The sequence below is a fragment of the Eublepharis macularius genome, chromosome 12 (assembly GCF_028583425.1).
Source record: "Eublepharis macularius isolate TG4126 chromosome 12, MPM_Emac_v1.0, whole genome shotgun sequence".
NCBI classification, from domain to species: Eukaryota; Metazoa; Chordata; class Lepidosauria; order Squamata; family Eublepharidae; genus Eublepharis; species Eublepharis macularius.
The window spans coordinates 49,011,028-49,141,636 of record NC_072801.1 but is presented as its reverse complement, the minus strand read 5'-3'; the positions used below and the strand labels follow the sequence as shown (position 1 = coordinate 49,141,636).

General features: G+C 43.6%; 5 protein-coding genes across 6 annotated transcripts; 1 reads left to right on the top strand and 4 right to left on the bottom strand.

The window, feature by feature from the left end:
- Positions 1–7,676: 7,676 nt before the first annotated feature.
- Positions 7,677–8,624, bottom strand: LOC129339123 (olfactory receptor 6B1-like). Its single transcript, XM_054993728.1, has one exon. It carries the CDS (start codon positions 8,622–8,624, stop codon positions 7,677–7,679), a length of 948 nt encoding a protein of 315 aa, XP_054849703.1.
- A 3,238-nt stretch (positions 8,625–11,862) lies between these two features.
- Positions 11,863–31,870, bottom strand: LOC129340098 (T-cell surface glycoprotein CD8 alpha chain-like). Of its 2 annotated transcripts, none has more exons than XM_054994673.1 (6): positions 31,792–31,870; positions 23,171–23,515; positions 22,664–22,774; positions 16,079–16,195; positions 15,884–15,920; positions 11,863–12,645 (listed from the first exon to the last, which is right to left on the bottom strand). In XM_054994673.1, exons 1-6 carry the CDS (start codon positions 31,832–31,834, stop codon positions 12,603–12,605), a joined length of 696 nt encoding a protein of 231 aa, XP_054850648.1. In that variant the 5' UTR covers positions 31,835–31,870; the 3' UTR covers positions 11,863–12,602. The 2 variants fall into 2 exon arrangements, with proteins under 2 accessions (XP_054850648.1, XP_054850649.1); XM_054994674.1 differs by having other exon boundaries at positions 16,079–16,189.
- An 11,313-nt stretch (positions 31,871–43,183) lies between these two features.
- LOC129339122 (olfactory receptor 10A7-like) lies at positions 43,184–45,850 on the top strand. Its single transcript, XM_054993727.1, has 3 exons — positions 43,184–43,238; positions 43,764–43,883; positions 45,096–45,850. The coding sequence occupies exons 1-3, from the start codon at positions 43,184–43,186 to the stop codon at positions 45,848–45,850; spliced, it is 930 nt and encodes a 309-aa protein (XP_054849702.1).
- A 5,112-nt stretch (positions 45,851–50,962) lies between these two features.
- Positions 50,963–86,486, bottom strand: LOC129339121 (epididymal sperm-binding protein 1-like). The gene is made up of 8 exons (XM_054993726.1): positions 86,434–86,486; positions 81,227–81,312; positions 78,267–78,431; positions 77,155–77,319; positions 63,131–63,217; positions 62,049–62,195; positions 59,480–59,644; positions 50,963–51,753 (listed from the first exon to the last, which is right to left on the bottom strand). The coding sequence occupies exons 1-8, from the start codon at positions 86,484–86,486 to the stop codon at positions 51,611–51,613; spliced, it is 1,011 nt and encodes a 336-aa protein (XP_054849701.1). The 3' UTR covers positions 50,963–51,610.
- Positions 86,487–86,519: 33 nt separating this feature from the next.
- On the bottom strand, positions 86,520–126,255 carry LOC129339120 (fibronectin-like). Its single transcript, XM_054993725.1, has 12 exons — positions 126,105–126,255; positions 117,020–117,169; positions 114,920–115,075; positions 114,289–114,435; positions 113,136–113,300; positions 111,883–112,044; positions 108,982–109,128; positions 108,290–108,400; positions 107,482–107,643; positions 90,608–90,754; positions 87,861–88,025; positions 86,520–86,560 (listed from the first exon to the last, which is right to left on the bottom strand). Exons 1-12 carry the CDS (start codon positions 126,253–126,255, stop codon positions 86,520–86,522), a joined length of 1,704 nt encoding a protein of 567 aa, XP_054849700.1.
- Positions 126,256–130,609: the final 4,354 nt, after the last annotated feature.

Here is a 130,609-nt window from a genome sequence, read left to right as displayed (position 1 = left end):
TCATTTTGGAAAGACAAGGAAGCCTTAAATGGCAGCCTTGCCCAAGCAAAGAGGAACAAATGATCTGACAAACCAGGTAAGCCTTTAAGGAGAATGCTGATATACCATCATGTCAAATAACAAGCTTTTCTTCAAATATAGCAACAGAAGAAAACTGGTTAGATAGGCAGTTGGCCTAGTGTATTGGCTCTGTAAGGAACTCTAGTATGAAATAGTTGATCTCTCAGGCAACTGCTCATCCAAGGGGATGCCAGCTAGTATTTGTTCTGGGTAAATTGTGAAAGACATTACCAAACATATACTTATTACTGCCTGCCTCCCCAAAACACACTTTGGGTCTCTGGGGAAGAAAAGCCATGTCGGATCAGTCCCAGGTGCAGCCATTTGTAACTGGAATCCCCTAGGAAACCCACAAGTGAGGTGTGTACTGCTCCTCTCCTCAGCAACTGAAGCCTCTGAAGGTGTACAAGGGATGGGCTTCGCCTGACCTCATAGAGAACCTCACTGCTGTCACTTATTATAAAGGGGGCACAGCAGCTTTTCAACTAATCCCAGAGAAAAGGTGACAGGAGTCGGGGAGTCAGTCCAAAGGGACAATAGGCTAAACTCGCAGGAGGATCCTTAAATGGAATTCTCTTAATTCCACTTGTCCCAAAAGCCAGGAACCCCTTTCTATTCCTCCTTTAAGGAATCAGAGTCAGTTTCTAATCCATTCCTCTTTTCTGAAGAGGAAGATTGGAGTGAGATTCAGTTATTTTGCCCCATTTTCCGGTAATAAACCAGCATGGTGTAACAATGAGAGTGCTGGACTAAGAGCTGTCAAGGGTGGGTGACTGGTCCAAGATCACCCATCTGGAGGATCTGGCCAGATACACAAGACCCAGACCCAAATTCACACTTTGCCATGAAAAGTTTCTGGGAGACCTTGGGGCAGCCACACCCTCTCAGCTTTGCCTACCTCACAGGGTTGTCATTCTAGGGATAAAGTGGAGGTGAGGGGATTTTGAATCCTCACTGGAAAGAAAGGCAGCACAGACAGAGAGGTTGTATCACTCGAATCGGAAAGATTTGAGTCCAGGGGCACCTGAGAGGCCAACAAGACTTTCTAAATGTCAGCTTTCAAGAGCCCCTTTTCCAGACATCAGTAGGAATGAAGATTCCTGCACCTTCATCTCCCAGCCAAATGTGGGTGGGGTGTTACAAGGGAGGGCAGCAAGATATAACGGTCCGGTGAAGGTTGATTAGGTGGAAGGAGTGTAGCAGAAGGAGATGTGACGATGATACAGAAGAACAATGGCTTTATTGGAACTGAAAGGGACTTTTGGTTCAAACTTACCTCTGAATAGCAGAATGGAGGTATGGCAAGTTTTAAACTAATCCCAAGGAAAAGGCTTAGAGGCTTCCTGATTCCGAGGTTGGAGACATGGGGCAAGCTAATTGAGAGTGGGTTGTGAAGGACAACAAATGACTTCCATGCCTGGGAGAATGAGACATATGCTGTGAAGAAAGGCTGATTACCTTCAAGAAGATTGATATGCCTTTCATTCATGGCCTCTTCCTCCTCCTTGTTTGCTTCAAAGATTACTTTGAGTGACAAAAGTACAGTAAATCTAAGCAGATATTGATTATCAGGGTCAATGTAAAGATTTCAGTGACGTTCTTTTAAAACTTAAAAGACTCTACTGCTGATGGTTTGTCAATGTGAATCACTTGAGCCACTTTTCTCTAGGGGAGTTCGACATAGGGTGCAGGAATTACCTCAAATTCCCCAAATGAAAATTACAACCAGCCCACTTACAGAAAATGACCACCTCGCTCCACACAAACAGCCACAAAGATACAGTGGCACAGAGCTGGGGTTGGGAGAAGTGCAGACACAAGGCCCCCAAGCCAAGAACTTGTGTGTTGTGTCTGAGTAGGCTTACCATCTCCTTCAGCTGGTTCATCTGCCACAGCAAATGGACCAAGCCAGGCCATCCATTCCTGCTCGTCAGTCTCGCCTTGTTCTACTGCCACACCCTTGGTTACCAGATGAGAACCAGACAGCTCACTACTAGGTCCACCTTCGAGAGTGGAGAGACGGTTTAGTATTATCTTTAAAAGGTTGCCTTGGAACTGCTCCTGACTGCCCTAAGCAGCAGCTGCAACCCCTTGCTTACTTTGCAGGGAGTTGGGGCTGAGAGGAGTGCAGCCACAAGGCCGCCCCAAGCCAAGAAATTGTCAGTTCTGGCTGAGTAGGCTTACTGTCTCTTTCAGTTAGTTCGACTGCCTCAGCAACCAGTCCAGAATCAGCAGTGAATTCCTGATCCTCAGGCTCGCCTTGTTCTGCCACTGCACCCTTGGTTACTAGACGAAAGCCAGCCACCTCACTATTAGGTCCACCTTCAAGAGTGGAGAGACAGTTTAGTAATTCTCTTTAAAAGGTTGCCTTGGAAGTGCTCCTGACTACCTTCGCTCTCTCTCCCCTGTCCTGAACACCAGGTGCATCCCCTTGCTTCCTCCAAAGACACAACATGCTTCAATATGTTCTGATTGCCTAGGACATCCTCATCATCATCAGAGGAAGATACAGTGGGTGCAGCCCGCTTAGGGGCTGGCCTTTTTGCAGGTTGTTTGCCCTTAGAGGGCCTGCCAGCTTTGCGCTTAGGCATGATAGGCACAAACCAAAATTCTCCAAACAGAAATTACACCCCACCCACTGCCAGAAAGTGGCTGTCTTGTTCCAGAAAAATGGCCACCAAGATACTGCATCAGGGAGTTGCGGCTGAGAGGAGTGCAGCCACAAGGCCCCCAAGGCCAGGAACTCATGTGTTCTGCTTGAGTAGGCTTACTGTCCCATTCAGTTGGTTCGACTGCCTAATCCACCGGTCCAGACTCAGCCCTCCATTCCTGCTCCTTGGGCTCGCATTGTTCTGCTGCCACACCCTGAGTTACCAGATGAGTAACAGCCACCTCATTACAAGGTCCACCTTTGGGAGCAGAGAGATGGTTTAGTAGTCTCCTTTAAAAGGTTGCCTTGGAAGTGCTCCTGACTGCCCTCACTTTCTTTCCCTTCCCTTAGCAGCAGGTGCAGCCCCTTGCTTGTTGCAAGGCCACAATTGGCTTCTATATGTCCTGTCTGCCCAGGATATCCTGCTCAACATCAGAGGAAGGTACAGCGGGTGCAGCTTATTTAGGGGCTGGCCTTTTTGCAGGTTGTTTCCCTTAGATGGTCCACTGGCCTTTCTCTTAGGCATAATAGGCATGAACCAAGATTCTCCAAACAGAACTTACACCCCACCCACTGCCAGAAAGTGACCACCTCGTTCCACAAAATGGCTGCCAGGATATAGCAGTAGAGAGCAGGGCCTAAGAGGAGTGCAACCCAAAGGCCCCCAAGGTGAAGGACTTGTATGTTGTGTTTGAGTAGGCTTACCGTCTCCTTCAGTTGGTACAACTGCCACAGCCACCGGTCCAGACTCAGCCACCCATTCCTGTTCCACAGGCTCACCTTGTTCTGCTGCTGCACCCTCGGTTACCAGATGAGAACCAGCCTCCTCGCTACTAGGTCCATCTTGAAGAGTGGAGAGACAGTTTAATACTTCTTTTAAAAAGGTTGCTTTGGATGTCCTCCTGACTGCCCTCCCTCCTTCTACCCCACCCTGAGCAGTGGGTGCATCCCCCCTTGCTTGCTCCATGGCTGCAATTCCCTTCAATATGTCCTGCCTGCCCAGGATATCTTCCTCTTCATCAGGGGAAGATACAGTTATCGCCACTTACGGGCTTGCCTTTGTGTGCGTGTGTGTGATTAGTATGCCTGCCGGGCTTGCTCTTAGGCATGGTAGGCACAAACCACAATTTTCCAAATGGAAATTATATCTGGACTGCTGCTGGAATATTACTGCCTCACTCCACAAAAATGGCTACCAAAATACAGCAGCAGGGAGCTGGGGCTGAGAGTAGTAGCTAACCCAGGCCACCTACTGAGCCTAGGGGAGTATTGACATTTAAACCAGCAAAGTGCTGGCTCCCAGTCTAACCACTCATCCACTAAACTACAGCAAACCTATCAAGGTGGCCAACCAAGGCAAATGACTATTGACGGAGCACAGTAAACTCTCCCGTAATAGGCCCTTTGTTAATATACAGCATCCTCAGAGAGAAGCCAGCAGGAAACCCCGCAGGAAAGAGCCAAGCCAGGGGGGAAAGCCGTGGTGTGCTGCACGAGGGACCTGAGAGGGGTACTCTCAAGCTATGCTGCCTACTGAACCAGAAATGGAATCACCTGGCAGGGGGCCCGTGCTGCCACCCAGGGAGAGGCCCTCAGCCCAGACAGGAACATGTGACCATGGGGTGAAAGCCACAGCTCCTCCACCACAATCCGGGTGTGAAAACGCCGCTGCTGGCACTACCAGAAGGCAGGCAGGAGCCCTTCCTGCAGCTGTTCCACAAGCAGGAACGTCCCAGGTTGCCTCACAACCACTGAAAGGCAGCCACGATAAAAATCCAAGGCCGCAATCAAATGCCTGGCATGAGACACTGTCAACGCCTCCAACTCAGGGTGGTGCAAAGCTCTGAAGACGCTGCCGATTCGGGCAGCTAGGAACTGTTTCCACCACCACCACTGCCGCTGCCATCAAACATCTGTGCCTGAAGGGGAAGTCCATTCAACATCCCTGTCTCCTTTTCCCAAGCGCTCCAATGCATGGAGCAGCACTTGCTCACCACTGAGCAAAGGAGAAGGCTGTGAGCCTGAGAGGCAGAGCAGGCGCATATGCCCAGGCGCATATGCCCATTTGCTCCGCCCCCAAGGTTTTCATTAGATGGTAGGCCACCCTGCCCCCACGGGCCCTGATATTTAGAGAATATGGAAGCATTGTGTGTGCTCTATTACTGATGTTTTTAACATAATGTAATTGCTATCGTCGTTTTTATTTTGAAAGCACATTATTGCATTGTGCTCCACTCTGAGTCCACTTGTAGGGAAAGCGGACTGGAATCTAATGAACTAAACTAATATAAACAACCCTAGTGCTGAAGGACATGTGCCACTACTCAAAAGTAAGGATCTTCCGATCACAAACACAAGGGTCTTCCCCTCACTACAGAGTCCTCACAAGTAGACTTGGGCACGAACCAAAAAAATTTAACGACTCTGCAGTTTGTGGTTCAGTGCCAACAACAATCCCGAGGTCGTGAACCGCAATGAACCTTTTACGTTGCCAAATCAGTTCACGATTCACGGTTCGTAGGGCGCACAATGGCCCCCGTTGCACTTAGAGAACCTATATTCCTGGTGAATGTTTTGAAGGCTCTCCTACAGCCATCACCCCAGTTTGGACAAGATTTCAAAAGGGATCTTGGAGTTATACCCTCTCCAATCCAAGGCCCCCAGGAAACTCCTGCTCGATACAATTAGAGTCACCGGTTGATGTTTGCCCAGTGTACACTAAGTGGGTTGTGACAGCAGCTGCCAGGCCTGGCGGCCACGGGGAGGCAGCGATGAGCCACCTCCCCTTTAGGGGGCGGGGGATCTGGCCACTCACCGGTGGCACCCCTCTCAAGCCTGTAGCACTACTTTTAACAGCTCTTAAAGTCAACTCACACCAATATATTCTTTCAGGCTCAAGTTCCTTTCCTGACAGGGTATTCTTCACACGAAGGAAAGCGCCTGTTCTACCAACGTTCCCGAACTGTTACTTCTACCCCAATGCTACCTCTTCTTTTTCTCATCTCTGGGTATTCGTGTGTTTTAGGGTTGTTACAAAAGTTTCTTTTTTAAATGTAGCAATTGGATCCTCTGATTTTCTTTTCATCTTTCAAAGAATAAATGTTTTGGATTTCTTATCAATTTTTTTTTTCGCCGCATGATAACAGGGTTTATGTTTAATGTCATTTTTCACTGTTATATTTTGGAACCAGCCCAGCAAGGAAAAAGAAAAGCAGTGCAAGGAAATAAGTCTTTATAATCATATCCATGTCTTCTTTATTCTCTCTCTCTTCTATACTGCTTCCCAACCTTGTTTAGTGTTCAAGGTCATTTACAATGTAAGATATAAAATAATTAATACTTAAAATGAAGACTCCAAAATATAATAAACAATACAATATTAAAGAAGCATAATTTTTTAAAAAAAATATAATACAAGTGCAAATATTAAAACCCATAAATCACAAGGAACAGCACCATTACTATGTCAGTCACAACATTTATAAGAAGTCTGCTGTCTTAGCAAATAAATTATTGCCTTTGCATTCTACTGTGTGTTGTTGTACATTTCTACCTGGGAGGGATTCCTGAAAGCCTTGGAGAGAGAAATAGAAGGCTTGCTTCCTTCCTTTCCTTACATATTTATGTCATTTATAGTCCACCTTTCTCACTGAGACTCAAGGCAGATGACACAGTGTGAGACCAGTATACTCAATTTCGAGGACATTTCCATAACAATGCCATAGGGTAAACAAATACAACTTTACAAATACATAGCATTAGCAAGAATCCAATACAGAGTTAGAGGAATGCTGCTGAGACAGAACGTAAGCAATTCTAGGGCTGACATTAGACAACATGAAGCACAGGTAGCTCATAGGGGCACATATTTAAGACAATAAGTAATACGTAAGGAAATATAGCGGTGAAATCTATTGTCCTTATCTCATTAGCGAAGCATCTGCGAGCCCCTCCCTACCATATAAAAGCCTTCCTGAAAACCACCAGAGTTCCTCAGAACGTCCGGTGATGACAGGATGTCGTGCAACGGGCCCTTCTGCTCCACCAGATGACTTACCATGTTGTAGGTGGCATTCCAGCAGGTGGGCAGATCCTGATAGAGGTGGTGCTCGGGGTCCCCCCCTCCCCCTGCCTCTGGAGCAGCTCGCGGGAAGAGTTGATGCTGTGGGAGAAGTAAGAAACGATGCGGTGGCAGCTGTCCAGTAGGTTGCACGTCCACAAAGTTCCCTCGTCCCAGCTGTTCCTCGGCTTGCTCCCTAGCCCGAGAACATCCCTCATCACCAGGTACAGCTTGTGTGCCATGCACACCAGGCCCGGAAGGGATGCCTCTTTCAGGGCTGCCAACATGTTGCTTCCCATGTCTGTCACCATGAAGCCACGGACAAACCCTTCCCCCTGGCTGTCCACTCCCTCCGAGCGGCCTTTATGGTGGTGACGATGTTCTTCCCAGTATAAACCTCATCGATCCCCCTAGCCTGGAGAAGAAGTACCCTGTATCCCGGTGTCAAGCATGGCACCTTTTTTGGGTGCCAGTTCTTGGCCTGGGGCAGCGAAGGTTCACTGGTTGCCATCAGTGGGCAGTGATGCCAAGGAAGCTGTGATAGCAGCCACTCCAGAGGTATGCCGTGAAGTGTACAGTGCAGCCTTTGGCAGCCAACAGCTCCCTGAGCACCATGTCTCGCATGCACTTGTAGAGCTCCATCAATGTTAACGTATTGGTCACATAATCCTCAATATAGTCTCTGAGTTGCCAGAGAGGACCCACCTCCCTTTTCTGTCAGCAGAAAAGCTGTTTGCATCCCCACCACAACCCAGAGGAATAAAGAGGAAGGAAAGAGTAGGAAGGGACGGATGTGAATTCCGCAAATAATCAGGGTCACATTTTCCACATTCCCACAAATCCTCATTTCTAAGAGAGTAAAGATGGACTTAAGTTCCATCTGCAGTAATACAATTACTAATAAATTTATGCTGCAGCCATGCATTTATTGAAAACCCTCTTCCATGCTTCTTTTACCTCTCTGTTTCTCAGGCTATATATGAGGGGATTGGCCAGGGGTGTCAAGATGGTGTAGAAGACAGAGAACACTTTATTAAGAGCACTCAGTGTATTACTCTTGGGAAGCATGTATACTACCATTACAGTACCATAGAAAATGGTCACTACGATGAGGTGAGAGGAGCAGGTGGAAAAGGCCTTCTGCCTGCCAGTGGTGGATGGAATTCTGAGGATGGTGACTACAATGCATATATAAGACAGGAGTGTTAGAAGGAAGGGAGGTAAGGTAAACACCGCAGCCAGGATGCTGGTGACCACTTCAGTCAGATGGGTATCACTGCAGGACAGTTTTACCATAGGAGCGAAATCACAAAAGAAATGGTCAATTTCATTGGGGCCACAGAAAACTAGCTGTGAAATAAAATATATCACGATGTTGTTAGCAAGAAAACCACTGAACCAGGAACCAGCAGCTAGCTGGAGGCAAATCCGGCAGTTCATAAGGCTTCCATAATGCAGGGGTCTACATACCGCTAAATACCGGTCATATGACATTGCAGTTAAGAGGTAACATTCTGTACCCAACAGGAAACCAAAAAAATAATACTGAACAATGCATTCATTAACAGAAATAGTTTCCCCGTCAGCAAAGAAAGTCGCTAACATTCTGGGAAGGATGGTTGAACTATAGAAGAATTCCAAACAGGAGAGGTTCCCCAGAAAGAAGTACATGGGGGTGTGAAGACGCTGATCAGTGATAACAAGGGTGATGAGGAAGAGATTTCCAACAATGGTTACAATGTAGATTGCCAAGAATAAGAGGAAGAGAACTGTTTGTGTTTCTGGCTGATCTCCAAATCCCAAGAGCAGAAATTCCTGGATGACAGTTTGGTTTCCTGATCTTTTCTTGGCCATGGTTTCTAACACATCTAATAGAAATCAAATAAATTGTCATAATGCAAGATCAAACAATTTTCATCCCTAAAAATCTCAGGGTAAATACTGAGCTAATATTTTCAGAGTGGAGGAGGGGGTTCCAAGAGACCTCATCTAATGATCTATTCAAAGGTACCCTTTCATCTCCAGACTCAAGCTCAGGGGGGTCTGTAGTGTCCCAGACCCATGGTCCATCTAGTCCAGCATCTTATCACACACAGTGGACAACCAGATGTCCCCAAAGACCTACAAGCAGGCTAAGGAGGGCAGAACCTCTCCCTGTTGTTGTTCCCAACACTTGGATTCCAAGGACTACTACCTTGGAATACTACTCGTGTTCTAAGGTTTCATTAAGTCATTGTGGTTAATAGCCTGATCGGCCTGTCCTTCACGAATTAAGTTTATTGGGTTCCCACAAAAACTAGTATTATGAGAGATGGAGAAAAAGTTCTCTCTATCCACTTTATCTATGCATACTTTCATAAAGGTCTCTCTGCTCCCTTCTCCTTCCTTTTGCCTACATTTGCTAATTTTATTTTTCAGTAAAGAAAAGGCATACCAGAAGAGCAGTTCCCTCTAAGAAGACAAAAATACAGGTGCAAGAGACAAAAATATATTTCACTGTCATTTTATTCAATTTTTTCTTGTAAATGTGGTTTAACTTTATGCATTTAGGGGACAGGGTTTTTTTTTTAAGAAGAGTAGAATGGTGTTGGGACCTGAATATGGGAATAAAATATTTATCTCCTGCACCTGTTCCATCTGTATTTTTCTTCATAATAAAGAAAAGCGTAAACATGAATGTAGCACTTTGGTTTTAAAGGAAGGCAGTTTGCCTAAAGCGTTGAAGCAAGGGATAGGCTGATTCATGAACTAGCGTCAGATCTGTTGAACTGTGTGCCTGTCTTTCAAATTGTGAAGATGAAAGGAACCTTTGCTCACTCCACAGGTCAAAGCCTAACCTGTGCAGCATCTTTCTTCACCCCATTTTGTATCACTTCAGAGAAGCAAGTGCCAGTTGATTCATAGGAGTAGAGATAGTTTTTGATTTTTTTAATCTACTAATTAAGTTATTTATTTAGATAATTATACCCTGCTTTTCTCCCCAACGGAAACTACAAATGTCTTCTATCCTCATTCTCCCTTCCTCTACTGTATCTTCACCACAATCACCCTGTGAGTTAGGTTAGAATGAGAGACTGTAACCAGCTCAAGTTCACCTACTGAGCTTTCATGGCAGATTGGAAGAGTTGAACTGGCATCTCTCATATTCTAGTCCAACCACTAAACCACACTGGGTCTCAGACATTCAATGAAATGCAGATTCTCCATGCTACCTGGTCGTTGCCAAAATCCAGTTAATAAATTAATAAATCTCTTTGCAATCCGAGAAGGATCAGTTGCTCACCCAGCACTGAAGTGCCTCCCTCTTTCTTTTCATTAAAATGGTACTGTCTTGATGCGCATCCAAAAACAATCAGCTAAATACTGGTAAACTTCTTTTCATAACCACTTCTTTGACTTCCTGCTTGATTGCAAAGATATTTGTACATGAAGATTCTCTCCCCTGATACTACTTGTTTGCTGATGTCTGGGGAGTTACTGTTTCCATTTAACTTTCAATAACATTTCATAATTGCTAGCTGGATTAGCCATGTTCTTACGTGGCATTAGTAAAGTCCACAGGTAAAAGCTTTTATGGGAAAATGTAAACAGTCAGCTTGGCTGCGTGAATTGTTAATGAGAATATATAGTAGCAAGTTTCACAGCAAAGGAGAACAAGTGGTAATGATGGTACAGTGGCATCTGTGATGCTCTGGCAACAGCTAAGAGATACCCATGACACAGAGCTCCACCTGATGCCACATCCAAGAAAGATGGCATACATCTAGAACCCATGCATATATAAACAACAGCTGTGCATTCAGGACATGCTAACTTGACCAGAAGGAAGGACTCTCAGAAGCAGAGATCAACATGTTACAAAGTATTTATGTTTGTTAGGGGAGATTACATGAGACTTTTGCCTCAGACATGCAATAAGAGGGGCTATGGCTCAGTGGCAGAGACTCTGTTTTGCATGTAGAAGGTTCCAGGTTCAATCCCCAGCAACTCCAGCAGATGATGTAAAATTCTACCTGAGAGCTGCTGCCAGTCAGAGTAGACAGTACCAAGGTTCTAGTTCTTTATGAGGCAGTTTCATGTGTTCATGGAGTTTTTGAGCTTCCCAAATGCATGCTGTCTTTTTACTGCTTGTGACTGAGGCATGGGGAGAAGCAACTCCAGTGTTCCCCCCACAGTGTTTTATTTCCTTAAATGAAGAGTATAAAGAAAGCAAAATACAGCCATACGTATTCTATGAGCACCAATTGTAACTTTTAAAATGAAAACTGGATTTTTAAAAACTGAATAAGAGCACACTAAGATACTGAGATTGACAACGATTCTACATATAATTATTATTGTCACATTTTACATTCCATCCATGATTTAATGTTTATTCAGTTTATTATAAACCAGTTGTGTAGAATATGGTTACATGTCAGAATAATCTAATGAGGAATTATAGTACTTTAAATTGTTTGAATTGAACTGCAATGAGAGATGGTATTATATGTGTCTGTGCATAGGTCCTGGTTTTCTTACATCCAAACAAAGCACCCATGCAGCTTCTCCTTTTTTAGAGTATGTCAAAATACAATTGCAGGAATCTCCCTTTTATTTGGTGAACATTCATTCTGGGTTCTAAATTTTCCACTTGAATCAATTCAAAGTCAGCTCATGATGATTTGTTCCAAGCATGTAAAGCAGATGCTCTGAGCTAGTAGATTTCTTCTTGGTGGTGGAATCTTCCAAGGATACAAAACTAAAATAGTCATTTCAGATCATATTAGCAAGTTTTCAGATGCCAGTAGGTGAGGGAGAGAGCAGGCACGTGGGTGAAAGAGTGCTTCTACGCTATTTGTGTCTGTGAAATATGTGCTGCTCCGCTGTGTATCTGAGCCATGTACTTGTGAGAGCTACTGTACAGTTTTGTGTGATTTCATGTGACTAGGAGAGAGATAGGAAATTCATGTCTCTCACCTCATCTCTGTCTCTATTCCCTATTTGTATGCAAATGTTTTCTTTATGCCCAATTTTCAGGTTATATAATCCATATCAGTTGTACCTAGTGGCTTGGCTTACTTCATCGAGTGCTCTGCTCCATAGGTATGTCTATTCAGAATTCTGTCAGGCATTCATCTGATATGCAGTCTGTATCAAGAGCACTGGAGTACACACTAGGTATACCGTAGACTGGGTTGCCTCAGCTTTAGCCGCCACCATCCTTCATATTATAATCCTATCTGATAATAACAAACAACAAAGGGGGATGCTCTGTGTATTTAGTATACTATTAAGAGCCTCTGATGAACTGGAAAGATAATAATAAAAAGAGGTATAATAGCTTTTTTCAGACATTATATTTGGGAGTAGTCAACCATGCAAACCTTGAGCAGGTGCAACCTACCATCTTCCTGATACATGTGGTTACCATTTAATCTGAATAAGGCACTGCACAGACTAGTAATCACAGAATCGTAATAGCATACACTCAAGGTTTGTATAGTTGGATACCCCAAAATATAATGCCAGAAAAAGGTGTTAATAATGAAAATGTTGTATCTCACAGAACTGAACTGAGATAATACATGTGAAATGTTTCTCACTCCTGAATAGTGCAGAATAAATAGTATCTAATATAAAAGATGTAGTTAAGCAGGTGTTGGGTAGCTTGGCATGGGGCAATTTACAGCAGAAAAATGGCTTGAAGAGAGAAATGCACCAGCAACTGCATGGTATAAAATTAAAAACCCTCTAAACAATAATCACGATGTGATATATAATGTATAGTTCTGCTATTAAAAAGAGAATGCATTGGGAAATCCACACGTAATGATCGAGACCTGTTCCATACTAGCGAGGCACGGTGAGCTTTCCATTGGTTCCATTCAAAGGCCTAAAATGAAAGGAAGAAAAGCCCAAGATGAACGTACACTGAGGACATGAATTAGCAAAGCCAGCAATTGTATGATTTATTTCCTTACAGGAGCCAGCCATCTTGTTTTTAGAGGCTGGACATTTCATCCTGCCATTTCCAACAACTGATCACCAGTACCTGAAGATCTGTTGATATGAATATGAAATGAGAAGTGAGGGACCACCAAGGACTCATGGAGGTACCTCAGTTTCCCCTGTATCCCTTACCCCATGCCATTTCCTTTTATCCTTCTAACAGCAACCACCACAGCCTCTTCTCTTTGGGGGCTTCCTTCTTTCTTCCCACCCACTTATCATGGCAAGAGGCATGGTAAGCTGAATTAGACCCAACCTTTCCAGGCTCCACCCCCAAATCTCCAGGAATTTCCCATCCTGGAGTTGGCAACCCTACCTCCCCCCCAACACCCTTCTCCAGATTTTTCTAAGTTTCAGCAGGCTTCTTACCACTCTCCCCCGTGCAGCTTTTCCCCCTTTGACTGAGTTGCATCTATTTTCAACATTCCATGCCTCTCTAGAGCAGAACCACAAGTGACAAAAGGCACAGATTGGACACTTGTCTGCTTCCCTCAAGTTTTGATGGGAAATGTAGGCAGCTTGGCGGAATGTTGGTCAAGTGACAGTTGAAAAGTCCATTGGACAGCAGTCAGAGAGCGAAGCTGCGAGACCAGGATGCCTACATTTCCCATCAAAACTTGAGGGAAACAGACAAGTGTCCAATCTGTGCCTTTTGTCACTTGTGGTTCTGCTCTTAGAGCATGCTCAGGCCTCATCTGTCCCTCCCCCTTTTTTTGCTTAACCAATGAAGTCACATGTTTCTGCACATTCTGTGTAGGCAGAGGCCCTCTTATCATGCCTGTGGGTAGTCCCATTGTGCAGCTGTCACAGGGGGTAGTCAATTTACTACTAGATATATTAACAGATGTCTCCCTTCCTCACACATACTAGATCAAGATTCAATGAGTTGTGGGTGCCATGCTTCATTGTGGCAAATCCCGCCCGTCCTCCCCCAGAAATCAGAATAAGTCCAAATAGATGGGAATGGCTTTCTTCAAGGAAAAAACCTGAGGGTATTTGAAAGTGCTAAATACAAGCTGGTTGCCTCATTTTTCAAATGGTTTGGGTCTATTCTTAATGAGGCTTTGCTAGAGTTGCCAAGATGAACCTGGCAACTGGTAGGATGGCTGAGGATGTGGACAAGAGGGCATGTGTGTGATGTCACCAACATCACTATGTCACTTCTGGTTACAACCAAGAAGTGACTATGGGTAGCTCTAGGAATCTAAGGTAAAAAACTATATAGGTTCCGGCATTTCCTAGAGCTATCCTTGTCACATTGGGGTTTTACCAGGAAGTGATATAGTGATGCAAGTGACGTTGCTTCTTTTTTAATTTTATTTTTCTCTCATTACCATCATAGCAATGCTGGGCCATGGGAGGTTGTATGGATCTAGCATTTGTTTTGAGATGGCCTTCTTTCACCCACAGTCCATTGGACTTCTGTTTATATATATTTTAGGTCACACTGGGATACAGATTTAAAGTCACTGAAGCCCACAGATTCCAGTGGTTTTAATATGCTTATGATGTGACAACAGCTGTGAGCTGTATTTAAAATGGCAGAGTGTGAAACAGTAGTTAGAATGTCAAACCAGGATCTGGGAGACCCAGGTTTGAATTCCCACTCTGCCTCAAAAACACTGAACAACTTTGAGCCAGGTTCTTTCTCTTCACAGGATTCTTATGAGTATAAAATGTAGTAGGGGAGAATGATGTCATATACTGCTCTAGATCCTGATTGGGGAGAAAAGCACAGTAGAAATAACTAAATAAATCTAATTATCTGTTGAATTGAGTTGGTGTAGTGGGCATTTGCATACAGGCCTTAAATTAGTTCTTTAAAAAAAATTCATTGGTCGAAATGTTCTTAATAGGGTTGTCACTGTCAGTCCCCCAGTGGGGATGGGGGATCCCCTGCTCCCATTCTCCACCCCCTACCACTACTTACCTAGCCAGCGGGGGGAAAGGCGCAGGAATGGGCTTCCTGGAGCGTGCTCCCAGCATGGCACGATGATATCAGTCCCAGGGGCCCTGGGAGTGCTCCCAGGTTTCGCACTGGGTTGATTCAGCCCATATGGGTGCCCAAATCAGCCCAGTGTGAAGCCTGGAAGCACTCCCAGGGTCTGCATGATGATGTCACTCCCGGAAGTGATGTCATTGCACCATGCCAGGAGCACATGTACATGAGGATGTCTGAAAAGGTAAGTCCTGGGTCCTCTCCTCCTGCCAAGAGGGTAAGGGGGGCCTGGCAACCTTAGTTCTTAAGGGTCCATATGAACTACAGTCATTAACAAAGATTACATGAAAGAGACTCAGAAGAAGTAATTTTTTCTGATGCAAAAGTAATTAGTCCGATTACAAGGATTTACATTCTTGTAAATCTATTGAAGCCAGTTGGCTAAGAAGATGTAACTCTGCTTAGGATGGGCACAGTTAACTAGTAAAACAGATCCCAATTCCTCTGACATAATAGATCAGTATTAGCAAGTACTGCAGATAGATGTGCTGAAGGTAATTTTAGGACCACAGTGGCAGGCAGCTTTGTGGCTTGTGGGTAATGCTGCTTAAGTAAGACAGTAAATGAAATGGCAAGCAATTTGAGCAAAAATATTATGGGTACCATGAGAAGTCCCTGTCTTTCTCATTTTAATTCGATGCCATCAGGCTCGTGTGATAATTCTTAGAGAAACTCCACCAGATTTCTTTCTTTTTTGTTTGTTTTTTGTAATAGCTTGCTCTCAAACAAACCATCGAATAGCAACATCAACAGAAAAACTGTGTGGGAAATTTACAGAGCAATCCTTAACAGAATTAAACCCTTCTAAGTCCATCAAAGCGGCCCCAATAATCCAGACTAGCCCCCTTCCATCAGAGGTCAGAGGCTAAACAGAGTTGGCTCCCTTTGATGGGAGACCACCAAGGAAGACCAACCACCTCTGCTTATTTCTTGCCTTGAAATCCCCATGAGAGGAACCTTCATGGGGTCGTCATGAGTTGGTTGTTGTGACGTCAGGGCATACACATTCAAGCCCATTGACTTAAATGGACTTAGAAGGGTGTCAGTCCATTAAGGATGGCACTGCAAGTTGCCTACAAGTCAAAGAGATTGTGTTGGATGAAATGCAGCCTTTAAAACTCACCTTTTACACTGGCATGTTCTTCTTCTCCTTCTTGGGTCTTTCATGAAAATGTGGAGAAAGAAAATAACAAATTACTTGTACACATGGTGGTATAACGAGAGATATCTCTGTAAGTTTGTGAATACACTATCGACTTTTTCATTAGCTCCGCCCCTTCCCCAGCCATCAACTAGAGCTGAAAGGAAGTTGACTTACCGCAGCACACTGTCAAAGTGATCACCAAGGTTATCAATAGGATGAAGCAGCCACCAGACAAAGGAATCCAGATGTATGGGTCACAACGGAACATCAGACTCTCATGTGGATCTATCACTGCAAGAACAGAGACATAAGAACTTAGAGTCTGAAGCTATTTGTGTAGGAGTTTTCTTCTGTTGCCCACCATTCTCCAATTAAGGACAGAAGGTAACAAATGGTATCAAGAAACCACTGCCACAGCACCATCTCAAATAATCTGATTTATAGTCATTTCAAATAATCAATATTCAGAACTATATTTCACTGTTAGTCACAAGCAAACAAATCTGCTTTGTACCATTTTCTAAAAGTGTAAAGAATGGACATAATCCCAAGAATTTCATGGAGCTCATTCATTGGCATGGAAACCACTATTTTTTTAAAAAAACTCAGGTTGAACAGAGGCACTTTCAACCTGCCTGCAGGAGAAAATAGAAAGAATTGGTCTCAGGATTAAAGAGGTTACATGGGGTTGAATCCAGCCACTTTTTTCACTCAATCTTGCCCAGTGTTCTTCCTTAATACAGCCTCTTTCCCATATGGCTGTCGTCCATGCAGGTCTGAGAAGATCATGCACAGGGCTTTTTTTCTGGGAAAAGAGGTGGTGGAACTCAGTGGGTTGCCCTCGGAGAAAATGGTCACATGGCTGGTGGCCGTGCCCCCTGATCTCCAGACAGAGGGGAGTTTAGACTGCCCTGGCGCGGAGGGCAATCTAAACTCCCCTCTGTCTGGAGATCAGGGGGCGGGGCCACCAGCCATGTGACCATTATTAAGAGGTTCGGGAACTCCGTTCCACCGTGTTCCAGCTGAAAAAAAGCCCTGATCATGCATATGGCAGTGTCCTCCCTGTTTCATCACAAGAAAAGCTGATTGGCTCCAACCCAAGGTGTTACCATTGCATTCCCCATGCTTAGTGCTATCTTGTGTCCCACTGTCATAGAACTTAATTCTTGTATGGAACATTTGGAACAAAGGCACACAAATGTCACTTCTGGGATGCCAAGTTAAAGCATGTGTGGGAAGGGAGGTCTCACTTTGCATTCCGTAGGTTGGATGCCATGAAGATTTCCCTGTGCACAACTATCCTTGCACAAACAGAAGCACTAAATTACTTCTCAGTATCTGCCTGTGCAAAGTGAAAGTGATGTGTTTCCCACTATATTTTCCATTTGCTCAAAGCATTGCATACAGTATTTCTTCTAATATAATTTCAAAACCAAATGAAATAAAATCATTCATTCTACATTGCATTGCTCCGTACGCACATTGACGTCCTATGGATTGGATCCTGCCAGCTTTTTCACTCGCTCATTTCTTCTCCCAACTACAGCCCTTGTTCCACAGGGCTTTTGCTCATGAAGGTCTCATGATCTCAAACATAGCCTTTTTGGGTACTCAGAGGGGATGTCTCCTCCATCTTTCACCAGCAGAAAAGCTGGTTGGATCCAAGCCTATGCTTTGCTGCAGCCCTATCTCAAGGGGGTGCACTAAGTATGTTTTCCTTGCCACTCACACTTCACTCGATCTGATGCATTGTATACATTTCTGCATCAGTGATTTATATATATATGTGTGTGTATGTGATGTATGGCTGTATACAAATTATTTTTTACTTATTTCCTACAAGAAAATGATACCAACATAAGGAAACGGTCATAAGGACACATGGAATGGCTTGAGGGATCAGACAAAAGTTTACCTAGCCTATTGTTTCCAAGGACCGTCAGCCATATGTCTCTGTGATGTGAACAAGGGGCAACAATCCTTCCCTTTCTTCATAAACATAGTGTATTCATAGGTAGACTTGCTCTGTTGACTAGCACATCGATGTAGCTATGATTAATTTGTTTATAGAATTTATATTCTGCCTTTTTGCCTAATTAGGGCTACCAAGACCGCTAACAATTAAAAGCAATTAAAATTATCACAAAACCACTTTTAAACCAAAAGCAAAATACATATTTAAGAAACACATACCTATCCTGGCCTTCATGTGTCTAATCCATTTTTAAAGCCCCTTGCTGTCCCATTGTGAGTCTCCTTTATTTTTCTCTATTTTAAAATACTTATAGTCCCTCCTATTCCTGAAGGTTTTGAGGCAGCTAACAAAAAATAATCAATTACATTATTTATTTATTTATTTATTTATTTATTTATTTGTATTATTATAGTCCTCTTTTCTCAGTGAGACTCAAGGCAGATTACGTAGCATGTCAATATGAACTACGGCTGGAACATCCCCTAAACAATGCAACAGATTACAGCAAAATTCAATACTCGGTACTTTGAAGTTCCTCTCTCTTTTTCAAAGCATCTCTCAACCATTCCGATACAGTATAGCTCTCCAACGTGCCTAAAAAAGCCCTCCTGAATAATTCAGTTTTGCAAAATTGGCAGAAAGCTTGAAGAATGAGAACCTTCTAACCTAGTTTCTTTAAAATAATCCCTAAAAGCCTACTATATAATTTTTTTTAAAAGTCAACCTCATCATTACTCAATATTCCAAACAATACCATAAAATAATTAACAAACCAGTACCTTTAAACAACATGGGCAAAACTTTCCATGGTCAGAGATCCAGCCAAGTTAGCCATGTTAGTCTGTCAGATCTGACAAAGAGAACTGTGGTTCATCAGATCTGACGAAGAGAACTGTGGTTCTCAAAAGCTTATGCTACAGTAAAGTTGGTTAGTCTTAAAGATGCTACTGGGCTCTTTACTATGGGCAAAACTAGCTAATTTCTGCCCCAACAGAAAGCCCTTTGGGGACAAAAAGACTCAAACCCTCCAAAAAGAAAGCAAAGACAGGATCTGCTGCATGGCAAGCCATTCCAGATAAGTAAGGAATGGTCTGCTGATCTTGAAGAGGCCTTCATAGATCCACCAAAGAAAGGAAGACAGTGAAAATCCTTCTCCCTCCCAAGAAAGAGTGTTATACATTGTACACTTCCTAGGGGATTCCTCTCTTCCTTTCCTTCATTTTAGCTGGTTCTGCACTAGAGTCTCTTTCCCTTTGGTTGAAGTAACTGGGTTGGATCCAACTAGATTTTCTGCTGGAGGAAAAGGGAGGAGGGCATTTCCTTTGGTCACAGAAAAGGCCATGTGGAGAATCTTGGGACCTCCATGAACAAAAGCCATGTGAGATGGGGTCTGTAATCAAGTGAAGGATTCAGCAGGATTTAAGGGGAAAGCTGGCCGGATCCAACCCGCTGTGTTAACCTCCTAGATTTGGCAAAAATACTGGAATAGTCTGGTATTGGGGTGAAATAGATCTCACTTTAAGTAATAGTTGTTAAAAATGGTTGGGTAAAACGGAAAGTATTTTAATGCTCAATATAAAAGTAGTACTTTTGTTTATACCGAAACCATTTATGATGTTCCAGAATGTTAATTCCTATGGGACAGGGGTTGCTAACCTCCTCATTAATAACAGCTACTTTTGAGTAATGGCAAAATAGCTATGCTGCTGTCTCCCCACAAAAAGAACCAGAAATGAAGCAGCCCAGAGAAAACCTTACAATACAAACCCTTTTTGAAAAGCCCAGAATACATCTTTTCACATTTTCTCCCTGGGTCTTCTAGAAGTTTCATGAGCTCCTCCGGAGTAGCTACTGAGCTACTTTCTGGAGACCTTTGCTATGGGGCTTAAAGACCGTTGATGTCCTGTGTGTGTGTTATGTGTCATCAAGTCCCCTCTGACCTATGGCAACCCTATGAAGGAAAGATCTCCGAAACAGATGTGCTCAGATCCTGCAAACTGGAGGACGTGGCTTCTTTTATTAAGTCAAGCCATCTCTTTTTAGGTCTTCCCACGTTCCACTTTTCATAGCATTATTGACTTTTCCAGAGCATTTTGTCTTCTCGTGATGTGACCAAAGTATGATAGCCTCAGTTTTGTCATTTTAGCTTCTAAGGAGAATTCAGGCTTGATGTCCTATTCAAGCATATACATTTTCCAGCTCAAAAGCTCCTGGAGCTTTGAATAAAAATACCAAAGACTGACTGACTGACCTATTTATTGGTTGTTGTGGGTTTTCCGGGCTGTATTGCCGTGGTCTTGGCATTGTAGTTCCTGACGTTTCGCCAGCAGCTGTGGCTGGCATCTTCAGAGGTGTAGCACCAAAAGACAGAGATCTCTCAGCGTCACAGTGTGGAAAAGATGTAGGTCATTTGTATCTACTCAGCAGGGGTGGGGTTGAGCTGAGTCATCCTGTAAGAGTTTCCCAGGGTGTGGAATGCTAATGGCGGGAGGCTTCACTGTATCCTGAGGAGGTTCTTTTGCATATGGATTGGTGCTTGATGTGCTAATCTTCTCTGCAGGGCTATTGTCGGGTGTGGAGTGTTTTGTTAGCCTGGTGTTTTTCAGAACTGGCAACCATGCTCTGTTCATTCTTAAGGTTTCTTCTTTCCTGTTGAAGTTTTGCTTATGCTTGTGAATTTCAATGGCTTCCCTGTGCAGTCTGACAAAGTAGTTGGAAGTGTTGTCCAGTATTTTGGTGTCCTGGAATAAGATACTGTGCCCTGTTTGAGTTAGGCTATGTTCAGCCACTGCTGATTTTTCAGGTTGTCCAAGTCTGCAGTGTCTTTCATGTTCTTTTATTCTTGTCTGGATGCTACGCTTTGTGGTCCCGATGTAAACTTGTCCACAGCTGCAGGGTATACAGTATACTCCTGCAGAGGTGAGGGGGTCTCTACTGTCTTTTGCTGATCGTAGCATCTGTTGTATTTTTCGGGTGGGTCTGAATACTGCTTGAAGGTTATGCTTTTTCATAAGCTTTCCCATCTGATCAGTAATTCCTTTGACGTCAGGAACTACAATGCCAAGACCACGGCAATACAGCCCAGAAAACCCACAACAACCATCGTTCTCCGGCCGTGAAAGCCTTCGACAATACATCGACCTATTTATTTATTTAGGGGATTTATATGCTGCCTCTCCAAAGTCCTGCTTGAGATAGCTTGAGTAAAAACAACACATTTTAAAACAACACATTGGGTACAAACAACAATCATTTTAAAAAAATCATTAAGTATCTGTATAAAAACAGAACGAAAAACTCGCCACTTGACACCTCACTTACTGTACCAATATGGTGGAAAAATTAACCCTCCTTCTTTCTGACCTGGATCTACACATCTCTTCTAGAGCAGCAAAGTTTGCCCTGGCAGCTAAGAAAATCAGGGCTTGAGCTGTGCTTAGACTTCTTCACTTATGTATAACAAAGGTGCTCATGTGCTGTAATTTTTATATGTTTTTAATGTCCCCGTTTTATTGTTTGGTGTTTATGCTTATATAGTTTGGTGTTTGTGCTTATATATTTTACTTAGTTGTATTCGCTTGATTGTGATGGCCTTTGGCCACGTGTAATAAATATTCTGAACTCTGAACTCTACTACACCAACATGAACTATCTATTGTTTGGTCTGGTGACATTTTTTATCATGTTTATGCCCCCATCACACACACCCTGCGACTTTGTCACCTGTTAGCAGGGTGGCAAAGTTGGGGAAGGGCTCAGCAGCACGAATTTAAACCCATTGCCTTAGATTTGTGTAGGTTCCTTTATTTTCTCATCCAGTTTAACCAGGCCTCTTACTGACCACAATGCCCTTCTGTGGAAATTCCCATTAAATGTAACAAGAGCCCTGCTGGATCAGACCAGTTTTCCATCTAGTCCAGCATTCTGTTTTACACAATGGTCAATGAATTACCCTGGAGGGCCAACAAAGAAAGTTATAGAGGCAGCAGCCTTCTCCTGAGGTTCCCTCCTAGCAATGATGTTCAGAGGCTTACTGCCTCGGAATGTGGAGGTTCCCTTTACTAACAATGACTAGTAGCCACCTATGAACCTCTTCTCCATGAACCTGTCTAACTGTCTTTTAAAGCTATCTACTCTTGTAACCATCACTACATCCATTGGCAGTGAATTCTACAATTTAATTACTTGTTTAGATGTGTATTTTTTGGATGTCCTGTACCTATTGTGCATAAACATTGGGTGTCCCCGAGTTCTAGTACTATGGAAGAGGGAGAAAAATCTCCCTTTATCCATGTCCTCTGCCCTATGCATAATTTTATAAACCTCCATCATGTCTTGCTCAGTCTTCTTTTTCTAAACTGAAAAGTCCCAGACTCTCCAGCTTTTCCTCATAGAAAGGGAGCTTCTATCCTCTGATTATCTCGGTTGCCTTCTTCAGTACTTTCTCCAGGTCTGCAATATATTTTTAAGAAACAGAAACTACAGAGGCAAAAACAGGGAGGCCTGAAACACCACAGAACAATTGATTCCTGCACAGTAGGAGAAGACATGGGGCCAAGCTACACATGACGAATGACACTTGAACAGCAAGTGTATTTCTCCCTGTTCACTTGCCCTCCACTCAATCCACTTGCCGTTCAAGTGTCATTCGTCATGTGTAGCTTGGCCCATGGACTACAACATAGCACTCTTTACAAAAACAATTGTATATATTTTTAATATGTCTTTGGGTTCAGTTATGATGAGCACAAATATACAAGAGCATAAGGGATGCATTCACATACTTGGAACTGTGGCATCTGAACATTTCTTGGGTTCACTGGTGATGTGTGGATTGTTGATGTTTGGCTCTTCTGGACCACGCCGTTGTGTTGTGGGAGCTTGGGTGGTTCTTACTGTAAACAAAATCAATTAGCAGAATTCATGGGCATTGCAAGATACGAAGATAAAGAACAATGTGGCTGAGCACCTGTGCTACCTTGGCCCTTTCCACACTACTTACTTGCTTCCAGAACATCCTGAAATGTAGTGCAAAAAAAGCGGAAGATAGCGTCTTCTTGTGAGAATTTTGCGCAATGTCGCGCAAGTTTTGCACTACATTTCGCAATGTTTCAGAAGCAAGTAAGTAGTGTGAAAAGGACCCTTTTCATTTAATTGTATATTCACTTTATTTATAGACTGCCTTTCTCACTGAGACACAAGGTGGATTACACAGTGAAAACAACACACTCAGAAAAAAGATTTTTTCATGTCTCCTACAGTGGCTGTTAAAGATTCAGGAAAGAGCTTACCTGGCAGGAAGACTGAGAGGCCTGAACTGAAGTGTATGACTTGGTTGCGGAAGACAATGCAGTAATAAATGCCCTCATCCTGATTCTTGAATTTTTTCACTATCAGTTTGTATGTGTTACCATTTCTTGTTGCTTCATAGTTTGGGGTATTCTCAGGTGTCACTCGTGACCTTGAATTAATGTATAAGATGGAGTGGAGACTACGGTCATTGCGCTGAAGCATCCAGGACACCCCAGCATCTGGAAAGCTGGTTTCACAATCCAGTTCCACTCGGGCATTGATGTCCTGAGGAGCTTTATTGATCATTTTAATTTTCATAGCATTAAATTGGGAGGTGCAGTAGCCTGGGGAGAGAAGAGATATCCAAAGAATTTGTTTTATGGATTGCTGTCTAAGGTTTGGTTCCAGGTAACTCAAAGCAAAGTTTGGTTCTATCCCTCAATTCTGCCTCATTCCCCTTCTAACTACAGCCCCTGTCCCACGTGGTTTTTGCTCGTGCAGGTCTCATGATCCCCAGCATAGCCTTTTGGAGTCGTCAAAGTTCCTCCTTCCTTTTTACTAGCAGAAAAGCTAGTAAGATCCAACCCAAAGGATACAGAGAGTGATGGTTGTTGTGGGTTTTCCGGGCTGTATTGCCGTGGTCTTGGCATTGTAGTTCCTGATGTTTCGCCAGCAGCTGTGGCTGGCATCTTCAGAGGTGTAGCACCAAAAGACAGAGATCTCTCAGTGTCACCAAAAAGATCTCTGTCTTTTGGTGCTACGCCTCTGAAGATGCCAGCCACAGCTGCTGGCGAAACGTCAGGAACTACAATGCCAAGACCACGGCAATACAGCCCGGAAAACCCACAACAACCATCGTTCTCCGGCCGTGAAAGCCTTCGACAATACATCGATACAGAGAGTGTTTTTCTCAAAGAGAGAGCAAATATCTACTTATTTCATTTAATTTATACCCCACTATTCCCCACAATGGGGACCAAAGTGGCTTACTACATCATCTCCTCCATTTTATTCTCACAATAACCCTGTAAAATAGGTTAGGTTGAAAGTGTATGACTGGCCCAAGGTCACCAGGCAACTTTTCATGACCAAGTGGGGTTCTGAACCTGCATCTCCTATGTACTCACAAATCCTGTACTCTCTCTAACCACTGCACCATTTTGGCTCTCATTGAAAGAATCAAATATTGTGAGCACATTAATATATCTGGTCTGCTGATTGATCCTGAAATGTAAAGCTGTTTCATAGATAAAAGAAATGATCCATACTTGTACAGGTGAACAATATGTCCCTTAGCTTAGTTATTTACATTCATGTTCTAGAGTGAAGCCATTTATCTCACTGACCTGAATGTAGCAACTCAGCCATAAATATATTTATCGGCTGCCAACTCAGTGCATTGTAGTGGGGCTTACTTTCAGGTAGGTTTAGGTTAGAGCACTTCGGATCCTAGGTAGGTAACAGATTTTGTAAATCTAGTCCAGCTGCTGTGATATGGACAATGGTATGTACCTTGACAGGTAAGGGACTGCTTCAGTGCATATGTTTTTAAATACTTTTAAATGCTTTTGTCTGTCTATTTAAAATTGTTGAGATAATGGGGCAGCATCCAATTGGCTTTTCTGCAGAAAAGGAGAGTTTTTTTTTTTAATCATTCAGACTGGCTTTGATGGGGATCAGTGGGCTTTAATAATGAGGGATCACAAACACTAGCTGGATCCCACCCAATGTATAAATTAAAGAATAATCATAAAACTGTCATTAATGAATACTGATAATAAAATTTAAAAAAAACACAAAATTGGGATGAATGACTAAACAGTTTTTCCCCAACTAGAATATTTTTTTTCACCCAAGCACCTTCAAAAATCTTTGCATGTACCAAACATGGTTTGCTGCTGTCTTGGGATTGGGAATATGTCCTCCAAGGCCTTGGCCTGTTCCTGTGAGTGCAACTAGTCACTGGGGCTAAAAAAAATGTCTTTTTACATTCTTTTTCTCTTTTTATCAACTGTTTCATTTTTCTACCTGTTGCTATTAACTTTGTAGGTTCAGTCGGACTGTATACATAATATGGTGTATGATTTTTATATGTAATCAACATGGTATTTATATGTGTAATATATGCCATTTATATGTATAATATACATATAACATATAATGCTAGTTTATTGATATATGAATAACATTAACAATTGTGTATATTTTATTAAGGAAAAAATGGTGTTAGGAGACAATGGTGCAAAAATCAAGAACCCTGGGGTGGACTTGCCCACTGGAAAAGCAAAACTGAAACAGATCTTTGGGTCAAAAAAGGACTGAAATGTCAAATTTAAAAACACACCTGTCCTTTGCAAGAATGTTGGGGACAGTGTGGCGGAAAGCAATAATGTCAGTAGCTGTGATGATGCTTTTACTTTTTTTTTAATGATTTTATTGGAAAAATAAAATTTGTAAAAAACTCACTACAGAAGGTGACAAAATTCCAAAATCAAGTTGCGTAAAACTATACATCACGTTATACAGATCTTAATAGTTAAGTTAACAAAATATAATTAAAATAACAAAGATTGTGAAAGGAATATGGATAATCTTTGTTCTTTAAAAGTTTTTCCAATACCGGATACCAATTATTCAGGAAATTTGACTGACATAGGATACTCATATGACCTCCTAACACCTGCTATTTGTCGAAGATTATATAATCCTACAAGCACATGTACCACTCCTTTATCTTTAATAACTGGGGGGCCTGCCAATGAGAGGCTATTACTCTTTTAGCTAGCAATAGTAGCATTACTATTAAATTTTTCTGTATATTAGGGATGTCTAAATCTGGAAAAACATTCAACAATATTGATTGTATCATGAATGGAATTGTATGTCCAGTAATATAAGTTATTTGTTGCTCAATTTTTTCCCAAAATTTAACAAACACTGGACAAGGCCACCAACAATGCATATAAGTTCCCTCCCCTCCACAACCTCCCCAACAATGAGAACTATATCTTGGGTTAATATGCGCTATTTTAGTTGGAGTAGAGTACCATCTAGCAAAAAAATTATACGCTTGATATACTGAATTTAAAGAGCTGGTATGGAGGGGATGAGATGACCAAATACTTTCTCAAACTGAATCTGTTAAAGAATTCTCACAATCACACATCCAAGCTTTGTGAAAAGATAATGAATTAGACCTGTCAAAACTAATTAATAATTTATAAATTTTTGAGATCAAACCTTTTGGAGAATATGACGAATTACTGAGCAACTCTTCAAAAGAGGTGACAGGTTTTTGCAAATCTTTCTTAATCTCTGGTGTATGACATAAATGCTGTAATTGGAGATAATCTATCCAGGTGATTTTGTCTTGAAGTTTAGATTCTAATTGCAATTTACTACATATTATTCCATTATTAACAATATCAGTAAATCTTATATTGTTCATTTTTTTCCAAAGCTTATATGAGGTACTACTTAGCACAGGGGGGAAACCACACCTGGTTGGTAAAAGTGGAGCAAGTAGAAACCTTTGGTAAATGCCTTTTCCTAAAGTTATCTCAAATCTTCAAAATGGTCTCTAAATATGGATTCGCATTGGTTAACTTTGATCTCTGACTAGGTGATATCCACAGAATTTCTCTCAATTGAAAAGGAGAAGTAAAGGTTTCTTCAATATATTTGGAATCAGTGCACATTCCAACTTCATTATATTTAAGTACATTTGTAAGAATAATGGCCTCATGATAAGTTTTAATATCTGGAAATGACAACCCTCCTGATTCTATGGGCTGCCTTAACGCATTAAAAGCAATCCTTGGAGCCTTATAATTCTACATAAATTTAAGTAATAAAGTTTGCCATCTTGATAACAATAACTTAGGTATATTAACAGGTAAGACCCTCAAGATGTATAATAATCTTGTAAATAAAAAGAATTTTATAAGAGAAACCCTTTCAGGCCAAGATAAATGCATTGTTTTCCAATTCTGTATTATAGATTGAATAGATTTTACTACATTTAAATGACTGTATTTTATAAGATCTGTCAGTTTTGAGGGAATTATCACTCCAAGGTATTTCCAATTGTTATTGTCCCAAACAAAATTATAATTACCATTAAAATAAATTCTATCTAGCACTGACAAAGTGATTGAATAAAGAATTGTTTTGTTTGCATTGACTTTCAAACCAGAAACCCTCCCAAATTATGCCAATACAGAACTACAGGGAGCATAGCTTTAGAGTCTGTCAAATACATAGTGAGGTCATCAGCAAACATGCTGATTTTCATAGATCTTTCCCCGATGACGATGCCACGAATTGACTCAGTTTGACATATCAAGGAAGCCAAGGAAGGTTCCATTGCGGGTGCAAAGCCTTTACAACACTGCTGCTAGATCACAGCCGTGCTATGAGAAATGCTGCCTTGACAGGATAAATGGACTAAGAGTCTCTCTACATGAGTCATCTGTCACACGAAGAACACATATCGGGAGACGCAATGTTAGCCAGGAAAGGTAATTTAAAAAGACAGAGCTAGCAGCTGAGCAAAGGCTTTGATATACACTGGTGGTGTGTAAAGGGGTTGTGAAATGCCAGAAGGGAAACTTTAGCCCATTATAACCTCTCCAGGTCCAAGTCCAGCTCTGGAAGGCAGCTCCGGCGCATTTCCATTTCTTGCTGCCCTCTGGTTGCAATCCCACAGAGTTTTAAACTGGAGAGATGAAATTGACAGAGCCTTCAGGGAGGTGAAGATGAAATTAACAAACCCTCTGAGGAGGGATCTCTGCTGGCTCTGTCTTTTTAAACTACGTTTCTCAGCTTACACTGCGTCTCCCTACACTTGACGAACACACGCTGAAGCATCTCATGTAGAGAGACGCTAATTTGTTAGTAAAACAAGAGATGAAACATTGCCACAACTTAAACTTGTCTGATACCACACCAGGGCGGGGGAACATAATCAACAGACCTGCATTCCTCTACAAAAGGAAAGGAGACAGTGTGCTAATCTGGTTTTAAATGAAAAATAAATTCAAGGGTTTAGGGGTCATTTATTTATTTACTTTTTTTATATCTTGCCTTTCTCCCCAGTGAACTTCAAAAGCAGCTGACATCATTTTCCTCTTATTCATTGTATCCTCACAACAATCCTGTGAGGTAGGTTAGGCTGACAGCCTGTGACTGGCCCAAGGACCCAGCAAGCTTTCAAAACAGAGTGCAAATTCGAATCTAGCTCTACCAGATCCTAGTCCAACACTCTAGACACTACATTATACTACACAGCAAATTCTTTAACATCAGATTCTTTAACAAAGCAGGGCTTATTTAACAAAACTTAATGTTAAGAAGCATTAATGTCATTAAAGAGAAAACATGATCTGGGCTATCCAGGATGTAGAAAATTAAGAGCCTTGAAGGTCAAATCCCAGCAAACTTGAATAGTTCCCACAAACAGATTGATGGTTTTTAGAAGATGTGTGATATGTCCTTGGGAACTTAATGGCCACGTGCTCTACCAGCTGCCCTTTTACTGCCATCTTCAAGGGCAGCTCATGTACAGGGCATTATAGTATCCTGATCTAGAAATAACCACATCTTGCAATCTGAGGAGAAGCAGTACTTAACTGACTGGCTGTGATGGGAACAAGATCCATGTTTTTTAGCAGAGTATCTGCTTGCCGTACGAACCTCACCTTGTAAAATATCCCTCAAGATCCATAGCTTGAGTAACCAGGAGTAACTCCTTACCTCCAAATCTGATTCCCAATGGGGAATGTAATCCTGTCAAGAGCAGATATCTCCCCGACTAACTGATTAGTTGGTCTTCCTATCATCCTCATCTTATCTGGATTAAGTTAGACTGTTTGGATTCAGTTCATTTACCCTCATCCTGTCCAACAATTACTTCAAGCACTCATTCAGGATGGTTATCACAAAGTATAGAGTTGGATGTTATCAGTATATTGAAGATTCTACACTATAAATTCCTGGAAAACTTCAGCCAGTGGCTTCGTGTAGAAGTTAAATAGCGTGGGAGACAATGTTAATCCTTATGGAACCTCATAGGAGAATCCCCAGTCTCCAAGCATGACAGTTGAAACCTGTCTTTCAGGTAGGATCAGAACTAAACATGTTTCAGAGGCTTTTCCATTGTGCCTTTGATAACTTATTATGAGTGTGGCTGTGGTCTGATTTCTTTCAACCTGTATTTTTTGTGATTTGAGATTGTATTTGTTTTTGTTTTTCATTAGATGTAAGCTGCTTTGGGTTTTGTTGCTTGGGAGAAAAGTAAGAAATAAATATTTAAAACAAAAAATTAATGGATTCGCCATAATGCAGTGCTTTCAGTCCCCAGTCCAGAAGGATGCCAAGACTGATGGTATTGAATGGTAGCCAGAAGTCAAGCCTGTGTCCTCTGTTGTGCTTCAAAATGGTCACCCACCAAATAAGAATTTTTAATTTATCTAATGTTCTGTTATGTATTTATTCATTGATTAAACATGTATATTTACAGTAATTCAACATCTGTAACGTTTTTAAGGATCTTTAATGATGCTATGTTCTCTTAAACAAATTACTCAGATGTCTCATTCATTGTATGAAATCCTCATTTTAAACTCACTGCCCAGTCCTACACAAAACTCATTATGTTAAAATGTATGTAAATGGTCATGGGTTCACTATACAACTTTGTGCTTAATTATAACCACTGTCTGAGGAGTTTGGAAAAAACCTCATAAGCAAAACTGAGCATACTTTGTCTATCTGCTAGTTTATAATCTAGTCTGCTAATTTATAATAAATGCTTTAAGCCCTCAGAAGAAAAACTTTAGATTTCATATCATGATTATTTGGAAACCTTCTTGTTACTAATTTTTTTCCCTATGCCCCTCTGTGTCAGTGTAATTCCTTACTGGGAATGTTGGAGGGAAAGGGAAGCAGAATGCTTCTCAAGTCCTCAGATTACACTCATACTGCAGACTTAACCAAGCTGTGCGCACAGGATTTTTTCATACTCAAAAACAGTCTGGGAGAGTGATCACTGCTGGTACCATGGGTACATATCCCAGTTCCCCCTCAGGCAAACAGGTTTTGAGGTTTTTCTGTAGTATCAAAAACCCAAACCTCTTTGATGGCTGACAAAAGTGAGAGAAAAGATACATATACCTTCTTAGATCCAGAGGAGTTAGCCATGTTAGTCTGTAGTAGCAAAAGCAAAAAGAGTCCAGTAGCACCTTTAAGACTAACCAATTTTATTGTAGCATAAGCTTTCGAGAATCAAGTTCTCTTCGTCAGATGCATGGTACAGAACCTGCTTATGTAGCTTATGCTACAATAAAATTGGTTAGTTTTAAAGGTGCTACTGGACTCTTTTTGCTTTTATATATCTTCTTGTTTGTTACTTTGCCAAGCACTATGAATAGTGAGATAATGAATAAATAAAACAACTGACAGTGTTTGGGGGTACTCCTTCATTGGAAGAAATTCCTCTCTCAAATCATTTTCAACTCCACACAGCCACCCTGCCACACACACCAAAGTTCTGTCTCTATCTTGAATACGCAGTTTATGTGATAGAACTTGCAGTACTTGTCATTAAGCCAGGAAACTCAGTCGAGTTTGTTTTGGAGGCCCATTTTTAAAATCTTGCTCAATTTTTAGTATAGTCTGCCTTTTTGTTCATTATTAATTATTAATTTCCCTTTTCACCAGTTCTTTAGTTTGGACTTCTGGTCAAATAGCTTTACTTGAGTTACATATTAAATTACCATTACTAATAACACAATTCAGAATGCCATGCAACTAGCTCTGTGGCATTTTGTGCTTTACCCCCACCCCCCGCACACATACATATTCACACTGCTACCCCAAAAGCAATCCTGAAATGAGCATAACTGCTTAAAATTGCTTTTCTAGAGGAGAAACTGTTTTTGAAACTTAAGGAACATTAAAATAAATAAGTTTGTGACATGGAATTCAGATAAAAGAAAATCACAAATCCTAGACCACATAAATATAGCGTGGGATCCAGCCAGCTTTTCACTTCATTTTAGCCAATTCTCATCCTTATTATAAACCCTACCCCTCGTACTTTTTATTTATTTTAATTTATATACTTCATTTTTATCTCAGTTTTCTCCCTAAAGGAAACCCTATGCAGCGTACATACATCTCCTTTCCTCCATTTATCCTCACAACCCTATGAGGTAGGTTAGGTAAGAGCATGTGCCCAAGGTCACTCAGCAAGCTTACATGGCACTGTGCGGATTTGAATATGGTTCTCCCAGATCCTGAACTCTAACCACTATACAACACTGACTTTCTTTTGTCCATGTAGGTCTCAGCATCTGCAGCATAATCTTTGTGGCTGCCGAAGGGGACCCTTTCCTCCCCTTCTCACCAGCAGAAAAGCGGCTGGATCCAGCCCCGATAGATAGATAGATAGATAGATTAGATAGATAGATAGATAGATAGATAGATAGATAGATAGATAGATAGATAGATAGATAGATAGATAGATAGATAGATAGATAGATAGATAGATAGATAGATAGATAGATATTAGCAAACATAATTTTATAATAAAGATCCACTATGATGGAACCCTACTTACATAGAATCAGACTAACCCTCAGAAGAGAAGAAAAGCTGGCCATTTTCTCGTTTTGCAAGCTGGTTTCAAAGACAGGTAAGCCAAGGCTATCTGAAGACTGATGGAGCTACTTAGAGGAAAGGATGTGGTGTCAGCAGCCCCCCTAACGGAAGAGAAGTTTCTCAGCTTGCTCTTTATGGTGAATTTGAAATGAGCAAGAGGAACCATGAAGAATTCCCAGTTTTAATGAATTTATCGTCAGCAATAGATTTTTCCATTTTCAGTCTGCGGGCTTTGCTTATAGTTTAAAAAGTTTTTTTTAAAAAACTTTAAAAAAAACCTTTTAAAAAAGTTTTTAAAAGTTTTTAAAAGTCCATGTTTTCCTTCAATCTTGCAAAATTCTCCAAATATGAGGAGGACGTGGAGGCAGGCTGTGCTCCTTCTGTGGTGAAGCAAAGCCTTTATCTGATGCTGGCAGGAAAAAATCAGCAGGCCGGCATGATAAGGACTTGTAGAAGAGGAACTCTAATACCTCTGGATCTACAAATTCTATTCTGCAAAATACCATACACTGAAAGTGCATGATTACATACTTATAATCAAGAAAAATAAAAGGCAAAATTAATTAACTATCACTTTGGCTGCAAAAGGAAAAGTAATCAATAAAGCCCCCTTCCCCCAACTAATTAAGAATCATTTCTGCAATACCAGGGTTGTTAGCCATTGTTAATAAATAGGAAATAAGCTGGGTTGCAGAAACAACACAAAGGGAGGGAACAAAATTTAAAAGGTCAGTGGACTAGTAAAAGCTTAATAGAGTTTTGCCACGCTACCTTGGATGGACTGGCAATTGCCCTGTACTAGCATTTCCTACTCCCTGCAAGTCAGTATTCCCATATTTTTTGTGGGATTCCTGTTCTTACAAAAGTATAAAAGAGAACTGGTACAACGAATTGAGCGACCATAGAATGATGCGTATGTATTTGTCATCTTCAGTAAAAGTGTGTGAGGGTACAACCAATCTGGAATGATGCAAGTTCAAAGATATTGGTTTCAACGCCTTATTGCAGATTTTTTGTTAGACGGTGCAAACTTTGTTTGGGAATAATTCTGTTAATTTCTGTTGATACAACGGTGAAGTCTTAGAAGTATGACTCTCTGAAGTGTCTGTAAAAAAAAATCCTCTGAGTCCTGACTTTTTTTTCCGGTTGCAGCAGTTAGGATAGGAATCGGAGCATACTCATTGAAAAAAGGAGAGAGGAAGCAGCAAACAGCAAAGACCAAAGCATGTTTACAGGTGCTTCCAGTGAAAGCAGTTGAGTGGCATTCATTAACCATCAAAGGACATATTATTCAGGCTAAAATTCTTTGCACAGACTTCCTTGGGGGGAGTCACTGAGTGAGAGTCACTTCTGCATGTGCAGAAGCATAATTGTTCATATTCCCTGCTGAGTTGCATGCAACAGTTTCTTCTGGGATGCCATCTAAGTTTTTAGTTGAGAGGGAAAGTTGAGCAATGTTGCACGTATTTGGATTGCTTCTTTGACCAGTATTTCCACACACACACACACACACACACCGAAAGTTATGGCTTATTTTGAGGTATCCTTGGAAGATCAAATATGGGAATGAAAATAATGGGTTGAAAGCACAATGACTTACGTGGATTGGAATTATACACTAGGAGAGCATTTCAGTCTGTTTCCTTTTCCAAACCCCTTGATAGTCTAAGAAGCTTTTTAGTTTAAGAAAAGATTAAAGCTACTTACAAATAAACCTCTGTTCCAGAATGAATGAAAATTGTACTTTAAACCACAGCTTAATTTCCATACTATGTAAGCCGTAAACATGTTGAGTCTCACATATTAAAGACTACTTAGTTATGAATTATGTTCTCTGCAGGTATAACTTTCTTGATCTAAATGTCTTTGTGCTTTTTAAAATCCTAATAACTCAGTAAAGATGGGTAGCGGTGTTAGTCTGTCTATAGCAGTAGAAAAGAGGAAGAGTTCAGTAGCACCTATAAGACTAGCAAAATTTGTGGTAGAGCTCATACCCTACCACAAATTTTGTTAGTCTTACAGGTGCTACTGGACTCTTCCTCTTTTCTGTTGCAGTGAGGTACATTAAGCTGAGAGAGTGAGTGCTGCAGGGTCATGCAGTAAGCTTCATGGCAGAGTAGAGATTTCAGCCATGCTCCTGGTTTAACATTTCAACCACTTACACCACACTGAATGGCAAATTAGCAGCCCCAGGCAGCTGCTTTGAAGATGGGGGACAGGACATAGGCAGAGCACCTGCTTTGCAGGCAAAAGGTCCCAGGTTCAATCCCCAGGATCTCCACTTATAATGTGTGGGTGGTCAGTGATGAAAAAGACCTTGAGCTGCAGCCCTGGACATCTGCTGCCAGTTAGAGAAGACAAATCTGACCTTGACAAGCCAGCAGCCTAACTCAGTTGAAGGACACTTCCTGTGACGTTTAGGGGAGAGTCTGTGGTTCAGTGTTAGAACATATGCTGTACATGCACAAGGTCCAGGTTCAATTCCCAACAGCTCCAGCTAGAAAGGTAGGATTGCCAGCCTCCATGTGTTGACTAGAGCTCTACCAGAATTAAAACTGATCTCGAGAAAACAGTGATCAATTCCCCTGGAGAAAATGGTAGCTTTGGAGGGTGAATTTTATAGCATTGTACAATGCTGCGGTCCCTCCCCTCCCCAACCTCTGCCTTCCCCAAACCTCATGCCCCAAATCTCCAAGAATTTCCCAGTTCAGAGCTGGCAACCCTAAGACGGGTCAGATAGTAGGTGATGTGAAAGACTTCTAACAGGGACCCTGGACAATGATTGTCAAAATCAGAGAGGACAATACCGGCTTTCATAGGCCAAGGGTCTGAGAGAAAATAAGGTAACTTCATGCATTCATGTATATAAGGGGAAAAAACTTTTTAAAAAATGTCCTGAGTATGATCTGCATAAAAATTCTCTAAGCAACAATAGGAAGGGACAGTACACCTCATTAAGAGAAAATGAATAAGTTAAATATATAGCAGACAGATAATTCACTTTTTATAAACCATGTCAAATTCTAATGTTGAACGTCTTGGAGCTGTGACTATTTTGGCCCCTTCCACTATGGCTACTCTTCTTCTATCTAAATAAAAAGTGTATTGTGCTGTGCAGCCACTGATGTCTGATAAAACAACTGCATAGCATGCTAAAAATACAAAGGGGCCATCTGTTTTCTAGTACTCTGAAGGCTTTTTAGAAGACGTTGACTTGGTGAAGAGAGGGCTCCATCCAAGCCACCAGTACAGCATTCTCAGGTGGTTGAATGTAGCTTTGAGGGTCGTCAAAGTGGAAAACCCACCAAACAAATATCTCAAGATCCTGACTTCAAAAGTTGTGGTTTTCTTCACCATTGTGGTTTCCACCCTCTGTGAGAAGCATGTGTGCAGCTGCGTACAGGGAATATGTTTTGCTGAAATTTAGGCTTACCAGGTGGTTCAACAATATGTTTGGAAGTTTACAGTCAAAACATCCTCAGCCTATTTCTTGCATCCTGAAGGCCAGGCATGAAAATATGGAGGCATCACAGTTTTAAACAGAAGCTCAACTGAATAAAGTGGTTTCCTTACAATAACAATAGACTTACTTGTAGAATTCCCTTTTTTAATTCTTCTAACCCGCAATAAGTACTGGGTTAAATTAACATGTGATTAAGCCAGGACAGTCTAAAATACTAGCCTGGATCAAGGAAGGAAATTGATATAAATACCATACTATTTGTTATATAAACTTTCAGGGATTGAACAGCTAGGCTTACCATGTTCTTGCTTATGGTGGGGCAATTTGCCAGGGTTTCTTTCTGTGGTTAACTGCTGCTTAGAGTGGAGACAAGAAAAAAAAAGGAAAAACCATGGCCAACCTAAGGGGCAGTTCATTACTTCTGAGTACAACCCAGAAGTGACATTAAGTTAGGCACCTCTAGGAATCGCCAGAAACTCTAAGGTCAAGCAGTAGAGTTTTACCATAGAGTTCAGATGATTCCTAGAGCTGTACCTGGAAGTGACATAGTGATATAAACAATGCCACAGATGCACACCACATTTCCACCACCACCACCCAACCCTCCCTATGAGCAGCAGATGGCAAAGTGCAAAAAAAAAATCAGGAGTGTGTTTAGGCCTCAAAATCCTCTTTACACACAGAAGTGGTTGCAGAGTAATTTTAGGCCCCAGATAAATCATCAACCCTAGACCTCTTTCAAGTTTGGTTTCAGACTGGGCAATGGAACAGAGATGGCAGTGGTACCCCTAGTGGATGAGCGCTGTCTAGAAGTAGAGAAAGGCCTGACTTTGTCCTGAAGTATACTCCCTACTGGAAAGGTAGGGAGAACACCCAAAATAATATAAATCTTACCCAAGTTTTCTGTTCTCATTAACTATTAAAGGAGAAAGAAAGAAAGAAAGAAAGAAAGAAAGAAAGAAAGAAAGAAAGAAAGAAAGAAAGAAAGAAAGAAAGAAAGAAAGAAAGAAAGAAAGAAAGAAAGAAAGTTTATGAAACAGGACAGATGAGAATGAGAATGAATGACATAATAGTTAGAGTGTTGGACTAGGACTGGGAAGACCTGGGTTCAAATCCCCGCTCATTGAGTAATCTTGGATCAATCAATCTCTTCAGTATAACCTACCTTGTTAAAAATGGAGCGGGGGGGGGTGTTAACCTTAGGAGATTATATCTGCATAGTTGAGATAATTACTACCCCCCTCCCCAATCATACAAGCTGTGGTAACTTTCCATTTAGGCTATTATCAATTAAGGCAGTCTCTGAATTCTTCTGTCTGTGTAGCGGAGACCAATAAATAAAATCACTAGGTACCATAGGGCCTTAAATGCTGCACTTCTGCAAAGTTTAAAGAGCCCTCACACCGCACCACAGTTTATGAAACCACAGTTTATGTTTCTGTCAATACCAGAAAAGCCAAGCATCAGCTTCTCAAGACTTTGGGCCCTTCAGTTTTTCCATAGTCTCTGGTGAAAAGTGCTGTGGCCAAAGGTGACTCAATTTTAAACTGAAATCTGTATTTTTATAGTTCCATTGTCACAACCTTTTGCAACACAGAGATCAGAAGAGGTGTAGCACTCCTGGGAGATTCCTTCTCAGGCCAAACTTAGCTCATTAATTCTACCTTTGTTATTCAACCGTTGGACAAGATCCAGGTGTCTTTACTCATACATGTACTTTTTCTTATAGAAAATCCTGCTTAAAACATCTCTATTAATGTAAAGACAAGTGCCTTCTTTATAAATGTTTACCTTTTTAAATCCTGGAGTGTGCAGTTTATTTTGGGCATAGGGTTGCCTATGCTGGGTTGGGAAATTCCTGGAGATTTGAGAGTGAAGCCTGGGGAGGGCAGAGTGTGGGGAGAAGAGGAACCTCAGTGGGGTTTAATGCCATACAGCCCACCTTCCAAAGCTGCCATTTTTCCAGGGGAACTGATCCCTGTAGTCCGGACATCATTTGTCATTCTGGGCAATCTCCAGGCATCTACGAGTGATGGAAAACCCTACTGGAGCCTCTGTCACTCTCATGCCTACTCAGCGACCAGTAGAGTGAGGTAGGGTTGCTGTTCCCTTGATGGGGGTGGGGGGATCCCCACTCCCAGCCACCTCCCACCCCACTCCCCTCCTCACTCACTTGGCCAGCAAAGAAAAGGTGCAGGAACGAGCATCCTGAAGCACGTTCCCAGCAGAGTGCAATGACCATCACTCCCAGGAGTGACTCCTGGTCCTGGGCTTCACGCCTGCTGATTTGGCTCATTGGGGGACCCAAATCAGCCCAGTACGAAGCCCGGGAGCACTCCTGGTGCCTGCATGATGATGTCAGCAAGCATGGAGACATCAAAAGAGTAAATGCCAGGTTCATCCCCCGCTTATGCCAGGAGGGTAAGGGGACCTGGCAACCCTAAAGTGAGGTGTATTGTTGTGGTCAGTCTCTCTCATTGTAAAATATTTACTGTTAGACATTCTGCTAGGACAAAAACTGCAGACTTTCCAGAATGTCCAGATAGAAAAATTAAAATTGACCTGGATTGTGGCAATTTGTAAGCCCTTTTCAAGTGATATGTTTGAGTGCACATACAGGGTGAATAGACTACACCAGATCCTCTCAGTCCACGCAATTATCATATTGTCTGAAAGACACAGCATGGGGATTTTCAAACAAAATGGTGATTGCATGAAATGAGATGGTCGCGTGCAGCATGTTCACCCCATACATGTGGTCAAACACAGGGCTTTTTTCAGCTGGAATGCAGTGGAACAGAGTTCTGGAACCTCTTGAAAATATTCACATGGCTGGTGGCCCCGCCCCCTGATCTCCAGACAGAGGGGAGTTTAGATTGCCCTCCACGCAGCATGGAGGGCAATCTAAACTCCCCTCTGTCTGGAGATCAGGGGGCGGGGCCACCAGCCATGTGACCATTTTCTCCAAGGGCAACCCACTGAGTTCCACCACCTCTTTTCCCAGAAAAAAAGCCCTGGTCAAACATATCATCTGAAAAAAAGCAATGCACAATGTAACTAGTAGTAAAAGTTGCATTATATTACACTTTTGATAACCACTTACCACATTACTCTGTAAAAAATGTTATTACAAGAACATATATACAAATATTGGCACCTCTTGGCCTTTTTGTTTACGATCAATGAGAAACCTATACTCGAATGCAGTATCAGCTTGGGCTGCTACTTTTCTGAAAATGACTTTAACACTTCTTATGAAAGCATTGTGAAGTTTATTTCCACTTAACAAAGGAAGATTCTCAGTTACAAATATCATAGGCTATCAAATGTGAGGAATGAAATTCTGCAGAAACAAAACACTGGCTGATTCCACTCAGTCATCAAGACCCTACAGATATGTGTTTGTGTTGGATGTCTTGGTTTAGCAGCCTGTCAACCAGAGTTTTATTCTTACATCTTGGTTTGGATAAGTGATATTTTTTTGGTTTGTTTCTTTTGGAGACTATCAATGCCATCCTAAGCAGATGCCTCCCTTCTAAATCTGTTGAAGTCAATGGACTTGGGTGGAATTGGGCTGATCGACCTGTACATTATGAAACAGTAGGGTTTTATGTCATTTGATATTGAGTTGGATCAGGTTGTTTACCCTGACAAAATAACTGAATGGAGAGAGAGAACTACAAATGGATTTGCATATTATAATTAACTGGGCAGTACAGAATCACATGAAAGTTGCTCCCCCTCCCCTTTTGTGTTTTTGATGTAAGGAGCAAAAAAAAGAACTTGCAGGGGTGAGTGGTATTAAGTGGTCCCACATCCGGAGCTTGCATACCTCACTTTTTTTTTAACACGTTCCACTGGAAGGGTGAAAAGCGGAAGTGTGGCCTAGGCTCCCCCTCCCCTCCCATTGCGTCGCCAAAATGTGTGAAATTGCCCTGGCATGAAATAACCACAGAAGTCTGCTTTATTTTACTGAACAAGAATTTTATATTTATTGCAAATGATAGCTTCCTTCACAAACCTCAGTTATCAAGCAAACATATCTCATACCAAATCAGACCAAGTCAGGACCATCTAACTCACATTTACTTTGATTACTGATAAAGATCTTCCAGGATTACAAGCAGGGAAAGATTTCTCCTAATGTTTCCTCTCCGAGATCCTTTAACTGGCATTGTACCTAGGAATTAGGGTTGCTATTTGGGTAGAAAGGAGGCCTGCAAATTCTTTAACTAAATAATTAAAATAAATAAATTTCTCCTTGCAAATGCATTTCTTTGTTTAGCATACTTTCAGAGCACCTTTCAGTCTAAAAATGGTCCTCAAGGCAGTTTACAAGACACTAAATCATATGCTATACATAGTACAACCACATAAAAATAGAACAGACCACTGTTTAAGCCGCAGCCAATAATAATAATACCAGCTTCAAAGTCAGCAGGCACCACCTTACAACAATATAATAATAATAATAATAATAATAATAATAATAATAATAATAATAATAATAATAAAGTATTGTGTTTAACAGCTCATAACAACAACTTTATTGAAGACTGGAAGCAGACAAACTGAAACCAGGCTCAACAGGAGCCAATTTATACTTAAGAAAACCACATTCCTTTTTAGCAACAACCAATACAAAGCAAGTCGTTAGAATCCTTCATTTGCATCAACTATATACAAAGTAACTATTTACAGCACAGCGATTGGATTGTAAGGCAACAGTTATGATTGGCCATTACCAGTGCAAAAACACCCAATACCTATATAGGCCTCAGGAGCTTTTGTTCAGACTCAAGGTCCAGCAATACACAACAACAACAACAACAACAACAACAACAACAACAACAACAATAACTGCACTTATTCTAGACAGATTAGTGCCTCATCCAGAGCAGTTAACAAGTTAGTGTTATTATTATCTCCACAGCTGGGGAGCTGGGGCTGAAAAGAGAGGCTTACCCAAGGCTACCTACTGAGCTCATGGCAGTAGTGAGATTCGAACCAGTAGAGTGCTGATTTGCAGCCAAACTACTTTTTAACCTAGTCCAGGCGGCCTCTAGGGAAGCTGTTACTCTCAGCTCCAGAAGGAAGGAATTCCAATGTTGAGGGTTGACAGCCGAGATGATCCTCTTGCAGGTCCCAACCGACTTTCTGTCAGCCAGTACTGATTCCCAGAGGAAGATACCATGTGTGGTACTCAGTCCAGAACCAGCTGATACAGGTATAAAGTATGCACTTTACCACTGAGCCGTAGACCCTCCCCTGAAGCATATGGAACTTTGTATTACAGGAGGATTTCCTAGCTCTTTAATAAGTTCACAATATCTTAATATTACTGTTTGCTACCAAATTTCAGATGAAACCAATTTCCAAGAGAAAATTTCTCTGGGCAAGGACAAGTGAAAATATTTAATCTAATAGAATTGGGGAGCCCCAGATTCAAGTCCTACCATTACTTTGCTGTGGAGCTCACTGGATGACCTTGGGGTCAGTCACTCTCTTTCAACAAAACTTACATCACAGACTTGTTCTGAGAATAACATTGAGAGACCATGTATTCTAACCTGATTTCTTTGGAAGAAGGATGAGATTTAAAAAAAACATAAAGAAGAATGACAGTTCTTTGACTAACCTGGTCCCAGCCCATAGAGGGCTTTAAAGGTCAACACCAGTGCTTCAAACTGAGGTGAGAATCAAACTGATAAATGTTTGGATAGATGTTATAGCCAGCCTCAGACTGTAATATGGCCACTGCATTCTGAGACAATTTTCATTCCCATTCAAAGGTAACATCATATACAGCCCAGTGTGGTAACCCAGATGATAGGTTACTATGGCATGTGTATGTCGCAAATCACAGGTTTTAGAAGAATGGGCCTACTAACCAGAAAGTCTCAGATTTATACCGGATGACTTTTTTTCTACTGACTGTGCAATCCACATAGTAGCTAAGTGGTTATGTCGCAAATCGGCACTCTGCTGGTTTGACTCCCACTATGGCTTACCCAAGACCACCTGCCAAGTTCGTGGCATCAGTGGGAGTCGAAATAGCAGAGTAGTGATTTGCAGCCCAGCCACTGAACCACTATGCTATAGCAGCTCTTTGTTCACTGCTCTGAGTGGGCATTAATCTGTCCAAAAGGTCAGTATATAAGCACATTGTTATTGTTCTTGTTATTATATGTATTTTTCTATGACTTACTGAATCCAAGGATGAAACTCTAGTTAGGACCGCACTGTTAATCTACTTCTCTCACCCATAGGGATGCCACAGCCATTAAGGAACATTAACATCAATATTCTTTGGGGCAAAGTCCTGGACTCCCATCAGCTGTCACTTCAAACAAAACCTTACTGAGAAAAACTGATCAAAGTACTCTGATAGCAAACTTGCTAACACAGGCATGTTCAAAAGAAAGCTCAACAGGGGATCAGGCAGCATCAGGTCTTCTGACTGTTTATCCATCTACGCACCTACCATGTAACTCACCTGGAACCAGGGAAGGGAACAGAGCAGATGATGTAGCTATGGTGGGAACAGAGAAGATACAGATATCTCCCTCTCCCACCATTTACAGTGATTTCAATGGATTTAGAAGAGTATAACTTTGCTTCAGATTACACTGTTAAGAATTACACTGTTTCTATCCTGGAAACAGTATACATATGATGAAATAATTCAGATTAAGCATAGCTGCCATGAGGTCTGTAATTATTCATATTAAATAAGTAACTGCAGCCACCACCACCACCCTTCTTTTGCAGGCACATATCCTTCTATGCTAGAGGTAGCAAAAAGGTCACTGTTTCATTCTCATTTATATTCATTTTTAGGATGACCCTATTGAAGTTCATGATGGAATTTTGGTTCACCTCCCCACCAAAGTTTACTATTTGAATTGAAATCCAATCTATGGGAGATCTAACAGTGTGAGAGATGTTCACACATTTGGCCAAGATCAATTGTTTCCCCCGATTTCTGCAGAGCCCGTGTTTCATGTTAACAACCTAAGCCCAGCCGTGGCAGGATTCAAGATGGGTTGTGATAATTTAACATAAACAGGAAGAATGATATAATGTGTGTTGTGGGCATACAGAATTGGGGAGCTGAACAGCCTGCTTTTAGTTTCTTCTTATAATGTTTCTTCCTGTTCAGAAGCCCACCAGAAGAAAAGCTGTTGGGGCTAAGCAGCATAGTGCCTGGGTAAGAGCTGTGGATTCCCACTCAGCCGCAAGACCTAAAGCCAGCCACTGTGTCTCTCAGGGCCAAGCTACAAGTAATGAATGACACTTGAACGGCAAGTGGATTGAGTGGAGAGCAAGTGGAGGGTAAGTGAACAGGGAGGAATACACTTGCTGTTCAAGTGTCATTTGCACTTGCCTCACAGGGTTGCATGTGTGCAAGCAACAAGTAATGTGAAAACCATGTATTCCATCTTGACCTCCTTAAGAGTTTAGAGTAGAAATTTACATGAGGGGAGACTTTAGCTACTCTCTTCTTCCACTTAGGAATCGATGCAAGTCTAGAAATTATTGATGAACCTGCTGTTTTCCAGGTGGTTTTGCCCTAAGAATACAACAAGAAATTTCTTTATAACCCAAAGCAAAGTACATCATAAGGAGCTAGGGCCTCCTTCGATGCTCACTGGTGCATCAAGCAGTGGTGGGAAAAACTAAAGAGGAAAAGGAGGGAATGTCTGGCTTCATGCCAGCACACAAGTGTCACTTCTTGTTTAAACCAGAAGTGACAAGGGATGCTCTGGCATTTCTCAAATATGCTATGGTAAAACCATTGAGTTTTTGAGAAATGCCAGAGCATTCCCAGTGACACTGTGATGTCACTTCTAGGTACACAGGGTATGACATCAGTGCATCACCAGTGATGACAGCACATTGCAATCGACATCATGATGTCAACTGCAGGCCCATCCCCCAAGGTAAGTCTCCCTGTGGTTACTGGGTTACATGGCAACGCTATAAGGAATCCAGTAGCACATGAAACTGTTACGGTGACTTTTATGTACTCAGTTTCTCCCCCTTTCATTTTATCTTTCCAAAGTATTTTTAAATGTTTATTTATAGTTAGCCCATTGGTTCTTTCAATACACCTAAAAAGAGGGTCTCTATAACCAGGAATGTTGATACGTGGGCCCTATTCATAGAGACTTATCCATATGGTCAGTTTTTATGAGTGAGCAAAGCTACCACTCTGCCCCTTGAAAGAAGGCTAGTGTTCCAAGTCACGGTATTCTGGGCCATTTGGATCATTTCGGTGTTTAAAATTAGACAAATATCCTTTTTGGTATTTTGTGTCATACTCTGGCTCATGTGTATGATACTACCAAAGGAGCTAATTAGATCCCACCACATAGGAATTCAAATAGTCCAAATGAGGATCCAAACAAATAAGATGTATTTAGCAGGGAGTTGACACATTCTATAATGGGTATATCATTCTACAGAATTTGCTGACAAAAGCTACATCCATCTTCCTACAAATGAGGAGAACACTACCATGAGAAATGTCCATGAAAGATTCACCACCAAAGTTAATGTCAGTGAATCCACTGCAAAATTAACAGGTAAGGGAAGAACAACTGAAGATTGAAAATACAAAGTATTGTAACATTGAGCAGTTTCTTATCTTGGTGATCATCAGCATATGACCAAAGTACACTCATTTTCTCTGCAGCCATGCAGCAACTGTGGGGAATGTCAGTTTAAAAATCAGCAGGAGTCTGAGTAATCTTGGAAATTGCAAAATCTTCTGTCTCCTCTTACCCCCATGTGCCATTTTCTGGAGCCCTAATGACCCTGGCAGAGAATTATTTGCATAACTTTAGAGCTGTACATGGAGTATTCCAAGCAAATTTAAAATCACATACTCCAGCATTCTCCCACAGTTGCTGTGCGACCACAGGAAAAGCATCTCACTTCACTATAGAAGCATGCCTACTTCCTAACAAGATTTACTAGTGGTGAAATTGTAGGACATTGGTCTATAGATGACTGAGAAGGAGACTGTCAGGGACCTCTGCAATTTACCATGTCTCCAGCTCACCTTCTTCCATGTCATCAGGGTTGTATAATGTGTGTGTTTGAGAGAGAGAAATGACACTCCCTTCTGCCAAGTCTTTCTCCAACAGAAGAAAACTTTCTCTACTGGAGGAACTTTTTATCCTTTATTAACTAGATCCATGAAAAGAGATTCCCTTGATTTCCTGTGTATCAACTGTCACGATGCAATGTAATTTTAAAATATTTAATTTTGTTTGAGATGATCCTGGTTTGCACAGATATTCAGGCTGTGATCTTTTTATAGCTCCCGTCTTTATAATTTTACTTTCTGTGACTCTGATTTTATTTGGGAAGAATCATGGTTCATCGGTAGAGTTGAAGGGTCCAGGATCAATCTCAGGTATCTCCAGCTAAAGCATCTTTCAGGTAACTAGGTAAGGTGTGTGGACACGATCTCACTGCCTGAGCTTATGGAGAAGCAATGCTAAGCAAATGGAACAGCACTAAACTAGATTAACCACCAAAGACCTGTCTCGGTATAAAGTAGTTTTATATGTTCTTCCCTTCCAGAGAATCCATGAATGATATTCCAGGGACCAATCAAACTTCCCTTGCCACTTTCTTCCTCTTAAGCTTCAGGCACTTACACCAACTTCAGCTCCTACTTTTCTTGCTGTTTCTGCTGATCTACATTGTTACTCTTATTGGCAATATTCTCATTCTGGCCTTAGTAGTAACTGATAAATGTCTTCACACCCCCATGTACTTTTTCCTAGCTAATCTTTCCTTCTTGGAGACTTTCTACAGTTCAGTGGTGACCCCTAGGATATTGGCTGACTGCTTATCAGAGGATGGAAGCATTTCCTTTGCTGGCTGTGTCTCACAGTTATTCCTTTATACTAGTCTGGCTGGCACTGAATGCTTTCTTCTTGCAATCATGGCATTTGACCGTTACCTGGCCATCTGCAAACCACTTCACTACACCATCATAATGAACTTAAGAGTTTGCCTTCAGCTAGCAATTGTATCCTGGTGCTCTGGTATTTTGATATCTGCACTTTCAGTGGGGACTGTTTCCAACTTATACTTCCGTGGCCCCAATCAAATGGATCAATTTGTTTGTGACATGGAAGAGCTGATGAAACTGAGCTGCAAGAAGAGCGCATGGGCAAAAATGACTGTCTTCCTTGCCTGTTCCATTGCAACACTGGTTCCTTTTGTATTCATCATTATCTCCTATGGATGTATCCTCTCAGCCATCTTGAAAATTGCCTCTTCTACTGGAAGACAGAAAGCATTTTCAACATGCGCCTCCCACCTTACAGTGGTGAGCCTCTATTATGGGACCATCATTATCTTGTACGTAATCCCTAAAACAGGTCAGCCTCCAGAATTCCATAAAGGGCTCTCTCTTGTGTATACTGTTGTCACACCAATGCTGAACCCCATTGTGTACAGTCTCAGGAACAAGGAAGTAAAGGGGGCCTTTACCAAACTGATTTACTCATCATTGAAGAATAGGATAGGTTGATATTTTCAATGGGGACTTGAGGAGAACTCTACAAAGATGACTTAAGGGAGAGTGGAGAAGTGTTGTTTGCCAAGTGTGGAGAAATATCTTTTTACTTTAGGGTATGGACTTGTCAAAAGCCACACATTTTGTTTTAAATATTTCTCTTTCTCCTAGCAAAAGACAGTCAGGAGGGAAGAAGTCAGTTGCTCCCAAGCATTGTTCAAGCACCAACCATCAAAACTTTGGAAATGCTAATAGACATCCTAGCCAGAGGTAATGAAGTGGCCAGGCCACGCATTAGCTGGAATCTGACACTTAGAAGGGACACAGAGATTTGGGGGATCGATAAGCTAGATTGTATATTCCTGGAGATTTCAGGAAAGGAAAATAGAAAAGATAAAATCCCTTGGCACAGAGGGAGAGAGATCCATTTTGACTGATTCCATCTGGAGAAAGAAGCTGTTACACATGCAGTCCATCTTGATGGCCACCATTGCCAGATGGAACAGACAAAGAGCCAGTGGCCTGGACAAATACTCCAAGGTAATGGGAAGCTCTTAAAATGCTAACTTCTGAGATAAAGAACCTGCCTTAGAATAAGATCAGCTAGGGCATGTATATAGTGACAGGAATTGTGTATTTGCACCTTTCTTTCTTGCTCAACCCATTGCCATGCAGAGAGTGTGTGCAGTCTTTTTATTTTTAATAAATTCTTTACTTAATTCTTTAAATTCTTTAAAGGCTGATAGTTGTTCTTTGCAAATATATAGACCTCCACCATTCAAACACATTATTTAAAGTGAGTGGCAGGGGTAGGGAGGTGGTCAGTTGCTAAATGGCTATTTCTGAAGGAGTGCTCAAATGCAGGAAGCCATCCCCATGGTACCCCAGACTTCCAACCACAATGCTCACTCCTGCCACCATGCCCTCCTTACCTGAAGGAGGGCCAAACACCTGGATAGAGGGGAAAGAAGCATCCTCATCCTCACCAGCTCCATTGAGTCCAAATTGGCAAGACAAAAGCAGGCACCACTGGGCTCCTCTTCATTAGCCCCACCACATCTGGGCCAGCAAGATGAAGGTGGGTATTGCTGGACTGCTCCTTGCCATGCTACCCAAAGATTTTACAAAACGAAAGAGGCTTCTTAAAGAGAGAGTAACTGTTCTCAAACGCCCTACCACAAGCTCTCTCCAAGATCAATATACTTTCATAAACTTGTTCTAGGTTTTTACTTTATAAACTACCCACAATCAAGAAAAAATGGAGGGGAGGGGTGGAAGCCTCCCTTGATAGTGCATAAGCTTGGTATTGTGTAAACTATGTATTCCCTAAAGGTCTGTTATTTGAGACCTTACTAGAATAATATTGTAATTTTTTATCAGGTAAGTATAATTTCCTTCTTCACAGATAGTTGACTGGACAGACAATATACAGATGGAGATAAATAACAATTTTTATTTAACAAAAAATAAGGTGTATTGTCAAAGGCTTTCACGGCCGGAGAACGATGGTTGTTGTGGGTTTTCCGGGCTGTATTGCCGTGGTCTTGGCATTGTAGTTCCTGACGTTTCGCCAGCAGCTGTGGCTGGCATCTTCAGAGGTGTAGCACCAAAAGACAGAGATCTCTCTGAGAGATCTCTGTCTTTTGGTGCTACACCTCTGAAGATGCCAGCCACAGCTGTTGCCAAGACCATGGCAATACAGCCCGGAAAACCCACAACAACCAAAAAATAAGGTGTTTTACTAAGATAAAGGTTTCAAGTGTGATACTTCAGTATATAAAGTTATCCTGGCTCTCAGCTTCACTACATGTAAGGTTGGTATGTCAGGCTCTAAACCTAAACAGGATGCTTCTTTATCTCACCAAAACAAGCTTTTTTTCCTAAATTGACCACCAAATCCTACCAAAATGCCAAGTAAAAGCCTAACTAAGCTGATGTTCTTATCCACAGCCACCTATTCCCTGCTCTAAGGGGAAAGTTCCTCTTCTTCGTTCTTAACTGAGCTTGACTCAAACCCTCCCATCTCGAGGAGTTCCATGGGCTCTGATTGGCTGGCTTGGAGCTGTATGAAGCCCAAATCACAAGATTTGGTTCAAAGCCCTGGAGGAGAGGCAGGACATTTGGAAGTGATTACCACAGGATCACTGCCTAGTGTATACCAGGGCCAAAGATCTGGGCAGTGCTTAGTTTAGAACAGGGAATTTCCCAATAATAAGCAGGCAGAAGATAATAATAAACATCTTTATTGAGAAAACATCGTGTAAAGGAACAGAATGGCACGCTAAGAATTAACCATGCACACTCATTCACAGTAGAAGCTAATGCCTCAAGTATAGCATCCAGACTCCAAACAGTACAAAAAGTGCAATAAGGGGAGAGGGGGGTAAAGAAACCATATAAGTCTGTTCTGAAGAGGGAGGAAGTCCTGGAAGGTCCAGAGAAGACCCCCAGAAGGGCACACAGCAGCACGTGCGCCAGGTGCTCCCAGGTGGTGATTGGGTGCAGAGAGAAAAAGAAAAGTGGTGTGGAGACTGAGGCCTGCTCGAAGTCTCTGGAGAAGGGTCCTCTGTGAAGTCACAGGAGCAGCAGTAGGAAAGTCTGCAGAAAACTGCTGCAAAATGCAGGGTTTCGAAGATATTTTTATAGACAGTAACACCTGGGAGAGCATGAATTTGCATGATTCTGAACGAGGATTAGATTGAGGATGAAAAAGTTAGATTTTATTGGTAGTTTGGGGTCTAACTGCTTGGCAGACTCAATATAAATTATGAGTGCCTGGAATGAGAGTTGGAACCAGATGCTCCAGAGTTGACAAATGATAGAGAGTGTCTGATGAATAAAGTCCAGGGATCCTGATGGGTTTATGATCACGGTGATTGCCTGATGGATCCTTCTGTTCATTAAGGCCATCATTAGGTCTAATTACTGAGACCTTGCTATAGTTTTGAGTGAGGGGGAAGATTCATGTGATTTTGTCAGCCCTTTTGGTACAATGGGCTGCTTCCCTTTCGTTGTACAGGGAGTGCCTCAGATTGTCGGCTGTCCTCTGGAATCCTGTCATTAATTTGCTATGCATTTATTCCAACTTTAGAAGACACCAAATTAAGAAATAATTGTGAAGCACTTTCTGTGGATTCTTGCTGTGGAGTCTGGTCGGCTGCAACATGAGGGGTGGGGGGCAGCTCTGGAACACGCAGACTTCCAGATATTTCCTAGCCCACAAGAATGTTTCCTAGTAAAGTAAATGTTCAACCTGCCCCAACCATGCTTTTTCCTGGTAAATTAAATGGCCAATCTACCTCAAACATGAATAATTAAGCACCCTTTTAAGCCCATTGACTTCTATGGATTGGAATGGCACTGTCAGAATTCTGAGGAGAAATATTCAAGACTTTGTTCTTTCCTGCATTTACAGAACCTCAAGATGGGCCTGACCCTAAGCAGAAGTTTCACTCTGCATAGCATAGCTCTCATATGAACAAAATTCAACTCCAAACATTGCAGTTTAGATTGATACTTGTTTTTACATTAAATGTATAACGAGGACCTAAAGAATGGCACATCATGAAGAACTAATGCAAAATGGCATCAATGGCCATGTAAAATGTAAAAATGAAACAAACAAAAATGCTGATTCCTTCTATCAGAAGCACTGACAGCTGCTGAAGATGGGAGAGAATGGAATTGTTTCCAGGCACAATTCAAAGCGCTGGTTCTTACATTTAAAGCCTCAAACGGCTTGGGGTCAAGGCCCTTGAAGGATTGCCTCCTCCCATACTGTCCAACCTGCCAGTTAAGGTGTACCTCACAAGCCCTGCCCTCTGTGCCCCCTCCTTCAGAGGTGGGTCAAGTGGCAGCCAAAGACTTAGCTTTTTCAATAGTGGCACCTCACTTGTGGAATGCTCTTCCCCTTGAGGCTTGCCTGGAACCTACATTTAGGGTTGCCAGGTTCCCTTACCCTCCCGGAGGGGGGACCCAACACTTAATTGCAGCAGCTTCTCATGCGCTCTCTTTGAGTGGAGAGGAGACTGGAAGCAGGGGATCCCCTGCCCTCACTGGGGGACTGACAACCCTTGCTACATTGCTAGCCCAAACATTTTTGTTCACCCAGGATTTAAATTAAGGGTTTTTTAAAAAACATTATTTTAATCTGGAAACTCTTTTTTTTAACCTGTCAGTGGTCTGCTTTTATGATCTATTTTTTATGCGAAGCTGGATTTTTAATACTGGATTTTAGTTAATAGCTTTTAGTGATTTGTTTTTATTATTGTGAGCCAGTTTTGTGTAGTGGTTAAGAGTGGCAGGACTCTAATCTGGATAATCGAGTTTGATTCCCCACTCTTCCACCTGAAGCTAGCTGGGTGACCTTGCATCAGTCACAGCTTCTCGGTGCTTTCTCAGCCCTGCCCACCTCACAGGGCGATTCTTGTGAGGATAATAATGACACACTTTGTAAACTGTTCCGAGTGTGCATTAAGTTGTCCTGAAGGGTGGTAGAGAAATCAATTATTGTTGTTATTTTTGCTGTTATTTTGTAAGCTACCTTGGGCATGTTCCTGCAGAGCTGGCACTAAAATGTTTGAAATAAATAAATAAATAATAATCTCCCATCCAGTAATAATCTCCCATCCTGCTTTCAGATACCTTACTGGCAGAGCTGGATTTATGCATAAACTAGATAAGGTACACTTTAGGGTCTCAAATTGTGAAAGGGCCTCTAAGAAAAACAAGAAATACTAATAACTTTTGGATAATATTAAGGGGTCTCTTAAACGTGACATAGTTTAGGGCCTCAACAGATCTTACTCAGGCCTTGGTTACTGGACATATATGTAGTAGGCTGGACTTAAGTGAAAAACCACTGTGGTGAAATAGTTATAATGGCTAACTATGATCAGGGAGATGGATTTAAATCCCATCCCCTCTGCCATGAGACTCACTGGGTGACCTAGGGCCAGTCACTCCCAGTCAGCCTAACCTATCTCACAGCTTTACTGAGGGGATAAAATGGAGGAGAAGGAGAAACTAAGCTCCTTCAAGCAAGGATGAGATTAAAATGTGGTAGATAATGTGCTGATTGGCCCCAAGGTCAATACTTGAAAGAAAATAGTCAAGATTGGTCATTGATAGGTTTAACTAGGCAGGGAAAAAATCCTTTAATGAGTACAGAGAACAGGAACTTTTCCTACATCGATTACATTATTGAACTGCAACCAGTCTCAAAATACTAATGGCTGGATCCTTCAAAACAGATTCTTCTCATGAGTGGTGCAAAAGAACTAGTATGATCCGGTGGCCAGACTGTAGGACATAGGCTAGGAAAATCCAGGGGTCGAACTCCCTTACATTCATAAAGCTCATTGGATAACTCCAAATATCCTCATTCAGTCCAACCTTACTGTTGTGATGGCAAACTAGGGAAGGGAACCCATGCATGCTGCTAGATACAAATGAAACAAAACCTTCCATGGCTGTGGAAAACAGAGACACAAGTTATCATTTCTGCAGTAGCTTTAGGATCCCTGGACCCTCAATATTCTTTAGGGAACAGAAGAAGGACACTAAACCCTACTACTGAGCCAAGTTCCCTGCTACCTAGTGTGCCCTATTGCTTCACTCCTTACTTGAAAGAAAGTCCAGAAAAAAAGGCTTATTTTAAGTAGATGATTTTAGGACTGCAGCCCAAAAGAACTATGTTTGTGGTGGCTCACTTTCTGCGGACCAGCAGACTCAGCTCATAGCAAATGTTCCACACGGATAACCTGATAATAGGCTTCATAAGATTGAGCCCACAGACTGAACTGTAATGTCTTGGTCTCTTTCTTGTTCATATTCACTGTAGCCATTTTCCTGGATGTTTCTTAGCTTCATTTGGTCAGCTTCTTCTGGGCTGATTGTAGGTATGAGGAAGTAGGGATCTACAGACAAAGAAAAGTAAGCGTATGATTCAGATGTTCGGGATATCAATTCCAGTGATGATTTTTAAAAAGTTGTAGAGAAAAGGAGACTCTTTCTAATGGTACACATTGGAGAAACAATGATCCTTATGGGTCAGCAAAGTTAGGAAGAAGCCTGGGCTCCATGGTCTCTGAGTAGGGTTAGCAATCTCAGAGTGGGGCCTGGAGATCTCCTGGAATTAGAACTGATCTTCAGCATATAGAGATGAGTTTTCCCTAGAGGAATGGCACCTTTGGAAGGGGCTCTATAGAATATCATAGAGTCTAGGAGAAATGCAAGTCCTAGAGAGACTTCACATTCCCTCCCATGGCCCTCTCCAGTCAACCCAAATCCCCAGGAATTTTCCCAAGCTGCAGTTGAAAAATCTGTCTCAGAAGGGACCAGCTGTGTACCATCACCAATGGAGTGCAAGAGAGTTACTCCATGTGTGCTTCTTCCAATGCTCTTCTAGAGGTCACTGTGAGGACACAAGGGCCTTTGGAGCTCTTTCAGTTCATGCTGGTGCGCACTCTGGTAGGGTTGCCAGGAGATGTGTCTGGCAAGCCTTGAAGATCTGGCAGGATGACGCAAGGAAGGAGGAGCATCCTGTCGTACATTGATGTCCCTTTTGGTTTAAGACCCAGAAGAGACACCACTACATCATGTGATGCTCTAGGATTTCTCCCAATCTTTATAGGAAATTTTTAGAGAATTGTTTGCTCCCATGGCAAGAGTGGGAGGTAGGGGTGTGCAAGCCAAAAATTTTCGGCTATAGCCGAAAGTAGAAAGCCGAAAGAAGATTCTCTATCGTTAAAGCCGAAAACCGAAACAAGAATCTCTTTCGGTGGTTGTTGGGGGTTTTCCGGGCTGTATCTCTTTCGGCTTTCGGCTTTCGGGATTCTTTCGGCATTATTTCGGCATTCTTTGGGCTTTTTTCTATGGGAAAATGCCTCCGTCTTCCAGGACGCCTGGAGGAGGCATTTTCCCACCGAATAAGCCCAAAATTGGTGGAGACCTTCCTCTAACCCTTCTCTAACAACCACCCAAGATTCAGACAGATTGGACTTTGGGGGGCCATGTTATGGCCCCCCAAAGCAGGTCCCCCCATCCTCCCATAAGAAAGCGAAGGAGCAGCATATTGTTAGCATGCTGCTGCTGATCTTTCTTCATTATTTCCTATGGGGAAAAAATGAAGAGGCAGGCTTCCTTTGCCAGGGGTGGCATTTTGCATGCAAAATGCCTCCCAGCCCTCAGGGGCCCTTCTCCCACCCCTCCTCCCACCCCCCACCAAGGCTCAGCCTGCTCCCACTTGGGGGGGGCATTTCATGGCCTCCCCAAGTAGGTGTTCTAATCTCTACCACTGACAGCTGGGGGAGGCTTGTGTTGCCAGGGGTGGCATTTTGCATGCAAAATGCCCCCCAACCCTCTGGGGCCCTTCTCCCACCCCTCCTCCCACCCCCCACCAAGGCTCAGCCTGCTCCCACTTGGGGGGGCCATTTCATGGCCTCCCCAAGTAGGTGCTCTAATCTCTACCACTGACAGCTGGGGGAGGCTTGTGTTGCCAGGGGTGGCATTTTGCATGCAAAATGCCCCCCAACCCTCTGGGCCCTTCTCCCACCCCTCCTCCCACCCCCCACCAAGGCTCAGCCTGCTCCCACTTGGGGGGGGCATTTCATGGCCTCCCCAAGTAGGTGCTCTGCTCTCATCTCTACCACTGACAGCTGGGGGAGGCTTGTGTTGCCAGGGGTGGCATTTTGCATGCAAAATGCCCCCCAACCCTCTGGGGCCCTTCTCCCACCCCTCCTCCCACCCCCCACCAAGGCTCAGCCTGCTCCCACTTGGGGGGGGCATTTCATGGCCTCCCCAAGTAGGTGCTCTGCTCTCATCTCTACCACTGACAGCTGGGGGAGGCTTGTGTTGCCAGGGGTGGCATTTTGCATGCAAAATGCCCCCCAGCCCTCTGGGGCCCTTCTCCCACCCTTCCTCCCACCCCCCACCAAGGCTCAGACTGCTCCCACTTGGGGGGGCCATTTCATGGCATCCCCAAGTAGGTCCTCTCAGCCCCTAAAGTCCACCCCTTACAGCCCCACACAAACCCAATTCCCCCCCAGCTGCCACACACAGACCCAAATCCCCACATTAGCCCCTCACAGACCCAAATCCACCCCCACCTGCCCCACACCCATAACCCCAGGAACAGGCTGGCAAAGGCCAGCCCTCTCCCTTTGTTCCCTATGCTGGGAACTTCTAAACTCTCTTTCCCTGGGCAATTCTGCACAGCCCAGGGGTGCCACAATGGTGGGCACACTTCTGAGTGCCAGCTGGTCCCTGTGAAAGAGCACCTGAACCACAGACACCCTCCCTCAAATTCCCCCACCACCTACAGAGATGGCTGGCCAGCCAGCCCCATTGTTCCCTATGATGGGAACCAACTGCACAACAAAGAATAAAACAAGAACAACACAAAATAAAGTTTTTAAAAAATTATATTCTCCCTTCCAAAGTACAAGTAGGCAAAGCATTATGACACATTACACCAGCAGTCCCCCACACAGAAAAATTAAAACAAAACTCACTTAACATCAGAGAATCACAAAGCATGATTCCTGTCAAAAACACTTTATTTCTTGAACAGCTTTAGGTTACACAGCAGGGGGGAACACCAAAGGGCATGGCAGCACTATCTTACACAAAAATAACACAACTCACTTCACATTAAAGAATCACCCCAAAAAATTGCTGTCAAAAGCACTTTATTTCTGTAACTGCTTTAGGTTACACAGTAGGAAGGCACCACAGAGCAGGAAAGCAGTGTACTACACAAAAATAACACAACTCACTTCACATCAGAGAATCACACAAACACAATTGCTGTCAAAAACGGTGAAGTGGGTTGTATTATTTTTTGTAGTACATTGCTATCATGCCCTGTTGTGCCCTCCTACTGTGTAACCTAAAGCTGTTCAAGAAATAAAGTGTTTTTGCCAGGAATTGTGTTTTTGTGATTCTCTGATGTTAAGTGAGTTGTGTTATTTTTGTGTAAGATAGTGCTGCCATGCCCTTTGGTGTTCCCCCCTGCTGTGTAACCTAAAGCTGTTCAAGAAATAAAGTGTTTTTAACAGGAATTGTGCTTTGTGATTCTCTGATGTTAAGTGAGTTGTGTTATTTTTGTGTAAGATAGTGCTGCCATGCCCTTTGGTGTTCCCCCCTGCTGTGTAACCTAAAGCTGTTCAAGAAATAAAGTGTTTTTGACAGGAATCATGCTTTGTGATTCTCTGATGTTAAGTGAGTTTTGTTTTAATTTTTCTGTGTGGGGGACTGCTGGTGTAATGTGTCATAATGCTTTGCCTACTTGTACTTTGGAAGGGAGAATATAATTTTTTTAAAACTTTATTTTGTGTTGTTCTTGTTTTATTCTTTGTTGTGCAGTTGGTTCCCATCATAGGGAACAATGGGGCTGGCTGGCCAGCCATCTCTGTAGGTGGTGGGGGAATTTGAGGGAGGGTGTCTGTGGTTCAGGTGCTCTTTCACAGGGACCAGCTGGCACTCAGAAGTGTGCCCACCATTGTGGCACCCCTGGGCTGTGCAGAATTGCCCAGGGAAAGAGAGTTTAGAAGTTCCCAGCATAGGGAACAAAGGGAGAGGGCTGGCCTTTGCCAGCCTGTTCCTGGGGTTATGGGTGTGGGGCAGGTGGGGGTGGATTTGGGTCTGTGAGGGGCTAATGTGGGGATTTGGGTCTGTGTGTGGCAGCTGGGGGGGAATTGGGTTTGTGTGGGGCTGTAAGGGGTGGACTTTAGGGGCTGAGAGGACCTATTGGGGAGGCCATGAAATGCCCCCCCCAAGTGGGAGCAGTCTGAGCCTTGGTGGGGGGTGGGAGGAAGGGTGGGAGAAGGGCCCCAGAGGGCTGGGGGGCATTTTGCATTCAAAATGCCACCCCTGGCAACACAAGCCTCCCCCAGCTGTCAGTGGTAGAGATGAGAGCAGAGCACCTACTTGGGGAGGCCATGAAATGCCCCCCCAAGTGGGAGCAGGCTGAGCCTTGGTGGGGGGTGGGAGGAGGGGTGGGAGAAGGGCCCCAGAGGGTTGGGGGGCATTTTGCATGCAAAATGCCACCCCTGGCAACACAAGCCTCCCCCAGCTGTCAGTGGTAGAGATTAGAGCACCTACTTGGGGAGGCCATGAAATGGCCCCCCCAAGTGGGAGCAGGCTGAGCCTTGGTGGGGGGTGGGAGGAGGGGTGGGAGAAGGGCCCCTGAGGGCTGGGGGGCATTTTGCATGCAAAATGCCACCCCTGGCAAAGGAAGCCTGCCTCTTCATTTTTTCCCCATAGGAAATAATGAAGAAAGATCAGCAGCAGCATGCTAACAATATGCTGTTCCTTCGCTTTCTTATGGGAGGATGGGGGGACCTGCTTTGGGGGGCCATAACATGGCCCCCCAAAGTCCAATCTGTCTGAAACTTGGGTGGTTGTTAGAGAAGGGTTAGAGGAAGGTCCCCACCAATTTTGGGCTTTTTCGGTGGGAAAATGCCTCCTCCAGGCGTCCTGGAAGACGGAGGCATTTTCCCATAGAAAAGCCGAAAGAAAGCCGAAAGAATCCCGAAACGTTTCGGCTTTTTTCTTTCGGCTACCCGAAACGTTTCGGCATTCCCCGAAACGTTTCGGCATTCCCCGAAAGAAGCCGAAACACTTTTGTTTCGGCATTCTTTCGGTATTCTGAATGCCGAAACGCACATCCCTAGTGGGAGGGAGACTTTGGGGAAACATAGTTGTCTATCATGCAAGCAACCCAATCAACATTGAGTGAAACTCTTCTTCATATTCTTCCAAGCCATGATAGCCTTGATGGACCTTGAAACAACACAAAGAGATCACTCTCTGCTCTACTTCCCCATTGACTGGGGGTAGGTGTGTGTAACATATATCTGCTTCTATTCCCCACACACACGTTGTACTTTACTTTCTACATGCCACGGTATGAAAGTAAATGTTTCCCCTATACCCATGAGGTTCTGTACCAATGATGAAGAATACCCCTAGCAAACAGCCATTTCTGCTTTACAGTTCTTATTGGGGAGCCTGTTAGTCTGTAGCAGCAGAATAAAACAGAAATCCAGGAGCCCCTTAAATATTAATGTATTCCCACGTAAGTGTTCATGACAATAATTTTTGTTATTCTTTACGGGGCTACTGGATTCCTGTTTTATTCTGCAGTCTGATACAATACTAAGCCACTGAGATAGTATGACTGGCAGAAATGCTGCATGCAGGCAGACACATCCATCAGCAATAATTTATTGGTGGCAGATTGGTATACCTCTTCTAATTAGATAAAGTTCCTGGTACATTACCTGTCATCTGACTCAATCTTTCTCCTCCCACTGACCTCATCTTACGCAACAGTGTAACAAGATGCCAAAACAGTAATCAGAACTGAAGATTTCATAACATGCACTGGGATGAACAAAACAAGACAAACATTTCCTTTTATATCCTGACATACAGAAATGGATTTATGTCTTGACAGAGCCCTGCACTGTATGTCAGTCCCTGACATCACCAATAAAAAATGTCTTCTTGCAAGAGTGGAGAGATTTTATTATTTGCCTGACACCTTGAAGAAACACATAGATAGAACAGTGGCCTAATTTAGTATAAAGCAGCTTCCTATAATGCTACCAATTGTCATAATTATTTAGTAATGGATGAGCTATACTATCAACAATACCCTGACCTGGATAGTCCAGGCAAGTCCAATCTCGTCAGATCTCGGACACTAAACTGGGTCAGCCTTGGTTAGTAATTGAATAGGAAACCTTCAATGAAGACCAGGGTTGAAGAGGCAGGTGATGGCAAACCACCTCTGTTAGTCTCTTGTCATGAGAACCCCACCAGGGGTCAACTTTAGTTTGCTGTGACTTGAGGGCATTCACCACCACCATACTATCAACAATAACAAAAAAAGGCTTTTGTCTTTTGTTATTTGGTTAGTTAATGTTTGCAGGTATATCCCTATCAGCATCTGGATAGCAGCTGTTGGGCGAAGAATTAGGATGAGTTCACAAGCATAGAATCAGAATTAACGAACTCGGCAGAAATGAAGACAATGGGTTGTAACCAGTGCCAGCTTTTCTGCTAATGAAAAAGGAAGGACAGGGTCCCCCTTTGCCCACCCAAAAAGGCTATGCTGGGGACCTCCATGGAGGAAAGCCAAATGAGACAGGAGCTGTAACAGGAAAGAGGCTCAAGTGAGACTGAGCAGAAAACCCCATGATTTCAAACAAGGTCAGTTGCAAGAAGCTTTGGGATTATTTGTGTCCAACCATATCAAGAAGCTAGAGGGCAGGCTGGGAACTTGGTCCAAGAACAACCTAAAATGAGAACCTGTGAGATCTACCCAGAAGGCAGAAAGAAGCAGAATAGATCTGGGACATAGCAAGAAACTTAAGGTGTCATCTGTGCTTCACTTCCTCTCCCATATGTCCTTACCTAAATAGTCACAATGTTCTTTCCTGGTCCACATCAGAGCTGGGCTTTCCAACAAATACTAAAAGAGTAGAGAAGATGTAAATAATCAAGGAATCTCTAGAAGTTTGATCATTGCTAGACAGAGGCCCCTGCCATCTGGCTACAACACATAAAATAGGTAACCAGAAGTTCTGCATCAACAGTAAAGATTGCACTAGAAAGATTGCACCATAGAAAGATATCTTCTTGGTAACTAAAGATGTTTAAGCAGCAACTTGGGAATTCTATGTGAAAAGACGACTAGACACACCAGCATGTGGAAATACTCAGCTGCAGTTTATGATCAAAATTTGTTTTGCTCTGTAATTAGGTGATAATTACCTATGATTATAGCAGCATTTTAGTGTTTTGTTCCTATGTTTTAAAGCTATTTTGTTCAGAGCCAAAGGTTGCTATACTAGTCCCAGGACATTTCATTTGCTGAGCCAGCTTGTTTCAGTGCAGAAGAAACTCAGATTTTTGTGTTGGATCCAAGAAACATTTCCACAGACGAAAAAGGGAGGAAGGGTCCCCTCTGACCTCCCCAAATGGCTATGTTAGGGGTCATTGGGGGTCATAGCACCTGCATGGACAGAAGTCATGTGACATAGTAGCAGTATATAGGAGGAGAATTGTGTGTCTTCCTTCCTCCATTTCATTCCCCACAACAAACGTGTAAGGTAGGTTAGGCAGAGAATGACTGGCAAAGATCACTCAGCAAATTTCATGGCAAGAGGGGGGGGGGTTGGAACCTGGGTCTCCTAGGTCTCAGTTCAACACTCTAATCACTAATGCCATACTAGCCCCTAGGATCTTATGCAAATAGTATCTCAGAGCACATTCAGGTTAAGGACAATGATCATCAACTGTTTACTTTACTTTGCTTTTCCTCCATTTTCTCATTACTGTCTGGGATAAACAGGGCTATTGTGTTAAAGAGCATCAAGCATGTCTGCTAATAGCAATTACTTCCTATTGTGTATGAAGAGTTAAAAGGGATTTTGAATGAGCTCATGGGTGTTTCAAAGACAATAGGGATCTAAAGGCATATATCATTGGGACCTTGATCTAGTACATAAAGTTATTTCTGTGACTGAGTTGTTCCTCATCTACAGCTTATTGCTTTGATATATTCATCTTCTAGTTGAATGCAAGACTATCTCCCTCCCATTTACCAAGACATTTAAAGATGGTCATACTTACTGGTATCAGCACAGTAGCTCCATATTTTGTCTTTGTCATAGTTGCTTGTGGTGGCACACCAGAACATCCTAGGTCTGGCATTCTCGTCTGTGCAGGTATAGAACTTCCGCTTCCGATACACAAATGGAAACACACAAGGTTTTCCATGGGAGTTCCCACCGTGTTCTGTTGGGTTGAGGAGGAGAGAAGGGCACAACGGGTAAAATTATGTACATGCTGAGCTTAGAATTTAGTATTCCAAAACCTTTTGAAATTGATACATTTAAACACACTGCATTAAATCATGGATTTTGCTGTTGTTTTCAAATGGCTATTAGAATAATTAAATTAAGGAATTTGTTTAATGGTTCATCTTCAGTATGTATATTAGAGGATTTAAAGAGAATATTATTGAGATGATATTTCTAGTTATCATACAAACTTCCAAACAACAGTGTTTAATAACTGGGTAATCCCATCAGATTTGTAGATTATCAGATTGAGGAATATTATGTGTCCATCAAAAATTTATTGCATTTACAGACTTTGCTAGGTGTGGAGTACTGTTTGCACAACATTTGAATGGTTTGTTTTCTATTTGGTTTGGTTTCAATATGAATGTATGTCTTCTTGAGCTATGGGAAAGGTGTGGTATACATTGTTTTTTAAAAATAAATAAAGGCAGAATTTCTGATTTATGTACCAAAACCACACTGATATCTCTGTCTCAAAATCTTGAGACCATTTTACATCTACCTCAGAGAATTTTTCTTTCACATTCATTTGTCTATATGGAGATATAGTGGGATCCATTCCAGATATCCCTTTATCAGATTTAAATGGTAACAGAATTGCTCCTCTCTCTCTCTCTCTCTCTCTCTCTCTCTGTGTGTGTGTGTGTGCGCGCGTGCGTGTGAGAGAGAGAGAGAGAGAGCATTCAGTTAGCATCAAAGTCTAGTTTGGTTTTGGATAAAATGCCTCATCTGGAAATATTGGAATGTAAGTGGATTTTATTCCTACTTTTCCACACCCATGCTTATGAATTGAATGTTTCTTTTCTTAATAAAATCTACAAGGTTATATCCTCTCATTCAACTCCTGTTTCTTTTCTTAATAAAATCCTTAAGGTTGGATTCTATCACTGTACTCCTGAGTCCTTGCCCTAGTTGCAATTATTTATTTATTTTGTTTTAGATTTTTATTCCACCCTCCCCAAAAATGGGCTCAGGGTGGATTACAACCTTTAAAACTCATTGAAATAACTTATACAGTATACAACAATAAAAACAATTTAAAACCATCAACCATACAAAATGCAGTAATATAAAATTAGCCATATGGCAGCCATCAGATGCTACTTGAAAAGCGGAAAAAGGTGGTGGATAGCTCTAAGGGGAGGGTTCAGATCTTTAAGTCTTCCTCTTTTTATCAGCCAGTGGAGGCCAAGCCCATCTTCAACCATAAGGCTGGCGGAACATCTCCATCTTGCAGGCCCAGCAAAACGATAACAAATCTTGCTGGGCCTTGGTCACAATCGACAGAGAGTTCCGCCACGCTGAAGTCAGGACCAAAAAAGCCCTGGCTCTGATTGAGGCCCGGCAGGCCTCCCTGGGGCCAGGGACCACCAATAGTTGTTTCTCTCCCAATTGGAGAGTCCTCCATATGAGGACAATGGGCTCTTTCAGTTCCATTCTGGAAAAATGAGGTCAAGAGAGATTCTGAACTTAATTTAATTAATTTTAACATGACCTTATTCCAAACTACCATTAATGTGTTAAGTAATTTGTTTGTTTGTTTGAAAGCTAATCTTCTCCATCCCCACCATAGTAATTCTTATAGTAGCAATCCCAGACCACATTGTATTAAAAAGCCCAGGGATTTCAGACAATTTTATACATTATATTTCTCATGCTATTAGGCACCATAAGAATACATATGGGATATTCAGTCCTCCTTGGTTAAATGTCTCTTGCACTGCCCCATATACAATTCTTAAACCTTTTTGAGACCCTTTAAGGTGACAAATTCCATGCAATACACTTTTAGGCACATTTACAGGGGACTAAATCTAATTGAACCCTAACCTGGATAGCCCAAGTGAGCCTGATCTCATCAGATCTCAAAAGCTAAGCAGGGTTGGCCTTGGTTAGTTATTGGATGGAAGACCTCCAACAACGACCAGGGTTGCAGAGGCAGCCAATGGCAAACCATCTCTGTTAATCTCTTGTCATAGTCTCTGTTAGTCTCCTGGGGTATAGTGCTACCAAGCTGGATCCTACCAGCAAAAGAGGGAGCAAAGGCTTATTGTTTTTCTTTGTACCACTGGCAAGGCTACATCATAGATCACGGGATCTACATGGACAAAAGCCACACAGGGTTGAGACTACAGTAAAGAGGGGAATCAGGCAAGACCAAACAGAAAGGGTGGTTGGATCCAATACAGAAAAAATTGCTTACCAGTCTTCAGCAAAAAAAAATTCAAAACTTATAGTGCAAACCTAAATAGAGTTACTTCCGTCTTAATGGTTTCAATGGGCTTAGACTGGGGTAACTCTTCTTAGGATTGCACTGTTCGTATATGTGCCTGTACCTTTCTCATAGCAACGCTTCCACTTGTGGTCATTGTCATAGCTGCTTGTTGTAGCACACCATAGCCAGTTCAACTTGGAGTCCTCCTTGGTGCATGTAGTATATGTTTTGTTCTTATAAATAAATGGAAAGACACAAGATGAAAAATCTAAAGGAAGGGAAGAAAAATCTAAAAATCAGGAAAGGAACAAAGACCATTGTGATCTAAATTTGATAGCATTCACAATAGTGTTTCCTATATCTCTGTAGTCTATAAAACTACATGTGATCTTTCCATGCCATGTAAATAAATTTCAGACATCGTTTGTTTTCCAATTAGCTCTGAAATGTTAACATTGTACACTGAGGGACATTATTCCTTCAAATATTGAGCTAAATGATCCCAAAGCATTTAAAAGAGAATTTTTTCATTTAATGCCAAAATTACAGGACAGCAAGTATTTTTGCCCACCAATGACTTTTAAAGCAAACATTTTGCACAGAGGCTGTGGTTGACATTTACAGTTTGGAGCACTCCACCACCAGGAAGTAGCAACAGCTGTGCAGTAAACAACAGAATTCAACTGAAGATAGTAATCTGAAAATATATTAGCTAGGATATTCAGAGAATCCGTACTCAGGCAGTCCTTAAAACTTAGAGCCCCATTGGTTAGGAACTGATAGCACAAAATTCTGAATTAGAAGTGAATTCTGCAAAAACTAGAGATAAGAAATCTAGATCAATCCGCTACTAAAAAAAGAAGAAAGTAAATTTAATGAATGTTTCAGCTTATCTTCTATTGTTTTTTTTCTGTTCCATTTTCAATCTTGCAATAAAGCAGCAGTGCCATTACTAGATCAGAAGAAAAATCCCACAACTACAATCCACTCCAAGAATCTTTTCTCCCCAAACAATAGGCTTTCTCCCTTGTTTAGTTCCCATCTCCTATGGTCTGCTATACACAATCATATTCAGTGGATGGAGACCACTGTTCTTCCAAGGAGCATTTTTTCCTTGAAGCTCAAGAGGGAACACAGTCAACAGGAAGAGAAGGAAGAGTGACCTCCTGGCGGTATGCCGCAGAGATAAAAAGAAGGTCTTACCTAGAAATGCAGCACTGAAGGGTACTAGAGAGGCACAAAGTAACAGCTGGGTAAAAAAGCCCATTGCTCCGAAGTCTGAAACCAATTGTCAGTCTTTATGATGTTCTTTATGGAACAGCCTCCACACACCCTTCATTAAGACTAAAACACTCCCTTAGATACTCATACATATCCATTAAATAATCAGGCTGTTCATCCCAGCCAAAGGGAGATCTCAGACACTGGGATGGGAAGCACGTGAAGTCGGGTTGCTCCAAACAGGCAGACCATTTTCTCATTCTTGTTTTCATGCAGTGGCTTGCAGCTCTTTGTTATTTTTGTGCAGAGCTTTCCCCCATCAAGTTTATGGAGTTAAGTGAGATCTGAGTTGTAATTCAGTGCAAGCTGCCAAACCCCAAAGGTGCTGGCCTGGTTTCAAGAGTATCTTTGGAGTAAGCTGCTCTCCCCAAAGCATTGTGTTCCTGACAAACTTGTTCTGTCTCTCTCTTGCCACATTGCTTCTAAAACAATCAGCAGTGTCAAGACACTGAGATTGTTTTGCTGAGATGCTAAGCTATGTCAAGTTTAAGAGGTCCCAAAGCATCACCTTCCCCCCTCAAAAGGTACTTTCATACATTTTAGTAATTTTTTGGTATTGGAGCCTTTCATAATCATAGACCTCAAACTGAAATCTACTTAGCTTGAACATAAATCCAACTTTGCCGAGACTTGTCACTATTGTTGTAACTCCTACTAGAGTGGAATGACATCATTTTTCCTGAAGGAAATGTAGTGTCACTTAGGAGTGTACGCTCAAGGCAATGAGGTGTAAATTAAGTTCCTCCAAAGCTAAACTGGGCATCACCCACTGATTTCAAATAGGTCCAGATAGGTCCTCATGGCTTCCTGGTACAGTGAAGTAACTCTCTGGATAGGAAACGATGTGGGTTATGTCATGTGCACCACACTGGGAGAGAAAGAGCTGGAAATTGAGTATGGAATGTTCAACAAACCAAGTTTATTTGCAGTGCAATCCTAAGCTCATGAAAGTCAGTGGTTTAGCAGGGGGTAACTCTGTTTAGGATTGTACTATCAGTAACTTACTGCTAATGAATAGTTCTGGTACTTCTGGGGCTGCTTCGCCTACCCATTAGTTTTCAGGTATTTACTTAAGTTGTTCACACAGCTGAAACAGAGAGAAACTGGAGGAACAACAAGAACATACCCATACCAAACCATATGTTCACCAATTGCAAACACAGCACATGCATTTTAGGGTTGTTAAGAGACTTACTCTTAATTTCCTCTTTACCCAGTTTCTCCCTGAAAGCCAACAGTCCTTTAATTGTCTTTTTATAGGAAGCTGGAGTCTGTTTCAAATCAATTCTGTTTTGATCAAAGAGAAATTCAAAGAGAGGTTGAACAGGAAGAGAGGTTCTGCAATATTTCTGAATTTCACTCTACCGATGCTCAGAGGTAGACTGTGACTAGACATGGGCACGAACGAGGAAAAAACCCCAAACACCCTGTTCATCGTTCGTTGTTCCACGAACAACGAACAATGAACATGGACGAACATGAACTGTTTCCGGACATGTTCGTTGTTCGTTGTTTGTGGGCCCCTCCAACCCCCCCACTTAGTCCCCCTCCCCTCAAACCCACTTACCTGGCCCTTTAAAGATCCCTTTAAACTATCAGCTGGCAGGTGGGATTCCCCCCTGCCGCCTGCCAGTTGATAGTTTAAAGGGCCCTTTCCGGCCACATGCAAGGGGTAGGGCCCTTTAAACACCCCACAAACTGCCATTCCCAATGTCCAATACCCACCAAATTTGCAGGGACATAATCCTCATTGTCCTCTGAAGATCCCCCAAGTTTCAGAGAGATTGCACCCTGGGAAAGGCATGATCCACGGGTCTCCCCATTGGCTGTCATTTTCTCTTCACAGTGGCAAAAACGGGACTCTCTGCTGGTAGTACTTTGAAGGGTTAAAGCCAGAAGGAAAGCCAGGAGTTCAGACAGAGTTCAGTCCCTCCTTGCTTCTGGTTGCCAAGGGGATTGATTGCAGCAGGTACCAGGCTGTCTGGCCTGAACCTCTGCCGAAGGCACCGAAAGAGGCTTTTAACGACCACCTGTTCATTTAGGATGGGGCCTCATGAACAGCTTGTTTGAGAACAGCAGATTAGGCTGTTGGTGGGTTTTTTTCTGTTCGTAATGCTGTTTGTGCCCATGTCTAGCTGTGACTTCTCAAACCTTCCTATCCTCCTGCTAGAACACCCTCTGTGGTGTGTAATGTAAAACAACTGCAGCAGCTGAAGTTACGAAAAGGAGCTTTGATTTTTTTCTTTAAAGAGAAATCCTTCTTTTAAAAGATAGTGAAAGTAATCAATGGCCAAAAAAGGTGAATTTTGGAAGAAGAAATACCTTCCCCATAACGCTAATGCATTTACAAGTGGAATGTATATAGGATCTGTATGCATGATTATGCAGAGAGAACTTACACATGCATGCCTCATACATGCCTATGCTATGTGCTGCTCCAGCATATTCACTCAGTCTCATCAAGTCCCCCTCTAAATACAGCCCTTGTCCCACATAACTTCTGTCCATGCACGTTCCATAATCCCCAGCAACTCCTTTTTGGTCGTCAAAAAGGAACCCTCTTCAGTAGAAAAGAAAAGCTGGCTGGATCCAATACAGAGAAACAGTGAACAAATGAAGTATCAGAGCGGGCAATAGAGGAACAACCCCCTTCTCCTGCTCCTTTTGTTCAGTGGCCACAGATTTTGAGTGCGTGGAAAGGGCTTGAAATAGTTGCACAAGTCTGAGTGCAACAAATGAGTTTGCTAACAGGTGAGTCATACAGCACACCACCTGCAGAGGCACATGAACACCTAATTAGATGCACCTGGAATTGAAAGATGGCACAGACTGTAATTCTCAGCCAGAAATTCATTTTAACAGCAGTGTTGTCCAGCCACAAGAGTGACTTGAATTCATTCTATAACTGAGACTGAGAATAATTCAGTTTACTGACTGAGCCTTAACAAACAGATCACACTGGTGAGAGATCTGGGTTAATGATCCAATTCATGCTTCCTTAATGGAGAAGCCTTCATGAAATCATAGGTTTCCCACCCTTTTTGCCCATTTGCGAAATGAAAGTGTTAGGGGAGATTTTTTTAATAGTACTCTGCTTCCAATTTGTAAGTCCCCTACTACCATTAACCCATATATATTTCAAGACACCAAACACAGTGATTACAGAGGGAAAATGGGTTTATTTCTTACATGGAATAACCCCAGACACTGCCTCCATTACGGGGAGACGTGTAAAGACCAGTAGCATTGGATGGCCTTATATACCCTTCAGTACTGATTTTTTACAGAATAATTGCTATTTGTTTACAGAATAGAAGATCAGATGTTAGGATGAAACCGTCAAAATAATGCATACTCCCTGTCAAAACTGACACAGAATGACACATTTTCCCAGAGAATCATAGAATCATAGAGTTGAAGGGGGCCATACAGACCATCTAGTCCAATCCCCTGCCCAGTGCAGGATCAGCCTAAAGCATCTCTGACATCCAGCCTCTTCTTCAAAACTGTCAGTGAAGAAGAGCTCACCACCTCCCTAGGCAGCTGATTCCACTTTTAAACTACTCTGACCGTGAAAAAGTTCTTCCTACTATCCAGCCGGTACCTTTGTGCATGTAATTTAAGCCCATTGTTTCGGGTCCTACCCTCTGCTGCCAACTGGAACAGCTCCCTGCCCTCCTCCAAATGACAGCCTTTCAAATACTTAAAGAGAGCAAACATGTCCCCCCTCAATCGCCTCTTCTCCAAACTAAACAGATCCAAGGCCCTCAGCCTTTCCTCGTAGGGCTCAGTCTCCAGACCCCTGATCATCCTCGTCACTCTCCTCTGCACCCTCTCCGTTTTGTCCACATCTCTTTTTGAAGTGAGGCCTCCAGAACTGGACACAATACTCCAGGTGCGGCCTGACCAAGGCAGTATAGAGAGGGGCTATGACCTCCTGGGATTTCGACACTATGGCCCCTTTGATACAACCCAGGACTGAATTGGCCTTTTTTGCCACTGCATCACACTGACTGCTCATATTTAGTTTACAGTCCACTCTTATCCCAAGATCTCTTTCACATATACTACTGCCCAGAAGTGTATCCCCCATCCAGTATTTGTGCTTCCCATTTTTGTGGCCCAGATGTAATATTGTGTACTTGTCTTTGTTGAATTGCATCCTATTCACAGCTGCCCACTTCTCCAGAGTATTCAGGTCTTGTTGAATTTTAATTCTATCTTCTTGGGTGTTTGCTACTCCTTCCAATTTGGTATCATCAGCAAATTTAATGAACAGCCCTTCCACTCCTTCATCCAGATCATTGATAAAAATATTGAAAAGTACCAGGCCTAAAACCAAGCCCTGTGGCACCCCACTGGACACATCCCTCCAATCTGATGAAATGCCGTTGACCACCACTCTTTGGGTGCGGTCCTCTAACCAGTTTCCTATCCACTGGACCATCATATAGTCCAGTCCACAGTCTTCTAGTTTGCCCATCAGAGTGTCATGGGGGATTTTATCAAAAGCTTTACTGAAATCCAGATAAATCATGTCAAGAGTTCCCCCAATCCAGTAAGCTGGTCACTTGATCAAAGAAGGAAACCAGGTTGGTCTGGCAAGATCTGTTAGGGACAAAACTATGCTGACGTCCCCGGATCACTGAGCAGTCCTTCAGATGCTTACAGATTGATCCCTTTAAAATCTGCTCTAATATCTTCCCAGCCACAGAAGTCAGACTGACCGGCCTGTAGTTTCCCGGGTCATCCTTCTTCCCTTTCTTAAAGATTGGGATAACATTCGCTCTTCTCCAATCTTGTGGCACATCCACAATCCTCCAGGAGGCCTTGAAGATGATGGACAGGGATTCTGCAAGTTCTCTAGAAAGTTCTTTCAGCACTCTTGGGTGCACCCCATCTGGCCCAGGGTATTTGAATTCATCCAGTGCAGCCAGATACCTCTCCACAACCTCTCTGTCAATGTCAACTAGCCACTCAGGTGTCCTGTCACATTTTCTATTATCTCTAGATGTGCCTGAGTTTTTCAGGGAGAAAACGGAGGCAAAAAAGTCATTAAGCCGGTCTGCTTTTTCTCTGTCCTGCATCAGAGTTTCTCCATCTACTCCCAACAGCGGTCCAATTGCCTCTTTTACCTTGCATTTGCTTCTCACATATCTGTAGAAGTTTTTCTTATCATAGCGAGCCCTCCTGGCCAGATCCAGCTTGTACTGAGCTTTGGCCTCTCTGATGGCTGATCTGCAGTACCTAGTAACCCTCATATACTCCCCTCTAGAGGTCTGTCCTCTCCATTTCCTGAACATTTCCTTTTTCTCCCTTAGCTTATTCTGGAGCTCTCAGTACATCCACATTGGTTTCTTGGAGCCCTTACCATGTTTCCATCTTGCTGGGATAGTGAGGGCTTGAGCTTGCAAAAACTCATGTTTGAGAAGAGCCCACCCTTCACTTGCTCCTTTCCCTTCCAGCACACTCCCCCACAAAATGACTCTCATCAAGCCTCTGAGTTCATCGAAGTTGGCCCTATGAAAATCTAACCTACGAGTCTGGCTATGAACTTCCTTGGCCCCCCACAGCAACTGGAATTCAAGGAGGACATGGTCACTTCCCCCTAAGGTCCCCACCACCTTCACCTCATCTACCAATTCTTCCCTGTTGGTTAATATCAAGTCTAGTATGGCCGAGCCCCTTGTAGCTTCCTCCACCTTTTGAAAAAGGACGTTATCGGCCAGGCAGGTCAGGAAATCGTGTGATTCATGACGCTTTGCTGAGCCTGTCTCCCAGGACACATCGGGGAAGTTGAAGTCACCCATAATTACAAGGTTCTGGTGTCTGGATACTCTACCAATCTGTTCAAAGAGGGCAGCATCCATTTCTTCTCGCTGGTCAGGTGGTCCGTAGCAGACTCCAACAATAATACTCTTTGTCCTTCCTCCCCTTATTTCTACCCATATGCTTTCCACTAGGCTGTCCACCCCATTCTCCATAACTTCTTGACAATCAAGCCCTCTCCTCACATACAATGCCACTCCACCTCCTCTTCTGCCCTTCTGGTTTTTCTTGAACAACTGATACCCATCCACTAGCACATTCCAGTCATGGGAATCATCCCACCAAGTCTCAGTAATTCCTACTATACATTACAGCATCTCTGACAAATATTCATCCAGCCTCTTCTTGAAAACTGTCAGTGAACATGACATCTGACAAGTTTGAATGATAAATGAATTATACAAACATTTGAGAAGCTGGAGCCATAAGTCTGACGCTACTTGGGAAAGGAATGCAATCAAGATTAAATCTTACCTTATTTAATTAGAATAAAGAAAACAACAATATGTTTATACATTGCCCATTTGACCTATCTCACCCAGAGACAGTATCTTAACACTAGAGCAAGGCCTTTCTTTACTTGTTTACATTCTTCTGCATGCTGGTAGCTAGAATGTATGCTCAGAATAAGATTTTATAAAATGGGGCCTAAAAATTCCTTAAGCAATAGTTATATCTGCCTCATAGAAATAGTGGATGGAGAGGACGGTAAGGAGCTTTTTAATGTTTGCATAAGTGGCATGTAAATAATACTGAACATGGAGGGGATATTGAGATCTTTTTGACTCTGCTTCTTGTCACATTTTGGTGAATGGTAAATACACCATTTGCTTAATGGTGAGTCGCCTCCAAGGGTGCTAATCAGCCCCAAACCTTGTAGAGATTGTGGCCTTGACTGTTGATATTCATGCAGCTGGACTTCCCCACTGCCTTGTTCCTCAGAGATGCCCACAGTGGCTCTGGTTCTACCTTGCTAGTAGCTGTTCAGGATGCCACAGAAGAAGAAGAAACAATGGACTCCACATACTGCGCCCCAGATTGGCTTTTCATGTGTTTAATTTCTGCATTCTAAAGTTTTCTGAGGAAACAGGGACCAGTGACTACCTGATAAAAGAGGGATGAGGGGCCCGTTTGCAAGCAGCAAGCTATGCCAACTGTCCAGAGATCCACATCAACAAAAGGCCATTCAAGACAGAGGCTGCAGCAGAAGGGGAATCAGATAACTGCACAGAAAAGCTTGTAGTTCAGCCTTATGAAAGAGTATCCAGTTCTAAATAATATGCAATTTAAAAAAAACCATACAAACTAACCAAGATATCTAACTAACTGTCAGGGAGTAGCGTCAACATCCTTCCTGAATACCTCGACCTTACACGATTGATGGAACCTCAGCAAAGAGGGATCCTTCCTAACAGCTTCAGGGTGTCTATTTCACAAATTAGGAGCAACCACTAAAAAAGCTCTAGATCTAGCAGTGGCTGGTCTAAAAACCTACAAGAAGGAATAGCCAATAGGGTATGAATCAGAGGATCAGCAGAGTTGCAGTAGTTGTTACTGTGAGAGGAGTCCTACAGGTATGTGGGATCCTGGCCATGAAGGGATACAAAGGGAAACCTTAAATGGAACTTAGAAACAAACCAACCACCGATATGATGTTCTTAAAATAGGCATAATATATGTATCAAGCATCCAACACTTGCTAAAGTTAGCAGATATCTACATTTTGCACTAGTAGACATTCCAAGAGTTGCCCCCACTAGATCATATTAAAGCAGTCTAGCCTTGAGATCACAGTTGCATGGATCAGTGTCACCTGATTCTATGGGCCTAAGGAGTCCAGCGTTCAAACTAAATGAAAGTGACAGAAGGCATTTTTGCTACACATTTAACCATTTCTCTATTAATAGAATCAGATCTACAAATCACATGTAGCTCTTTTGTGATGTGACTCACAAAACATAGGATACAAATTGAGATCATCAAGAGTGGGGACTTCAACTCCCTCCATGTTCCCAGCTTTTCCAAACAGCATTACCCCCATCTTGTCTGGATTAAGTGTGAACTATTCTATAAATTAAGAGATTTTGATGTAAGAGGTACTTACAAGTCTCAACAAGAAAAGTGGGCTATAAAGGAAAAAAAATAAGAAATTTGTTTATATAGACCAAAAATTGCATACTAAGAACTAAAAGGCTCCTTTCTGCTGGTTAAAACCAAGAATATCTGGTCTGCTGGAGCAAGGATATTCTGAAACCAAGACCATTTCCTATCAATTGTACTAGAGTGTATGATGATCCAGAATGTCTAGTGATATTTATCAGGCACTGCATTGCTTCCCAGTGCAGTTACATGCACATCCAGAACAAGAAGTAAGTGGTGGTAAAACTGAATGTTGCAAGTAGAGCAAAAGAGGAAAACATTAAAAAGGGAGTTTAAATGAGGACATCTGAGACATAAGATACCCCAATGGTCTTAAGAGAATCTCTTCTCTATGTTTTCAATGCACATGATGCTCTGATAACCTCTTGCCAGAAATAGATTCTGATCATCTGTAATTTAAGGATAGAAGGCTCTACAAGTTTTTCCACAGTAACCATCTTCTCTGTTTTGCAGGCAGTGGCCTCAAGTGGCCAAACTGCAGAACTGCAATGCCAACCAATTTTTATGACTGGCAAAGTGGCAATAACCATTACCCTGGGCGTGTAAGAAAGGGCCATGAGAACTAAGCCCTGATGTAACCCTTCCTGCCCTCCCTCTCATAATCTGCCTAGGTTCACAGAATCAGCATTGCTGTCAGATGGCCATCTAGCCTCTGCTTAAAAATGTCCAAAGGAGGAGAGCCCACCCCCTTCTGAGGAAGCCTGTTCCACTGTGGGACCGCTCTGACTCTCAGGAAGTTCTTCCTAAGATTTAGCTGAAAACTCTTTTGATTTAATTTCAGCCCATTGGTTCTGGTCCAACCTTCTAGAGCGACAGAAAACAACTCTGTGCCATCCTCTATATGACAGCCCTTCAAGTACTTAAAGATAGTTATCATATCACCTCCGAGTTGTGTCTTCTCCAAGCTAAACATACCAAGCTCCTTCAATATTTCCTCATAGGACTTGGTCTCCAGATCCCTCACCATTTTCGTTGCCCTCTTAAATTGTGGTGCCAAAAACTGAACACAATACCCTAGGTGAGGTCTAACCAGAGCAGAGTGATACCATCTCTTCGCGTGATCAGGACACTATGCTTCTGTTGCTACAGCCCAAATTTCCATTTGTCTTTTTAGCTACCCCATTACACTGCTGACTCATGTTCAGTGTATTGTCTACTAAGACCTCTAGATCCTTTTCGCACATATTACTACCAACGTAAGTCTCCCTCATTCTATAATTATGCATTTGATTCTTCCTACCTAAATGCAGAACTTTACATTTATCTCTGTTGAAATTCATTTTGCTTTAGCCCAGTTTTCCAGTCTATCAAGATCATCCTGTATCCTCCTGACTCTGTCTTCTACCATATTTGCTACCCTTCCCAATTTAGTATCATCTGCAAATTTAATAAGCATTCTCTCTATTCCTTCATCCAAATAATTTATAAAAAATTTGAAGAGAATAGGTCCCAGGACTGATCCCTGAGGAACTCCACTTGGCACTCTTATCCAAGAGGATGAGGAACCATTAACTAGCACTCTCTGAGTGTGATCTGTCAAACAATTACAGATCCACCAAACAGTAATAGGATCCAAACCACATTTTACCAACTTGTCAGCAAGGATATTATGTGGAACCTTATCAAAAGGCTTAGTGAAATTGAGATAAACTATGTCTACAGCATTCCCCTGATCCAGCAAGGTAGTAACTTTCTTAAAAAAGAGATAAAGTTAGTCTGACATGACTTGTTCTTGAGAAACCCATGCTGGCTCTTAGTAGTCAAAGTCATCCTTTCTAATTTCTCAAAGACTGACTGATGATTTGTTCCAAAACATTTCCAGGTATAGATGTTAAGCTGACGTGTTGGAAGTTACCAAGATCCTCCTTTTTTCCCTTCTTGAAGATGGGGCCAATATTTGCTCACCTCTGGCACCTCGCCTGTTCTCCAAGAATTCTCAAAAATAATGGATAAAGGCTCAGAAATTACATACACAATTTCTTTTAGTACCCCTGGTTGAAATTCATCTGGACCTGAAGACTTAGTTTCATTTAAAGAATCTAGGTGTTTATGCACTACCCTTCTGCCTATCATAGTCTGTAACTTGCTTCCCTCATCATGTGTTCTGTTATTACCATCTGGAGCACCATTTCCCTCGCAGGAGAAGACTGAGAGCCTCACTACAAGTGACATTTTACACGTGAAGGGCACTTGATCATTTTCGCAAGTCTTTCTGGGAACTGAAGTCCCTCTCCCCCACCCCTTTTCCTTCTGTTCCTTCCCCTCTCTGTTAGAATGGCTGCCTGAAGAGACAGAGAAAGCCTATGGCAACAGCAGCTTTTGCAAATCGTCTTGCTGGGGGGTGGGGGATGCTCTGAAGAAAGCTGACATGTCGGTGAAGTCCTAGTGTCCTTCCCCTCTCTGTTAGAACTGTTAGAATTGCTGTCTGAAAAGTCAGAGAAAGCCTGCGGCAACAGCATCTTTTGCAAATCGTTCCTCCAGTCACAAGCCTGCTCTCAACGATCATTGGGGGTGGGCAGCTGCAACTTTCTCAGCTTTCTCCAGAGCATTCCCACCCCCCTCCCCAAGCAAGATGATTTGCAAAAGCTGCTGTTGCCGTAGGCTCTCTCTGTCTCTTCAGGCAGCCATTCTAACAGAGAGGGGAAGGAACAGAAGGAAAAGAGGTGGGGGAGAGGGACTTCAGTTCCCAGAAGGACTTGAGAAAATGATCAAGTGCCCTTCACGTGTAAAATGTCACTTGTAGCGAGGCTCTGAGGAAAAGTAGGGATTGAGCAGTTCTGCCCTATGTACATTGCCTGTTTTTCCCAGAGATGCTGAACTTCAAATCTTAGATCTTGATTTTTTCATCTTTTCAATTTTTTCCCTCAATTGAACTGTCATCTGAGATTCCCACATCAATCAATTTGACCTTCAACCACAGTTATACACGGAGTATTGTTTTCTAGCTTCCCAAATCCCACAAGATCTTAACGTTCTCATTTTCAGAACATTCATAAGCCCATTTTTTGGGCTTATGAAAAAGTTAGTACTTATGAAAATATTACTTAGAAAGTAATGTCAAGAAAATGAAGTTGCACCTTTCAGACAAATTATTATTTTTATTATTACTATTATCAGTAATTACAGAGCAGGAACTGCCATAAGTTATAAATTAGATGCCATTGGAGCTATTTGCTGCAAGTAATCCAGCTGTGGAATGTTTATGCATAAATTTGTAAAGGATAATAAGAATTATGTACAGGGAGGACAACTGAGGAAAAAAACATGTTACTCTCGAACCCCAATCCCTGTTTAGCATTTGAGTAATGCAGTGAAATTTCTTAATATAATTGCTGTTCTGCTACCTCATGCTCCATACAATAGTCTTAAAATATTTGTTTGAAGTGTTTGAGAATGCAGAAACATACAAATGTATTGATAAGAGTCATTATGGATATAGAACAGCAAGATTCAGGTCCAGCAGCATCTTAAAGCTATCTGAAGAAGGGAGCTTTGACTTTCAGTAGCTTAAACTCTGGAAACCTAGTTGGTCTCTAATGTGCTACCGGACCTGAATCTTGCTCTTCTACTGCAAACCAACACGGCTACCCATCTGAAATCATGGATGTAGGTTAACTTGGCCAGTTTTGGTGACATAGAAAGAGACTTCATTCACAGGGTTGCATCCAGGCAGCTTTTCTGCTGATGAAAAAGAGAGGATGATATCCTCTTTGACTACCAAAGTCTGTGCTATCTCAAATACAAGAGTGCAGCTTTGGATACCATTTTGTGGGATGTTGACAGAGCTTTCCTAAGCAGATCTACTCAGAATCCTACTCGGGTCTAGGAAAGCAGGTTGATTTGATTGCACTGTAAACAGCCATCCAGAACAGCTGAACTGAATATATCTGAGGTCAAAATCTAGCCCTCCAACCCACTGTTAATAGATACAGGAGGTCACAACAGAGTATAATATAGCAAATCACAAAATGCAACATAATTGAGGATTCCTTCTGTGACCACCGTGCTTATACGACAAGATGAAGCGATATACTCAAACCAGCATAAAATTACGTTAGCAGTCATGCCTCACCTTCTAGGCCAAGAAAAGCTTGGGAAGGTGTTGTAGACTTCTCAGGCAGGACTTCTCCATGTGCCGTCACACTTGTTTCTCCAGAAGCAGCGTTAAGTCACTTGCAAAATTTGATTGATATTCATTTGATGAAAAGCTGGTTTGAATTTTCTTTGAAATATAGATTCCCGTGCAGGAAGGAGTCTTCTCACAAGTTGTCTTTCTGCTTTAATAGTCATACCTTGGGGGAAGGGCAATCCGACCTGATGCATGGGGTGGGGGAGAAGAGGTGTTATCTTCAAATCAGACCAGATAAGGAAGTATTCATTTCATTGACCACTGGCTGTCAAAGGAGAAAAAGTGGGAAACAGTAATCTTTGGCTATGGGACCGGAAGATGAGTTGGCAGAGTTTAGCAAGGGCTAGAGTGGCTGGGGTATCACACCACCCTTCCACATCAAGATGTTCACTTTCAACCCCTCCTAGCCAATCAGAAGGTTCTTTCCAATACTTCTGTCTCCTCTCAACCAGGTGAAAATCCGAGTGTTTATTTCCATTATTCTTGACATGTGTAACAAGAATTGCCACTCAGCTTTCTAATTCCTGCTCAGCAGTTGCAACTGTGAGCCAAGCTACAAGTGACGCCTGACACAGGTTGGACACTTGTCAGCTTCCCTCAAGTTTTGATGGGAAATGTAGGCATCCTGGTCTTGCAGCTTGGCTCTCCGTTTAATTGAAGTTTACAGAGCGGCAGTCTATGGGAGGGAAAATGTGGTTGGGAGGGAAGTGCAGGTGGTTGGGAGGGGAGTGCAGGCATTGGGCTCTCACCGGATGCCCCCCTTCCCCTCTGCTCAGTGTGTGAGGGGGGGCTTCATTTAAATGGAGCGCTAAGCTGTAAGACCAGGACGCCTACATTTCCCATCAAAACTTGAGGTAAGCTGACAAGTGCCCAACCTGTGTCATGCATCACTTGTAGCTTGGCTCTCTGTATCCATTCCCAGTCCTGCTCCACATGTTGTTCCCCCTTGTGGTCCATTATAAATTACTATCCAAACCACTACCTGGATTTCTGCTTGACATCTCAGGAAGAAACCTTTTGGTTGGTATAGGTTCAAGGTTTTTGAACCCCACAATGCAATCAGCCACCCTCAATCACGTTTCCATGTCAAATAATAGATGTACTATATCCCTCTGTCCCTCCTGCTGTCCTACTTCTCTCCTCTCTTCAAATCCTCTTCTCTCAGGGTCTTACCACAAAAGACAAAATACACTTGAATTACACAGGTAATTCGAGTGTATTTTGTAACTTGAGTGTATTCGAGTGTAATTCAAGTGGATTTTGTCTCGTGTGGTTTGGCCCTCAAATTCATGCCAACTATTGCATCAGCACGGAGACTAGATAAAGGTATTGGTAGTCTCCCTGGCATTTTAATACTGAAGTATGCTCAAATATTACTCTAATGGCATGCTTGTCCTCTGGTTTCTGAAAACAAGACTACCACTCACCTTGTGTGAGCTTGTAATGCTTTAAAAAGCACCCTCGTTCATTTGATATGGGTCACCACATGTAGATTTGGCCCAACTTTGCTTGAGAAGATGACATGGGGCTCAGTGTTAGTTTTGTCACATGTTTAATCAATAGTCCTTGGAAATGGTAATCAAAGGAATGCATCCGAAAAATGCAGAGAAAAGGGGAGAGTGGAGTAGGAAGGAATTGGGTTTGGGGGGGGGGGAAGGATGTGCCATACATTGTCCAGCAGATAAATTAATTTTGACAAAAGGGGCTCCATTTACTCCATCATATTGAAAACTCCCACAACTTCCCTGCCCACTCAACTCTTTCAAACACCACCAGGGAACCTCCACCCCAAGCTTTGTCTGTTTCTTCTATCCTTCAGCTTTCCTACCTGTAGGTTTACAGTAGGTAAACATGTTGAGATCGTCATTGTGATTCCTGATGAGGGAGCACCAGTATTTCCCACTGGCTGCCCCATCTCTTGTGCAAGATTGATACGACTTTCCATTGTAGTAAAAAGGAAAGACACATGGTCCTGTGGGATGAGAATCTAGTCCTGGAAGGGATGAGGAAAAATACAAAGAAAGGAGGGATAACTCTTATGACAGCAAAGTTCCTCTGCTCTTGATGGATGCTCATAGCATCCAGAAGACATATACTCTCTGCTGTTTTATCTGTTCTTCCTTAATACCTGAAGCACTGCTACAGTCCACAACTGGGTGTTGTGGGTTTACAATCTAATAACATAACATTGCCTTGGGGAAGACTTGCTGGATTGATTGTTTCCCTCTACCTATCCTTGTTCAGTTTCTTAAACTGAGTTACTTTGCTCTACATGAAACGGTCTCTGATGCTCTTGTGCCCTCCAGTGTTGAAAACATGACTACTGTATGAGGCAAAGTATTGGTTGGTCATTTTTGTTCTTTTCAAGGCTAGAAGGTAGCATTTAGTGCTGCGGCATACATTCTTTTCTTCATTACACAGAACTTATTTCCACTTTCTGATTATAGCAGTGGCAATAGAAATTTCTAACATTGGCCGATTCCAGATGACTAACCTTAAGGCGCTGCATGCCGCCCTGTTCTGGATCGTGACGGGGAAAACGCGAAATATCGCGTTTTCTCGCGCGAGTTTGGCGCGATGCCAAACTTGCGTGAGAAAACGTGATATTTCGCATTTTCCCCGTCGCGATCCAGAACAGGGCGGCATGCAGCACCTTAAGGTTAGTCATCTGGAATCGGCCATTGACTCAGCACCCACGGGGTTGAACCAGCAAACTTTCCCCCTCAAGCTTGCCTGACTCCACTTTCTTACCACAGCCTCCTATCTCACATAGCTTTTGTCCATGCAGGTTCCATGATCCCCACCACAGACAGAGTAGTCAAAAGGAATCCCTTCTCCGTTTTTCATAAGCAGAAAAGCAGGTTGGATCCAGTTCAGTGTTTTCAGCACTGCCTGAGATCTGAGCATTACCTGACCAGGTTTCAGCCCAAATTAACTTACTTGTGTCAGCACAGTAGCTCCACAACTTGTGCTTGTCATAATTACTAGTGGTGCCACACCAGAATCTTCCGCTCTCAGTATTGTCATTGGTGCAGGTATAGAACTTCTGGCCCTTGTAAATAAAAGGGAAGGCGCATAGGCTGCCTTTTGAGTTCCCTTCATACTCTTCAGATGTGAGGACAAAAATAAAGAAGGACTGTACTTAGATTATGGAAAAGGAAAGAGATGTTGGAAGATCTTGGATTTAATATCAGGAGAAAGCCAGTATTCAGAAAACATTTGCATACAAAATATTTGACTTATGCTTGGAGAATACATAAGGAAATTAACTAATAATGAAATTAACTTTCAAAGGAAAAAATATTTTTATAGATGGGAGGAGTATTTTTAGTTCCCAGGCTGATGGGAACTTCACTGGTTCTTTTCTGATTTCAAATCCTACAAAGACATCACTTAGTATTTCTTTATCTTATGAGAAGATCAAGCAGATGAAAAGAAATTCACATGATCCATAGCAAATAAGTTAGATTTATCTGGCAAACTGTGACCCAGTGGGATCATAGTTTCAATCTGAATGCGAAGATGAGTGATGGTGGGAAATCAATTTTCAATTCCAATGGAGTGCCAAATGTAAGTAGGGGAAATGGAAGGAACTGTGGAACAGAAAGAGAATATAAACTCAATTGGCTTGTTAGCTATCCAAAGACTAATCCTACTATATAAAAGGTTAAGCATATTCAATACAACTCACTTCCTACCCTGGTGTTGCTCCGGAGGGTGCTGTTATGGAGGGAAGCCCAGATGGAGCAGCCAGACCTCCAGAGAGAACACCACGGCGGGAAGCCCAGGCCAGGAGCAGGTGCGGAGCAGGCAGCAATGCCCACCCCACCACACACACATTTACCCAGCGGGGATCCGGAGCGGAGCAGGTGGCAATGCCCATCCCCCACCTTCACCCAGTGGGGATCCAGAGCAGAACATGTGGTAAAGCCTGCCCCCCGACTTCACTCAGCAGGGATCAGGAATTGAATATAAATTAGATGCACTGGGTCACATTAAATAACTTGTATTAAATCAATTAAGAAAATAGAGCTGAATGTTTTCCTGAGTCACTTAGTTGTGGATCTCTGCTTTTGGGGTTTGGCTTAGGTAACTAAAGAAGCTTCTTTTGTGTCCCCACTTTCACCCAGCAGAGATCAGGAGAAGAGCAGGTGGCAATGCCGATCCCCTGCCTTCGCCCAGCAGGGATCAAGAGCAAAAAGGGGGCAATGCCTGCCCCTCACCCTTATACAACTGGGATCACGAACGATGCAGGTGGCAATGCCAGCCCTCTGCCTTCTCCCAGCTTGGATCAGGAGCAGAGAGGGGCAATGCCCTCCCCCCACCTTCACACAGCTGGAATCAGGAGCAGAGCAGATGGCAATGCCTGCCCCTGCCAAGATCAGGAGCTGAGACCTTGAGAATTGAAGAGTCAAGTCTCCCCCCACTGGCAGTTAACCTTGCCCCCCACCAACAGCTGTCTGGGGGTATCATGGCTCCGACCCCACCTCAGTATCTGGGCCACTGTCAGGCTCAGGGGCTCTGTCTTCAGTACGGAATGCAATGCTGTTCCCCCAAGGTCTCCTTCACCCCAGGATCAGCCTCGCTTCATGGATCGCCTCTGTCTTTTCCTATCCAAGAATATCCTGTCCCCAAAGAGGGGGAACATCTTCTCCCCCCCCCCCAAGATTAACTTCCTCTCATAGATGGTTTCTGTCCTCCTCTCCTTTGAAGAATGTCACTGTGTCCCCAAGAACATCACCTTGACTGGGAGAGGGCGCCAAGAGGGGCCAAAAAGGTGGGCAGGAACAAGGAGCCAGTGATGAGTAATTGGGAGTGAGTGAGTTGGAGAGACAAGAGAGCGTGACAAGGTCAGACAGAGAGGGAGCAACACTGGCCGTCCCAACAGAAGGAGAGAGGGATATAGGGTTTCTCCAACCAGCCTCCTCCCTCCATAACTGAGGCTTTCCTTGAACCCTAGCCACTGCCCAGGCCAACCTGGAGGGTGTGCCACCCCCAGGCTCTGACAAACCCAGCCAGGAGCCTGACACAAGTCTATTGGGATTTGTGGCTGACTCCCATTATATCTAATGGAACTTTCTTGGGGGCACCCACTATAACTATAACTCAGATATCCAAAATGCTATCTTCGGCAAACTTGGAGGGTGGCTGGAGGAGAGCCTGCTGAAGAGTCCCTGCGAGTTTGATATCTCTGACTTTGAAGGGAGCCGTTTTAGGACCTCAGGAATTGACAAACCACAAACCAAACGAACCAGTTCACGAACTGGGGCAATTTCGTGAAAGTTCATGGTTCACAATTCATGAAACATGATGAACCACAAACCTCACAGTTCATTTTTTTTGGTTCATGCCCACCTCTAATCCACATGAAATATTTGTACATGTGTCTACCTAGAAAGTAGAGCATCAGAAAACAGCATAGGAAGCCAATGGCAGTTTATATACAGTCAAGAGAGGCCCCCATCCCAGACACTGAGGGCCAAGCTACAAGTGACGAATGACACTTGAACAGCAAGTGTATTTCTCCCTGTTCACTTGCCCTCCACTCAATCCACTTGCTGTTCAAGTGTCATTTGTCACTTGTAGCTTGGCCCTCAGATAGTACAAGCATTGGGAGAAAGTGGTGACATTGCATACAAAAACACATCTTGGAACAAACCTATCCAGTAGAAACATCTGCTAACTCTCCTAATTGGAAAACACCCCTGTGGCAGATTATCTGTTGACTCATATCTATTGACTCATTCTCATCTCTTGACATTCCTACCTTGAGTACCATGAAACTGTCACCCCAGGGAATAGACTTGCAGTACTGTCCAAACATTTCCAGAGATAACCAATTGGATTCAGCAAAGGTAATCTAGTATATATTTTGATTCTCTCCAAATGCACTTCTTTACCTTGCATGGCACATGCCTTCCATTTCCTGTCCCGTTCATAGCTGGAAGTTGTGGCACACCACAGTTGTCCATCATCATCTCCATCCCTGGGATTCGGTTTCGTTTTCTCAGCCATGCCGGACGCTCCTCTCGGCTGGTCTGGGAGGAAACGACCGGGCACCCTGACCGGGCGGCTGATCCGCAAGGATTAGCCCCCAGGACTCCCAGGGAGGGAGCCAGGGTCTGGGACGCGGCGGGAAGAACTCCCCGAAATCAATGCGGGGGGGGAATTGCCCGTTTGTCCCTATGGAGGCCAGCAGACGTGCGCGGCGCCTCGAGTGCCGCCGGGCAACGAGAAACGGCAAGTAAAAGAAACAGGCGGAAGCCTGTAAACAAGCGAATCCCTTCTGTTTTACAAGCGTTTGTGAAGGAGAGGTTGATCTGAAGAAGACTCGCTCTTCCCCTTCGTTGAGTTCCAGAATTTTGTTGGTGCCCCCCCCCCAAATGGCAGCAAAGAAGCAAAGTCCCGCTCTCGGTAAGTCAATCTCGGCTACTTTGAAGGGGGAGTCGCTCGAAGAGTTGGTGCGCAGGGCGGTGGTGGAAGCCATAAAACCCTTTGTTGACAAGCTGAACGAAACTGATCAAAGGGTGGGCTTAATTGAAAGCGAGGTGAAAACCATTAAGGCAGCAGCGGGGGGGGCAGAAAAGTCTGCTCTGGAAAGTGCGTCACTTGTGAAGGCTACAAAAAAGGAGCTGAAGTTGGTGGAGAACCAGCTGATCGGGCTACAGGTGGAACGAACGCAGACAATTTTGCGTCTCCAAAACGTGAAAGAGGAGGAAAATGAGGATCTGTGGGATTTGGTCTCGGAACTACTGGCGACACCCGCGAGGACGACTAAAGAAGAGGTTAAAAGCGCCATTTTGGAGGTCCGTCGGGCTTCTTCAAAATATGCAACAAAGCGACAGTTGCCTCGTGAGATCATTATTGACTTTTCATCTAAAAAGATTCGGGACACCATCCTATATAACTCATACAATGCGGATTTGGACTTTATGGGTTTGAAAGTCAAGATTTTGAAGGACGTTCCATTTCTAGTCCGGAAACGGCGTTTTAAATATAAAAAGTTTGCAGCTGTTCTGAGGGACCATGGAATAAAGTACAAATGGTTATTCCCGGAAGGAATATGGTTCAGATATAAAGATCAGGCCTATAAGATATTATCAGAAGATCAACTAAAGGATTTTGAGAATAAAAACCCAGAACTCTGCTGCACCGCGAACGAAGAAAAGGAGGAGCCGGAGGGGGGGGGGAGGAGGAGAGCACCGCAACAGCGGTTGCACAGAGAGAACTGCGTCCGGGACCTAGAAGGGGGAGGAAAGTTTAATCAGAATTTGAAATGTTTATTCTCTGTATGATTAACCACTCCATCATTATCCTATGGAGCTATTTTTGTATTATGACAGTATGAAGGGAAACATTGAAGTATAGTGTTTAGTGTTTGTAGTTCATTCCCCCCCCTTTTTTTTCTTTTTTTCTTTTTCCACCCCCCTTTGTCCCTTCCCTCTCCCCTTTCCTTGTGATAGTCTTGTGTAGTGCTGTGTAGTGTTTTGTAGTTATGAAAAATAAAAAAAATTATAAAAAAAAAATCATCTCCATCCCTGGTACACCTGGAGTATGATCTCCCATTAAAATTGAAGGGGAAGTGACATGGTCTGAGTTCTGAAGAACAGAGAAAGGGACAAGGAGGAACTAAGAGAAATTCTTCCATTGGAGGAAGGCTTCTTGCACCAGTAGAAATGATGCTCCAGTGTTAGCAAGCATAATCTCCAGTGTGGTGCCTGTGGGCACCATGGGTCCAGCCAACACTTCCTTGGTGTCCAAGTATTTTTAGAAATACAGCTAGACAGAGGTTTTGTCCAGCAAGACCTCTGCTTGGTCGCTGTAAATTTGATTAGCTGGGCAGATTTTTTAAAATGTTGCTTTGGTAACAGCTGCCTCCACAGCACAAGGATCTTCACTCTGTGACTGAAGGTGTGGGAGCCATTTTCTGGCTATCCCATCATTCTTTGTCAGAATTCCGTAGGGGCCTGCAGGCCTCTGCCCAATACTGGAATCAATAGATGGTTTCAATAGATGGTATTCTTGGTATTGTATAGCCTTGTTTTCAATTTGGGGGAGAGGAAATGCTTAAAGAAGACCAAGGGATTATCCTACTATATAAAAGGCTAAGCATATTCAAGACAACTCACTTCCTACCCCGATGTGCCTCCAGAAGGCATTGCTGTGAAGGGAAGCCCAGAAGAAGCAGCCAGACCTACAGAGAACATGCCATGGCAGGAAGCCCAGGCCAAACACAGGGGCAGAGCAGACAGTAATGCCTGTCCCCTCCCACCTTCACCCAGCTGGGATCCAGAGTGGAGCTGGTGGCAATGCCTGCTCCTGCCTTCATCCAGCTGGGATCAGGAATGGAGTAGGTGGCAATCCCTGCCCTCCCTTTCATCCAGCTGAAATCAGGAGCAAATGCCTGCTTGCCCTTCACCCAGCTGGGATCAGGAGGGGAGCTGGTGGCAATGCCTGCCTCTGCATTAAACCAGCTGGGATCAGGTGCAGAGCAGGTGGCAATGCCTGCTGACCATATACCCAGCTGGGATCAGGTGCAGAACAAGTGGCAATATCCACCCTCCACCTTCATCCAGATAGGATCAGGAGAGCAATGCCCCCCTCCCCATCACCCAGCTGGGATCAGATGCAGAGAAGGTGGAAATGCCAATACCCTCTTTACCCTGCTTGGATCAGAAGCAAAGCAGGTGGCAATGCCCGCTCCCCCCTTCATCCAGCTGAGATCAAGAGAGGAGCAGGAGCCTGCCCCCTGCCTTCACCCAGCTGGGATTAGGAGCAGAACAGGTGGAAATGCCCATCCCCTCTTCACGCAGCTTGGATCAGAAACAAAGCAGGTGGCAATGTCTGCTCCCCCCTTCACCCAGCTGAGATCAGGAGCAGAATAGGTGGCAATGCCCACCCTCTGCCTTCAATGAGATGAGGAGCAAAGCAGGTAGCAATGCCTTCCCCCCAACCTTCACCCAGCTGGTATCAGGAGCAGAGCAGGTGGCAATTCCCCCACCCCACTTCACCCAGCTGGAATTAGGCACAGATTGGGAAGCAATGCCTGTCCTTTCTTCACCCAGCTAGGATCAGAAGAGCAGCTGGCAATGCCCACTCCTGCTTCACCAGGCCTGGATCAGGTGCAGAGCAGGCAGTAAGACCTGCCCCTTCATCCTGCCTGGATCATGAGAGAAGCAGGTGGCAATCCCCACCCTCCCTTCACCCAGCCTGGGTCAGGTGTGGAGCACGAGACAATGCCCACCCCCCATTCACCCGGCCAGGATCAGGCGCAGAGCAGGTGGCAATGCCTGCCCTCCCCTTCACTCAGCCAGGATCAGGTGCAGAGGAGGTTGCCATGCCCACTCCCCCTGCCTTCATCTGGCTGGGATCAGTGACAGAGGAGGAAGGAATGCCTGCCTGCCCACTCTCCCCTTTCTAGAGTCCATTATGTTTTTTCCACAGTGGGCTTTGTTGCTAGTCCTATTCATACTCTCAGAATCTGTAATCCGGAACATAGTAGCTAATAATCAGGTTTCTAGTCCCATACCTGTTCTATCCTCCTGCTCCTTCCATTCATAAAACTTTTCCAAAATACTCTATATTTTCCCATTCTTCTTGTTCTTTGTTTTCATTTCGTACCTGAGGAATCACAGTAAGCCCACTTGGGGTTTATATCATGGTTCCTTGAAAGAGAGCACCAGAGTTTTCCAGTGGATGCCCCAGCAGTTGTGCCAGATGTATAGACTGTTTGTTTGTAGATGAAAGGGAATACACACGGCCCCTGAGAATTTGCAGCAAGTCCTAGATGGAGGAAAGGAGGAGAGAGAAAGAACACCAAAGGGCAGAATCTCTAAGGGTGCTGAATAAAGCATTTCTATGTATTTATGAAAACACTCCCAAATACTAGCCCAACATGATTCAGTCACTACATCCTCTTTATTATAGGCATATCATATCATTGGTCATACTGTAGCCCTGTTCCCATTTTACAGTAAATGCATGTCCATCTTGTGTGTACATACATACATTTGTTTATAAGAAAGAGGTAATATGCATTCACTTTACAAATGAAACCAGGGACCAGTACCTGGATTAATGTGGAGTTTAAATAACATGTTCAGCTGTACTTGCATTGAATGTAACATTGACTTGATTTGATTTAATTTATTCCATTTATATTCCACCCTCCCCACAAACAGGCTCAGGGAGGAATACAACAATTATTAAAATCAACAATAAAACATAAATACAATAATTCAGTTCAGTGAAAATGGCATCCTAAATGGCAGCAATACTTTCTTAACCCCACCTACACACCCTACAGGGTGAAGAGGTAACCAGATGAAACTAATGAACCAACCGATGGAAACCAAAGCAGAGGGTTACATTACCCCCCCCCCACCCCAAAGCAGAGGTTTACATTACCCCCTCTCCCAGTCAGAAAGCTTGACCGTGCCTCAGCCTCAGCCATATGCCTTTTGGAACATGTCTTTCTTACAGGCTTAGAGAAAGGATAATAAATCACACTGGGCCTGGTTCTCATAAGAGAGTTCCACCAGTCTGGCACCAGGATAGAGAAAGCCCTGGTTCTAGTTGATGCAACTGTTTGTCAGCTGATTGAAGCAACCTCCAGGGCACATATAAAGAGAGGCAGTCCCGCAGATATGCTGGTCCCAGCCCATTCAGGGCTTTATAGGTTAAAACCAAAATCTTGAATCTGATACAGAACTCCACAGAGAGCCAGTGCAACTGCTGTAAAACTGGTGTTATATGCATCCTATATGGAGTATCCATAAGGATACACGCAATTGCATTCTGGACCCATTGTAATTTCCAGATGAGGTCCAAGCGAAGCCCAGCATAGAGCGAGTTACAGTAATCTAACCTGGAGGTGACCATTACTTGGATCACTGTCTTAAGGTCATGGGCTAAGAGGTAAGGAGCAAGTTGCCTAGCCTGCTGCAGATGGGAAAAGGAAGATCTGGCAACTGCTGTGACCAAGGCCTCCATAGATAAGGAGGCATCCAGAATCACCCCCAGTCTCCTGACCCTTGATACAGGTGTAAGTAGTGCCCCACCGAGGGCCGGGAGCCAAATCCCCAAACCCAACAACCCACAGCCCTACCACAGGACCTCATCTTCATGAGATTCAGTTCCAGTTGACTCTGCTTCAGCCATCCAGTCACAGCCTCCAAAGCCCCACCCAAGACATCAGGGGCAGAGTTGGGCCAGCCGTCCATCAACAGATACAACTGTTGATGGACAACAGATACAACTGGGGGTCATCAGCATACTGATGGCAGCCCAGTCCAAAATTTCGTACCAACCGGACAAGGGGGTGCATGTAGATGTTAAACACCGGGGAGAAAATTACATATTGCATGTATACAGAAAAATCAAGTATATTCCATTCTCAGATTATATATAGCTTGCAAAAGAACCCATTGTGTGGCAGGGAAAAAAAGGCTCTAGAAAACTGATTTGACTGGTCCCCACTAAGGGGCCTTGGGAGGGCCATGCCAACATGCTGGGCCTCTCTGTCACCTCTGTGGCCCTCCCAAGGCCTTGTAGAAACCACACCACAGTGCTGGGCCTTCCTGCTGCCACTGCCTCCTCAGGGCCTCCAAGGAAAGCTGTTTTGCCGATGACTCACCTTTTATCCCCATAGAGGGGCGTGTGAGTGCACCTAAGTGGGGATAAAAAGTGAGTCGTCGCCAATATGGCTTGCATTTCATAAAGCAGAATAATAATAATGTTCCATATATTTACCACCCTTTAGGACAACTTAACACCCACTCAGAGCGGTTTACAAAGTATGTTATTATTATATACCTCCACTGTAACTCTAATTACATCAAATTAGACAGAAGTGAATTCCTTTTCTCTATTAAAAATGTATTGATATGTTATATCTGTTATTTTTCTTTATGTTGAATTAAGGGTGCTGAAGTCATCATTTGCCTAGGGTGCAAAAAACTCATTCCTCACTCAATATGTGTTTATTTATTTTGATCAAGGTATTTTGCCCTCCAGGTACAGCTTCTCTCTTGGATCTTCTGAAATGGACTGTTTGGGTTGACTGAAATATTGGTGGGCACTCCTTTCTATTTCTCTTTCTATCTTCAGCATGTTTATTCTTTGTCTATGTGACTTGAATATGGATGCATCTTGTAATTTCAATGAATATATGAGGCTGTTATGTAATGAGTCATACCAGTGGTCTATCTTCCCCTGTAACATCTACTCATAACTCGCTACGGCTTTCCAAGTGGTCTACCAAGTTTTCTACCATGTGATCAGTTAAAGGATCTCATGCATCAAGGCTCAAGTAGACCACGATACATGAGATCCTTTAACTGATCCAGGGGGTAGGTATGTGCTCTGCCACTGAGCCATGTCACAATCCATGTCTCTGCACAGTTCATCCCAATTTTTCTTTGCACCAGCTCAAGAACCAGATGAACCTCTGATTGCCATTGGTCTAACATTGTTCCAACAAGCTTGTTTGAGTAGCACACCCATATATGTAATGAATCACCACAATTATCCTACTGGTATCAGCACAGTAGCTCCATTTCGCATCCCTATCATGGCTCCCCGTTGTGGCACACCAGAAGTTCCCTGTCTCTGCATCTTCATTGGTACATGTGTAGTACGTCCGGCCCTTATAGACGTAAGGGAAGACACAGGCTCGCCCACCGGAATTTCCGCCATACTCTAAATACAGACAGAGTTAGAGATTATGTGTAAAGATACATATTTTGTTCTAACATTTTTCTATTGCAAGGTTATGTTTTAGAGCATGCTCAGAGCAGAGGTACAAGCCAAATAGGACTCCCAACCCATGCACCCTGTGGGAGATATGGGGGCTTAAGAAGGAGAAAATCAGCAGGTAGGAACAGGTAGAACTAGATGGGAGCATACCATCTATGGGAAAGGTTTCCTTTCTGCGTCTATATAACTTTCCACATGTACCATCACCTGCACTTGTTTGATATATAACATACTAGCTAAAGAACTCTCGAATGAACTCTAGAGAAACTGGTACTTTCCCTTCTCCTCTGCTCCTACTGGCAATGGAAGGAAAAAGGAAGAAATACATTTATTTCCTGTTCCCCTTAACCTATTTCAGATGTAGGTTGGCAAAAGCTCATCTTGGTCATCCTTAGCTTCGTCATCCAAGAGATGGAAGTGTTGGACTGGTAGCCATTTTCAGCCATTTTTGGCTCGTTTCAGCCTGGATTGGGGCCGAAACATCCTGGATTGGGGCAGAAAGGGCCCGGATCAGGTCAGCGGCAGGTGTGGGAACCCTCCCCCACTCTGCAACGACCCAGTCCCGGCTGTTTCAGCTCCAATCCAGGCCCAAATGGGTCTAAAATGGTCATTCTCAGCCATTTGGGGCCCATTTCTGCTAGGATTGGGGCTGAAACAGCTGGGATCAAGATGTCAGGCAGGGGAGGGTTTCCCTGCCGAGCACTGACCCTGTCCAAGCTGTTCTGGCCCCAATCCGGGCCCAAAATGGTCATTTTCAGCCATTTTGGGCCCGTTTCAGCCTGGATCGGGGCCGAAATGGACTGGATCAGATTGGTGCCAGGTGAGGGAACCATCCCCGGCCTGGCAACGACCTGATCCAGGTCATTGCAGACCCACTCCTGGCCCAAGAGGGCCCAAAATAGCCATTTTCATCCATTTGGGGCCCATTTCCACTGGGATTGGGGCTGGGATTGGGTCAGTGCTGGGTGGGGGACCCCTCCCCCTGGGTGGGGGACCCCTCCCCTGCCCGGCATTAACCTGGTCCAGGCTGTTTTGTCCCTGATCTGAGCTCAAACAGGCCCCAAATGGCCATTTTTGGCCATCTGGGGCCCATTTTGTCCGGGATCAGGCCCAAAACCGCCAGGATTGCGTCGGTGTTGGGCAGGGGACCCCTCCCCTGCCTGGCACCAACCAGATCTTGGCCGTTCTGGGCCCAATCCAGGCCAATATGTGCCCAAAATGTTAACTCTGTATTGTGACAGCCTTTGGTCATATACAATTAAACCTATTACTACTATTACTACTACTACGTGCCCAAAATGGCCATTTTGAGCCCTTTTGGTCCCGTTTTGGCTCGATCGGGGCTAAAATGGCCCCGATCAGGCCACTGCCAGATTGGGAAACACTCCCCCATCCAGCAGCAGCCAAATAACAGCCATTTTGGGCCCAATCAAATCAATTATGCTAATTGCAAGGTGCGTGGCATATGCTAATGTGTAATACTAATGAGTTATGCTAATGAGTTCCTGTTCTTTGCTTTTTCTGCAAAATGACCCCTGGTGAAGAATGAATGTATAATTACTGCATGCTATGTTTTTCACAAAGGTAGAAAGCCTACCTGAGGCAATGGAGTGGGGGACAAGATGAACCAGCATCTGATTGGCTGGCCAGTACATCTTTCAAATACATTACACAGAGACTGGGGAAATCCTGACATGAGCTGAAGCAGATTATGTATGTATATGTACATATGTATGTATGTTATCTAAAAGTGCATGTGATGCTTAATAGGAATAAAAATTATGTACTAGAGGACTGTAACAGAGTGTGAGGAATTAGAATGGCTGGCTAGTATATTTCCAATTGTCTTGTGGAGGCAAGGGGAAGCTGAACTTGCCCAAAAGCAGAGCCAGATTAAGACATGCTGAGGCCCTAAACTACATCAAGTAGGAAGCTCCATAAAATTATCAAAATGCTTATCTATACACAAAATAGTCAATCAGGCCCCATTTGTGGAAACTTAAATCCACACGTCATAGCTAAGTGGAAAGAAGGGAGATTTTCCCACAAACTTGGGGTTAACCCCCCCCCCCAAAAGGAACCTCTCAGAGCTTGCCCTGGGATTGCCAGGTCCCTTGGCATAAGCAGGCGCTTGACAAGCTTAACTTGCACAGAACCCTTGCCAGCCTCACCATCACTGCCTCTGCTCAAGAGCTTCTGAAGCACTGAGGCAGCAAAGCTGTACACAAAGGTTTCCGATTTCTGGGATTGTAGCAATAAATACATACATATGTACTCAAAGGAGCTGGTGGAGGCAACACTCTGGGCTGGGGAGGAGGCAGGGGAGGAGGCAGAACCAGAGCCAGAGCCGGCACCAGCAGCACCCCCACCATCCCTGCTTCTCCTCAGGAGCCAGCAGTGAGCAGAGCAGGAGGAACCAGCCATGCTGCCAGAAGAGAAGACCCACCCTCCAGCCCACCTCCAGCCCTCCCCTCATCAAACTCTATGCTCAGGCACCACCAAATCTCCAGGGATTTTCAACTTACCACTAAGGGCACAATGCTTCCATTGGGGATTCTTGTCATGGTTGGCAGTCGTTGAACACCACAGCTTTCCACGCTCACTTCCATCCTTGGTGCATTTGGAATAGGACTTGCCATTGTAAATGAATGGGAAGACACAGGGACGGGGGACTGAAATGGTAGCAGAAGAATAGACATGAACAAGATTTATGTAAGTGTGAAAGGGGTGATTTACGGGTTAAATGCCTTTTGACTTTATTGCTTGAAATTATCTACCTATATTTGTAGAGGCTGTGTCAACGTCCTAATACTTACATATGAGGTTTATTCTTTAGCTCCTTATAGTCAGTAAATCAAGAACGAACCCAAGACTTGAAGCATCCTAAATGTTCTCTTAGTCAAATGGTATTGTTAGAAAGTAGTATTAATAACATCATTAGGCTTCACGTATATAATTATTAAAATATGGGGTGAAATAGCATACAATTCCTGAAATGCTGGGAAAGGCTATGTTGTGGATCATGCAATCTGTAGGGTCAAAAACCAGGGTGGAGGGGAGGGGAGGCTGTAGTAAAGAAAGAGATTGGGTGACACTGAGTGGGGGAAAACTTCACTGGACCAAATCCAGATATTGGCTATTAAACACCTTACTCTGGGTAGTTTGTAGAGATTAATTTCATTGTAGTTCCAAGGAGCAAACAACTGGTTAGTCATACAGGGATTTCTTCACCCCGACCCACTCATTCCCTCTCCCCCCACCTCAGTTCTTTGCTTGCTCAACAAATCCATGGTTTGCTGAACACCTTTCCATCTTCCTACCAAAGATGCTGTAGTCTCCATGCATACAAGTATCCTTCTCGCTTCAGTCCCGCTTTCCTTTCATACACAAGTCCCCACTTCCTTCATCACATTCCTGTTCCATATTCTTTCCAGGTCTCTCCAACCCAGGTCCGCTCATTGAACAGAAACACATTTTATTTGCCTTAAAGCAAGTTCTTCAAACCAGCAAAATAATTTCCATTTTTATCTGGGAGTAGGCCACAAGATTTCTCTTGATATGGCTAATAAGATTAATCAGAACTCATATCAGAAATTATGAAAGAAAACATGCTTGAATTGTCAATTAAATAAACATGCATTGCACATTAAGATTTGCCATTCTGGGCCTCGCCAGGTAGCACAGTAATTATCCTGTTAGTTTGCCATCGTCCACGTTGGGCCTGGAGATCTCCTTAAATTACACCAGGGCCGTTTCCAGACGGCTTACCTGCCTCCGGAACGTTGCGCCATCTTGCGGGGAAAACGCGAAATATCACGTTTTCTCGTGCGAGTTTTGCGCAACATCGTGCGACGTCACACAAAACTCATGCGAGAAAACGCAATATTTCGCGTTTTCCCCGCAAGATGGCTCAACGTTCCGGAGGCAGGTAAGCCATCTGGAAACGGCCCTGACCTCAAGACAATGGAGACCACTTCTTCAGGAGAAAATGGCAGCTTTGGGCTTTATGGCATTATACCCTGCTGAGATCCCTCTCCTCCCCAAATCCTGGTCTTTCCAGGCTTCACCCCCAAAACTCCAGGAATTTCCCAACATAGAGTTCAGTCAACCAATTTGCTTCATTGATAGAAGGAACCATCCTTACCATCCCCTGTTGTGAGCAAAGGTAGGAGAACCCAGCCATACATGAGGAACACCACCATGGAGGCCATCTTCTCTGAGGGACTCAGATAGGTGTGACACATACACATGGGCCTCTCTCTCTTTATAAGTTTCATGGCCACTTTTCCCTCCCTCCCCCAATGACAAACTGCTGACGTTTTCACAGCTAATAGGAATAAATAAAAAATTGGCACCAACTTTCTTAAACAGCAGCATTATTTAAGAAAATAATCCAAACAAAGTCATATAACCAAGCTTCTCCTTTCAGACTTCCTCTTTTCTTTGACCACAACTTTTACTATTAGGCAACTATTTCTCTTTTTGCCATATTGAGTGTCCTTTCTCTTGCTCAGTTATTCCTATCCCTCTACATTTCTTAGATGAGGACACTAATGGTTATTGTAGAGTTGTTCTTCTTTTTGACTTTGCACAGTCTTTGAGATCTTTGTTGAGCTCCTCCACCCTTCCCTATTCTAGTTGTCACAATGGGTACTTACAGATGATAACCCCAAAATGGGGTACAAATAGCATGCTAATACCGTATTGGCACTAGCTCTGTTCAGCACCAATTGCACATTCTCTGTCCCTATTGTTGTCAGACATTAGTTGCTAAACGGTGCTAATATCAGCTGGTAACAGAGATCCCTTAAATCACAAATGGCTTGCTTTTTACCTCTGCAGGACACCTGATATTCCCAACAGTGATCTTGAAGCTGGGAGAATAATTGGCCATACAAGTCAAACTTTGCAGGAGGAGGAGTGGCTCAGAGGTAGAGCAACTGCTTGGCACACAGAAGATCCCAGGTTCAACCCCTGGCATCTCTAGCTGAAAAGATCACATGAAGACCAGGAGAGCTGCTGCCAGTCTGAGAAGACAATACTGACCTTGGCATGGGGTTTGATTCAGTATAAAGCAGCTTCATGCATGTTCATATGTAGGTGGGAAGGCTTTGTAACAAAGACAGTAACATTTAGCAATAAAATATTCTGAGTTATAAACAGATAACATTTGAGGCTGGCTGGAGTAGAGATGGGCTCGAACTGAAATACGAACCAAAGTTCGTGACAAACCAGACTGGTTCATGGTTCACGAACCAGCAGTTTGTCAGAGCCCATTTCTGACTAACTGCCACGAACTTTAGGCTGGTTCATTTCATTCATTTTTTAATTCATCACTGCAGACAGCCTGGCGCCGATCAATCAGTTTCCTAGGCAACAGGGGATGGACTTCCTGCAGGCCTTCTGCTGACCCGGAAGTGGCCTTCTGCTGGCCTGGAAGTGACCTGCTGACCCAGAAGTGACAATTTGCTGACCTGGATGTGACGTTTTCACAAACCAAACAAACTGGTTCATGAACCGGGGCAGGTACGTGAAAGTTCATGGTTCATGGTTTGTGAAATGTGACAAACCACGAACTGCATGTTTCTTTTTTTCCAGTTCGTGCCCATCTCTAGGCTGGAGGCTTTTTGTAAACAGTATTTGGATTATTTGTTAAGGCCCCTGGAGCCAGATCAATTTCCTTTCTAAACTTCCATTCCCTGCCATAAGTGATTGAGAATTTCTAACTGATTTGAAATTCTTTAGAAATGGTAATGTTCTTTGGAGGAAGAACCAGGTAAGTATTGTTTAGTAATACGTTTTGACAATATACCATAGATGATACTCTAAAGAACTGCTAATCTGATCAGGCTCTTCCCACAAGCTGTGTAGCAGGAATCATGAACTTTCACTACTTATATGCTCCTTATGGTTGCCAACTTTTTAACTGGTACAGGCTAGCAGTCACTTTAATATAAAAATAGCAGAGTCCAGTAGCACCTCTAAGACTAACTAACTTTATTGTAGCATAAGCTTTTGAGAGCCACAGCTCTCTTTGTCAGATGTATAAGCTTTCAAGATCTGTGGCTCTCAAAAGCTTATGCTACAATAACGTTGGTTAGTCTTAAAGGTGCTACTGGACTCTGCTATCTTGCTACTGCAGACTAACATGGCTAACTCCTCTGGATCCATGACCACTTTAATATCAGTTTGCTCTTCAGCAAATACTAGGGCTGCAAGGTCCCCTTACCCTCCCACTGGGAGAGAGGACCCAGCACTCACCTTTCTTCTTTCCTCACTCAAGCACGCTCCTGAGGCAGTGCGACGATGAAACTTCCAGGAGTGATGTCATCGTGCAAGGCCTGGGAGTGTTCCTGCACTTCACACCGGACAAATCTGAGCCCCAAACGGGGCTGATTCAGTTTGGAGCTCCTGGGTCCTGCGCGATGACATCACTCTTGAGGGTGACATTGCCATGTTGCACTGGGAGCTTGCCCAAGAGGCCTGTTCCCCTGCCTTTTCCCCCTGCCAGCCAGGTAAGTGGTGGCAGGAAGCGGAGGGTGGGAGCAGGGGACCTGGCAGCCCTAGCAAATACCAAGCAATTTTATTTAACTCTGTGCAATGGAAAGCTTAAACTGCCCATTTCCACATATAAAACTTCTATTAAAGGGACAGGACATTTTTATCCATTCAGATGGCCTTGGTAGCTCCATTTCCATGAAAAACAAAATTGCAAGGTATGGGTTTTCTTTTGTCAGACGAAGAGCCCTGATTGGAGGTAAGTACTTTGGGAAATTCCTGGAGATTTGGGGGGTGGAGCTAGGGAGGAGGCCAATCCTCCAACGCAGACATTTTTTCTAGTGGAACTCATCTTCATAGCCTGGAGATCAAGAAGAACTCTAGGCCCCACCTGGAAGTTTGCATTCCTAAGGGGAAGGGAGAAAGCGGACCCCAAATCGAGGCCTAATGCCGCAGTTTATTATTACTATCAGTTCCAACTGTCAAAGTTAGTGTTGTATCTTCATTAAATGTAGCCTACTTTCTTTCCCACAACTTCTGCTATTTCTTCTTGTTTATCCCTTTGATTTTGCACAATACTGAAGTTCTTCTTTCAGGTCTAAAACAATCCCACCATTTCCTAATGTACTTGTTACAATATATGCTTCTTGAAAGTAGACCATAAAAGTGGGGTGGAATGAGATTGCAAACAGTAGACTGGTATGGTATATCAACACTAATTCCACAGTCTCTACTCTTGTTTTGTTTTCAGACATCAGGTGCCATGCTAGGGAAATTACCAGTGAGCGATGTAAAATGGGGTAGCCATAAGTGGGCTGTGACTTGGCCATGCTGTCCACTAATTATGGCAACTTTACTAGAATTTTAAAGGCAAGAGACTAACAGAGGGGGGTTGCCATTGCCTGCCTCTGCATAATGATCCTGGTCTTCCTTGAAGGTCTCCCATCCAATTACTATCCAAGGCCAACCCTACTTAGCTTCCAAGATCTGACAAGACTGAACTTGCCTGGACTCTTCAGGTCACCATCAATGTAAATCTCTTAGGTCAGGATTGAGCTGTCTTATTTATTGGAGGGGGAGCACTCAGTTTTACAGAAAGAGGCTTGGATGCAATCTTGCTGAATTTCCCACAGTTATTTATCCATGCAGGTTCCAGAGTAAGTTTGGTGTAGTGGTTAAGAGCAGGAGAACTCTAATCTGGAGAGCTGGGTTTGATTCCTCACAGGATGATTGTTGTGGGGATAACAACAACATATTAGCATAATAATAGCATCTCCCTATATATACCCCAGAGGACGCTTAGATCGAGCAACAAACAACTATTAGTGGTCCCTGGCCCCAGGGAGGCCTGCCTAGCCTCAACCAGAGCCAGGGCCTTTTCGGTCCTGGCTCCAACCTGGTGGAACGCTCTGTCCAATGAGACCAGGGCCCGGCAGGATTTATTATCCTTTCACCAGGCCTGTAAGACAGAGCTGTTCTGCCAGGTGCATGGCCAGGGCTGAGCTGGGTCTCCCTCCACTGGCTGAACAGAGAAGAACGAGCCCTCCCTACCAGAGACATACACCGCCTGATGTCTTATCTGTCTTATCTGTTTTTCAGATAAGTCTTGATGTTTTATCTGTTTCCTAGTGAACATCTGAATGAAATTTAAATGACGGTTGGGTGGCAGTTAAATTGATTATGTGCTGCCTTCTTGAACTTTTAAATATTTATTGTATTTTTATATTTGCTGTTCTAAATCTAATTGTGTGATTTGTAATGTTTTTATTATTGTAATCCGCCCTGAGCCTGCTGGTGCAGAGAGGGCAGACTAGAAATTGAAACAAACAAACAAATTCCTTCCCCTCCTCCTCTCTCTCTCCTTCCATGCTCTCAACACTTTGCTTGCCTTCTCTGTCCAACTGCTCCTCAACTCCCACCCCACCTTCCTCTTCTCTTGCCCTTTTATGGGGCCCTCTAGGAAGGGTGCCTGCCCTATACACCTGGCTCTGCCCTATCCCCACAGAAGCTCATTCCTTCAGGCTTGATAAGCAGCGGTCTCGGCCCCTGCTCTCTCTCCTGGGGTTGGCCGCCCTCTCCCACCCCATTTGTGCTCCTAGCATCCCACTGGAGGGCAGGACTGGCCAGCTTCCACCTGCCCCATCGGACTCACTGCGGCTTCAGCATCTCCATCCTTCCTCCAGCTGTTGGGGTGGGTGGGGCCCCGTAGCTGGAGTCAGAGTCCATTCCTGAGGCACAGCCCAGCTGTGGCCCTTCCACCGCCCTTCCATGGGTGCCTGGGTCCTGGTGTGGGCCGCCTTCCACTGTCCAGCCAACACCAACGGTGGCAGTGGTGGCAGCAGCAGCCGCCTCACTCCATCCCTTCACGTGGCAGGCTTCCCTGACATTGGCATGGGTGGCTGACTTGCTGGCTCCTGGCTGTCTCCCGTCCCCTCCTCCAAGTGAGTCCAGGGGCTGAGCCTCAGACCCAGACACACCACCTCTCTTAGCCTTTCCAAGGAGGGCGGCAGGGTCAGTCTCAAAGAGGCCTTGGGGTTTCATCCCATGGAACAGCTCAAAGGGGCTAAACCCAGTAGAGGCCTGCAGGGCCTCACGCAGTACGAACAGGTGGGGGTCCATGTATAGGTCCCACTGATTCAGGCGTTCATGAGCTATTTTATGCAGGGCCTCCTTCACTGTTTGGTTAAGGAGTTCCACAAGCCCATCGGTCTTCAGGTGGTATGCTGAGGTGAAGATTTGCTTTATACCCAGGTTCTGACACAGGTGACACAGCAAAGAGGCTCGGGAAGGGGTGCCTCTATCCGTCAAGATCTCCTCAGGCAGCCTCACCAAGGCAAAAAGTCATAGTGGGGCCTTGACGATCCCTGGGTTCTGCATCGTGTTCAGCAGTATGATGACGGGGAACCATGCTATATAATCAATGACCACCAGGACATAACGGAAGCCCCTGGACATGCGGGGCATCGACCCCACAAAATCCATAGCGATGCGGGAGAATGGCTCCCTAATCAATGGTAGCTGGGTGAGAGGTGCCCAAAAGGGGCTCCAAGCCGCAATCCATTGACAGGTGGGGCATGAGCAGCAGTGGGCCTTCACATCTGCATTGATCGAGGGCCATAAGAAGCGCTCCAGATCTTGTTCAGGCTCTTACAATGCCCCAGGTGGCCCACCCAGGCATGCTCGTGGGCGAAGTGAAGGACCTCTGTGCGGTAGGAGTCAGGCACTAGCATCTGCTGGATCTCACCCTGCCTGTTCGGGGCTCTGGCCACATGGACCCATACCCTTCATTGCTTTTCGATCCACAGTAATCACCTCGCCCTCCATTCATCCTACACTTGACCATCCTCCACCACCACAGATTCTTACAACCATTGCAAGGATGCATCCGCTGCCTGTGCCCTGCAGAAGGCTGTCCCTTGGAGTGGTGCTGGGACCGGTGTCAGGGACATCTTCCCCCTCTCCCTGTAGGACCGTCATCACCTCCAGCGCTTCTTGGAGCTAGCGCATGAATCCAGGTGCATCCAGTCCCAACAGCATGGGGTATGACAGGTCAGATACCTTGGCCACTTCCATATGGTGTGGAGTCTTGAGGTACTCTAGCATTACCCGGATGAGGGGCCATCTCTAGGTGTGGCCTGACACGCAGGTGACCTGGGTCCACCTGTGGACTGGTAGGTCTGGGAGAAGGAGGTGGGCGTGGACCATCAAGAGGGAGCTCCCTGAGTCAAGGAGAGCCTGAAGTTTTCACTGGTGCAATACCATGGAGGTGAGCAGACCCGGCGCTCCCTTGCAATCCATGGTGGGGGGCCATGAGGTCTCCCACGCAACAGCACATTCCTTCTGGGGGTGGCCCTTCCACCCTGAAGCCTCTCCCAATTGCTCTAGCGCTCATAATATTGTGGCCTAGGCTTCCTGGTGTTGGGCTGCTAGCCTCTGCCAGAGCTCTTCTTGGCATTCCTCCAGCCAACACCTGAGCTGGGCATGGTCAGTTCCGTTTGATAAAGTCCCTCCAGGGTGCAGCTAAGGCGGACTGAAGTTCCCTGTACGGGCCACCACTTTGTCCGCCCAGGCACAGCTGCACTTGGCACCCAAATGCTTGTCGAGGACCTCTGGCACGCAGTCGTGCCCTACCTTGGTTGGGGCACTGCTGCACGAGGTACCTTAGTGCCTGACGAGGACTGCGGGTGGGCAGTTGCGTCCCGCCTCGGTTGAGGTGCACTGCATGGGGTGCCTTAGTGTCAGATGAGGGCTTCTGAGAGGCAGCTGATAAGCTTGCTGCCGGCATCGGGTCCGTGTCCAGATGGGAGGTATACCTCACCCCCACACCCTCATCCATTGCTCTGCCTTGTCTGCCTCTCACCTCTTCTCAGACTCCTTTCCATATGAAGCATCCTCCTTTCCATCCTCTTCCTCTCTCTCTCCTTCCACACACTCAACATCTCACTCACCTTCTCTCTCCAACTGTTCCTCAACTTCCACCCCATCTTCCTCTTCTCTTGCCCTTTTATGAGGCCTTCTGGGAGGGGTGCCCGCCCTGTCCTCCCGGCCCTGCCCTATCCCCGTGGAAGCCTGTTCCTTTGGGCTTGATAGGCAGTGCCCTCTCCTGTCCTGTTGGTGCTCCTAGCATCCCATTGGAGGGTGGGGCTGGCTGGCTTCCACCTGCCCCGTTGGACTCACTGCAGCTTCGGGTAGCTGAGTTGCCGGCTCCTGGCTGTCTCCTGTCCCCTCCTCCAGGTGAGTCCAGGGGCTGAGCCTCAGACCCCAGACACCTTTGCTTATCTATTAGGCCAAAGTAAAAATTTAACTGTCAAAGTCTTCCATAAAAATGATTTACCATTTTTTTAGCTCTGGATTGGTCCACAATGTTAATTTAGCATGGGAAAATGGGTCAAATTGATATTATCATGACATTATGTGTCATCATTCTCTAACTACAGAAACTGAAGGAAGAACAGAATCCATTTTAGCACAAGCAGGTCCTATTTAGAGATGGACACAAACTAAGAAAAAATGAACTGTGCAGTTCGTGGTTTATCATGTTTCACGAACCACGAACTTTCACAAATTTGCCCTGGTTTACAAACCGGTTTATTTGGTTCATGAAAATGCACTTCCGGGGCAGCAGAAGGCCACTTCTGGGGCTGCAGAAGGCCCATCCCTCCCCATTGCCTAGGAAACTGATTGATCAGCGCCAGGCTGTCTGCAGTGACAAACTGAAAAACAAGCCAAACGAACTAGCCTAAAAGTTCATGGTGGTTTGTCACAAATGGGCTCTGATTTGCGAACCATGAACTGGCCCAGTTCGTGATGAATTTTAGTTCGTATTTCAGTTTGTGGCCGCCTCTAGTCCTAATGCATTTCATTTAATGAAAGATATGCCTCCAAAAGGGCCCAAGATGGATGAGAGGAGCAATCCCAATAATTAGTTCAAGTTAACAAATAGCCCTGAAGATATAAATTAAGATCAGGAAAACCAAGGACTTTCATCCTCTTTAAGGAAATCCAAAGTGGTAAGGAATCACACATAAATTTTTGAAATAAAGTTTTAATTTAGTAGGACTAATTGCTAGCATTGTAACTTGCAGGATACATCTCTTAAACATGTGCTTTGGGAGTGTCCAGTGACTCGTTCTTTTAGGGAGGAAGTAATGATTACTCATATTTACTCTGTGTTAGAATATTCATTGTGTTAGAATATTCATTCATTCACTTTGTGTTAGAATATTCATTGCTTTTTGTGGATGCTTATGTACTCTAAACTGTGGTGGTTGTGGGTTTTCCGGGCTGTATTGCCGTGGTCTTGGCCAAGACCACGGCAATACAGCCCGGAAAACCCACAACCACCATAGTTCTCCGGCCGTGAAAGCCTTCGACAATACATCGTACTCTAAACTATTTGCTTTTTTCTTGGAGGCTAACCGATAGTCTATGAATATGGACCTTCTTTGCCCTTACTATAGCCAAAAGACTTATATTACAACACTGAGGAGATAAATGTCAACCTTCAGTAATTCAGTGAACTGAGGACCTCACAACCTTATCAGAATTTGAAGGTATGGCATATGGATTTGTTTTATGTATTTGGAACTTTTTATACATACTTTTGTGTAGACCTGCCACTATTGTCATGTTTTTATTTCTATTTGTGTAAAAGTTTTTTTAAAAAAATTAAAAATGCTGTCCCTATAATGTGTATTGCTCTCAAGTGGACAAGCTCTATAACAAAGTCAGCTACCTCTAGGAGTAAGATATTCCAAGTTATGGAACACATAGCACTTATGACTGACTGAGACAGGGTTTTTTTACCACGTCTTGATTAAAATTTACCAGGCATAGCTCAGATTACTTTGTGTCTCTTTAATTGGCCATTTCCTGCTTTAATTAATTTAGAATCCCTAATTCTGGGGAACAAATGTATCACGTGGAGGAAGCATATTGCAACTATATCCACCCTGAGCCTGCTTGCGGGGAGGGCGGAATATAAATACAATAAAATAAATAAATATTTGACATTAAGCTTTGGTAATGTTCTAGAGTGTATACTAATATGCGCCAGTAACTCACCCATTCCTGAGTAGTGGTGGGGCCAATATGCTCGATCCCATTTCCCTTCTATGTGATTTGAAAACATGACTAGCCAATCTTACAAGTTTTCCTTTTATTTGTTTGGTTAACTTACCAGGTGCACTTATGCCTAGTACCTTCAGTCATAATTCTTTGAAATTTGCCCCAGTGCAAAATTATTTGTTCAAATTTCTCAAGGAGAATTGAAAAGGCTATTTCTGATGCCACCCTAATAAAAGGCAATTCATGTATCGTGAAAATGTGTTTCGTGGGGCTGCATTTTTCACAAAATCCACAACTTTGGGGGCCAATTCAATTCAATTCATGAATGCTTCGTGATGCCAGACAGGCTGGTGCCAATCTATTGATTCCCTAGGCAATATAGGAGTGGAATGTCTGCAGACCTTTTGTTCCCGTGGAAATCCCAACGTTAGCTCACATAACCTTGATAGGCAGCTCTCCCTGCCAACCTGAGAGCTGAGCAATGCAGGTCTACGCAAGTTTACCTGGAAACTGTTGTCGGAGATGCCTTCCTCTCTCTGTTTCCTTTCTCCATTTTTAAGAACAGGATGGTGGAGTAGCGGCAGTGGCGGAAGCCTCAGCAGTTCCTTCTGCCACTGTTTGATGCTTGCCAGCTTCAGGAACCCTTCCCTGACTCTCTACCTCCCATCCTCCTGCTGCTCTGACATGCTGTCCCACCCCCCACCCCTGCCCCCAAGCTCCCTGGTGTGGATCCTGAGCTGATCTGTTCTAGTCGGCTTTTCCTTTGAGAACTTGGAGATGGTGGGAGGGCATGTCAGAGCAGCAGGAGGATGGGAGTACAGGAAGGAAAAATCAGCAAAGAGAACCTGAAGAGAGGAAAACCCAAGTAGCTTCACTCCGCTTAACTTTTCTTCCAGCAGTGGCAGAAAGCAGGAGGCCAGGAGGACGGGAGGGAAAAGTCAGCAAAGAGAGCTGAAGAGAGCTACTTGGAGGGTGGCTGGAGGAGAGCCTGCTGAAGTCTTCCTGTGAGTCTGGCATCTCTGAGTATGAAGGGGGCTGTTGAAGTGCCCCAGGTTCTGACGAATCACAAAACTAATGAATTGTTTCATGGAACGGGTCAATTTTGTGGAAGTTCATGTTTCTTGATTTGTGGACGAAACGTGAAACTCTCATTTTATTTTTTTCCCATTTCATGCCCATCTCTACACAGAACAAGCATCGTGTTTTGGAATGTGTTCTCTCTCCCCCTCCCTCCCCCCCAGGTTCCCATTGTTCAGATTATTCATACTTCAAGAAATCTATTCCTATTGCTTTAAATCAGCCAATCAAAAGACCAGATGCACCACCTTCCTGAGACTTGAATTCTGAACAGCAAGAGAAAACAAAAACAACTCATGTCTCATGTCTCCCAAAGTGTGAGAGGATCAAAGCTCAAAGTTCACTGTTAGCTTTGTTGCTGGAGCCAGTGCCATAACAAACAACAAGATACTAAGATGATTCTGTCAGGTGCCTTAAGACCACATCAGAAAATAACATGACATCAAAAAAATAATCATATACTGTCTCATTTAATCTGCAGACAACATTTTCTTGAATCTGCCATTTTCAAAATTGAGTGATTAGAAAGACAAACCTGATTACCCTACAAGTTTTAATGGTATTAATGCCATTAGGTTTGCCTCTCTAATCACTCAATTTTGAAAGCAGAACATTCAAAGGAACCTCTGTTTCAGTGGGGATGAATTTAATTCGTTATTTCAAAACAACTGTCTCACAATTAACTCCTTATGGTACTATATACAAGACTAGATAATAAACAGTAGGCTGTTCTTTGTCAATGCCATGCCCCCAAAGACCATCTTTATTTGTTTGAATATTTTTACCCCACTTTTCTCTTCAGTGGGGTTGAAAGCAGCTTATAAAAAATAATATACATAAACAAACTGAAAAAAAGAGAGAGTATAATGCATCCAGATCCCAAGCTACTCCTAGACTGAATGGTCCCACTCAGTCACGCCTACAGGAAATAAACTGGAGGCCAACAGCCAAGGACCCTGGGGCTCACACCTTGTTCCAGTCAGTATCTGGTTCACTGGGAGTGCAGATACAGGTCTCTGACAGGCAGCCAAGATCAGGCCAGGCTATGACCAAGCCTCATTGTCTGATCAAGATTGTTGATGGGCTGTTCACAAGGCAGATTGGGGATCTGTTGAACCAGCAAAGTCTAGAAGTCAGCTGAAGGAAAATGTTAACTGCTCACCTTCCTGTAGCCAGAGTTGGTTCTGCAATCCTACTGAAGGAGTCTCAACCTCGTCCTGTGTGCAACAAGAGGGGGAAAGGCCTTGCGCTGCCAGAAATGAATTCCTCCAAGAGCTGGCCAATCATTCTGTTGGCCCGACAACAATCAGAAGGTTGCTGTGAAAAAAAGTGGGATAAAATTAATTAATTATATTTCTACTGGTGGTGATGTATCATGTGTAGCCACTCAATAGCTTCATCCGGGTTCTCTACCTCCTTTACTTCTGAGATCCTGGAGGAGACTATGGAGAGTCTTATGGTGGAAGAGGGCCCCTGATCTCCCCAAGGCTTTGGATTTTGGATGGCAAGCAGTTGTGACAGCGATGGCAAAGGGTCTTCTCCCGAAAATTCTGGGGAGTGGGTAGAAATAAGGAATCTGAGCCATAGTGGCTAGTTCCCTTGTGGAGTCTCCCTTTTCTAAGGAGCCCTTCTCCAATGACAAGGACAAGGGGTGGAGCATACTGTTACACACCTCTAGCCATGCCTCTGGACTATAGGACAGTTCGGTGGATAGGGAACTGGTTGGAGGACCGCACCCAAAGAGTGGTGGTCAACGCCGTTTCATCAGATTGGACAGAGGTGTCTAGTGGGGTGCCGCAGGGCTCGGTTTTTGGCCCGGTCCTTTTCAATATTTTTATCAATGATCTGGATGAAGGAGTGGAAGGGCTGCTCATTAAATTTGCTGATGATACCAAATTGGGAGGAGTAGCAAACACCCAAGAAGATAGAATTAAAATTCAACAAGACCTGAATACTCTGGAGAAATGGGCAGCTGTGAATAGGATGCAATTCAACAAAGACAAGTGCACAATTCAACAAAGACAAGTGCATCTGGGCCACAAAAATGGGAAGCACAAATTCTGGATGGGGGATACATTTCTGGGCAGTAGTATATGTGAAAGGGATCTTGGGGTAAGAGTGGACTGTAAACTAAATATGAGCAGTCAGTGTGATGTGGTGGCAAAAAAGGCTAATTCAATCTTGGGTTGTATCAAAGGGGCCATAGCGTTGAAATCGCAGGAGGTCATAGCCCCTCTCTATACTGCCTTGGTCAGGCCACACCTGGAGTATTGTGTGCAGGTCTGGAGGCCTCACTTCAAAAAGGATGTGGACAAAATTGAGAGGGTGCAGAGGAGAGTGGTGAGAATGATCAGGGGTCTGAGCCCTATGAGGAAAGGCTGAGGGCCTTGGGAATGTTTAGTTTGGAGAAGAGGAGGTTGAGGGGGGACATGATTTCTCTCTTTAAATATTTGAAAGACTGTCATTTGGAGGAGGGCAAGGAGCTGTTCCAGTTGGCAGCAGAGGGTAGGACCCAAAGCAATGGGCTTAAATTACATGCACAAAGGTACCAGCTGGATATTAGGAAAAACTTTTTCACGGTCAGAGTAGTTCAAAAGTGGAATCAGCTGCCTAGGGAGGTGGTGAGCTCCCCTTCACTGGCAGTTTTCAAGAAGAGGCTGGATGAATACTTGTCAGAGATGCTTTAGGCTGATCCTGCACTGGGCAGGGGGTTGGAGTAGAATGTCTGTATGGCCCCTTCCAACTCTATGATTCTATGCCCAGAAATACTGGAAAAAGAGGGAAAATAGAAGCTTAGCCCAGATCTCATTCAGCTACAAAATCATCTTCCTAACCATCCCCCTTGCTATTAGGACACCTTAATAGCAACTGTAATGGAAAGCCTTCTGGGCAAACATTTTGACTGTAAAAGTTGTCCTGTCTTTTATATTTTGAACGTGCTCAAAATGATGTTCACAATCCAAATGTTTTGGGATTTCAAGAAAACCACTCCTCTCTTTGGAAATGATCGTAAATGGGAGCAGAGACATCTGATGTCATTGCTTTCTTGACTTTGTTCACCTGGAAAAGGAGAGAAATGGTACACTTGTATATGATTGATAGTCATTGACTAAATCCTGTGATACAAAGGATTTAAGGAGCCAAGTAGCCTGTTCTGCACATTATGCATAAATCTTGCAAAAGTAGATGCTTACCTTTATATCTCAGTGTATCCAGTGGGCTCAGAATATTCAGCTCAAATGGAATTGAAAAACATAAGTAATCTATTTTAGTGGAGTGTTTAAATGTGAAAAGGACCAACAAGTATTTATATGAATGTTCCATTTTGTAACTTTCCTGAATTCTAAATGATGTCTTTAAAGCACCCTTCAGCAACTCTGTGGTGGAAACAATAAAAATTTACGCATTTCTGCAGGCAACTAAGCAAAGAGAATTGAGGAAGTACTATGGTTTATTCTCAAGGTCTGCTGAAAAATCCCAAAATAAGGAGCCTTTTAAATCAACATCATGCCAACACCATTGGGCCCTTAAAGGAGAGCATCCACAGTCTACTCCAGAAACATCAGTTGCTATCAGCTGTAAACTTCCTGCTATGCTTCAGGTGAAGTTTTCAACTCCATCAGCTCCTTTGGAAACGTGACCATGACCAACAAAAAGAAAGTAATATCAGCCCTGTTGATAACTGGTGCTTTGGATCCTACGATGGGACCTTATTTTCTTGCATAAATATAACAGCAGTATAATGGATTATGCAGCCATAACCTTTTGAAACCAAGATGAGGGTAACGACCTCCAGTATAAACTCTAGATCAATACAATAGCTATCATGAAAGAGTGTAGTCTGGTACCACGTGTAGAACAGCTTTTTTCAGAGTTGAGTGGGTCACTTCACCTTTCCAACATGCCCATATGTGTGATCCAACTTAACCGTATACATCTGGGCCTACATCACAGCATTGTACCACTTACCTGTGCTTCTCCCCCACTGGTGTTTTAAACTCTACCCCATCCTTGGACAAGGTTGAGGAGCAGACCCAAGTTTCAAAATATAAGTGACCAACCATCGTATGTAATTTGATCCTGTTGATGGATTTATGGTAGCCCGGTATAGTGTGTTATTTTTGCCACCACTAGAGATGCTGTGAACTTAGCCATGAATGTGTGCAGCAGATGTTCATACCTTTTTGGACAGCGGCGATTATTTGTGAGCCAAGCCTCAGAGCACTCTGCCTCACCACCGACTGATTTGACCAAACCAGTTTTGTGGCTCTGAAGAAGCTGTGTTGGTGTATTGTTTCCGTGCAGCTGCTTTTGCATCTGTGTAGCAGGTGAAATTAATTCTCCCCCCAGGGTCATGGATAGTTGGGTCAAGTAATTAAAAGACACAATGAAGGGAACTATGACTCACATAAGGCTGTGCAAAAACATGCTTGATCATAATAATGTCAACAACATGGACTTACGATTAAAAGACACAAGGAAAGAAACTGTGGGCCAAGCTACACATGACGAATGGCACTTGAACAGCAAGTGTATTTCTCCCTGTTCACTTGCCCTCCACTCAATCCACTTGCCATTCAAGTGTCATTCGTCATGTGTAGCTTGGCCCTGTGACTCCCATAAAACTATGCAAAAACGTGCCTGAGCAAAATAATGTAATTAACCATAGACTTAGATGAACACCAAACAGTAAGACTTTTTTTTAAAAGTTTATTTATTGACTGAGTGACTTAGTCAATCTTTTTTTAAAACATCTAATTGCGAAAAAGTACACAGTGACAATAGTTCTGTGGGTGGGGATGGACTCCCATTGGTTTATGTGTGAAAGCAGATGGATGAAATACTGTGGATTTCCAAGCATTTGGAATGCAGGATGTTATATCGATGTTATATCTTCCGAATGCAGGATGTTATATCGAAGAAGACTATTCACACAGTCTATCTGCTCACCATCAGCTAACAGAATGTGAGTTGAGCCAGCAGACATTAAAGCATCTTTCCACACAACAACCTAAAATAAGTCTTTAGGAAATGTCATCAAATCAAAAATGATCTTTCAGAACCCAGAGAAATAACAAGAGAGTGAGACAGAACAGAACAGGACTGTAAAACTGGGTGATAGATCAACTTGAAGAAATGAACTCTTCTACTCAATCACATGAAAAACTCACACAGCCTCCTGTCCTCCTTCACTGTGCATATCTTCAAAATACTCCTTAAAGCTCAGACAAAGCTGCCACTTCCTGTTTTTTCTTACCTGATGAATCACAGTAGTCCCACTTGAAGTCTTCATCATAGTTGCTAGTCAGAGAGCACCAGAGCTTCCCAGAAGAGGTCCCATGAGATGTACATGATGAGTAGAACTTTCCATTGTAGACAAAAGGGAACATACACAGTCTGTGAGCATTTGCAGCTAGTCCTGGATGGGCAAGGGAGAAAAGAGAATGAGACAAAACAAGATTAAGAGAGAAAGTAATCTCTTTCATCGAGTATTTCCTGCAGCGTTCAGTTTTAAAACATGTATTTCCCGCTATTCTGTCTACTCTCCCTTAAGACATTAACAGCCAATATAGGGATGAGAATTCTGCTCCCATCAGAATCCAAGGCAGAATAGCATCTTCCAGAAGTTTCTGGGGCCTTTCCAGAATGGATCCAGCGGCTGAGGTCTTTCTAAATGAATCTCACTCTCTCCCAACGTATCTCAAATGAAAGGAAGAGGAAATGTTTTGCCTCAGAAGTTCTGATGCATTCGTTTTTAAAAAAATCAAACACCACACAAAGCAGAAAAGTGATTCCTTTAAGGTAAAGTAAAATAGGACACTGCCTGTATCTGACATTTAGCTAGATTCAGGGGTCTAGCAAAGTCATAGGTGGTTAGACAGCTAAATATCTGGCAATTAGAGGTGCAGAGGTTTTTTAAAAATAAAATTCCACATGGGACTGCTTTTCCATATCTGTGTTCTGATGAGACTGATTTTACACAAACATACATAGGATCCAATCCCATACCCCTTGTCCTGGTTGACATATGAGCACTGACTATGTGGCAGTCTCTAGGATCTTACTTGTGTCAGCACAATAACTCCACTTCTTGTCCCTGTCAAAGTTCTCTGTAGTGGCGCACCAGAACCTTTCGTTATCTTTATCTTCATTGATGCAGGTGTACAGTGTGAGTCCTTTGTGGATGAAGGGAAAGACACAGGCTTGGGCATAGGAGTTCCCTCCATACTCTGCTCAGATGATGACAACATGAGAAGGATATACTTTAGTTAAGTGGTCAAAAAGAGTTGAAAGCTCTGGAGACCTCCGGAGGTATCCTTGCAAACGAACAGTTTTACTTTTGAGGGGTTATAATAACAGACTCCCCTATCCCCCACACTGAGGCAGATTTTCCTGCTAAAATCCAAGTTTGCTTGCTATGGCTGAGCAGCCCCAAGTAGCATATCTCTGTTAGTGATTTTAAAGTTGTATAGTTGTGGTTGCAAAGTTCCTTATGTCCCACTCTGATTAGCAGCTATATTTTTGGCTTTTTTGCCCAGCCCAGATCTTGATATGGGAAAAGTAGGAGCCTTCTTCTTCCTTCTATGAAATGGCACTGGAGGATAAATAACTCTCAAAAGAAAAAATAATTTTATTGAACAGGCAGGGATGGAATATAGGCAGTCAGGATATGAAATTACTGAGGTAAAATGTGTTGGTATAACAGAATACTTTAGAAGTAATAGTTTACAATCCTTAAGAGTGAGACATCTCTTACCTTGAACAGAACACACCCTCCATTTACCATCCTCGTCATAGTTATCAGTGGTGGAACACCAAAGTTTCTCATCAGCAGATCCCTCCGTGGTGCATGCATTATATGATTTTCCTTCGAAAGTGAAGGGGAAACTGCAAGGAAAAGGTTCTGGGAAGGAAACAAATATTAGGAGGAAGAAATTAATAAAAGCTGTTTGTTTGTTTGTTTGCTTGCTTGCTTGCAAGCTGCAAATATTTATACACAACTTCAACCCCCCCCCAAACCACGCCCCAGCTTTAACACCCAATAAGAATCACCTAACTAGAAGCCCTTGTTCTAGTTATTGTAACTTACTTACAGCCTAATTATTGGTCTTTATTGTGCTGTTATGATTGGCTGCTGCTGGCACTAAACAACCAATGACAATGCAGACTTCAGGAGCCTTGTTTGTGATAGAAGCTCCACCAATAAATAGCTGTTATTCAACAAAAGCCCTCCTATAGCAAGGAGAAGAATTAGAGGCCTTGCTTGCATATGCTGGCGGGCCTGTGTTAAGGGATTTTTTTCTGGGGACCCCTCTCCTAAAATCCTACGTGAGCATTATTCAAGCTGAACACCCATGCAGGAGGCAAACTTGCCTCAGTGGCATTTTTCTTTCTCCCTCACTGCTGAGATTAGGAATGCCGGTCAGCTTGATCGCACAGTAAGCAAGGAAGTTCCTTTCAAATTGTAAACATTCTCTCATTTTGTTCCATAACTAAGATTTTAGCCTTGAGCGAGCTTCTTCACAGAAGCTGTATGGCTCCAGGATTTGAGGTGTTTGTATTATAGTGGGGTCTGACTGTCCACCATGGTTCAGCTGGGCCAGGCCAGAAGTCGCATTGGGGATGACAATTGTGCTCCCCATAAGTTCCCTCCTTCCCGATCTCACGCTGGCAATGTTAATTGGATTGACTGCCTAATATGAGTACTTCTGATTCCATCATTAAAGTATCAGATTCAAGTCTCCTGAGTTTAACTTCAGCTATTTCCCCCACTACATTGCACGTTCATGTCCATTTATGTGTATTATGTTTTTAAAACTTTTACATTGTTTTCAAACTTTTGGCACTCAGATTCCCTTTAAACTGATTGCAGCTTCTAAGCCATTGGCAGCTTCCTCCACAGTAGGAAAATACACAGAATCTGCCCATTCAGGTGCCTAAAGGCCAATGATCCCCCGATATATATCCACCAATGGGTTTCCTGGCACCCCTTTGTTTCTTTGACAATATGTCTCTCTCCCAAAGCAGAGCCAGCACTGGCTTTCTTCCACCTCCTTGATGCTGGAAGGTCCTTCTGAAGAACCCAGGAAGAATCACCTTTAAGACTGCAGGAAGCACCTTCTCAAGAAACCATGTTTTCCACTTTGAACACATTGAGTGTCCTGGACTACGTCAGACCAATGGTCTATCAAAGACAGCAGCACTCTGAAGACTGAGTTAGAAGTATTTTATATCATCTGCTACCTGATCCTTTTAACCAGAGATGCTTCTGCATATAAAACTAGCGTTGCAACATTAAGACATGTCTTCTCTATCATAGAAGAATGCTTAGTTTACACCCTCCCAGCATTTTGTGATTGGCCCTAACACCCTACGGTGTCCATTTTATATTGCCCTACATGGCAGCCATTTTGGGGTGATGCCCACTCTCAGTTCTCAAAATGCCAAAAATGCCCACAGGCTCAAGAATGTTAGGGATGCCTGTTCTAGGCAATCTATTGCTGGGTAAGTAATAATCAGTGGATTGGGGCAAGTTTCACCACTTGACTATTTATATTGGGCAACCTTCTGGCCCTACCACCTGTCCCCTGACCATAGTCAATTAAGCTGTGGGGGTGGAACGTGGAAGAAAGACATTGCTCAATATGTGACATCAATCCTGGGTGAAAATCCATTTTAAAAAATTTAAAACATAGTGATTGGTGAAATTCTTAAAGCATCATTCAACATGGTGACATCACTTCCAGATTTTAACCCAGAAATGACATGGCACATTATGTGATGTTGGTTCTCCCATGCCCCACCCCCAAAAGTTTCCTGGAGCTTCAGGCATGGGCCTGGCAACCCTAATTGGGGCACTAATCCAACTAACATTAGGCCTAGGACAAGGAAAGGATGGGAAGAGCTGCTGCAGCAAAAAAAAGCTCTTGTATGTTCCCTGCCTCTCTGCAGTCTGCAGTAATCATAGATAGTAGAAAAGCTATTCTGAAGACAATGCTAAACTTATAGCACTGGCAGTAAGTGCCCATGGTTCAGCCTGCAGCATGATTTTTTGTTCTCATTAATCTCACGCCTTCCCTCTCCAGGTTTCCACCGCCATATAGCGGTGAAAAAGTAAATGGCTGTTAAAAAAAAAAGGAGAGCCCAAACAGCCTCAGAATACCTCTGTGGGGGGAAGAGGGGCTCCTGCCCCCTTCAAGCCATTTCCCCCCTGTCAAAATGGCATGGGAGGAGTCCCCCTCCCCCCAGTTTTACTGTCCCACGTGGACAGAATACTCTACATAGAGCAGAAAAAATAGGGAATCCTCTCCGTGCCATTTTGACAAAGGAAAGCAGTTTGAACAGGATGGAGGACCCCCCCCCACTTCCTCCCCACCTGGAGGCACTCTGAGGCCGTTTGCGCTCTCCTTTGTTTTTTTCACAGCTATTCCCCCAAACCTCTGTGTACCTGCAGGGAACTCAAGTTGGGTTTGGAGAACCCAGACCCAACTCTTTAAAAACCTGCACCTTTTGCTTGACCCTAAGAAAACCAATGACACCGACATACTTGAATGCAGATAGAGAAAAATCTCCACCACCACCAACACTGCTCAGGATAGTTGGCCATACCATTCCTAAAGTACACTTTATCTGTCCTTGTTGTCTTGTTTTCTCTTACCTGATGGATTACAGTTTGCCCTCTTAGGGATCACATCATGATTCCTAGTGAGAGAACACCAGAGTGTTCCATTCTGTGATCCATCTGTTGCACAAGATGAATAGGACCTGCGATTGTAGATAAATGGGAAGACACATGGCCCCTTTGGAGCTTTATCGAGTCCTGTAAGAGAGAAGGAAAGGGAGGAACATCTCTTGTAATGATCATGCTTCTTCAGTACTGTCACAGAAACCATGAGTGTAAGGTGACTGTTTAAATTGGCGTTGCACCAGAAAATCTTCATCTACATTTCAGCTTAAAAATAAAAATGGCATGGGAGGTGTTGCTCCTTAACAGGAGGTGCTGGTGTCCATGCTTACTGAATTGGTTGCCACAAATGAGAAACGGCTTTGAAGTCCAAGAGCAGAGGTTGGATGCAGAATATTGAAACAAGCATAGAGACAGAAATCCATCCATCCTTGATGGATCGTTTGGGTTGTTCCAGTGCCAGCAAAAAAAAAAAGTGGCACAATATGGTGGGTGGGGTCAGCCACAATCGGTGGTTCACACTGTATTTTTGCAAGTAGAGAGCTAATAGCTACATCAAAGGATCATTTAATCACAACTGAAAACTGGAATTGACTTTTCTAGACATGTACCCCAATTACATTATCCTTTGGAAGCCTCAGTAAACAACCAGGCCACAGTAAGATGAGACCTGTAGGCCACCACTTGGCCATCCCTGATATCCAACACATGAAGAAAAAAAGGAGGGAAGAATAAGGGCTCTGTATGTTCACTGCATAGAGTTTTTGCTAGAGCAATTTCACTCTGCATAGCCCATCTTAAGGGCTGGATATTCACAAGCAATGGAGAACAGAATTCAATCTTTAGAGAAATTTAAAAGCTTCCTTCTCTGTGAAATGGCCATTTCTTCTATTATGAGTTAAGTGATACATGATTTAGTCTTTTGGTACTTTTTTTCCTACTTCCATTATAGAATTGCCAAGTACCCTGTGAGGGGGACCTGGCACTTACTGGTTAAGATGTTCTGGAAGTGACATCATCATGCCTGGTGGGTGCTAGCCTCTGCATGCTGGCCCAGAAGGGTTTTTTGTCTCCTGGGCCCATTCCCCGGGCTATTTCCCTCTGCCGGCCAGATGAGTATCAGTGTGGGGTGGAGCCTGGGAACAGAAGATCCCCCACCCCCACTGGCAGCCCTATGCCTGACCTTTGAGCATTGCCTGCTGAAACAGAAGCCCGAGTCATCATACTTGTATCAGCACAGTAGCTCCACTTCTTATCCTTATCATGGTTCCCTGTGGTTGCACACCAGAATCTCCCATTCTCATCACTTTCATTGGTGCAAGTGTAGAATGTCCGGTTCTTGTAGATAAAAGGGAAGACACAGGCCTGTCCTCTGGAGTTCCCTTCATACTCTACAGTGATGGGGGGGGGGAATACATAATTTAGCTGAAATTTGTTGAAAAAGAAAGAGAAGTTAAAATCTTGGGCTTCCTGGACTAGATGAGGACAAAGGAAGAATTGTTCTTGCAACACTAATCAAACAAATTAGTGTTTTTTCTTTAAGCCCAGGCCATACTCCATAACCAAGTTTTGATGATGCTGGAGATAAATGTGTGTGTTTCTCAGCCACGTTTTCTTCAAGAATGTCTATCACAGTCTTTATTTACAACTTTTTAAATTTAGACATCATCATATGTGCTCACAAAATTGTCAGGCAGCACAGCTACATGCATAATGCATGATGTTGTGATGTCTGTTTGTGTCTTTAATTTAAACACATTTAGAAATTTACTAAATATAAAGGCCTATCCCAAAGCACAGTCAATATTCCAAATATGTCCTGCATTGTTTCTCACATTTAGGAATGAGTGGAAAGTTTATCAGCCTGATAGTTCTTCTGGTGCCTCAATGTTTGGCTTTATGTTCTTGAGAAGCAAGTGGCAGAAAGAACAGTGACAGTAAAGAATGATTCAGTAGATATGTGTGTGACAGGATAGCCCATTTTCATGATAAATAAGATCATCCATTCTGACTGGGGTATCTGCATGGATGCTAGATGGGCAACAGAAAAGCTTTGCTTGCGTCCATTCTAATGAAGACAGGACTGTCTGAAGGGAGGACAGAAGTTTATAGTTCATTGACAGAACATTTGGTTTGCATGCAGATAGTCCCAAGTTCAATCCTCAGCATCTCCAGGTTAAAAGGATCAGGAGAGCTAAAGACCTTGCCCTGACACCATTGAGAGCTACTGCCCATCAGGGTACACCTTACTGAACTTGGTAGAGCAATGGTTTGATTCAGTATAAGGCTTCTTCATGTGTCAACTATTTCAGAAGATGTGTCTCCAGTGCCCAGATGTGGCATTTGCAAGCAGATTCTTGACACCACCAGATCTCTTACCTTGAAGAGAACATGCCTTCCATTTTTTGTCCTTGTCATAGTTGGCTGTGGTGGCGCACCATAGTTGCCCATCAGGAGCTCCTTCTTTTGTGCATGAAGAATAGGATTTCCCCTTGAAAATAAAGGAAAAGTGGCACGGGCGGAGTTCTAAGAGAAATCACAAGGAAGGGTGTACAAGTATTGAAAAAATGTAATAGAATTGTGGAAAAGTTGTAGTAAGGCGTGGGAAGAATGAAGGTCCAGATGCAATTTTGTTCTAGTAGAAACCCTTAGCCAAACAAATTGGGGTCACCAATACCCATATTGTTACCCAAGTGTGACAGATACTTTTTCTGGTAGAAGAGAAAGACGTATTGTGGCATAGGTGCTGAAATAATCAAACCCACATTTGCTGAAATTATTATGAAATTGGGAAACATGGCTTCTAATTTTTGGATGCATCTTGTCTTATTAACACTTCCTGGAGTGATGCTGGGCTGGTAATCTAGAATTCTAAACCTGGTAACCAAAGTCAATCACACAAAATAATCTTGCCCTAGCCACCTGGTCTTTCCCTATCAATAACCTTCTTGAAGTAATCAGTAAAGCTCAAACAGGTTTAATCTCCAATTTTTTTTATTCTTTTCCATACCTGAGGGATCACAGTATGTCCAATTTGACTTATAGTTCTGGCTGAGAGAACACCAGAGCTTCCCAGTGGTATCCCCTTTGGTCGTACAAGATGTATAGGAGTTGCCTTCATAGGTGAAAGGGAAAATACAAGGCCCTCTTTTATTTGCATGTTGTCCTAGAAGGGGGTAGTAGGAAAAGAGGGAAAGAAATGAGTTCTTCATAACAAATTGTGCTTTCCTAATCCTGTCTTTGCCCTGACCTGGATAGCCCAAGCAAGCCCGTTACTGTCAGATCTCAGAAGCTAAGCAGAGTCCACCTTGGCTAGTAATTAAGTGTGAAACCTCTTCTGTCCTATAGGGCATTAAAGACTATCACAATTGGGGAGAAGAGACAGAATGGCATATGTTTGTATTGTCAGTAACATTTATCCAAGAAAGACTGAATGGGGTAGGTGGAGGTGGGTTGTACCTTTCAAGGAACGTAAGAACCCTTCTGAATTAGACCAATGGTCTATCTAGTCCAGCATCACACTCCCCAGTAGTTGACTAGATACCCCACTGAGTAGCTGAGGGCACAGACACCAAAGCCTTCCCCTGCTGCTGTCTTCCAGCAACTGGTGTTCAGAAGGAGATACGCTGTCTCCAAACAGGGAAGTTCCATTTAACCTTCATGGCAAACAGCCATGGAAAGATCTATCCTCCATGAATTTGTCTAATCCCTTTTTAAAGTCATCTGGTAGATATCACTCCATCTTTGGAAGGGAATTCCATAATTTAATTATGCATTGTGTACAGAAGTACTTCTTTTTCCTGTCCTGAATCTGTTGTGCATCAGCCTTATTGGATGTCTTGAGTTTAAGTATTTTGGAAGAGGGTGAAAAGTTCTACCTAGGCAATTTTTCCATACTATGCATAATGTATGTACCTCTATCATTTCTTTGCTTAGAGACATGATAGATACCATGCATAATGTAGGTACCTCTATCATGTCTCTTTTTTTCTAAACTAGTTAGGATTTTTGCCCCAATGTCAACACTTCACAGTATTCTGGTGTGAACTGTTTGGATTGGCCTATGCCAGCAGGCAGTGTGTGTGTGTGATCTGTAGTCTTCAGAAGACAGACTTTTCCATTTCCATAACAGGGTACTCATTTTCTATTCAAAAAAGAGAATTTCTAGCTATCTGGGAAAGAAAGTTCAGAGACATCTCTGCCTGATACAAAGCATCCCACTGAGTTTGTTTCTCTTCCTCTTTACAGCTATGAAAGTCTGGGTGTGGTCAGAAGCATGAGCCAAAGGTAAGAGCTCTTAGCCTATGGCTCATAGCTGTGGCCATGAGTCAACTGCCCAGCAGGTTTAGAAACAACCCTGAATGTTGCATATGGAATATGTTTATTTTCACTTGGAATATTTGTTAAAATTATATTTTCTGCTTTTTTAAAATCCTTTTTTGGCACCCTATGGAGACCAAAGCAATGTATAAATGCCTAAAATAGATCTCACACAAGTACAGGATATGTTCATCTCATATGGACAGAGGCATGTGCTAAGAGCCAGTTTGGTGTAGTGGTTAAGAGCAGCGGGACTCTAATCTGGAGAACCGGGTTTGATTCCCCTCTCTTCCACTTGAAGCCATCTGGGAGGCCTTGGGTCAGTCACAGCTCTCTCAGCCCCACCCACCTCACAGGGTGATTGTTGTGGAGATAATAACATACTTTGTAAACTGCTCTGAGTGGGCATTAAGTTGTCCTGAAGGGTGGTATATAAATCGAATATTATTATTATGTTACTAAGTACTAGCGGACCACTGGTATATCTAGGCCAATAGTGTCTACTCTTGACTAGGCCTACATCTCCATGGAGTTTCTAAGGATTGCTATTTGAGCTTGTTCAGCTTCAAATGCCAGGGACTGAAATGGCATATTAGTTGTGCTAGGCCATTGTGCTCTACCACTAAGCTCTTCCCTTTCCATCTCTTTATATACTTTTCTCTACAGTCCTTATTCCCAATTTCTATTTAAAAACCAGTCATGAACCAAACGATACCTTACTCTCCCTGGCATACACAATAATGCAACACTTTAGTTGGCCAAACTATGCACATCCCCTCCATTGTCTTACTGGTATCAGCACAGTAGCTCCATTCCCCATCGTTATCATAGTCTCCCGTTGCTGAGCACCAGAACTTTCCAGATTGAGTATCTTCAGTGGTGCAGGTGTAGAATATCCGGTTCTTGTAGATGAAGGGGAATACACAAGGTCGCCAATAATCTAGAAGCAAACAGAAGGAAAGGCTGCATATACCCTTTGGTGCAAACATTTGGAAGGGTATTTGATGTTAAATGCATTCTCCTGTACTCTTAGGAGTTCCGTGGTTCCTGATTCCCCCCCCCCATTGCTACATATCAATTACTTTAAATGTGCCAGGTGTTGTATTTCTAGATTGGAAGAAGGATTTAGTGTTGGATCATATCAGCTCTTATGCTGGCAAAAGTGGGAGGAGGGGCCCTTTTTGAATATCCAAAAGCACATGCTAGGTATCACAGGACCAGCATGGACAAAAGACACAGTGGATAGGAGCTGTAGGGAGAATGGACATCAAACACATAAACACATGAAGCTATCTTATACTGAATCAGATTATTGGTCCATCAAGGTCAGTATTGTCTACTCAGTCTAGCAGTGGCTGTCCAAGGTCTTAAGTTTCATATCATCTACTACCAAGTTCTTTTTTAATGGAGATGTCAGAGATTGAACTTGGAACTGTCAACATGCCAAGCAAATGCTCTGCTACTAAGCCACAGCTCCTCCCTAACTCACATTGCATGAATCAGAGTAGAAAAACTGATAAAATATTAACTCTTAGTATTTAGATAAACATCACCTATTATCATATATGTCAGCGTTACTGTGGTTGCTAGCAGCCCACTCCTTTGTTAAGTTAATGGCTCAAAACAGTAGGCTCAGAATGGTAGGTCCCACAACAGGTGCTATTAGGGTTTTCAACTTTGCACTGGGAAATTCCTGGAGATTTGGATGTGAACCCTGGGGACAGTGGGGTGTGGGGAGGGGTATAATGCCCTCAGCACTGTATAATGCCAATACAGCCCAGCCTACTCTCTGAAGCAGCCATTTTTCTCAGGGGAACTGATCTCTCTAGCCCGGAGATCATTTGTAATTCCGGGAGCATGTCAGGCCCCACCTGGAAGTTGGAGACCCTAGGTGCTATAATTGTTAAGAAATGATAGCTCTGCCATCTGTCCATTAGAGCTTGGAGAGTGCAACCCTATCACAGCTGAGGAAAGAAGGCACATATGTGCATGAGCAAAGAAAGGCTAATTCTGCACATGTTGGATAATGCACTTTCAATGCACTTTATCAATTGTTTGAGGTGGATTTTTTGTTCCACACACGGAAAAATCCGTTCCAAATGATCTATAAAGAGAATTGGAAGCGCATTATCCAACGTGTATGGAATCACTCAAAGAGCAGTTGGCTGAATCTCTTTGAGAGTGTGGGATCTCTCTCACTTTGGGCATTTGATGTGGATTAGCAGATCTGCTGCCCCATAGAAGATCCTCTTTATCACCACTGTGCTCTGCTTGCATTTTTGTACAGAAAGCGAATGCTACAAAAACACCACCAGTCTCCAGCATTCTCTCCTCCAAAGGGAACCAACCAGGGTAAAGCATTATCCTAAAACTTCTCACTGCTGTGGAAGTGGGGAGGGGTCACCACAGACCAGCAGTGAAAGATCTCTCTGATTGATTCCAATCCTTTTAATGATTTCATCTTTACCACTTCCCCTATGCTGGCTTTCTAACAGAAACACCTTTCTCTGTGTATCTCTGCAAGCACGTGTTGGTGAGACGAGATTATCAATTTGAAGGCAAAACTTCCTGTTAGAGATATGGAAAGGGGAACCAGAGAAAGGGAAAGAATGAGAGATCAGTTTCTACCTCTGCCGTTCTTATGCATCCACAAGTGTCCATTGTTCTTTGGTATGTAAGTACATGCCAAAGTGCTCTCAGATAGGCCTGAGTGGAGCACATCCTTCACGTCTATTCCCTTTCCCTCTCATGAAATAGGAAAGCAAATGCAATGAATAAACAGTGTTTATTCCCCCTGTCCTGCTTCAGAGACAGGTTGGTTAGTGCCTTGTTCTGATCATATGATGCAGAGAGAGAGCTGGTGTGGTGTAGCAGTTAAGAGGGTCAACTCCGAGCCAAGCTACAAGTGACTTTTTTCACGTGAAGAACACTTGATCGTTTTCACAAGTTTTCCTGGGAACTGAAGTCCCAGTGTCCTTCTCCTCTCTGTTAGAATTGCTGCCTGAAGAGCCAGAGAAAGCCAGCGGCAGCAGCAGCTTTTGCAAATCGTTCCTTCAGTCACAAGCCTGCTCTCAACGATCTTTGAGGGCGGGCAGCTGCAACTTTCTCCCTGGGCGTCCTGCTCTGCTTCACTGACATGTCAGCTTTCTCCAGAGCACCTCCCCAGGAGCAAGATGCCCAGGGAGAAAGCTGCAGCTGCCCACCCCCAAAGATTGTTGAGAACAGGCTTGTGACTGGAGGAATGATTTGCAAACGCTGCTGCTGCCGCCGGCTTTCTCTGGCTCTTCAGGCAGCGATTCTAACAGAGAGGGGAAGGACACTGGGACTTCAGTTCCCAGAAAAACTAGCTAAAACAATCAATTGTTCTTCACGTGAAAAAAGTCAGTTGTAGCTTGGCTCTCAGGGCCAAGCTACACATGACGAATGACACTTGAACAGCAAGTGTATTTCTCCCTGTTCACTTGCCTTCCACTCAATCCACTTGCCATTCAAGTGTCATTCGTCATGTGTAGCTTGGCCCTCAGACTAGGATCTGGAAGACGCTACTCTGCTGTGGGTGCTCACTGGGTGATCTTAGGCCAGGACACATTCTTAGCCTAATCAACCTCACAGGGTTGCTGTGAGGATTAAAGGGAGAAGAAGAGAATGATGAAAACCTCTTTGGGTCCCAATTGAGAAGAAAGGCAGGGTATAAGGGAAGTTAATTAAATAACAGTGAAATCAAATTATGTCAGTTTTCAACACAGGCTGGTTGTAAGAGACTGCTGATTTTCTGTTCCTGTGCCATCACAAACCCATTTTCTCAGTCTTTCGGGAAGATTTGTAACTTTTAAAAAATGATTTTGAAAGATAGGAGGCAAAGGAGTGCTTAATAATCACATAGTTAGCAGTCACAGTGTACCACAGCTTCCCGTTAGCTCTTCCCTTCTTGGAATAAGAGGAAAAGCACTTGTGATTGCACAAACATAGATGTTTTGCTGTTAAGACAAATGTGAAAATATGTACTCCATGAGCATTTAGACACACAATTTTCTTTCCCCAGTCAAGCCCAACAGGAACTGATTCTGTGAATTTACGGGGCAAGCCTACTATACTCAGCATCAATTGACTGGAAACAGGAGCATCACTAACCTCCTCAACTCATTTTGAAACATGATTCTTTTTAAAAAGGTAGGGGGTGTATAATTGAATGTGTGAAGCATAGAAGAAGCGGAGAGAGAGGTTACTGAAGCAGCAGCTGATTCAAGGACCAGAATGAACATTGGATGCTTTGGAAATGCAGGGGGAAGTCAGGCTTGAGCTTCAGAACTCAGGAGACAGAAAATAGAAGAAGCCCTAAATTGTGTGTGTGCATTTCTAGAGAATGCACACAGTATATTAAAAAGACTAACAGGTTAATTATAACACAACTCCTTTTTGTTAGCAGACTAACATGGCTGTTCTTCTGGAATTGTGTTCACCCTGAAGAAAAAAATGCTCCACAACCCCAGTGCTAAAGTTTTGTTTCCATGCAGCCTTAGGGCCCAAACAGCTGACATGAAGATCATGTATCCCATTCCCTCTAGGAAATGCATCTTTCAGGCTTGGGCAGCCATGATTTGCCTTGGGGCCATGCAGAAAGGGAACTTAACCCTTGAACCTTCACCCTGTTTTGCTATTCAGAACCAGACTCCCTATTAGTATTTTAAATGGGGAAAACTTGCTTTTAAATGACATATTATTTCTCCTTCAAATTGCTAATTGCAGAGTGGGTGAAACCGAGTGCAGGCTGAAGGAACGCCTTCCCCCCTCCCCTTTTCCCTGCATGACCCTAAGGCCAACTGAGACTGCATCAGCCCCCGTTTTATGGACAAAATAAGACACAACTTATTCTTCACTTGTGTTGGGGCCCTTGGAATCCAATGTTTTATGATTAGGCCTTTTTTGCACAGGAGATTTTTGCTGCGTTGTGCAAAAAAAAACCCTTTTGGGGTTTTCTTCTGAATTCAGGACAATTAACTCCCTAAGGCTCAGTCAGTTTCACCTCTCCTTCTAGGAGGCAAAGAGGAAATTAACAAACCCTCTGAGGAGCTATGCCCCAGGCTCTGTAGAGAGGGGAAACTGACAAAGCCTTCTGATCTCTTTTGAAACTCAGCTTCCAGCTGACATTGTATTTCCCTTCATGTGCACAAGAGCTTAGCTCTTAGATGGAGCTTTTTGTCATTGTCCTGATCTTTTAAACTGTAAATACAAGGGATTGAACCGAGAAAGCGCTACATGCAAAGCAGATGTTTTACCTCTCAGCTACAGTACCACCTTGGGATGTGGGCTCCTTACAGACCTACATTACACTGTTGGGAGAGGGGGGAGTGAGAAGGATTCTTCTTGCAGCTTGCTAGCAACAGCTTAATTCCATCTGGGCTAAGTTTGTCTTCCTCTCCTTGCAAGTAATAGAAAGCTTGGCTGTGGTTAGAGGCAAAAATCAAAAGGCATCAAAAGGCTTATGGCTTGCAGCTGGTGCCCTTGAAGAAATTTCTGTCAAATCATCCCAACCATCATAAAACAATTTTTTGCTTTGTTTGTTTGGTTTATTTATACTGTATTTATTTTCCTTCGTCTGAGTTGCCTTTGGATCTCTTTGAGAAGAAGGATATAAATATTAAAATTAATCAATCAATCATGGGTAATAAAAAAATTCCAGTAAATAAATCAATGCATCTCACCAGTGTCATTACAGTACTTCCGTTTAGGATTCTTGTCATAGTCGTGAGTCGTGGCGCACCACAGTTTCCCATCAGCACTTCCATCCCTGGTGCAATTGGGGTAGCTTGTTTTATTGTAAATAAATGGCAAGGCACACGGAAGGGAGACTGAGAGAGAGAACAAAAGTATGGTGACAGGAGTTTCCCCATGCAAAGACTTCCCGGTGTGTTCATTTTCTTTTTTAAAAATTATTGATATAAGCATGTGCAAGAAATAAAAAAGGGCAAGTGCTGTGATGTCACTGATGATACCAATGACGCCAGCACTCTCACTTGAAAATCCTCATCATTTAAGGCACACACAGAACAAAATAAACTGACTCCACAACTATAAAAATGCAAAGAGAGGGCAGACGTGCAGAAGAATCATACCTATACTGATTCCAGTGTTTGGGGATCAACTGCTAAGAAAATCAGGAACAAGTCAAGTGTGAAGAGCTCCTAGTATAACTATCTAAGATCTTGTCTCCAAAGAACCTAAGTCAGTCCCCAAAGTGCCACAACAGGTCTTAGGTTTCAGCTGCTGACAATTCAACTCCATTGCATACTTCAGTCGAATTTTTATGGCATAACTGGTATAACTTTCATAAAACAATCCTAGGAGTTAAAGTTTGATTAGAGAGATGACAGATCTCTGCTGAAGATCCATCAGCTCCATGCAGAACTACAGTTCCTGGGGGGAAATGCGTGAAAAATGTTTATGTGTACATTGTAGGCAAGTTCAGTATCTATCTAGAAACATAAATCAGTTTCGAACCACTTTTATTGTCATGGCTTACCCTTCAAGAAAGTCTGAAAAGTTTTATGAAAGTGCTGAGCATTATTTCTTAAAGATCTCTTATCTTAATGAAGTTACTTTAATTTGCAGATCTTCTGCTGGAGAAACCCATGATAGTAAACATTTTTAGTATCTGCAGTATCTCTACACAAGACATCTTACCCGGGGACATGCAAGTGACTAACTTTCTGTGTGGTCTTATATTCAAGTGTACTCTGTCTCCCTAGCAGTGCATGTGTATCCACAATGGGAAAACAAGTGTAAGATCATTCACTTGATCCTACTCGTGCAAGATGTCTTGTGTAGACAGACTCTGAATCCCTTGCCTAAGATCTATGCATTCTGATTGAAATGAAGCCATGCACGCTAATTCTGTTTGCAAAAGTTCTTTGAGCACCTACGCTGGATATTTTTATGAATGTCAATCAAACTGTTATCCCATCCTTAATCCCAGAAGCTCACACAGAAGCATATATTCTTCTTCTTTCTTCTGTCTTACAACTCTGCCAATAGATTAGGCTAAGGGAATACGACTGAATCAGGTCATCCAGTGAGCTTCATTGGTGAGTGAGGATTTGAACACAGGCATCCCCCAGTCAAGCACTCTCACCACTATACCACACTGGCTAATATGTGATACACACACAGTAATTACAGGATAAGGAGAGAATATCTGGAAAGAGTGCTAATGTTTTGTCAAAAATTCCATCCATTTATTTGGATTAAAGTAATACATTCCAGTGAGGGTCTAATAAAGTTGTTATTCTAAACTGCCCTTTTCCTCAGAGAATAAATCATACACAATAGTTCATAAAAGCTATGGCCAGCTGTATGAGATTCATTTACAGCAGACATCAATGGAAAGACCACATAAGTCAAAGCAGAAATTATACCAAGCAGTGGTCCTTACCTACATCAGTTGTACTTGTAAGCAATGGTAAGAGAGCCCAAATGGACATGAGGAATGACATAGTGGAGGCCATCTCTTCTGAGGAACTCATGTATAAGGAATGCACATCTCATACTTTTTATACAGTCCCTTTATCCACTTCCTCCCACATCTACAGACCTGTGATATCTTCAATTTGCCAGAACTACATATCTAATTCTGATCTTAGCCTGTAAGTATAGATCAAAAAATCTGTACAGTGGTGCCAAGTACAGAAAGGGGAGCTACATTTACAAACCTGGGGGAACACCTAGGTTTGCAGAAAAAAAACAAAAATTAAGAGGAGGGGTTAAAACGCCAGGAAACTGGAACTCTATAATAATAAATAATAACATGAAATATATATACCACCCTTCAAAACAACTTAACACCCACACAAAGCGGTTTATAAAGTATGTGATTATTATCACCACACCAATCACCCTGTGAGGTGAGTGGGGCTGAGAGAGAGCCGAGAGAACTGTGACTGACCCAAGGTCACCCAGCTGGCTTCAAGAGGAGTGGGGAATCAAACCTGGTTCTCCCAATTAGAGTCCCAGGACTCTTAACCTCTACACCAAACTGGCTCTCTAAAAATGGCAAACAAGATCTTACAACACTACATTGCAAGATCGCAGTAGCAAACTAGCCAGAGGTAGACTGAGGCAGAAGAGCCACAGACAATTTCTACTCTAAACCGTCTCCATCAGCGGGTAGGGTGATTTGAAGAGGAAAATGCATTTCACTTGCTTTCAGCTCCAAGCTAAGGGCTGATCAATGGTGTCTAGGGGTGGGAGGCTTGGAGCAGAAAGTGCACCCTAGTTTGGGGGCTTGGAGAGGAAGGCACTTCAAGAATGAGGCAGTGGTCCATCTAGTCCAGCATCCTGTTTCACATACAGTTGTTATAGTCTGAGGTCACTCAGTGAATCTCACAGCGGAATGGGGATTTGAACCCAAGCATCCCAGAGCCTAGGTTGACACTAACCACTATAAGCACTGTTGACTCAAAAATGCCCCCGGAAAAATGTGAATAAGAGGTATATGTATAAGGGGAATGAATGAAAATCAATGCACAGTATTGTAAAATTAGGCTTCTTTTTGGTTCGTATGAACTTGCCTAGCATTTCTAATGTTTCCATGAGAAACACAGTGTGTGAGTTTAAATCATCTGGTAAAAAGTATAGTTGGATTTGAACTGGGAAAAGTTAAATTCAAAATTATATTTCTGACATGGACTGGCTTTTACATCCAGGCTTTCCTGAGATCGGTCCAGTGCTTTAGAATGGTTTACAAAAAATGGTTGTGGACTTGCCATATTTGGAAAGGCATGTATGAATTTCTGCAGATTGTGAGAGGGAAGCAGGTAGGAATGAGCCAGGGCTTGGCTCTCATGACTTTTTTAATATGCCCAGGATAATGTTACTTGCTATTTTGGGGTCAAGAAGGAATTTTCCCCAGGCCAGACTGGCAAGGGATCCTGGAGGCTTTTTGTCTTCCTCTAGGCATAGAGCATGGGTACCTGGGGAAATTGGGGTGGGGGGTAGCTTTGCGTTTCCTTCATTGTGCAGGGGGTTGGACTAGATGTCCTTTGTGATCATTCCAGCTCTATGTTTTTATGTAAAGCAGTCAATTTCAGAGAGCATTTGGTGTAGAGTTTCAGCAACTTTGGCTGTGCTTGGTCTAATCCTAGGTCTCTGTTAATCCTGAGGGGTTTTTTTTAAAAAAATGTGCGTTTTAAATTCTGAGATATTTTTTAATTTGTAGGTTGTGTATTTTAATCTGTGTTTTAATCTTTTTAATAGAACTGTTTATAATTTGTATCCTCACAACCTGGTTGCTGTGTTGTTCATAGGGTTCTCAGAGTTTGGGGGAGGATGTGATCTCACTTCCAAGTGCCATGCTAAGCTGTCACCTCTAGTTTTTGCTGGCTTTACCATAAAGACGAGGGGAAATTCCTTGACTATTACTATGCGGAGGCCATTTTTTCTCCACTCCTCAATTATTTTGGAAATTAGGGCTGAGCCAGGGAATTATCTATCTCAGACAAGTAAACAGGGGGCATAATCATTAGCCATCTTGCATCTGAGGAGATGAGAGACATGTTTTAGATAAATAAAATCCCCCCAACTCAACATTAACAGCAATTTTAGTAGTTCAATGCTACCGATTAACCACAAAGATAAGGCAGGATGTTCTGCAAAATGAGTTATGTAGAAGCATTATTTTGTTTTTAGAAGGATGCCAAAAGAAAAAATTCAGCCATGCCTCCAGGAAGCTTTAGCTGCTCACAGAGGGAGCCGTACATTGCCCTCCTGGAAGGAGGGAAGACAGAGCAGCTTTCCCGGGCATCCAGGGCTTTTCTGGATGCCTCTTGAGGCGGCTCCGCACACCCAGCTTCAGTTTTGTTCAATGCTCGGAGGGGAAAGACGTGCCTTTCCACTCTCCCGAGCACTGGGGCGGTGGCAGACGGCTGCGGTGGTGGCTGGACCAGGCAGCAGAAAACCTTGGCGGCAATCGGCAGAGGTGGCAGGGCTCGGCGGCAATCGGCTGCAACTGCAGGCATCCTTCTCAGGGGCCATAACTTGTACCCCGCCCATTTGCCTCTGGCTGCTGGTTCTAACTGTTGTGAGGGTTAAGAGTGCAAGACTCTGCACTGGAAAGCTGGGTTTGATTCCCCACTCCTCCACTTGAGGCCAGCTGGGTGACCTTGGGCTAGTCTCAGTTCTCTGGGACTCGCTCAGCCCCACCCATCCACAGAGTTTGCATCTTTGGGAGCTGTATGCCCCAGAGTGGGTTTGGGCGGCCATTTTGTGCTTCTGGGGAGGCAACCATTTTGGAAGCCTGAAATAGGGGTGTGTGCCGACAAGTGAGGGATGGACAACTTGGTGCTAGCATCACTGTTTGTTAGCTAGGTGGCATCATGAAGAATCTCATAAATACTCTAATGGGATATCTAGATCCTCGTTGGCCCGTTTCAATATTAATATTAATCTTTTTCAAAGAGTCACAGTCAAACAGCAATCATGTTGCAAGAACACAGAAGTAACAACAACACACTTTCCACAGCCACCTAATGAAGAAACTTCATGTCAAGTCTTATTTCCTCTAATACCATTGTGATACAAGTGCTTTTTGGACTTTCTTCATTGTTGGACTCATGTTTGATTGTTGGATATGCTCTGTAGACAAATTCTGTTATATGCGGCTAGTCATGCACTTTAAAATTTCCATGTGCAATATGATTACTCTTTGAGTACTAGCACCTTAACTATTTGCATCCTGTGTTTCCAGTATGTATATCCTTCACCAATTTGCAATAGCACTTTAAGAATTTACTCACTTTGGGTACAGAGACCTTATATGACAGACATAGAACTATACATTTCTATATTAGAATAGTTTTCACAAAAGGATTTATTGTCTTCTTTGCTTTATTGTTCTATTGACTGTGTCTTATTACATCTTAGTCAGTATATCGCGGGCTATCTTGTTTTTGTTTCTGCCAAGTCTGGAGATCAGCAATTGCTTATCATTAGAAAAGGAACTAAGCACTGAAGCAAGAAGAAATGAAAGATAAAAATATGAGTGCAAAACCAGAACATAGATCAAGATGGGAAGCCATGTTAGTCTGGCTGTAGCAGTAGAAAAGAGCAAGAGCCCAGTAGCACTTACAAGACTAACAAAACTTGTGGTAGGGCATGAGCTTTTGTCACAGCTCACAGGTATCTGAAGAAGTGATCTGTGATGAAAACAGAACATAGTCCAATTTAAGTTCGATTTCTGTTTCCCCAATTCTAACTTCTATTAAAGGGCTGCTAAAGAGCTATCATGTCTGGCAGTGTCTGGCAGAAGCCTATAAAATCTTAAAATAGCAGTATTTACAAAAAAAAAAAAAACAAGCAAGAACATATATTTTAAAGATGTCAGTTAGCCTGGGGCAAGCATAAAAGACAGCGGTCGAATCCACATTCACCCATTACCCGCATGTTTATCGGATATCTTCCGTTTGCCTCCAATCCGTGATTTTTTTCTCTTCGTTCACATCCCTGCTTCCAATTCGCCTTTCTCGCGCGTCCCTCCGGTCACACGGCCGCTCGAAAACTGCTTTTTTGGGCGGGACCTTTTTTCCCCGCCCATTTTTTAAAAATTGCCTCCAATCCGCGATTTTTCCCTCTTCGTTCACATTCCTGCTTCCAATCCATCTTTCTTGCATGTCCCTCCGGTCACACGGCCGCTCGAAAACTGCTTTTTTGGGCGGGACCTTTTTTCCCCGCCCATTTTTTAAAAATTTTTTTGAGCTCACTTTTCCGTTATTTCGATCTTGTGTTATAAAGAAACATCATTGAAGATAATGATGCCTCTCTTTCCCCCACTGACAGCACTGATGGCTCTTCCGTTTCTTTTTTGGACATTTTGAAGCATGCGGGAAGCTTTCGTGGGCATTTCCTATGCAGGACAGTTCAGTGCTCGAATTTTACTGAAGTTTCACAAAGCCAAGCTTTGGGCGGGTTCAGGCCGGTCAGTCACTTTGGATGAAGAGGCTGGTTTGAAAGGTGGTTTGAAAGGTGCAGTTTGAAAGGCTGGTTTGAAAGGTGCGGGTTGCATGTCTGTGCGAGTGGAGCGTGCCGAGACACCACCCAGCCGTCCGCTCCCCCTTCCCCCCTCTCCAAGACTGGAGCGGCAGCGCCTGCGGGGTCAAGCCGGCTTGGTGGCCAGAGGGCCGTTTACCCCAAGGGGGGAAGGCTGCGCCCCCTCCCCTCCCGCGGACCGCCGCGCTGATGGGCGACCTCGCAGGGGCAGGCGCCCCGCGAGCTGGGCCTCTGCGTGGCGAGCGCCTGAGCCAGAGTGCCCACAGTGGAGAGGGCGCCTCGCAGCGCAGCGCATCCTCGCCCCCCGGCAGCGCAGCACTGGCTCACTGCAGAGAGAGGCTTGGAGGGACGCGGCTGTCTCCTCGGCCGGCATCCCCGGCCCGCCGTCGCCGCTTCTCTCGGCAGCAGTTTTTAAAATCCCTGTTCGTCTTCAGCCCCCCTCCGCGGATGTGCCAGCCCATGGGCCAAGCCACCTTTGCTGTCCCGGCAGCCCCCGCAAGCCCTGCCGTTCGGCTCAGCCGGGGATGCTTCGGCCAGTCCCTTCTCCGCTCTGAGCTGGAAGCCTCCAGCTGCGCCCGGGCTTCGACTCGGTCTGCCGGGCACCTTCTTGACCCCGGCGGGAGAGGAGGCGAGCGATGAGCCCGCCGGCTTCCCAGCGCCTCCAGCCCCGCCGCTGGGGCGGCCCTCGGCAGCGACTGTTTTCTTTATTTTGAATGATTGATTCACTGTAATTTCGATATTACAGTAATATAAAATAAAAAAATAAAAAACAGTTAAAAAGGAAGTTTTGCAAGTCCGTTCTGATGATGGATTCACCCCAAAATGATTTTTCAAACTACCAGATTTGATTCAGAAACAGCATAATCAATAAATCCAATGCTATGAAGTCAAAAACAGTCTTTTGCAGACTACGGAGCACTTGCAAGTTGAATCAGCCAATAGGAACTCTCGGAACGGCCGGAGAGACAGGAAGGGGGGGTGGTTTTTAAAAAAACCGCGTAAATTGCGCATTGGACTGTTCACGGCCACCGTGAAACTCCCGTTGAAAAACTGTGACCACATATTCGGGAGAAATGCGAATGAAATGCGTCTGTTTAATGAGGTAATGTGACCGGCACTCAAGATTGCGGGGAGAATGCGGGGAAAACGCGGAAAAAAAGAAGTAATGTGGATTTGGCCAGCAACTGCATATCAAATATCTGAACAGGACAGTCACTCACCTTGGGGACTTCTCCCCTCTCCCAAGACTGAAACAATTCACAAATATCCTCACAGGCTTGTCCTGGCTGCAGTTTTCTCTAAGCCCCCTTCTTTCTCTTGTCCTTTCCTCCCCACTCCCATCTCCTCAGGAAAGAAGAAGCAACTGTTTTTTGCCACCTAGGTGCTATGTAAGTCTGTGTTGCAGCTAAGTAAACACACCAAACACTTGTGTGGGTTAGAAATGGCCACAACTTTATTGATTACAGCTGTATGGAGCATTGGCCTGGCATCTGGGCAGGATCCCCATTGGCATCGTAGGCCTGGCTGCCGACCGATGCATCACCCGCCAACCTACCGCTGGCACCTTGGCACATGTTGTTCCATTGGCAGCCCTGGCGACCCTTGCTTCTAGATCCGTCGGGGTGAGCAGTCCCACAGGCCCACTCACCCTATTGGGATCCGGCCCAATGCCTCAAAAACTGCCACAGGAGGCTGGCCAGCGGCCCGACTCCCACCAACGCTCCAGCTGCTGCAACCAAAAAGATGGAGCCACCCCTTCCCCCCAGGGTCCCTGACTTTGATGCCCAGAGGGAGGCAAAAACCCCCCAAGTAAAGCTGCTCCTGCAGATGCTCGAGTAGCAATGGCGCTGATCCCACAGCTGGACCAGCACTGGATGGACACTCCTCCTCCTACACTTCGTCCCGCCTCCACTTCGTCCTGCACCAGGAGCCAACCCAGCTTGCCAGTGAGTCAGCAGCTTCCTTTTAGTTCACACCCAATAACTACAAAGCATATGGTTGGCAATTCTAAGCAAGTTTATTCAGAATGTTATTCAATGGGGCTTCAATGGGGGAACGTGTTTTTAGAGTTACAGCCATAGTCCCTAGTCTCTGAATTTTCCATTACAGTAGAATTGGCCCTGGTTGTGAAAATCTCCTCTTTCAATGAGGAAAAAGGGGGTACTATTACATACAGAAAATGGATGAGGTAGGGAGAACCCTACTACCCCATCTCCATGATACATAGTTTAGGTTGATAGCTTCCCTCATTCCAACTTCAAGGAGAAGGGAGCTGAGCACCACATCTGTCATGCCTCAGGTGTGGTGAGCCATCTTACACTGCCACCACTCTGGGATTTAGGGT

Bases quoted from the DNA above. Each gene is read 5' to 3' on its own strand.
- LOC129339121 (XM_054993726.1), bottom strand. From the start codon at position 86,486: ATGGCTGAAGCAGAGTCAACTGGAACTGAATCTCATGAAGATGAGGTC. The intron at 77,320-78,266 runs GTAAGTTAATTT...CATCCCTTCCAG, and splicing joins GAGCTACTGTGCTGACACAA to GACTAGATTCTCATCCCACA. The intron at 51,754-59,479 runs GTAAGTATGACC...CTTTGTCTGTAG, and splicing joins GAGCTACTGTGCTGATACCA to ATCCCTACTTCCTCATACCT.
- LOC129339120 (XM_054993725.1), bottom strand. From the start codon at position 126,255: ATGGCCCCTGAGAAGGATGCCTGCAGTTGCAGCCGATTGCCGCCGAGC. The intron at 109,129-111,882 runs GTAAGAGAAAAC...TTTCCTTCCCAG, and splicing joins GGCAAACTGTAATCCATCAG to AACCTTTTCCTTGCAGTTTC. The intron at 86,561-87,860 runs GTAGGATAATTG...GTCCATCAACAG, and splicing joins GAGCTACTGTGCTGATACCA to TTGTATCTGTTGATGGACGG.
- LOC129340098 (XM_054994673.1), bottom strand. From the start codon at position 31,834: ATGGCCAGCTTTTCTTCTCTTCTGAGGGTTAGTCTGATTCTAT. The intron at 16,196-22,663 runs GTATGTGAATGC...CTGTTCTTGCAG, and splicing joins TTCAGATGCCACAGTTCCAA to TGATAGATCCACATGAGAGT. The intron at 12,646-15,883 runs GTGAGTTTTAAA...CTTTCATTTTAG, and splicing joins AGAACATGCCAGTGTAAAAG to GCCTTTGAATGGAACCAATG.
- LOC129339123 (XM_054993728.1), bottom strand. From the start codon at position 8,624: ATGGCCAAGAAAAGATCAGGAAACCAAACTGTCATCCAGGAATTTCTG.
- LOC129339122 (XM_054993727.1), top strand. From the start codon at position 43,184: ATGACAGCACATTGCAATCGACATCATGATGTCAACTGCAGGCCCATC. The intron at 43,239-43,763 runs GTAAGTCTCCCT...ATCATTCTACAG, and splicing joins CTGCAGGCCCATCCCCCAAG to AATTTGCTGACAAAAGCTAC. The intron at 43,884-45,095 runs GTAAGGGAAGAA...ACTTTTTCCTAG, and splicing joins ATCCACTGCAAAATTAACAG to CTAATCTTTCCTTCTTGGAG.